The following is a 143,550-nucleotide window of genomic DNA, read 5'->3' as shown; positions in this document are numbered from 1 at the left end:
ATTGGTAGAAGTAGTAAAGACCGCTATACCTTTCTTCACCATATACATTTTGACAAGTTTCCAGGCCCCCATTTTGGTTTATTCCGCCCTCTGGTCTCATTCTTGGACATGTACACTTTTGGTGCAGCAGCCAATTTGAAATTTTTAATCTTTTATGGGGAGCATTAGGAGTGCTTGTGTGGGGTTTTTTTCCACAGTTAGAGACATTTTAAAGGTTAGAAGAAAAGAGAATTTTTTTCAGAAGAAACCAGGCCTTTTACACATTTGAAATAAAGTTTTTTAAACAGAGGAATAATGTGATGACAGAAATGTTAAGAGGTCTTTAGAGAGAAAAATAACCTTTTATGCATTCAAGTAGTTTTGAAATAAAATCTGAAAAATAATTGTCTTTTGAAATAAAGCCATTTAACTATTAGTAACAGAACATTGATTTTTTGAGACAAGAACGTGGGGTGGGGTCAAACAAGACATACAATGAGAGAGACTGTAGAACTGACAAACAGCAAAAGCCTTTCAGCCTGTCACAGAAAGAGAAAATTAACTCAGAGGCTGTAGAGAATGTTTTAAAACTCCAGGAAAGGAAGAAAGCCTGTGTCACTGGCCAAAGAGCAAAGAAAAGAGACAAGCAGCTCGCCACTGCAGCTGCCACTAGTCAAATCCCAGTAATTCCAGAACAGTCAGCCTTGGACAAGCCATCAGAAGCTATGCTTTAAAAACATAATAGAATTGTATTTTCCTGAACCAATCATAATGTCCCAAGAGGTGTGGCTTTCCACCACTGTCTGTTTAAAAAATGCATCTCTTTAAATAAATGAATAAAAAGACAAAGACTGTATATAACATAATGTAAGTTTTTGTAGAAATACACCAGCCTTTTAAAATGTGCTAAGTTGCTTTTTAAAGATTTGCCTAAAGGAAAACTGCTTTAAAATCATATTACTTGTACACTGTAAAGAAAGCTTTAGATGTAAAGACTTTATACAAAACATACGCAGGCTAACTTAAAAGAAAAACCAACTTGTGTAAAACATAACACTTTTTAGCGGAGATAAGATTGCTATTTCTCCCACATAGAATTTTTTTTTTAAAGTTAAGAAAGAAAAAAGTAAATGCTGTTAAACCAAGTAAAGCTTTAACAAATAAACTTTTAAAACACCAATCAAAAGGAGCATGCATCTAGATTTTGTTATTTACAAACTGTATGTAAATTTAGCAAACATCCTTATTAGTTTTTTAGTTTTGTACCAGGAATTAAACTACCTCTTTTTACATAAAACCTTTAGCCTTTGTCTTTAAAATGGTAGAAAGAGCCTCATGAAAATTGTCTAACTTCTATCAATTTCCCTTATTCCACTTACTTAAAGGCTATCCAAAAATACGCTACTTTACATTTGTTGGAAGTTAGCACCTATTGACTTTAGCTGCAAGGAGGCCTTTTAATTTAAACTTTGTAACACTGATTTACAGGATATTCTTTGTCATGTGTAAAGATTTTTGGAGGGAATGTAATATTCCCATCATTAACAATACAAGTTTAAAAAGAGAGGCTATACTTCTGTAACTGCATGGAAGAGGGAGATACAATGCCCTCTCTCACGCTTGTTATCTGAAGCTGTTAACTTTTGCAACAAAATATTTGTATTAGAAATAAAGCTATATTAGCATGCTGTTCTATTGGAGCTAAACATGAGACTAAGAAACAGCATTTTGCAACCGAGACCGCTTTGTCATAACCCAGTTAGAAATATTTCAGTAATTTCTCCTTTAAACAAAGAGCATAGTAAGAAAAAACCCTGTAAAAATATTTTTTAGGAGTGTAAATTGTGAAGAAATAAGTTCCTGGGGATTGTAATATCTCCATTTATAAATGTGTTATCATTTTAAAAGACAGAAATCATCGCTTTCTAAAGACTTTAGTGACAGAGAAAAATACAGTCATATCAATATACAAAGCGCATTTACAATAAAAATTTATATAACTTGGGATTTTTAATTAATTAAGGATTTAATATAAAATATTCATTTACAGAGCAGTTTTGAAACTTATTTTATTGTGAAAGAGAGGCTATACTTTTGTAACTGCATGAAAGAGAGAGAGAAAGATTGGCCTTTCTTACCCTTGTTATCCGAAGAAACACATCTCCCTCCTCCTTTTTGCTAAAATGACTGTTGTCAGTGAAAGAATATTTTAATTTAAAGACTTTCTAAATGTTAAAGCACAGAGGAAAATATTACTATAGACAATGCATATTCTCATATGTTTCAATAAAAAATTAAAGTTTAAAAAGAAGTAGCCATGTAGCATGGTGCTTCAACTGTGTTTCCCCACACCCCTCCTCCCTTTTTAAAAATGGTTCACTTTTGCAACAAAAGACATTGTTAGAAATAAAGCTATGGTTTTAAACACAACACTAAGAAGCAGCTTTTTGAAACAGAGACATTCTTTTGTTTGCTGAGTTGCTGGGTTTACTTAAATAATTATAATCCGTGGATGAGACGATGCGTGGATGAGATGATGGTGTAGAGAAGAGGGGTTTAGATTTATTAGGAACTGGGGAAACTTTTGGGATGGGGGAGCCTATACAAGAGGGATGGGCTCCACCTAAACCAAAGTGGATCCAGACTGCTGGCACTTAACATTAAAAAGGTTGCAGAGCAGTTTTTAAACTAAGGGTATGTCTACACTACGAAATTAGGTCGAATTTATAGAAGCCGGTTTTATAGAAATTGTTTTTATACAGTCGATTGTGTGTGTCCCCACATAAAATGCTCTAAGTGCATTAAGTCGGCGGACCGTGTCAACAGTACCGAGGCTAGCGTCGACTTCCGGAGCATTGCACTGTGGGTAGCTATCCCACAGTTCCCGCAGTCTCTGCCGCCCATTGGAATTCTGGGTTTTGAGATCCCAATGCCTGATGATGCAAAAACAGTGTCGCGGGGGGTTCTGGGTACATGTCATCAGGCCCCTCCCCCTTCATCAGAGCAACGGCAGACAATCGATTCGCGCCTTTTTACCTGGGTTACCTGTGCAGACGACGTACCACGGCAAGCATGGAGCCCGCTCAGCTCAGCTCAGCTCACCGTCACCATATGTCATCTGGGTGCCGGCAGACATGGTACTGCATTGCTACACAGGAGCAGCTAATTGCCTTTTGGCAGTGGACGGTGCAGTATGACTGGTAGCCGTCATCGACTATCTGGGTGCTGGCAGACTTGAGGCTGCATTGCTATACAGCAGCAGCTCCTTGCCTTTTGGCAGTAGATGGTCTATTACGACTGGTATCCATCATCGTCGTATTCCTCAGTGAGTTCGATCAGAGGCACCTGGGCAGACATGTTTTGTCTCCTGGAGACTCAGTCCTGCTGGCAGTCCTATTGAACCGTCTTGACGATGATGGCTAGCAGTCGTAATACAGCATTTTCTGCCAAGCACCCAGAAGATGCCGATGGCTCTCAGTCATGCTGAACCGTCTGCTGCCAGCCTAAGATGAAAAAGATAGATGGACCAGATTTGTTCTGTATTTATTTGCTTCCCCCTCCCTCCGTGAAATCAACGGCCTGCTAAACCCAGGGTTTTGAGTTCAATCTTTGGGGGGGGGGCCATTCTGTGTGACAGTTGTTTGTGTTTCTCCCTGATGCACAGCCACCTTTGTTGATTTTAATTCCCTGTAAGCCATGTCGTCACTCGCCGCTCCCTCCCTCCGTCAGACAATAGTTTCGCGCCTTTTTTCAGCCCAGACGCCATAGCACTGGGATCATGGAGCTTGCTCAGATCACCGCGGCAATTATGAGCACTATGAACACCACACGCATTGTCCTGGAGTATATGCAGAGCCAGAACATGCCAAAGCAAAACCAGGCGAGGAGGCGATTGCAGCGCGGCAACGAGAATGATGAAGAAATTGACATGGACATAGACCTCTCACTAAGTATGGGCCCCAGCAATGTGCAAATCATGGTGTTACTGGGGCAGGTTCATGCCATGGAACGTCGATTCTGGGCCCGGGAAACAAGCACAGACTGGTGGGACTGCATTGTGTTGCAGGTGTGGGACAATTCCCAGTGGCTGCGAAACTTTCGCATGCGTAAGGGCACTTTCATGGAACTTTGTGACTTGCTTTCCCCTGCCCTGAAGCGCCAGAATACCAGGATGAGAGCAGCCCTCACAGTTGAGAAGTGAGTGGCGATAGCCCTGTGGAAGCTTGCAACGCCAGACAGCTACCGGTCAGTCGGGAATCAATTTGGAGTGGGCAAATCTACTGTGGGGGCTGCTGTGATCCAAGTAGCCAACGCAATCAAAGACCTGGTGATATCAAGGGTAGTGACTCTGGGAAACGTGCAGGTCATAGTGGATGGCTTTGCTGCAATGGGATTCCCAAACTGTGGTGGGGCGATAGACGGAATCCATATCCCTATCTTGTCACCGGAGCACCAAGCCACTGAGTACATAAACCGCAAGGGGTACTTTTCAATGCTGCTGCAAGCCCTGGTGGATCACAAGGGACGTTTCACTAACATCAACGTGGGATGGCCGGGAAAGGTACATGATGCTTGCGTCTTCAGGAACTCTGGTCTGTTTCAAAAGCTGGAGGAAGGGACTTTCTTCCCGGACCAGAAAATAACCGTTGGGGATGTTGAAATGCCTATCGTTATCCTTGGGGACCCAGCCTACCCCTTAATGCCATGGCTCATGAAGCCGTACACAGGCAGCCTGGACAGTAGTCAGGAGCTGTTCAACTATAGGCTGAGCAAGTGCAGAATGGTGGTAGAATGTGCATTTGGACATTTAAAAGCGCGCTGGCGCAGTTTACTGACTCGGATAGACCTCAGCGAAACCAATATTCAAATTGTTATTGCTGCTTGCTGTGCGCTCCACAATATCTGTGAGAGTAAGGGGGAGACATTTATGGAGGGGTGGGAGGTTGAGGCAAATCGCCTGGCCGCTGATTACACATAGCCAGACACCAGGGCGGTTAGAAGAGTACAGCAGGGTGCGGTGCGCATCAGAGAAGTTTTGAAAACCAGTTTTGTGACTGGCCAGGCTACGGTGTGAAACTTCTGTTTGTTTCTCTTGGATGAACCCTCCCCCCCACCCCCCGGTTCACTCTACTTCCCTGTAAGCTAACCACCCTCCCCTCCCCCCTTCGAGCACCGCTTGCAGAGGCAATAAAGTCATTGTTACTTCACATTCATGCATTCTTTATTAATTCATCACACAACTAGGGGGATAACTGCCAAGGTAGCCCGGGAGGGGTGGGGGAGGAGGGAAGGACAAGGACACACTGCAGTTTAAAACTTTAAAACTTTAAAACTTTAACTGTTATTGAAGTCCAGCCTTCTGATGCTTGGGCAACCATCTGGGGTGGAGTGGCTGGGTGGCCGGAGGCCCCCCCACCGCGTTCTTGGGCGTCTGGATGAGGAGGCTATGGAACTTGGGGAGGAGGGCTGTTGGTTACACAGGGGCTGTAGCGGCGGTCTCTGCTCCTGCTGCCTTTCCTGCAGCTCAACCATACGCTGGAGCATATCAGTTTGATGCTCCAGCAGCCGGAGCAGCAACTCTTGCCTTCTGTCAGCAAGCTGACGCCACCTATCCTTTTCAGCCCGCCACTTGCTCTCTTCAGCCCGCGATTCAGCCCACCACCTCTCCTCTCGTTCATATTGTGCTTTTCTGCACTCTGACATTGACTGCCTCCACGCATTCTGCTGTGCTCTGTCAGTGTGGAAGGACATCTGGAGTTCCGAGAACATATCATCCCAAGTCCGCCGTTTTCTCCAATCTTCACTAGCCTCTGCGAAGGAGAAACATTTGCAGCTGGTGGAGGAGAAGAGAGAGGTGGTTAAAAAAGACACATTTTAGAAAACAATGGGTACACTCTTTCACGTTAAATTTTGCTGTTCACATTACACAGCACATGTGCTTTCGTTACAAGGTCGCTTTTTTCCTCTTATATTGAGGGCCTGCCAGTTTGGTGTGAGAGATCACTCAGGCAGTGCCAGGCAACGGAATTCGGCTTGCAGGCAGCCATGGTAAGCCACAGTCTTTTGGCTTTTTTAACCTTCATAACATGTGGGAATGGTTTCAAACAGCAGCGCCCTCATTTCCCATACCAAGCACCCGTTGGGTTGGCCATTTAAAATGGGTTTGCAATGTAAAAGGAGGGGCTGCGGTTTCCGGGTTAACATGCAGTACAAACCCAACTACCCCCCCCCCAATTCTCTGGGATGATCACTTCACCCCTCCCCCCCACCACGTGGCTTACAGTGGGGAACATTTCTGTTCAGCCGAGCAGGAACGGGCACCTCTGAATGTCCCCTTAATAAAATCACCCCATTTCAACCAGGTGACCGTGAATTATATCACTCTCCTGAGGATAACAAAGAGAGATAAGGAATGGATGTTGTCTACATGCCAGCAAACACCGGGACCATACGCTGCCATGCTTTGTTACGCAATGATTCCAGACTACGTGCTACTGGCCTGACGTGGTAAAGTGTCCTACCATGGCAGATGGGATAAGGCAGCCCTCCCCAGAAACCTTTTGCAAAGGCTTTGGGAGTACATGAAGGAGAGCTTTCTGGAGATGTCCCTGGAGGATTTCCGCTCCATCCCCATACACGTTAACAGACTTTTCCAGTAGCTGTACTGGCCGCGATTGCCTGGGCAAATTAATCATTAATCATTAAACACGCTTGCTTTTAAACCATGTGTAATATTTACAAAGGAACACTCACCAGAGGTCCCTTGTGCGCCCTCAGGGTCTGGGAGCACGCCTTGGGTGAGTTCGGGGGTTACTGGTTCCAGGGTGATAAACATATCCTGGCTGTTGGGGAAACCGGTTTCTCCGCTTCCTTGCTGTGAGCTATCTTCATTGTCTTCATCATCATCTTCCTTGTACCCCGAACCCGCTTCCGTGTTGCGTGATTCTCCATTGATGGAGTCAAAGCACAGGGTTGGGGTAGTGGTGGCTGCACCCCCTAGCATGGCATGCAGCTCCACGTAGAAGCAGCATGTCTGCGGCTCTGCCCCGGACCTTCCGTTTGCCTCTCTGGCTTTGTGGTAGGCTTGCCTTAGCTCCTTAATTTTCATGCGGCACTGCTGTGCGTCCCTGTTATGGCCTCTGTCCTTCATGGCCTTTGAGACTTTTTCTAATATTTTGCCATTTTGTTTACTGCAACGGAGTTCAGCTAGCACTGATTCGTCTCCCCATATGGCGAGCAGATCCCGTACCTCCCGTTCGGTCCATGCTGGAGCTCTTTTGCGATCCTGGGACTCCATCATGGTTACTTGTGCTGATGAGCTCTGCGTGGTCACCTGTGCTCTCCACGCTGGGCAAACAGGAAATGAAATTCAAAAGTTCGTGGGGCTTTTCCTGTCTACCTGGTCAGTGCATCTGAGTTGAGAGTGCTGTCCAGAGCGGTCACAATGAAGCACTCTGGGATAGCTCCCGGAGGCCAATAATGTCGAATTCCGTCCACACTACCCCAAATCCGACCCGGAAAGGCCAATTTCAGCGCTAATCTCCTCGTCGGAGGTAGAGTAAAGAAACCGGTTTAAAGGGCCCTTTAAGTCGAAAAAAGGACTTTGTCGTGTGGACGTGTCCAGGCTTAATTCGATTTAACGCTGCTAAATTCGACCTAAACTCGTAGTGTAGACCAGGGCTAATAGATCTCTCCCTTCGAATACTCTCCTGCTGCCCTCTGGCCTGGAGGGTGAAGGAAGGCAGGGGGCTGCTGCTGTTCCTGCTGCTGAGCACTGGCCTTCACTGCTGCTGCTGCTGCTGCTGCTATTGCTGCTCCAGCTGCTCCCTTGGCTGGGACAGACACCACCACCTGCCCCCTTCTCTGCTACCCAGTTGCTGGCTGGCTGCTGAACCCACGCCCTCTCAGTTGCTGCTGCTGTTGCTCCAGCTACAGCCCGGGGGAGGGCTGCTGGCCTGCTCCCCAGAGGAAGAGGGAAGTGAAGGACCCCAGCTCCGGCCCTTGTTGCTGAGGACACCACCACAATCACCATCTGAGCGAGGTCCCTCCTGCCTGGACACCAGACCACCACCACCTGGAGCTGCTGAGGTTGCTGCTAGGAAGGTGTTGGACCCTCAAGGAGGAGGAATAGAAGAGGACCACCCGCTGCTGGGGGAACGCATGAAGGCTTTGAAAACCACTGTGGAGGGGGCATTTGTGGACTGTGCTCTTGTGGTGGGGATCTGGACTGTGTTTGTGGGGACACTGGGGGTGTGGTGTGGAGCCTGCCCCTGGTCTATCCGTGTCCCTCTTTGCCCCCACCATCATTGTTGCCCTCTCCACCACCACCACTGGCTGTTTTCCATCTGCCTCGACCTCCTGCCTCTGGGACTGAGCTACTCACCTGGCTTGCCACGCCCACTTCCATTGTTTGGGCCTGTAGCAGTAGCCAGCCAAACATTGACTTTCCGTACAAGTGCTCGTGGGCGCATATCCCCCACCCTTGGACTGATCCCCTCTCCTTTGCAACGTTTGTCTGCCCCGCCCGTTTCCCTCTGCAGCCCTGATTGTCCTGCCCCAGCCCTGAAGCTAGCCCCTTGGTCCCTCCGCCTAGGGTTACCATTTTTTAAAATAACAAAAAGAGGACACTCCAAGGGGCCCCGCCCCTGCCCCAACTCCGCCCCCTTCCCCGCCCCGGCTCCACTCCAACTCCGCCCCTTTCCCAAAGTCCCCACCCAAACTCCGCCCCTCCCCTGAATGCTCTGGCCCCCTGGTCCTCCCCCTCCCCTGCTTCCCGCAAATCAAATGTTCGCGGGAAGCTTGAAACAGGGAGGCAGGCAGCAGGTAAACTGGGGCGGGGGGGCGCGAGGAGGCGCGGCCCGGTCCGGCCCCCTGGCCGAGCGGCTCGGCTCGGGCCCTGGGGCACCAGCCCCAGTTCCAGCCAAGCGCGCCAGCCCCGGCGGTTCCAGCTTGGCTCAGGCCCCAGGGCACCGGCCCCGGCCGAGTGGCTCCGGTGGCTCTGGCCCGGCTCAGCTCGGGTCCCGGGGCACCGGCCCTGGTTCCGGCTGAGCAGCTCCGGCCCGCCCCAGCCCCGGCGGCTCCAGCTCGGCTCGGGCCCGGGGCACGGGCACCGGCCCCAGCTGAGCGGCTCCGGCCCCGGGGCACCGGCCGAGCGGCTCCGGCCCCGGTGACTCCAGCTTGGATCGGGCCCCGGGGCACCGGCCCGTCCGGCCCCGGCGTTGGCGTCGGCCCCGGCCGAGTGGTGCCAGCCGGCGGCCGAGCACCGCCGGCCCCAGCGGCTCCAGCTCTGGCCCCAGCGCGGATCCAAGTCCCACGACCACTCCCTATTTTCCCGGACATGTCCGGCTTTTTGGAATTTCCCCCTGGACAGGGATTTGACGACCAAAAAGCCGGACATGTCTGGGAAAATCCGGACGTATGGTAACCTTACCTCCACCCCATTCCCAGCTCGATTCTTTCCCCCCCTACCCCGTGGTCCCCCCAACCCTGATTAGCCCCTCCCCTCGTGCGCCCATGCCCCCTCCCATGCGCTTGTGCCCCTCCCCTGTTTGAGTTTACCCTTGTTCACTGCACTCCCTTATGCTGTTATCACCCCCAATCCCCTAGTGCCGCTAGAGGAGCCAGAATTCCACTCTGAGTCGGTGACTGACACCCTCTCCTCCCTAAGTCCTTGATAGCTCCCCACGCCCATTTAGCCCTCCCCTTCTGGCACCCTCCTCCCCTACCTGCAGCCTAGCAGGAGGAGTGGTTGCCTCCTCTCCCTCCCCTCCCCAGGGAGGCTCCCCTTGCTGTTTGTCCCCCTCTCCGCACTCATTATGGCGGGGGACACGGTGGGAGAGAACCCTCACGATGATCCCACCGCCCCTCCTCCACCTGCCCGTGTCCATTCCCCAAGCCTCTACCTCAACTGCCGCTGCTGACCCACCTGCTATCGCCCCCCTCCCCCCTCCGCTGGGGCACCGGCAGTGGCGAGTACCGGAAAAACCTCTGCTGCTGCCACGTCCCTCGCCCCTTCCGATTCAGGGGGAGCCCCCCCAGCCAGTGGGAAAGGTCAGGGAAGAAAGAAGGGTAAGGGCCCCTCTAAAAAAACCGGGCCCCCCCATGGCAGGGGCTATCCCCGCTGCTGCAGTCCCGCTACGGGCTGCGGCATCCCTCCCCGCTGCTCCCTCCACCAGCTCTGCGGGTGCCCCTCCCCCAGCCCCCAGGGCATACGCCCAGGTGGCGGCAGCCCCCCCGCCTGCCACTACTCCTCCGACCACCGCATCCACTACCATCTATAGCGGCCGGGACCCCTTCCCCACTTTGACCAGGAAGCACGGTGTCTGTTGCCTCCTGGTGCCCGCCTCGCCCCACGTGGAGACCTATGTTCAGGCGCTGGCGAGGGTGGTGGGGCCCAGGGCCATTGTGGCAGCCTCCAAAATGTACGAAAGGGTAGCCTTCTTCCTAGCATCGGAGGCCGCCGCCCAGGAGGCTGTAGAGACAGGCCTGGCAGTGGGGGGCGTGTTCATCCCCCTGGAGCCGTTGGAAGACCTGGGGGTCTGGTTAATCCTGTCCCTCCCTTCCTGCCCAATGCTGCCCTGCTGCCTGCCCTTTCTACCCTAGGGCGAGCTATCTCTGTCATCAGCCCTCTTCCATTGGGCTGCAAAGACCCCGCCCTCCGTCACGTCCTCTCGTTCCGCCGGCAAGTGCAGCTTCAACTGCCACCGGCAGCGCGTGTCGGAGAGGTGCTCGAGGGGTCCTTCCTGGTCCCCTACCAGGGAGCCCACTACCGAGTGCATTACTCCATGGGGGAGGCCCGGTGCTACCTCTGCCGGGTGATGGGGCACGTCCGGAGGGACTGCCCCTTGGCCCGGCATGGAGGAGCGTCCAGGACCCCGGAGCCCCGGCAAGGCGCAGGCCCTGTCATCGCCGACACCCCTGGCTGCCCAGCGCCCGGAGCTGCCCCTCCTCCTTCCCAGTCCACCACTGCTCCCTCTCGGGCCCAAGAGGTACTCCCCCCAGCGTGCCCAGATGAACGGGAGAGCCCCGCCTCCGCTGTCTGCGATCTGGTGGGGCCTGTGGAGGAGGGTGCAGTGGAGATACCGCCGGGCGTGGGAGAGGCCCCGCCCCAGGGAGAATCCTCCCTCCTTCATGCTGCCCCACCATTGCCTCCCCGAGTCCCTGAGCCATTGCCCTTGCTCCCTGACCCGACCCCTGTTAGCCAGGCCCCAGATGATGCCAGCCCCGTCCTTATCCCCTCCACCTCCTGTGATGCCATTGCCGCCCCTGGGGCCGACTCCTTCCATATCCCAAAGGATGCCCCCCAGGGAGCGGCCTTTGTATTTCCCTGTCCCGACCCACCAGGGGCTGCTATTTTCCCTCTGCCGCCCCCTGTTGAACCAGGGAGCGGGGAAGGCCGCGTGGCGCCGGCCCATCGGACGCCACGTCGGGGTCGGGGGTCTGCCCCCTGCCTGCCCGTCTTGGTGGGCCACGGAGCTGTGACAGGGGCCCGACTGGGAGAAAGTCGTAGATTGGTAACCCCGCCCCCCCATACGCTGAGAGAGGAGCTGCGGTAGTTCCTTTAGGACGTCCGTGGCTCCCGTAACAAGGTACAGCTTGCACTCCAGTGATGGGGAGATTTCCATCAGATCCTCCGGGCCGTGAGGGCCCTCATGGGGGAGGGTAAATGGACCGGGAAGCAGGCCGCCGCGGCCTACCAGCGGGTCCGCCTCTTCTGTGACTCCTTACTCACCTACGGGGTAGGTCACGGTTTGCTGCGCGGCCTGACAGAGGCCGTGGGCGTCTCTGCCGGCAAGGATCCCCCCCAGCCATCCTCATGGCACCGATCTTCTTTGCAACATTGAACACCCGGGTTTGTAGGATGGGTCTCCGCAGGAACCAGGTGCTCTCCTTCCTTCGGGAGGGGAGTACTCTGTGGTTTTCCTGCAGGTGACCCATACGGATCCGGCCGCTGAAGCTAGCTGGCGGCTGGAGTGGGGGGACAGGGTCTACTTTAGCCACCTCACGGTTTGTACGGCTGGAGTGGCAACCCTGTTCTCCCCGACCTACGGCCTGAGGTGCTGGGGGGTCGCTGAGGCTGTGCCGGGCTGCCTGCTGTACCTCCGGGTCCGCATGGAGGGGCTTGTGGTCAATCTCCTCAACGTTTACGCCCTGACATCGGGCCCGGAGAGGTTGCATTTTTATCAGCAGGCGTCCACCTTCCTCGGCTCTTTGGATCCTCGCAAGTGCCTGGTCCTGGGCGGGGACTTTAACACCACCCTCGAGGAACGAGACCACTTGGGGATCGAGCAGTGCCCGGCCACCGCAGACGTCCTCCGGGAGATCGTCGAACATCACTCCCTGGTGGACGTCTGGCACGACCACCACCCGGACGTCTCGACGTTCACCTTCGTGCGGGTGGAGGCCCATTGGTCGCGCCACTCCCGGCTGGACTGCATCTACTTGTCACGTTTCCACCTTTCACGGGCCCACTCCTCCAGCATTCGGCCGGCGCCTTTTTCAAATCACCACCTTACCACCGTGACGGCCTCTCTCTGCACAGAGAGGCCAGGGCCGGCTTATTGGCACTTTAATAACAGTTTGCTGGAGAATGCGGGCTTCGTAGCATCCTTCCGGGAGTTCTGGCTGGCCTGGCGAGGGCAGAGGTGTGCCTTTCCCTTGGCGCGGCGGTGGTGGGACCTGGGGAAGGTACGCGCACGGCTCTTCTGCCGCGACTACACCCGGGGCGCCAGCCGACAGAGGGATGCAGCAATAGAGCAGTTGGAACAGGAGGTCTTAGAGCTGGAGAGGCGTCTGGCCACCAGCCCCGAGGATCCATCCCTCTGCGGAGCGTGCTGGGAGAAACGGGAGGAGCTCCGGGCCCTCGAGGACCATCAAGCCTGGGGCGCCTTTGTTCGATCTCGCATCCGCCTCCTTCGGGAGATGGATCACAGCTCCCGCTTCTTCTACGCCCTGGAGAAAAAGAGGGGGGCCAAGAAGCACGTCACCTGCCTCCTGGCGGAGGACGGCACCCCCCTCACGGATCCGGCGGAGATGTGTGGGAGGGCCAGGGCCTTCTAGGCAAATCTTTTCTCCCTGGATCCGACCGATCCTAACGCTTGCAGAGTGCTCTGGGACGGACTCCCGATGGTCAGCGTGGGCGACCGTGACCGGCTAGAGCTGCCTCTCACTCTGGCCGAGTTCTCGGAAGCCCTCCGTCGCATGCCCACCAATAAATCTCCGGGCATGGACGGGCTGACCATGGAGTTCTACCGCGTGTTCTGGGACGTCCTCGGCCCAGACCTAGTCACCGTCTGGGCCGAGTCTTTGCAGAGCGGGGTCCTCCCTCTTTCGTGCAGGCGAGCCGTGCTCGCCTTATTGCCGAAGAAGGGGGACCTCCAAGACTTACGGAATTGGCGTCCCGTCTCGCTCCTCAGCACAGACTACAAAATTGTGGTGAAGGCCATCTCGATGCGGCTAGGGTCTGTGCTGGTGGACATGGTCCACCCAGACCAGACCTACACCGTCCCAGGCCGCACAATATTTGATAACCTGTATCTGGTCCGGGACCTCCTGGAACTAGGGTGTAGGGATGGTCTGTCGTTCGCCCTCCTGTCCCTGGATCAGGAGAAGGCGTTCGACAGGGTGGACCACGGGTATCTCCTGAGCACTCTGCGAGCGTTTGGCTTCGGACCAGAGTTTGTGGGTTTTCTCCAGGTGCTGTACGCTTCCGCAGAGTCTTTGGTCAGGCTTAACTGGACCCTGACCGAGCCGGTCAGCTTCGGGCGAGGAGTACGGCAGGGATGTCCCCTCTCGGGTCAGCTGTACGCTCTGGCGATCGAGCCCTTTCTCTGTCTCCTCCATCGGAGGCTGACGGGTTGGTGCTTTGAGAGCCGGAGCTGCGGCTGGTCCTGTCGGCATATGCCGACGATGTGCTCCTCGTGGTCCAGGACCCGGGCGACTTGGCGCGGATGGAGGCTTGCCAGGCCATCTACTCAGCAGCCTCCTCCGCCCGGGTCAACTGGGTCAAGAGCTCTGGCCTGGTGGTCGGGGACGGGTGGCAGGCGAGCTCCCTCCCACCCGTGCTTCAGGCCATCCGGTGGAGTGCAGGTCCATTGCTCTATCTCGGCGTTTACCTTTCTGCCACGCATCCATCTCTGCCGGAGAACTGGCAAGGTTTAGAGGGCAGGGTGTCGGAGCGGCTCCGGAAATGGACAGGACTACTCCGGTGCCTCTCCCTCCGAGGGAGGGCACTGGTGCTCAATCAACTAGTCCTGTCCATGCTCTGGTACCGTCTCAACACCCTGGTCCTGGCCCCGGGCTTCCTGGCCAACCTCCAGACGGTGATTCTGGAGTTCTTTTGGCCAAGAATGCACTGAGTCTCTGCAGGGGTCCTCCACCTGCCCCTGGAGGAGGGAGGGCAGGGCCTGAAGTGCCTACACACTCAGGTCCATGTCTTCCGCCTCCAGGCCCTGCAGAGGCTCCTGTATGGTGCAGGTAGTCCGGTGTGGAAAGTACTGGCGCACGCCTTCCTGCGCCACTTCCAAGGGCTCCGATATGACCAGCATCTCCTTTATGTTCATCCGAGAGGTCTTCCGCAAGACCTCTCCGGGCTACCGGTCTTCTACCAAGACCTCCTCCGGACCTGGAAGCTGTTTTCAATGACCAGGTCCGTGGCGGCCACCGTGGGGGCTGATCTCGCGGAGCCCCTGCTACACCACCCCCAGCTTCGTGTGCAGGTGGCGGAGTCCCCCGCGGTGCAGAAGTCACCAGGGTCGGAGACCTCCTGGACTACGACCGGGGAGACTGGCTGGATCCCCTGACGCTCGCTCAGCGCATGGGGCTCTCCAGACCTCGCACTCCCCAGCGCATACTTCAGGAGGTGAAGGCCGCTTTACCGCCCGCTGCTCGGGCCTACCTCGACCAGGTCCTGCGAGAGGGCACGTCCTGCCCACCCTCCACCCCAGGCCCTGTAGACCTTTTCATCGGGCCCCTGCTCCGTGGACCCAACCGGCCCCCCCGCCCTTTCACTGTGAGCCGGCTGCACGATCTGCAGCAGGTTCTGTTCCAGACTGCACCAAAGAAACATCTGTACACGCTCGTGCTCCACACCCTTCACTTCCTCACCCTCGCATCCCACCCCGACACAAAATGGCGGGACCTCCTGCCACCTCTCGAGGGCCAGCCTATACTCCACCCTGGTTCCAAGGCCCGCCGGGGATATCAGTTGGCGGCTCCTTCATGGGGCCGTGAGCACGGGCGTGTACTTGGCGCGGTTTACCCCTATCCCAAACACCTGCCCCTTTTGCGGCATGAAGGAAACGCTGGTGCACATTTATCTAGAGTGCACCAGGTTGCAGCCCCTATTCCGGCTCCTCTTAGTTATATTATTACGTTTTTGGTTGCACTGTTCCCCTCACCTGTTCATCTATGCACTCCCCATCCATGGCCCCACAAAGTCGCAGGATCTCCTTATCAACCTCCTCTTAGCCCTGGCCAAACTAGCTATCTACAAAACCAGGGAGAGGAGGTTGGCCGACGGGATTTCCTGTGACTGTGGGGCCTATTTCCGCTCCTCCGTACGTTCACGCATCCGGGCAGAGTTCCTCTGGGCGGTGTCCGCTGCCTCCCTTGACGCCTTCGAGGAGCAGTGGGCACTGTCTGGGGTTCTCTGCTCGGTGTCCCCATCAGGTTCCCTTCGTTTAGCCCTCTGACCTCACTCCCGTTCCTCTTTTTTTTCATTATTTGTCCCCTGTATTTATTTGGTATCACAGACCTGTGGATCCTCCCCTTAGGCTGGGGGGAGGTCCTTTTGCAGTGGGCGGGCTTTGCCCACCCACTTCCTGGATACCAACAGGATCACTCTTCTGTAGCCATCTGGCCTGATCCTGTCACACTAGAGAGAGAAAGCATCTGGCAGTAGAAAAAGAAAAGACAGATGGGAAAAGGAGCAAGGGGTCCCTGGGCTCATATAAAGGAGAAGCATGATACAGAGGTGAGGTCAATGGGACTAGAGAGGAAGGCTGGTCTGATGGTTAGAGCCCTGACCTAGCACTGAGACATGAGTTCAAGTCATTGCTCTGCCATGGACTTCCTAGATGACCTTAGTCTTTCTGTGCCTCAGTTTCCGCTCTGTACAATGGGGATAACAGCACTGCCCCGCTTCACCGGGATGTCCTGAGGATACACTAGAGTTGGAAGAGCTTGCAGGCTACAGTAATGGGAACACATATGTACCTATAATAGACCACTCACAGGGGTAAAATTACACAACAGCTTAAGGTGTTAGCAGAATCAGGCCCTTAAATTCACTGAAGTCAAGAGGACTACCTGTGTGTGTAAGGTTAAGCATGTGCTTGTGTGTTTGCAGTGGAGTCTTGGACTGAAAGCTCCTTGGGGGTAGGCTCTGCGGGTGAAATCCTGGTGCCACTGAACCCAAAGGCAAAAGTCCCATTGATTTCACTGGGGCCAGGATTTCCCCCAAGTCATCTTCTGTGTATGGTGCTGTACTGAGTGTAGGATCAGTGCTTAAAAAGAATAATGGCCAGAAAGCTAAACTGACCAGTTGAGTTCACTGCCCAGATTGAATGAAACATCAACAAACTGACAGCCCAAATGGGGAAAAGGAAAAGCGCTGTGACACGTGCTTTCAGCTGGACTAGTCAAAGGGGTTGCTTAGTAAAAGGCAAGGTCATTTGGGGGCAAAAGAGTGAGTTTAATATCAATATCCCTTTAAATCAAAATCCAATCTTTCCCTTATTTCTTTTCTAAGATGTCTCACTGGAGATCTTCAAACGCTCCTTGCAAAGCCCTTTGGAAACGGAAAGAAGATTGCTGTGACTGCTGCTGCTACTGATTGGCTACAAGCTGCACCCACAATGTGTGCTAAACCAGCCTCCTGTCTGCCCCATCCTCTTTGCCCCTTCTCCCTGCAGCCTATTTGTTTTTTAGTCTCCTGCTGTCTTGTCTCTTCGATCCCCATCCTACAAAGAGAACCACATCTGTGAGCTCTCATCCCTGCATGGAGTCTCATTGACTTCTCTGGTGCAGAGGTTTGTTCATGCAGTCCTCTTGGCAGGATCAGGGCCTTAGCCCTGGTCTACACTACGAGTTTAGGTCGACTTTAGCAGGGTTAAATCGAATTAAGCCTGGACACGTCCACACGACGAAGCCCTTTCTTTCGACTTAAAGGGCCCTTTAAACCGGTTTCTTTACTCCACCTCCGACGAGGGGATTAGCGCTAAAATCGGCCTTTGCGGGTCGGATTTGGGGTAGTGTGGATGCTACCCACAGTGCAATGCTCCAGAAGTCGACGCTAGCCTCGGTACTGTGGACGCGGTCCGCCGGCTTCATGCACTTAGAGCATTTTATGTGGGGACACACACAATCGACTGTATAAAACCGATATCTATAAAACCGGCTTCTATAAATTCGACCTAATTTCGTAGTGTAGACATACCTTTAGACTGTAACCTCTCTGGGGCACACACTGTCATTTACTAGGTCTTTGTACAGTACCTAGCATGCATGGGGCCCAGACTTGCTTGAGCCCTTTAGATGCCATCACAACATAAACAGAATAAATAAAACAAGACCAAGACCAATAAATGAATTATCTACAATGAGTTGGTTTCTCTTTGTTATTCATCCTTTTGATGTATAAAGAGAGCCTGAAAAGGAATTTCTATTGTTTACTGTATAAATTAATGTCTTTTCTAGTCTTTTTTCCTGGAAGACTCTATAGATGTCTTAGGACTATGACATCACAACTACATGGGCAGTGAAACCTGAGTAGCTGAGACAGAAAGTGATTGTAATTCACACTGTTGAAAACTGTTTAACATCTATTCACTCAAATGCTCAGTAGCAGTTGGGAGAAAAGCTCTCTTTGTTAAAGATTCAACAATGACCCTCCCCCCCTTTCAAAAAAATGTCTTCTAGCTAAATTAGGAGACACCTGACTTGATATTCCTGCTATTTCTAAGGTATAAAAATGAGAGAGGGGGACTTAAAAAAAACTTCTATCCATCAAAAAGGAGCAAACACAGCAAGGCATTTTTTTTCTCCTTGCAGGTCACCTCTACACTAATCCTGTTTGGCCTGGAGGAGGCATGATTTACAATAATGCTTAATATATATTTGGTGTGGCTCCCTTCTACAAAGGATAAAGCAAAAGTGTTTGGCAGACAGCCAGGATGAGGCACTGTTTCCTGCATTCTTCATTTTTTTTTTTAAATGCTCTTCTAAGCCCACAAGTCACCTGTAGCCAGGGCTCCCATTCTGTGCCACAGGAACAGCTCAATCTGTTACCATCGGGCTGATTTCAATGTTACAAATGGAAGATCCAGCATCATCCCTCATACCTTGCACACCGAGGTTGAGCAGGGGGAGGTGAGTTATGAAAGCATTTAATAGCTTTGACATTCCTCAGGTTTCTAAACAATTCAGGGTGACAATTCAGAGGCCACACAGCAAGCTGGAGGTGTGAAAGAGCCCATGCATGCGGAGCAGTACCACGCTTGCTGGGTTTTAATAAAGCTTCCACGACAGCTAATAGATTCAGTACCCTTAGGCAAGCCACGGCTGGGACTGAATTTCCTTGCATGCAGGAGCACCTGCCAGTCTGGACCGAGTGCTCTTTGCTTCATGTCCCACTCTTCCCCCAGGCACTGGGATAGGTCAGCCAGCCTGTGTAGAGGAGAGATTGCAGTGTGTAAGCCCTCTGGGGCAGGGACCATCTCTTTATCCTGCATTTGTACAGAGCCTAGCACCATGAGGGCCTGGGCCGTGACTGGGGTTGCCAGGTGCTACTGCAATACAAACAAGTTACAACTTTAAGTGGCCAGGACAGTGGTTCAGAGCATCAACTTACGATGAATTGTCAGGCTGTGCTAGGTAGGGGTCGGTACTGTCAGTGTATTTTTCACAGTGGAGGCAATACATTCTAGTGGCCTGGGGAGAACTATCATCCCATTTACAGCTGGGGAAACTGAGGGATGAGAATGGGCTGTATAGGGCTGACTCTGGCGGGGGTGAGGGGATTGAGTAAAATCCCTGATGTGGGGAGGACAAGTAGGGCTGGGGGAGAGGGCAGCAGGAGCTAGGCAGGGGTGACTGAGCAGAAATGCTGGGGCTCCAGAAGAGGGTGTTGCTGAAGTGCTGCTCTAGCTGGCCAAGTGAAGCCCCACATTCAGTTAACGGGCACTTCTCTCGGGATCCATAATGGGAACATGGGGCATCTGTTACTTGGGGGCTACATGCTGCCATGCATATGAAAGCAGAGCAGTACACCCAGCCAGGTCCCTTGCCCCCACTCCAGCTAGCTCCCCCAGCCAGATTCCTGCCCCCCACTGGGGCCCATGCTCCCCTCCAGCCAGCTGCCCTCCCTTTCACCCAGGGTACATGCCTCCACTCTGGCCAGGCCCCAGCCAGGCCCCCAACCCCAGCACCACCAGACCACCCTCCACTGGCCCCTGGCCCCCACACCAGCCAGCTAGGGTTACCAACTTTCTATCTGCAGAAAACCGAACACCCTTGCCCTACCCCTGCCCCGCCCCTTCCCCGAGGCCCCGCCCCCACCCACTCCATTTGCCCCTCCATCCCTCGCATGCTCTCCCCCACCCTTGCTCACTTGCTCATTTTCAACAGGCTGGGGCAGGGGGTTGGAGTGAGGTAGGGGATGAAGGCTCCACCTGGGGGGCTGGGCTCTGGGATGGGGCCGGGGATGAGGGGTTTGGCCTGCAGGAGGTTGGGGGGTGGGGTGGGGTCAAGGGGTTTGGAGTGTGGGAGGGGGTACGGACTCTGGGCTGGGGATGTGGGCTCTGGAATGGGGCCAGAAATGAGGGGCTCAGGGTGCAGGAGGGGGCTACTGGCTAGGGTAGAGGGTGCAGGAGTGGGTGAGGGCTCTTGCTGGGGGTGCGGGCTCTGGGGTGGGGCCAGGGATTAAGGGTTTGGGGTGCAGGTGGCGGCTCTGGGCTAGGCCTGAGGGGTTCAGAGTGTGGGAAGGGGCATAGGCGCCGACTTCTGCTGCGCCAGGGGGTGCTCGACCCCCCTCTGCCCCTGGCCCTGCCCTGAATCCACCCCTGCCCTGCTCCTTCCCGCCTCTGCCCATCCCCCATTCCAACCCCTTCCCCAAAGTCCCAGCCCCAACTCCGCCCCATCCTTGCCCCTATTCCAACCCCTTCCCCAAATCCCCACCCCGGCCCCACCTCCTCCCCTGAGCGTGCCACGTTCCCGCTCCTCCCCCCTCCCTGGTGCTTACCTCAGGTGGCTCCCGGAAGAGGCTGGCATGTCCCGCCGGCTCCTAGGCCAAGGGGTGGCCAGGTGGCTCCGCGTGCTGCCCTCACCCGCAGGCGCTGCCTCTGCAGCTCCCATTAGCCATGGTTCCTGGCCAATGGGAGGTGTGGAGCCAGCGCTCGGGGTGGGGGCAGCGCACGGAGCCCCCTTGGCCATGCCTGTGCCTAAGAGCCAGAGGGACATGCCAGCTGCTTCTGGAAGGCACGCGGAGCCAGGGCAGGCAGGGAGCCTACATTAGCCCCGCTGGGGACAGCCAACTGGAATTTTAATGGCCTGGTCAGCAGGGTCATAAGAACATAAGAACGGCCATACTGGGTCAGACCAAAGGTCCATCCAGCCCAGTATCCTGTCTGCCGACAGTGGCCAATGCCAGGTGCCCCAGAGGGAGTGAACAGGTAATGATCAAGTGATCTCTCTCTTGCCATCCATCACCATCCTCTGGCAAACAGGGGCTAGGGACACCATTCCTTACCCATCCTGGCTAATAGCCATTAATGGACTTAACCTCCATGAATTTATCTAGTTCTCTTTTAAACTGGTCCTTTTTCAACTGGGCATTGTGGTTGAAAACCAGATGCCTGGCAACTCTACAACCAGCCCCAGCCCCTCACCTCCGTTTGCCCTTAAAATACTGGATAACACGCAGAGCTCGACCTACAGGAGCAACACAGTGTGTGACCCTCTAGATCAGTAATAACAGTGCAGTGGCATAGCAGTGACTTACCCACCACCACAGTGCATGGCAGTGGTAGGGTCAGGATTAGAACTCAACATCTGCTGTCTCCCATCCCTCTGCTGAGTTCTCCAGACCTGGCAGAAGGACCCCCCTGCACACAGGCATCTGAAGCAATGAGGGTGTTCGTCCTCATCAGATGCAGTGTGGACCATGACAATGCTCAGCTGGAGCTGTAGGTGCTGCAGCACAGGCCATGCTTCAATAAAGAAGATGGAGGCATCCACGCCCACAAGCTTCACTGGAGAACATTGTAGGCTGCGTGTCTGGCCACCCCTGAAAAATGGAATCACAGAAACGGTGCTTTGCCCTCCTCTTCCTTCCTGCTTTATGTGACGTGTTCCCCTGGATGGGGCATCAGGTGCAGTGATTGGGCCTGGGACTTCAGTGCGTGAAGCTCTATTGCCTGGGTAAAGAACACGGACTAGCTCTGTAGCGGGGCAGTAACCCCACTCCTGCCCTGAAGGGCTTAAAACAGCCCTGTGAGAGGGCTGTGGCGGGGAACCAGTAAGCCTAGGCTGTGAGCTAAAGGCTGGGCTGATTAGGGAAGCAGCCGCAGCTGGGCCATGCCCCGATCAGGCCACAGCTGGCCCTATAAAAGGCCAGTGAGCCAGGAGCTGGCAGAGTCTCTCTCTGGTCATAGAGAGAGAAGGACCTGGTTGCTGAGCAGGGTACCTAGAGTGGAGCAGGGCTGGGGAAAGGCTAGAGGAGCTGGGGAACTCCAGCTTGGAGAACCCCCAGGCTGCAGGCCTTGATAAAGGCCAGAACAGGTACTGGGGCTTCAGAGGGGTAGTCTGGGGTAGGCAAAGGCAGCAGGTCCAGACTCCCCTTTGCCAGTGATGAATGGCGTGTACACTGCAGTCCGCCCCAGTGAGCGGGGGCTAGATGGTGACTGGCAGTAGCCATATACTGAGGTGAGGTTCCCCTGGGAGGGGAGACCCAGAGACTGTGGGGGTACTGGGGAAAGGGGCACTGGGGTCCAGGAGGGACACAGGGGCCAGCAACAGGTGAGACACCGGCTGACAGACAGCGCTCTGGAGGCTGGTGAGCTAATTCCCTGGATGTCCAGTGGGAGGTGCCGAGCCGGTGAGTCGCAGCAACGCTCCAAGCGCCAAGGCTGAAGTGGACTCATGAACTCCTATATGTGGTGTGACACTCCCAAGAGCGTGAGTACCAACCTCACAGCAGGCTGTTAGAAACCGGGGCACCATCCCCAAATTGGTTGTGAGTTCTAAACTTCGATTGCACCAAGTGCAAACTCCTCAGGCACCTTCACAGCCTGAACACGGAGTCACAGACAGTCCCTATGGGTGCTCTGGTCTGTCTTGCCACCCAGGTGAGTGTAGCTCTGTGATAGATGGCCCCTTACACCAAGAATCACAGAGTTACTTCTAATCCCAAAGGACCAATCACTTACCTCAGGCCAATTACTCTTTAGGTTTCATCCAAAGACAACGCTTGTAGCCGACCCTATAATAAACTACATGAAGATTTATCAAGCAGGAAAAGGACATTGGAGAGTTATTTACAAGGCTAAAGCAAGTGAACATAGACACACAAATGGGTTACAAACTCAAGTTTCAAAAGGTAATATAGGCTTCTATCATCAGCAAGCTGTAATTGTCCTTTAGGGCTAACCCAGGCTAAGTTGCTGGGGAGCTCTTGCTTATGCCTAGAAACACCTTGCCCTCCAAGCAGCATAGAGGTGCTAGGTCCTTTGGCTTAGGGTTTTTATCCCCCTCCTGCCATGTGCTCTGAGCTTTTAAAAGTGATGGGACCATGGTTCCCTGACCTGCCCCTGTGACCAGGGGAGCTGGAACAGTTTGTATAGTGGGGGTGCTGAGAGCCATTGAAACAAACTGTAAACCCTGGATATGATGGAAACCACTTCATGCCAGGGGATGCTGCAGCACCCCCAGCACCCCTAGTTCCAGCACCTATGCCTGGGGCTAGCCACTATAGGGAGACAGATCCACTGTGGAAGTGTGGGTAACACAGTTTTTAACTCTCTCCAGGGAGTCAGGGAAGGATCAGGATCCCTATTTTACAGATAAGGAAGCTGACACATATAGCTCATTGCATTCCAGCGCCAGAGTTGAGCTCAGCACAGGGCCCAAGAAGGCCGGGCCTCCTTTGTGCCTTGCCTGTCCTGAGCCAGCTGTGGGCTTCTTTATCCCGCAGAGCTGATCAGAGCAGCCCAACTTGCCTCCTGGCTGCCTAGGGTCCATATGACTGTTCCAACAGCTTGGAATAACTAGAGTGCAGTTGCACTCTAGCCTCACCCCCATTTCTCCTCTATGCCATCAGGGAAAGCTCCTTACATAGGGGAAATTCCCTAGGGCCCAGATCCATCAGCTTAGTGACCCCTTATGCTAGCAAACCCACAGTACGGGGTGAACTAGAGAGACCCACTGAAATGAAATACCCTGTCTAAGGGTATGTCTACACTACGGGATTACTTCGAATTTACAGAATTTGATTTTTGGCAACCAATTGTATAAAGTCGAGTGCATATGGCCACACTAAGCACATTAATTTGGCGGTGTGCGTCCATGTACCGAGGCTAGCGTCGACTTCTGGAGCGTTGCACTGTGGGTAGCTATCCCATAGCTATCCCATAGTTCCCGCAGTCTCCTCCGCCCATTGGAATTCTGGGTTGAGATCCCAATGCCTGATGGGGCAAAAAACATTGTCGCGGGTGGTTCTGGGTACAGCCTCACCCCTCCCTCCATGAAAGCAACGGCAGACAACCGTTTCGCGCCTTTTTTCCTGAGTGAACTGTGCAGACGCCATATCACGGCAAGCATGGAGCCCGCTCAGCTCAAGACAGCAGTCATGAACATTGTAAACACCTCGTGCATTATCGTGCAGTTTATGCTGAACCAGGACCTGAAAAAACAGGCGAGGAGGAGGCGGCTACGGCAGCGCGGCAACGAGAGTGATGAGGACATGGACACAGAATTCTCTCAAACTGCGGGCCCCAGCGCTTTGGAGATCATGCTGTTAATGGGGCAAGTTATAGCCGTGGAATGCCGATTCTGGGCCCGGGAAACAAGCACAGACTGGTGGGATCGCATAGTGTTGCAGGTCTGGGATGATTCCCAGTGGCTGCGAAACTTTTGCATGCGTAAGGGCACTTTCATGGAACTTTGTGACTTGCTTTCCCCTTCCCTGAAGCGCCAGAATACCAAGATGAGAGCAGCCCTCACAGTTGAGAAGCGAGTGGCGATAGCCCAGTGGAAGCTTGCAACGCCAGACAGCTACCGGTCAGTCGGGAAACAATTTGGAGTGGGCAAATCTACTGTGGGGGCTGCTGTGATCCAAGTAGCCAAAGCAAGCACTGAGCTGCTGCTACCAAAGGTAGTGACTCTGGGAAATGTGCAGGTCATAGTAGATGGCTTTGCTGCAATGGGATTCCCTAACTGTGGTGGGGCGATAGTTGGAACCCATATCCCTATCTTAGCACCGGAGCACCAGGGGAGCCAGTACATAAACCACAAGGGGTACTTTTCAATGGTGCTGCAAGCACTGGTGGATCACAAGGGGCGGCATCAACGTGGGATGGCCGGGAAGGGTTCATGACACTCGCATCTTCAGGAACACTAATCTGTTTTAACGGCTGCAGCAAGGGATTTACTTCCCAGACCAGAAAATAACTGTTGGGGATGTTGAAATGTCTATAGTTATCCTTGGGGACCCAGCCTACCCCTTAATGCCATGGCTCATGAAGCCATACACAGGCAGCCTGGACAGTAGTCAGGAGCTGTTCAACTACAGGCTGAGCAAGTGCAGAATGGTGGTAGAATGTGCATTTGGACGTTTAAAAGCGCGCTGGCACAGTTTACTGACTCGGATAGACCTCAGCGAAACCAATATTCCAATTGTTATTGCTGCTTGCTGTGTGCTCCACAATCTCTGTGAGAGTAAGGGGGAGACCTTTATGGCGGGGTGGGAGGCTGAGGCAAATCGCCTGGCCACTGATTACGCGCAGCCAGACACCAGGGCGATTAGAAGAGCACACCAGGAAGCGCTGCGCATCAGAGAAGCTTTGAAAACCAGTTTCATGACTGGCCAGGCTACGGTGTGAAAATTCTGTTTGTTTCTCCTTGATGAAAACCCGCCCCCTTGATTGACTCATTCCCTGTAAGCAACCCACCCTCCCCCTTCAATCACAGCTTGCTTTCAAAGGAAATAAAGTCACTATCGTTTAAAAATCATGTATTCTTTATTAATTGATTATAAAAAGAGGGAGAGAACTGACAAGGTAGCCCGGGTGGGGTGTGGGAGGAGGGAAGGAAAAGGCCACTTCAAAAGTTCAAAATAATGACAGCCTTTTGCTTGGGCTGTCCACTGGGGTGGAGTGGCAGGGTGCACGGAGCCTCCCCCCCGGCGTTCTTATACGTCTGGGTGAGGAGGCTATGGAACTTGGGGAGGGCAGTTATACAGGGGCTGCAGCGGCACTCTGTGATCCTGTTGCCATTCCTGAAGCTCCACCAGACGCTGGAGCATGTCCGTTTGATCCCGCAGTAGCCTCAGCGTTGCATCCTGCCTCCTCTGATCTTCCTGCCGCCACCTCTGATCTTCTTGCCGCCACCTCTCATCTCGAGCGTCCCTCCTGTCCTCACGTTCACTGGCATCTTTCCTGTACTTTGATACCGTGTCCTTCCACTCATTCAGATGAGCTCTTTCATCGCAGGTCGATTGCATGATTTCCGAGAACATTTAGTCTCGCGTGCATTTTTTTCGCCGCCTTATCTGAGATAGCCGTTGGGACGGAGGAGGGTGGCTTGAAAAATTTGAAGCTGCGGGAGGGAGGGAAAAAAGGGAGAGAAGTATTTAAAAAGATACATTTTAGAGAACAATGCTTATACTCTTTCACGGTGAACAACACTATTCACATTACATAGCACATGTGATTTCGGTACAAGGTCGCATTTTGCATCTTATATTGAGTGCCTGCGGCTTTGGTGTTAGAGATCACAGACGCAGGGCCGGGCAACAGAATTCGGCTTGCATGCAGCCATGGTAAGCCATTGACTTTCGGCTTCTGCAACCTTCATTAAAGCAGCGCCCTCCTTTCCCATACCAAGCAAAGCCCGTTGAGTGCTGTGGTTTTCCTGTTAACGTGCAGCAGCAGAAACCAAACTAACCCCCCCCCACCACCCATCCAATTCTCTGGGATGATCGCTTTACCCCTCCCCCCACCGCGTGGCTGGTATCAGGGAAGATCCCTGCAGAAACCAAATGGCCATCTCTGTCCCCTTAATTAAATTCCCGTATTTCAACCAGGTTACCATGAACGATATCACTCTCCTGAGGATAACACAGCGAGATAAAGAACGGATGTTGCTTGAATGCCAGCAAACACCGGGACCATACACTGCCAGGCTTTGTCATGCAATGATACCTGATTACTTGCTACTAGCATGGCGTGGTCAAGTGTCCTACCATGGAGGACGGAATAAGGCTGCACTGCCCAGAAACCTTCTGCAAAGTCTTTTGGAGTACCTCCAGGAGAGGTTCATAGAGATGTCCGTGGAGGATTTCCGCTCCACCCCCAGACACGTTAACAGACTTTTCCAGTAGCTGTACTGGCTGCAAATGCATCCCAAGTCCTCAGGGCAAATTAATCATTAAAAAACGCTTGCTTTTAAACCATGTTTTATATTTACAAAGGTACATTTATCTGAGGTCCCTTCCATGGGTTCATGGTCTGGGATACCGCCTTGGGAGGGTTGGGAGGGTACTTCAGTCAGGCTGAGAAAAAGATCCTGGCTGTTGGGGAGAATGGAGTGCTGTGTGCTCTCCGCAAGCTTGTCCTCCTCCTCCTCTTCCCCATCCGCAGAATCCTCAGGCATGGCTGAGAGTACCCCCTCCTCGGAATCCACAGTCAGGGGTGGGGTAGTAGTGGCGGCCCCCCCTAGAATTGCATGCAGCTCAGCATAGAAGCGGCATGTCTGCGGCTCTCCCCCGGACCTTCCGTTTGCTTCTTTGGTTTTCTGGTACGCTTGTCTGAGCTCCTTAACTTTCACGCGACACTGATATGAGTCCCTATTGTGGCCTCTCTCCATCATGCCCTTGGAGATTTTTTCAAATGTTTTGGCATTTCGTCTTTTGGAACGTAGTTCTGCTAGCACGGAATCCTCTCCCCGTATAGCGATCAGATCCAGTACCTCCCGTACGGTCCATGCTGGTGCTCTTTTTTGATTATCGGCCTGCATGGCTACCTGTGCTGATGAGCTCTGCGTGGTCACCTGTGCTCTCCACGCTGGGCAAACAGGAAATGAAATTCAAAAGTTCGCGGGGCTTTTCCTGTCTACCTGGCCAGTGCAGCCGAGTTCAGATTGCTGTCCAGAGCGGTCACAGTGGTGCACTGTGGGATAGCTCCCGGAGGCCAATACCGTCTAATTTCGTCCACATTAACCCTAATTAGAACTGGCAATGTTGATTTCAGCCCTACTGCCCTCGTCGGAGAGGAGTACAGAAATCGATTTTAAGAGCCCTTTATGTTGAAGTAAATGTGGATGTTGTGTGGATGGATGCAGGGTTAATTCGATTTAACGCTGCTAAATTTGACCTAAAGTCATAGTGTAGACCAGGCCTAAGATCGCACGGTGAGCGTGGCAGAAGTTGGAATAGAATCCATGAGTCTGTAGACACTACTCTTGCTACATGTAAAATTCCTAGGAGCTCAGGTTTGCCAGCCACCTTCTGGAGTTTGCTCTACTAGTGCTAGCCTGTGAGTAGGCTTGGCAAAATTCAATTTCAATTTTTTTTTCAATAATTTCAACTGATATCACTTCTCAGCCTTTTGGCTAAAATCAAGTGTAAACATGTTGATGGATAATATCAATGTTTATTTATAAGCATTTATTTTTAATTTTTTGTCTATTTACATTTTCTCAGTTGCACAAAATTATGGATTTTAAACATATTTTTCAATTTTTGATCCATCAAAATGTTTACAGTTGCAGGAAATTCTGGGCAGGGCAGCTGAGACAATAATTATTTAATGGCAAGAGACGATGAAATTCAGAATGTTAAAGCTCTATGACTGTTAAAGCACCAATTGTCAACATCACATGTCAAAATAGACAAAGTATCCTTAACTCAAGCTCTGATAAGTTCTGAGGCAGCATTTTTCTTCTTTTACCTATCTGCCAGTTTTGATTATTACTGATGGGGATGTTTTTGCATGGGTCTGTGTGTGTACATGGTGAAATTGATGTTTACCAATAAAAATCGAATCCTTCCAAGGGTACGTGTAAACAATGTTTTCACTGTGCCATGCAACATCATAGTGTCTTGCACGGCTGTCGTCCTGGTGTGATGCTGATGTGATGATGACACATAGTGCTATCCTATCAGTCTGCTGTGGCGGGGGCAAACATGACCATGCACAGATTTGTGAGCCCCCCCTCATCCCATGTATAGTGGTGCTGGAACTAGGGATGCTGTTGCACCCCCTAACTTGAAGTAGTAATAACAAACACCAAATACACGGTTTCCATGATCAACACCCCCCACTATAAGAATTGTTTCAGCACCCCTGCCCTGCCCATGTGTGCTGCTGTGAAGTTTCCTCCCGGTTCGCTGTCTCAGAGGGGACCCCCGGGCGTGAGGCTGAGCAGGGTTAGGGCTACCGCTAGGGGGAGCCAGAGCCCGTGCTTCGCCTTCCCGCCAGGGGCCTGCCTTGCTCAGCAGTCTCTCAACCAACCCTGCTGGGAAGGCGGGACCGTATGGGAACCAAAGGCTACCGAATGGCAGCGCCAATAGCCAGTCAAATTGTAGATAACTCCGAAGTCTAGGCGGGAGGAACGTCCTATTGGCTGAGATGCCCCTCCAGGAGGCGGGAGGAAGGGCGGTGTCCCGCCCCTGGCGGGCTACTGGGCCAATGGCGGAGAGCGGTGCGGTTAGGCTGCGCTGGCTGAGGCGAGCGGAGCTTTGTGAGGCAGGTAGCGCTGGTTCCTGCCCGGCTCTGCTTCTTGCGGACCCCCGCCCCTGAGAGCAGCCCCGCCCCCCGGGCCCGGCCGGGAGCGTCCGGCCCCCGGAGCTGTGGAGGTCGCCCCGCGCTGCGGGCCAGGGCCCCGACCTCCCCCGGGCTAGGTCTCGCCAACCCCCACCCCGGCCCCTAGGCTAGGTCTCGCCAGTCTCCCTGACGCCGCCGCCGGCCGCCCAGCTCTCAAGGCAGGAGTGCTGGGGTGAGCTGTGGGCCCGGAGTCAGGCTGATGCAACGTCCCTGCCCCCCGCTTGCCTTGCGCTGCCCCCCGCTGCAAGGCGGGGGGGTTGGCTGACCTGCTAGGGTCTTGTACTGCACCCGGCCCCGGCCCCCTACGGGCTTTGGGCCTTCCCAGACCTTGCCCCCAGCGCCTCACCATGGCCGGTGCCATAGCGTCTCGGATGAGCTTCAGCTCCCTGAAGAGAAAACAGCCGAAAACCTTCACTGTGCGGATTATTACCATGGACGCCGAGATGGAGTTCAACTGTGAGGTAACCGCATCCGCAGTGTCCGTCAACGGGGCGTCCTGCGCCTGCTGCGAGCTGCTGGCCTGGGGCTCCCAAACATCCCAGGGACAGGGGATGTGCCCCGTGCCTTTCAGTCCAACGCACCCGCTAGCGCGCGAGAGAGCCCGTGGCTGGCCCAGAAACCCCCGCTCCTGGGGTGGAGAGCGGCCCCAGGTGGGCAGTGCGCAGCTCACCAAGGCTACAGTGGTTTGGGACAGGCCTTGAAGATGAATACCGTGACAATATGACTGCAGGGGGAATTGAGGGAGGCAAAATGTAGCTACCCAAGCTGGAATGTGATCAGGATGCCAGGGCTAGCACACCCTTGTGAAAAGCTTTATGTGAACTTGAATGAACAAAAATGGGCTTGATCCCATCTAAAACATAGTACTTCCGGCACCCCAAATGGCCCATTGCATCCTGCTGGAGGCTCTGGCTTATTGGTAAATCAGAGAAAAGTGCTTCACACTGAATCCACTTTCTGGTGCCCCCCTTCCCCCCGATTTTCCTGTCTACCAGTGGTGGGCACTTACTAGCTAAATATTGTACAGATCCTCCAGAGTTTCTCTTGCGAGATGAATGTGTTTGTAGCCAAAGATGGAACATGTGGGGTTTCAGTTTGAATGTCCTTGGATCTACTCACGGCCACCTGCATCTGTTTTGGTTAGGAAGCCCTATTCGTAAATGGTGCTGTTTTTCATATGCCTGCATTGAACAGGCACTGGAAGACTACAGGGAGGCCCTCTAGGAATCCATTGTTAATCTAGCATCAAAGTGTAATGTCTTACCCAAAAGATGTGTTGGGAGAGAAACTGTATGAATATAAAGAACTTGTGTGTCAGTGCAGGAGATTCCTTGGCGCTGTGCTGTGATACAGCAGATGGGATGCAGTCGTGTCTTGTTGTGGGAGGTTCCAGGGTGCTGCGCTATAATATAGAAGAGGGGAAGTCATGTCTTCGCACAGAAGGTTCCTCAATGCAATTATCTTGTGACTCCCAACCTCTACCGGAATATGGTACAACACATCCTTGAGCAAAGGAATTGGGGGTGGGGTCAAAAATAATTGCTCTGATTATATTACAAAATAACAAAGTTGGCTCTGGGTCACCCCCTATTATGTTGGTAAATTAGGTACTTCCCACTCCCTTCTAGCCCCTAAAAAAGAATGGCTTGCGGGTACTCTGTGTACAATAGGTAAGCAGAAAGCTGTGAACAAATAACTCTTAAGTTACGGTGAGGTTTTTGGATGACTTGAAATCTTTTGGGGACACTAAAGGATAAACTTTGGCCTTGTATCCCCTTTATCACCCCCAGCAACATCACTACTTTAGCCTGCTCTAGGAGTGCTGTCTTTGATATGAAAATGCAAATGACTAACTGGCAGACAGCAAATTCCAGAGATCAAATTTTGCAAAGAGCATAGCAGACCTAGTGATTTGCCATTGTAAGTTGGCATTATAGCTATGTGGTGCTAGCAGTCTGCATAATGCAGTTCAAAATAGAAGCAGGATGAAGTACCAAGGGGGTGGGGGGAGGGCAGTAATAGAGACCAACCATAGGCTGTGAGATGTCTTGAGTGCCTTCACAACATGATGGGGCCCTGATCCTGAGTTGGGCCTGTGGGCACTAATGTAGTATAAATAACTTGTTCCTAGGCAAAATATGTCACTAAACTGGAGTCCTAAGAATGTACAGTATCCAGGCACTTGCTATCTGGAGAATGATGCAAAGTACATGAGGGAGGATTTGGAGGGGTCCATCAAATAAATCCAGAGGCATTGCTCTGATGAGAAGTCTCCACCCCTCAACTACTGGAAGGGGTGGGTGCTGAGAATCCTGTCAGGTTGTTGTCTCCAGACTTGATTTGGGCCTCCAATTAGTCCACAGCTAGAAGGTGTCTAATTACACTTGAAGCTTCCTCCCAATACTCAAGTGAGGTTGCTGATGTGATGGCCACTCTGCTGCTTGCTCTTTCTAGGTACTCCTAGCACACTATCTCTCTAGTTTGAGTGCTTTTCTTATTCTCAGAGGCAATTATAATTAAGGCTATGATTTAGTCACAGAATCCGTGACTTCCAGTGACTTCTATGACTTCAGCCTGCGGTGGTCAGGAGCTGCAGGGTTCCCTGCTGCCAGAGGGGCAGGGAGCAGCGGGGGACCCCCACTGCCTCTGGTGGCCCCCAGAGCTCCAAGCTGCTGCAGGCAGCGGGGCAGGCAGCGGGGTACCCCGCAGCTCCCGGCTGCCACAGGGTACCCCTGAGCTCCTGGTCACTGCCAGCTTCAGGTGGTGTGGGGACCCACAGACCCCCATTTTGTCACAGATATTTTTCATAAAAGTCACGGACAGGTCATGGCTTCTGTGAATTTTTCTTTTTTGCCCGTGACCTGTCTGTGACTTTTACGAAAAATATCGGTGGCAAAATCTTAGCTTCCCCCAAGGTGGTATATTATAATTAAGGCTATCGGCGACCCTCCTCAGTCTGAGCGATTGAGAGAGGAAAGACACTACTTAAAACGCTTGGCTTTTTTTTTTTTAATGCCCTCTCCTGTTTAACTCAAATACTTGACAAACAGTTAGAAAGAAAAAAATCTCTGTTAAAAATTCAACTCTTCTGCCCCTTCAGTTAAGGTCTGAGAAAGCTTTGTGTTCTCTGGTCCTCCAAGAAGACCTTCAGAAAAGGGAAGAGAAGACTTGATATTACTGATTTCTAAGAAATAGTAACTCCCCCAGTTAAAAAAGGCCACTTTTCAGGCCTTTATGCCCACCCTGAACAGAGCGGGCATAAACCCATTTTTGTTTCCTGTTTGTGAGTCACCTTTAAGAATAAGGAAAGTTAATATTCAATACCCACACCCTGGCCTAATTTAACTAAAAAACAATTGAATCGATTCTCTCCATATGTTCTTAAATACATCATGTTTCAGCTAAGATCAAGCATGGAAAACTTGAGCCCAAAACGAGAGTTTTTCAGTAAGTGGGGGCAAAAAGAGTTGTTTGTAACTCATTTATTTTGCACTTGCTACTGAGCAACCAGTGAATTGGCTTTTGCAGAGCTTGAGTTATACTGGCTGGTGTAGTTTAAATCTAACAAATCTAACAGCTCCTAGAATGACTGACCAAATTCTGTCTGTGACAATGATAAACAAAGCCTTCAAATCTTATATGGTTTATTGGGCCTCTCTAGTAGTTGAAAATTGTTCAAGAAGATGTGTAGGCTAAAGGAATTTTATTGTGGCTTTCTCTTTCTTTTCCATCTGTTTCTTCAATATTTCAATTTTCTAGCTCATAATAGTTTATAAACACTGTTTTTTCTTTGTGGTTGATATTTAACCCTCATGAGCCTAACTCATTATATTGCTGTGTTTTCTAATGATCCGATGGACTTCTAAATTGGACAATGGATAATAGGAAGCTGATGTTACCCTCCATTTAAAAAAATCACAACCTTTTTACAAGTATTTTAGAAAGAGTCATGGGTCTGCTGTAACTCCATTGACTCCAATGCAATTATGCTGGGGTGAGTTTGGCCTTGTGTGTTTTTATCATTTGTAAAATGTCATTAATGGCCCTGGATAATGAAATCCTCAATCCCCAGAAGAGTTAGAGATAATAGACCAGGGGTCGGCAACCTTTCAGAAGTGGTGTGCCGAGTCTTCATTTATTCACTCTAATTTAAGGTTTCGTGTGCCAGTAATACATTTTAAACTTTTTATAAGGTCTCTTTCTATAAGTCTATAATAAATAACTAAACTATTGTTGTATGTAAAGTAAATAAGGTTTTTAATATGTTTAAGAAGCTTCATTTAAAATTAAATTAAAATGCAGAGCCCCCCAGACCGGTGGCCAGGACCCGGGCAGTGTGAGTGCCACTGAAAATCAGCTCGCGTGCCGCCTTTGGCACGTGTGCCATAGGTTGCCTACCCCTGTAATAGACCATAGCAATGCAAACTTCCCTCAACTGTGTATCTCAGGACATGTCTACACTACAATATTAGGTTGATTTTATAGACGTCGATCTTTAGTAACCGATTTTATACAGTTGATCGTGCGTGTCCCCACTAAGCGCATTAGGTTGGCGGAATGCATTCTCAATACCGTGGCTAGCATCAACTCATGGAGTGGTGAACTGTGGGTAGCTATCCCACAGTCCTTGCTGCCCATTGGAATTCTGGGTTAAGCTCCCAATGCCTGATGGGGCAAAAACATTGTCGCGGGTGATTTTGGGTACACGTCGTCAGTCTCCTTCCTTCCTCCCTCCCTCCCTCCCTCCTTGAAAGCAATGGCAAATAATCATTTAGTGCCTTTTTTCCTGGGTTATCCGTGCAGATGCCATAGCACGGCAAGCATGGAGCCCGCTCAGCTGCACACTGCTTTTGTGAGGATTGTAAATACCTCGCGCATTATCCTGCAGTATGTGCAGAGCCTAGCTTGGAGCTGCCAGCACAAGGAAGATTGTGAGGAGGACATGGACACAGACGTTCCTGAAAGCACGGGATGTGGCAATTGGGATAGCATGGCGACATTGGGGCATGTTGATACAGTGGAACGCCGATTCTGGGCCTGGCAAACAAGCACAAACTGGTGGGACCGCATAGTGTTACAGGTATGGGATGATTCCCAGTGGTTGCGAAACTTTCACATGCGTAAGGCCACTTTCATGGAACTTTGTGAGTTGCTTTCCCCCGCTCTGAAGCTCAAGAATACCAAGATGAGATCTGCCCCGACAGTTGAGAAGCAAGTGGCGATAGCCCTGTGGAAGCTTGCAATGCCTGACTGCTACCTGTCAGTTGGTAATCAATTCGGAGTGGGCAAGTCTACGGTGGGGGCTGCTGTGATCCAAGTAGCCAGGGCAATCAGTACCCTTTTGCTAAGGAAAGCTGCAAGAAGGAACTTTCTTCCCAGACCAGAAAATTACCGTTGGGGATGTTGAAATGCCAATAGTTATCCTTGGGGACCCAGCCTACCCCTTGCTCCCATGGCTTATGAAGCCATACACAGGCAGCCTGGACAGCAGTAAGGAGCAGTTCAACTGTAGGCTGAGCAAGTGCAGAATGGTGGTAGAATGTGCCTTTGGATGTTTAAAGGGGCGCTGACGCAGCTTGCTGAGTAGGTCAGACCTCCGCGAAAGCAATATTCCCATTGTTATTGCTGCTTCCTTTGTGCACCAGAATATCTGTGAGAGTAAGGGGGAGACGTTTATGGCAGGATGGAAGGTTGAGGCAGATCACCTGGTGGTCAATTTTGAACAGCCAGACACCAGGGCAATTAGAAGAGCACACTGCGCATCAGAGAGGCTTTGAAAAACAGTTTAATGACTGACCAGCTACAGTGTGACAGTTGTGTGCATTTGTCCTTGATGCAAAGCTGCACTGTTTGGTGAATGTACTTCCCTGTAAGCCAGTCCCCCTCCCCCTTTTGACCACAGCTGGCACAGAAAATAAAGTCCTTATTGTTCTGAATCCATCCATTCATTCTTTATTTATTAAAAAATACTTGAGATCACTGACAACGCTGATTAGTAAAAGGAAGCCCGAGTGTACAAAGGGTTTGATAATGGATGGGGTGGGGGAGGAGGGGGAAGGGTTAGGATTAGCGTTAGGGTTTTGAATGACAGCCTTCTGTTGCTTGAGCCATCCCCTGGAGTTGAGTGGTAGGGTGCCCGGAGCTTCTTCCCTCCCTCCCCCTTCCCCCCCCCCCCCACGTTATTGGGCATCTGGGTGAGGAGGATATGGAACTTGGCAAGGAGGGTAGGTGGTTATACAATGGATGCAGCGATAGTCTGTACTCTAGTTGCCTTTCCTGCAGCTCCACCAGACACCTCATCATGTCCGTTTGCTCCCCCATTAGCCTCAGCATCTCCTCCTGCGTGTTCCGATCACGCTCACTGTATGCTTTCCTGGCCTCTGCCACCAAATGCCTCCATGCGTTCAGCTGTGCCCAATCAGTGTGGGAGGATTGCATGAGCTCTGAAAACATGTCATTGCGCGTGTGTTTTTTTCCGCCTTCTAATCTGCGATAACCTCAGGGACGGAGTTGATGCGGGGAGCATAGAAGCATTTGCAGCTGCAGGGGAGGAAAAAAGGGAGAGTAGACTTTACAGAAGATACATTTCTGAGAACAAAAGGGAGACTCTTTCACAGTGAATCAAGCAATTCACAGCAGACAGCACATGTGTTTTTGTCTTTTATGTTGAGTGCCTGCCGGTATGGTGACACATCAGACACGGCTAGGCGACAGAATTCGGTTTGCAGGCAGCCATGGTAAGCCAGAGGGTACATGGGGTTGGCTTCTTCCGCGTTCATGACATGTGAGAATAGTTTCAAACTGCAGCACCCTCCTTTCCCATAGCAACCAATGCCGGTTGTGTTTGCCGTTTAAAAGGAGGGGCTGCGGTTGCCCTTTAAAAGGAGTGGCAGCGGTTTTGGGGTGGATGTGCAGCACACCCCTCCCCCTTCCCTCCGCGTGGCTGTTCTCCGGGATGATCCCTTTTAGCCAAGCGCAAACAGCCTAGCATGCCCAGTGTCTAATGTGTCAGGGATCAGCAAACAGAGGGGATTACTGTTCCCTTACAAAACTTCCCCTATTTCAACCAGGTGACCATGAATGATATCACTCTCCTGAGACTGACACAGAAAGATAAAGACCGAATGTTGCATGCATGCGACCAAAACCCAGGACCATTCGCTGCCATGTTTTGTGCTGCAGTGATTTCAGACCACTTGCTACTGGCTTGGCGTGGTAAAGTGTCCTACTTTGGAGGATGAAATAAGGCAGCCCTCCCCAGAAACCTTCTGCAAAGGCTTTCAGAGAACCTCCAGGAGAGCTTCAGGGAGATGTCCCTGGAGGATTCCCGCTCCATCCCCAGACACGTTAACAGATTTTTCCAGTAGCTGTACTGGCCGCGAATGCATCCCAATTGCTCAGGGCAAATCAAACATTAAACACAATTGCTTTTAATCTCTGTAGTGTTGTTACAAATGTGCACTCACCAGAGGTGCCTTCTCCGCCTTCAGGGTCCGGGAGCAATATTGGCTCCAGGGTGAGGAAAAGGTCCTGGCTGCTGGGCAGAACGGATTCTCCACTTGCCTGCTGTGCATTCTCCTCCTTTTCCTCATCCACAAAATCCTCATCTGTGTTGCTTGAGGCTGCCATCTTGCAGGTGTCCACGGAGAGTGTTGGGGTACTGGTAGGGTCCCCCCCCTAGAATGGCATGCAGCTAATCATAGAAGCAGCATGTTTGGGGCTCTGACCCGGAGCAACTGTTTACCTTCTTTGTCTTTTGGTAGGCTTGCCTGAGCTCCTTAATTTTCACGTGGCAGTGCTGAGTGCACGTGGTGTAGCCTCTGTCCACCATGCTCTGTGCAATTTTGGCATATATATATATATATAATATAATATCAGCACTTCTGCTGGATTAGAGTTCTGCCTGCACAGATTCTTCTCCCCATACTGCAATCAGATCCAGTGTCTCCTGTTTGCTCTATGCTGGAGCTCGTTTGCGATTCTGGGACTGCATGGTCACCTGTGCTGCTGAGCTCGCCACGCTGACCAAACAGGAAATGAAATTCAGAAGTTCACGGTGCTTTTCCTGTGTACCTGGCAAGTGCATCGGAGTTGAAAGTGCTGTCCAGAGCGGTCACATTGGAGCACTCTGGGATAGCTCCCAGAGGCCAATACAATTGAATTGCACTGCGCTGTGTCCTCACTACCCCAAATTAGACCCAGGAAGGTCAATTTTAGCGCTACTCCCCTCGTCGGGGAGGAGTACAGAGGTCGATTTTAAGGGCCCTTTAGGTCGGTGGAACGGGGTTGGTTGTATAAAATTGACATAACATGGCTAAATTTGACCTAACCTCGGAGTGTAGACCAGGCCTCAAAATTGCTCAGGAGGACACCTCTTTCCTCTCCAGGGACAGAGGGGGAGTTGTCTTCTTGTACCAGACAATTGTTTTCTCCCTGTAAGAATGTCAGTTAATAACAGATGTAGTGGCTTTCTATGGTGTGAAAACTTGTCATTTCCTATAGGCTGTAGAGTATTTGTCAGACGATAACAGTGTGGGTTGGATTTGAACTGGCAAGTCTTACATCTTCAAATGACTCCTTAGGGACGCTTCTGCTAAAGAAGCCCTATTTTTATCATTGCAGATGAACTTCCACAGCCTCTCCTGGAAGCACACAGAGAAACTGACAAGAATTGTCAATGTATTCTCTGTCAGTGCTGTTATAAAAGCAGGACTTGTGGGAACTCAGCTGCGATCCTTTGCTGCTGTTGTTGGGGAGCCCTATCTTTGTTGGGAAGGAAGAAGTGAAGGGAGGTGACTTGTGGCCTGGTGACAGCACATCAGAGCTTGCGTTCCACCATCGTCCTTTGCCCTCCAGGCTAGAAGTAATGTTGGAGGGATTATATTTAGTTGCAGGGGATTTGATAACCAACCACCAGCCAAAAGGCAGTCTGCTGCAATTTGAGCCTTTGATGATGTGGATCCTGGAATGAACCCTGAAAAGAGCGTTGGGACATGGGGTGAAAGAATGATATGCAGCTACTAACTGCCATGTGTTTGTCCTGGAACACCCTCTTTCCCCCCTTCCCCCCCCCCCCCCGCCACATGCAGAGCTGTAATGAAGAGTCTGTCTTCAGGTTGGAAGGATGGTCATACCCCAAAGGGGCAAGACTTTGTGGTGAGGGGATGAAGCTGCCAGTGCAGCGGCTTCCTAGAGATTTGTTCTCATGGGAGAAATGTAGGGTGCAGATTTATTCTTGCTCTTTCCATTCACTTGTCATCTGTGCACAAAGCAACTTTTCCTTTGTACTGGCTGGTGTGGGAGGAGCTAATCGACAGTTAGTCCCATGCAGGGGGAGAGCTGCTACAGTATTCCTGCTATGGCTGGCAGTACAGGGACTTTTCTCCCTGATGAGTCATGGCAGGTCTATTGGGTGGAGAACCAGGGAATTACTACCTCCCGGCCTTCTGCCCCTCCTGCATTTGCTTGCCCCTCCCCATGTCTTTCTGACACTGCTGTTCACTCCCAAGGCTTCTGGCCAACCATTGGGACCCTGTTGCTATTGAGGCTGTGAAATATTGAAAAGGATTAGTTCGTTAGTAATTGCCTAGATTGTGAGCTCTCTTGGGCAGGGAATGCATTTTAGTTCTGTTTTTACTTCCTCCCCGCTTCAAACCCCTTGGTATCCCCACAACCTCCCACCCAGTCTCCTGATATCCACCTGCCCGCCACCATCTGCTCCCCTGCCTCCCTCCCTGTCCACCCTTCACTGCATGCTGCTTCTCTCTCTCTCCATCCTCATCCATCGTTCTGCTGCCCCTGCCTCCACTATGTGTGTAAGTGAATTGGCTGTGTGTGTTGGCAGCTGTATGGTGATGTGGAGGTGAAGAGTTTGAGGGGATCTGGTAGTTATGATGCTGGCTGGTAGAGCATGTGTTTGAGGTTGTGCTGTATGTTATGTAGCTCTAATTGGTGGCTTACATGCTTTGTATTGTTGCTGGGAAATGAACTTCAACAAACTTAACTCTTATTTTAAAAGGTCTTTTTGTGGGAATAATATAATTATTTGCACTTCTCTAGTGCCTTTAATCCAAAAATCTCAAAGCCTTTAACAAATGTAAATGAATTAAGTACCTCCGACCCCTGTGGGTGTGACATTCCCCAAGGTACAATCTGGACTGTTGACCATTGGTGTCCTTTTAAGTCTCTAGCCTGGGCTGCCGTTTACACTGCTTTGTTGTCAGAACAGCCACTCCTGACTTGCTTGCAAATAAGGGGGAGTGGTCCTAGGCTGGAAGGAGACCCAGCCTATGAAATTTACTACAGTGTATGGTGAGACAAAACTTTTGCTGTTAAGTTCATTTAGCTTGTTAAATATTAGCTTGCGCATTACTCGCATTACTCTCAGCATGCAAATTCACTCCCAGCGAAATACATGAGCATGCTGAGGAGTCACTCATGAGGGTGACACCTGCAAATTCTTACTCCCAGCCTTGTCCCCCAGAAATGTATGTCTTGTGCTGCTCGGTACCTTTCTGAACAGTATACGCTCATAGAAAGTCCATCACTTCATCAAAGGAAAATTATATATGCAAATGGAGTTTCCTACATACTCTAATCCAAATATACTGGATAAAATAAAACAATAAGATAAATTTATTAAGAAAGACAGATTTTAAGAGCAACAAAGAGTCCTGTGGCACCTTTAAGACTAACAGATGTATTGGAGCATAAGTGGGTATTCTGACGAAGTGGGTATTCACCCACAAATGCTTATGCTCCAATACATGTTAGTCTGAAAGGTGCCACAGGACTCTCTGTTGCTTTTTACAGATCCAGACTAACACGGCTACCCCTCTGAGATTTAAGAGATTACAAGTGATGATGCATAAAAGTCAGGATTGGTTACAAAAGAAATAAGAGTAATGCGCAAGCTAATATTTAACAAGCTAAATGAACTTAACAGCAAAAGTTTTGTCTCACCATACACTGTAGTAAATTTCATAGGCTGGGTCTCCTTCCAGCCTAGGACCACTCCCCCTTATTTCAGTTCTTTGAGAGTGGTTAATATCATGAGCAGAGAGATGGGAGGAGGAGCGGTGAAGTCAAGTGTTTTCCTCTCCCTTTATAACTTAATTTCTTGTGCTAGAAACATCCTTGCTCAGTCACAGTGACACGCAGGTCAAGCAGGACATGAGGTTTGAATAGTCCCTGAAGTGGAAATTTCTTGTTTATACCTTCCTGTTGCTGAAGAATGGCTGCTTAAGCCGTGATAGCTCTTTAACACCTGGCTGGAGTGCTAGTGTGTCTTTGTTTCTGAACACTTGTTTGAGCCTGCTTTTCTTAAACTTAGAGCATGTTACAGCAATGATATGTAGTAGAATCTTATAACCCACATACAATGTTGATACATGTTTCAGAGTGGTAGCCATGTTAGTCTGTATCAGCAAAAACAACGAGGAGTCCTTGTGGCACCTTAGAGAGTAAGAAATTTATTTGGGCATAAGCTTTCGTGGGCTAAAACCCACTTCATCTGAATAAATTTGTTAGTCTCTAAGGTGCCACAAGGACTCCTCATTGTTAATGTTGATGCATGTATTTTACCAGGGCAATAATGTTCAGCAGATGGAGTTTTCAAATGATACCTCACAGGGCATACTTTTATAATTTTTTTTACAAGGCTCTCTCACGGGCTCCTCCTCTCATTTTGTACTAAACCTTATAGAGCACTAGTTTTGGTTTGTTTAAATATATTCTGTTTTAAATCTGCCCCTCAGCAATTCCAAGATGTATATTTTGGGAGAGTAAACCTCCTTTGCATCTGTCTACAGTGCAACTAACATCTCTAAATTAAACCCAAATCTATAATAATTCCTAGAAATGGAAGCTTAATGTCTTTTACACTATACAACTTCATAAACACAGTTAGGATTTTATTTTAAAGCTTTTAATTTGTTTAGGGAAATATTAAAGGTACAAACCCACCCTCTCTCCCTGTTTTCTGCTTTCATTATGGCCATTGAAGTGTGAAGTTTAATTAATCAGCAGCATATTAAGGATGGGGACCTAGGGCTGGTTTACACTAGAAAATCAGATCAACCCAGCTATGTCGATCGGGGTGTGAAAAATCTGCACCCTGAGCATTGTAGTTAAGCCAGCCTAAGCCCCCCTGTAGACAGGAGTAGATTGATGGAAGCCTTCTTCTGTTGACTTACCTCAGGGATCGGTAACCTTTGGCACGCAGCCCGTCAGGGAAAGCCGCTGGCGGGCAGGGGCGGTTTGTTTACCTGCAGCGTCTGCAGGTTCGGCCGATCGCAGCTCCCATTGGCCGCGGTTCGCCGTTCCAGGCCAACGGGGGCTGCGGGAAGTGGCGCGGGCTGGGCCACCTCTTCCTGCAGCCCCCATTGGCCTGGAACAGCGAACTGCGGCCAGTGGGAGCTGCGATCGGCTGAACCTGCAGACGCTGCAGGTAAACAAACCGCCCCTGCCCGCCAGCGGCTTTCCCTGACGGGCTGCGTGCCAAAGGTTGCCGATTCCTGACCTAGCTATTGCCTCTCGGGGAGGTGGATTTACTACAGTGATGGGAGAACCCCTCCTGTTGCTGTAGTAAGTGTCTACACTGAAGCGCTACTGCAGTGCAGCTGCAGTGGTTTAAGTGAACATACCCTACTTGCATAGCTCTTAATATCACTGCATTATGGAAAAGCTGGGTTTGCCCCACCTCCCTGAGAACTAGACCACAGATGTTTTATAATACTGCCAGATGGCTTTGTACAGGTAACCTGCTTGGAGATCAACATAGACCTTCTTTCAGCAAGATTGTCTTATTTAAAGGTTCCAGTACAGTTAGCACTGTGTCATGATTAAGGTTAAGATTTTGTCACAGTTATTTTTAGTAAAAGTTACGGACAGGTTGCGGGCAACTATGATCTGTCTGTGACTTTTATTAAAAATAATGGGGGAGGGGCTGATGGGGAGAGGGCTGAAGTCTGAGCCCCACGGAGGCCGGGAAAGAGTTCAAGCTCTGCTGTGGGAGAAGGGAGTCCAGCACCTGCACTGCAGCAGCTGACAGCGCCGGTGCCTGTGCTGCAACCCCAGTGGCTCAGAGCTCTGGGATCCCCCTGCTGCTCACAGCAGCTGAGGGCTCCGGCTCCCCCCACCGCCTGTGGTGGCTCAGAGCTCCAGGGTCCCCAATGGCTGATACCTCCAGCCCCACCACCCCTGGGGCTGAAGTGGAAAATGTCACAGAGGTCTCTGGAACTCACAGAATCCGTCACATCCGTGACATAATCTTATCCTTAGTCATGATGTAAGCTGTTAAAGTAATCTAGCAATAGTAATGCAGTTCTGTCAGTAGGTGAAACTCCCGGATGAGGTACTGTAATATCCCTGATTTCTGCTGCTGTATCTGAACTCCTGTCCTTGCGTGCCATTGTGAGATGATCAAATTCATTTAGGAAGGAAATTGCATCTTTCCATGCTTTTTTGGGGTGTTCTTTCTCCCCATGAATTAAGGGAGAGACCCCCTCTGATTTTGTGGCTGGCTAGGGACCCCATATTTTTTTTTTTGCTCTTCACTTGTGTGTCTCCTTCCCTACCCCACTTTCTCCTTTTCTCTGCAGAGTTGTCTGCTATTTGTGTCACTACTTCCACATCTGATAGGGTGACTGTCCTTCCAGTAGGGTGGGTTCTCCATTCAACCCCTTCTGTAAGGCCTGGGATCTTAGACCCAAAACTCCTCTTCGAATTCTTACTCTGCGGAGATTTAGCTGCTGCCCCAGCTGGTTCCCTGACCTTAATACTTTGACAGCAGGAGCTTTGTGAGTCTTATATTAAAAGTGAACTGAAAAGGTTTGCAACCAATATAGAGAAATAATTTAAGCTCCCAAACCAACAAGATGCAAGTTTAGACTAAATGTATTTGTCAGTCTCTAAACTTGCATCCTGGTCTGGGGCTTAAACTAATTCTTTATTGGTTGGAAAGCTGTTCAGTTGACTTTTCAGTAGACAGGGCCCAACGCTGGCACTGTATGGTGTGGTATTTATAGTAAGATTCCTTAACAGGATGTTGAGGGCTACTTAGCTGAGCCATGACACCTATGTTTCAACCCAGTAGTAAACCAGGGTTCTCTTTCTGGCAATTTGTGGGGCCAAATTGACTTCATGGGTGTTGCACAGGAAGGGATGAGGGTGTAAATCAGGGCAGAATTTGATTCTTAGTGCTAAAAAGTGATGCAGATGAGTAAATGCACAATACTCAAAGTTGTGTACATCCCTCCCCACCTGTAGATAAATACCAAATGACAGCAATTTGACAGTGATGTATCAATACAGATAGTAACAATGCGATCTCTTAATGCAGCTGAGCTTCAACAAATAGCTGGCAAGTTAACAGCTCAGGGAAAAACATATGGTTGTCAGCAGCAGTAAATGTTCTCTTTAAAAGGTAGGAGAGGGAAAAAAACCAAACCCTTCACTGAAATTCACTTTGCAGTCAGGGAAGTAACTGAAATGCCAACTGCCAAATCAATGTGTGATTGCCCAGTGCTCTTATGATGCTCTGAGAATGTTTGGGAGGTGGGTGCCAATTGGAAGCTGCTGAATTTTTTTTTTTTTTTTTTATATACAGGAAATGCAGGGTGGAGGCTTCTATTTTAATTTGAACTTTCTGGTGATGCAATGAGGAGGTGTGCACACCAAAAAAAGAACACAATGCCAATTGAATTCTAACAGGTTGTGTGATTTGGGAATTAGTTTATCAGAGACATCTGCCTTGCCTGTGGTATAATTCAGCTTTGCTTCCCCCTTCTTATAATACTTAAAAGTCATTCACATGAGACGTATTCTGTGGTCTATGTACCTTCCTTTGTACTGTCCCCTATGAACGGACAGCCCTCTCTGATCCTGTATGCCCCATAACCATCTTCTTCTCCCAATTTTTTTTTCAAATCCTACCTTTTCTCCCACAGTCCTCTAATTCCCTATAAACCATGACAGTTTCTGTGGATCTGACAGACTGTCTTTATTTTTAAGATAGATGAATTTCGACCTCAAAAAAGAATGTCTATCTGGTTGTGTGTGTATTTTTAATACTATATAATGCTCTTGTTTTGCTTGCAGTGGCATCCTACAGGCAGCAGCCTAGGAGATTCAGGGGAGGTCTACACTATAGCCGGGATCGATGCTCTGAGATCGATCCACCAGCGGTCGATTTAGCGGGTCTGGTGAAGACCCGCCAAATCGACAGCAGATCGCTCTCCAGTCGACCCCTGTACTCTGCCCCCGACGAGAAGAGTAAGGTAAGTTGACGGGAGAGTTTCTCCTGTAGAGTACCGCGGGGGTCTATCTAAGGTACGTCGACTCCAGCTACGTTATTCATGTAGCTGAAGTTGGGTAGCGTAGGTTGACTTACCGCGGTAATGTACAAGTAGCCTCAGTCTGAGCAATTTGGACAAGGAACTAACTTTACCGATGGCTTATCTCGCTTCCAGAAAGCACTGCATCACAACTAACAAACAGCATTTATCCAAAAGCTGTTTATCCTATTACTATTTTATTATTTTTATTATTGTAGTGGCTAGAAGTTCCAGGCATGGGCCAGGCCCCCATTGTGCTAGGCGCTGTACAGACACTGAGCAAAAAGACTGTCCCTGCCCCAAAGAGCTTACAATCAAAGTATAAGACAAGACATATGAGATGTTTTAGTAATCTAAGTTCTGTTTCACAGGGTATGACAATGTCTCATTGTTTCTTTGTGCTCCCCAGTCTGTCTGTCTGTATCTGTATTAATATTACAATATGTGTAAATGCCCAGTACGCTTTTATGCTCAATATGAATAATATAGAGGAGCAAAAACATAAATCTGCAACAGTGCCTTTACTGCGTAGTATCACAAATACTGGGGAATGGATTGCTGAGATCCTATGAAGTTAAGAGCGTTCCACTCTTAGGTGCTTTACATAAATCAAAATATTCTGGGCTTTCGCTGAAAACGCAATCATTCCGCCCCCAAAAATCAACAACTGATACCTCCCCCACAAATACAGTTGGTAACAGAAGAGCCCCACCTCCCCAAAAGCTACATTCCTTCCAAACATTTCTGCCCTCTCCTAAAGCCCAAGAACATTGATGGGTTTTGCAGAGTGCCTATCAGGTGTGTAATTCCCTGCCCAAATTTGCTCAATTGACATTGCCTTCAGGAGGAAAGACCTGCCGGCAGCCCCCTTCTTAGTTATATGGTGAGGCGCTTTCAGCTTGAGTGTGTCTGCTGGTCTCAACTATGGCAGTATAGTGCGTGGAGATTTCTTGGAAAGGCAGGCGCCAATCTGTTATGGCCTTTGTAAGCAAAAATTGTGATACCAATTCTTCTGTCATACACCTTTGTCAGTCAGGAGTAACTCCTGAACTCAATACAGTAGTAGAGGGTTTCTTGACCATTTCAGGTTGGCGATCCCTTATTCAAACTCAGAAATTTTCACGATACCCTTACAATTGCTACAAATGTAAGAATAAAATTGTAACCATGTTATCCTTGGTAAGCTTATATAATGTGTCTATGTAGCAGTTGCCAGAGAATACTTGACCTGGAAATCAACTATAACTACATTTTGACCTCACCAACTTTGAAGGTTTTGGCCCTCGTGAAGTTATTCCAGAAATTTTATTTTCTTTGCTTTAGAACTGTAATAACATCTTCAGTGCCTTGCAACCCCCTCTAATTGCCTTTTGCGACCTACCCCCAGGGATTGTGACCCATTGATTATGAAACATGGCAATAGTATATCAGTGTTAGTGAGGGATTGGGTGCTTTCTCCTTAAACTCCACCCAGAAACCAGTTGGCAGCCAATGCAGATCACAGAGTACCGGTATTATGTTCAGGTAGTTGCATTCTGCACCTGTTTCTGTCTCCAAATGGATTTCAGGTGCCTCTCCTTGTAGAGCACATTATTGTTCTCTAATGTCAAGGCGACAAAGGCACAGACTGCAGAACTGAGATGTGGATCTGACAGGTGCATAACTCCTGGACACATCCAGGGTGGGAGAGAGCCATCCCAGTTACTGTTGCTATCTGATTATCTCACTCCCAAATTACAAACTCAAGTGTTAAATGGTGGTAAACACCCTCAGGCTAGGAGGTCTGTTATAATTTTCAACATCTCTTCTGGCTCCTTTCCCCTAAGGTACCCACTGTTACCTGGATAGAGCTTCCACCATCACCCCCTCCTCTCTAGATCCAGGGAAGATGCTGAGATATACGCTCAACTGCACCATCTGGGTTGATGTGCCTTAGTGCATTTTCAACCTCCTTGGTGGTTAACTGAAATAGAGTTTAATTAAAATCTCATTATCAAGTTGTCCTACAACATTAGTAAATAAAAATAACTTTAACAGCTGCCTCTTGTGACTTAGTAAGTGGCAGTTTCAAGGATTTGACATCTGTTCATTAAAAAAGAATTTGAAAAATATTGAATGTTTTTATTCCCTGTCTGCTCTCAGAAAATTTTAAATCCAACTATATTGTGGTCTTTTTTTCCTACTGCTGCTATAGTTTAAAATTCCCAATGAGGCCTTGTCTACACTACGAGAGTACTTCGATTTTAGTTAATTCGACTATGTGGAATCGATATTACTAAGTCGAACGTGTGTGTCCACACTAAGGACAGTAATTCGACTTTGTGAGACTTTGTGAGTCCACACTAACGGGGCAAGCGTCGACATTGGAAGCGGTGCACTGTGGGCAGCTATCCCACAGTTCCCGCAGTCCCCGCTGCCCATTGGAATTCTGGGTCGAGCCCCAAATGCCTTCTGGGTAAAAAAATGTGTTGAGGGTGCTTTTGGGCGCCTGTCGTCATCCGTCCGTCACTCACGCCCTCCCTCCCTCCCTCCCTGAAAGCGCCGGCGGGAAATCAGTTCGCGCGCTTTTCTGATTACTGACAGCGCGGACGCCACAGCAGTGCGAGCATGGATCCCGCTGCGACCATCGCTGCAGTTGTGGCAGTTCTCAACGCCTCGCAGCTTCTCCTCCACCTGTACCAGAGGCAGCTGCAGATCAATCATGAGAGGAGGCTACGGCACCACCGTGACGGCATGAAGTCGGACACTAGCTCCGACCTCTCTGAGAACATGAGACCCAGCGCCCAGGACATCTCGCTGTCACTGGGTCTTGTTGATACTGTTGAACGGCGATTCTGGGCCCGTGAAACAAGCACAGAATGGTGGGACCACATAGTGCTGCAGGTCTGGGATGAATCCCAGTGGCTGCGCAACTTTCGCATGCGGAAGGGGACTTTCCTCGAACTGTGTGAGTTGCTGTCCCCTGCCCTGAAGCGAAAGGACACCCGGATGCGGGCAGCCCTGACTGTCCAGAAGCGAGTGGCCATAGCCCTCTGGAAGCTCGCAACGCCAGACAGCTACCGGTCCGTCGCTAACCACTTTGGTGTGGGCAAGTCTACCGTGGGGGTTGCTGTTATGCAAGTAGCCAGGGCAATCGTCAAGCTACTGCTATCTAAGGTAGTGACCCTGGGAAATGTGGAGCTCATCAGAGATGGGATTCCCAAACTGCGGTGGGGCTGTAGATGGGACTCACATCCCTATCCTGGCACCGGACCAACAGGCCAGCCAGTACATCAACAGAAAGGGGTACTTTTCCATGGTGCTGCAAGCACTGGTGGACCATCGGGGACGTTTTACCAATATCTACGTTGGATGGCCTGGCAAGGTTCATGACGCTAGGGTGTTCAGGAACTCTGGTCTGTGTAGACGGCTGCAGGAAGGTCTTTACTTCCCGGACCACAAAGTAACTGTTGGGGATGTGGAGATGCCTACAGTCATCCTCGGGGACCCTGCATACCCGCTAATGCCCTGGCTCATGAAGCCCTACACTGGCGCACTGGACTCAGGGAAAGAACTATTCAACTACCGGCTCAGCAAGTGCAGAATGGTGGTGGAGTGTGCTTTTGGCCGTCTCAAGGGGAGATGGAGAAGCCTACTCACTCGCTGTGATCTCAGCGAGACCAATATCCCCATTGTGATAGCTGCTTGCTGTGTGCTCCACAATTTGTGTGAGAGCAAGGGGGAGACCTTTATGGCGGGGTGGGAGCTTGAGTCAAATAGCCTGGCTTCTGATTACGTCCAGCCAGACAGCCGGGCGATTAGAAGATCCCAGCGGGACGCGCTGTGCATCAGGGAGGCTTTGAAAGCCAGGTTCCTGACTGAGCAGGGTCTCCAGTGACTGTTCACTTTGTGGACATAGATACTGAACCTGCCCCCGTTTCTTTACCCAGTTACTGTTGACTATCCTTCCAAGTTACATACCCCCTTCCCCACCTTCCCAACAAATAAAATCTGTTCCGTTTTGTTACTGAACAAGGTTCTCTTTCTTACTGTTTTCGCGGGAATGTTTTAAACCGGGGATGCAGACTGTGGTGGGGGGCTGGTTTATTGTTTTGATGCAAATGATGCTTCTAAACTCCGGGAATGACAGGCTCCGCAGTGCTGGATTGGTTGTTTCAACGCAGCCTGCCAGCAGTCCTGGGCGGGACTGCATGTATGTGTCGGCCAAGTGACTTTCTGGCAGGGGGCGGAGGGTAACAGATCCCCTGCTGCGTGGCTCTGTGATCCAGGATAAGGACCGCGGCAGAAGATCTGTAACTGCCCTCCCCCGCCACAAAGTCACAGATCAACCCCCTCGCACCCCAGAACATGAAAACCGCCTCCCAGACTGACCAGGGTAACTGGTGACTGTACTGTGTATGTGTCCTGATGCTGGACCTGCCCCCGCCTCTGTAGCCTGCTACAGGTGACTGTCCTGTCCAAGTAACAAACCCCTTCCCCCCCTTCAGACAGAATCCCCTCTAAAAGACACTCTCGGAAACAGTACTTAACAGAAACAGATGTTTTATTATGAACCGCACATGAAAAGGGGGGGAGGAAACTTGGACGTGGGCTATTGTGAGATGGGTAGGAAAGGGCTTTTCAAACTTTGGAACGAGAGCCTTCCATTGCTGCAGCAGTGTGCAGGGGCCGACTGAAAGTTTTAACGGCCCTTGCCGCCCCTCCTTCTTTGGACTTTTGGTGAGGGGGGTGTGGGACTTGGTGGCGGGGGAGGGCGGTTAGAGATAGACAGCAGCAGGGCTCTGTCCTCCTGCCTCCGGTCTTGCAGAACATCCACTAGGCGCCGGAGCGTCTCCGTTTGCTCCCTCATTAGTCCAAGCAGGGTTCGAGTAGCCTGCTGGTCCTCCTGGCGCCACCTCTCCTCCCGTTCCATGACTGCTCTGTGCATTTGTGACAAGTTCTCCCTCCACTGTGTCGTCTGGGCTGCCTGCTCTCGTGAGCACTCCATAAGTTCATAAAACATGTCTTCACGCGTCTTTCTCTTCCTTCTCCTAATCTGCGCTAGCCTCTGGGAGTGTGATGCCAGGCTGGGTTGGGAGACAGTCGCAGATGTGTCTGTGGGAATGGGAAAAAGGGAGTAAATTCCTGAGACAGATAAATGAAGTTGCTAACAAAGAACATAGTCTTTCTCTGTGAACAACACCATGCACTGGACCTTTCACATGCGCACTCAGGACAAGGTCGAATTTTCGGCCCTCGCCTTCAGTGCCTGGGGTCTTGCAGTTGCGATCAGAGAAGCGTGGCAGGACACCTCTACTTTTGTTGCAGGAAAACATGGTAAGCCGTAGACTTGTGGCAGCTTAAAAATGTAATAGTAGCACTGGGCTCCTTTCGCACTGAATGCAAGGCCACTCTCTGCTGGCAGCAATCAGGGAAGCATGAGCTCTGCCCCTGTCCCACCACCTCGCGGCTGTCCCCGGGAAAGATCACTGTATGCTGCCCCTCTGCCGCCTCCACCGCGTGGCTGTAAAGCAGTCCCAATACTAACATTCCCCTCCCTAATTTAAAGCAGGGCGTCATGTGCGATATAACTCTAATGAGGATCTCGGAGAGCGAGAGGGGAAGAATGCTTCGGGAGACCATGCAGAGGCCAGGGCCGTATGCCGCCATGCTGTGCCGTGCCATGATCCCGGACTACTTACTGGACTCATGGCGTGGGAACGTGTGTTACCACGGTGGACCAGTTATGTTAAAATTACATGTTTAGATGTTTAAAGCACTCACTGCTTGATCCTTCCCCTGATTCGGTGTCCGGGGTAACGGTTGTGGACGGTTGGTAGGGGATCTCGGTAAGGGTGATGAAGAGCTCCTGGCTGTCGGGGAAATCAGCGGTGCAAGCGCTGTCGACTGCCTCGTCCTCCTCATCTCCTTCCTCATCTTCCCCGTCCGCTAACATTTCCGACGAGGAACCGGCTGTGGACAGTATCCCATCCTCTGAGTCCACGGTCACTGGTGGGGTAGTGGTGGCGGCCGCACCTAGGATGGAATGCAGTGCCTCGTAGAAACGTGATGTGTGGGGCTGGGATCCAGAGCGTCGGTTTGCCTCTTTGGTTTTTTGGTAGCCTTGTCTCAGCTCCTTGATTTTCACGCGGCACTGCGTTGCATCCCGGCTGTATCCTCTCTCTGCCATGGCTTTAGAGATCTTCTCGTAGATCTTTGCATTCCTTCTTTTGGAGCGCAGCTCTGAAAGCACGGACTCATCGCCCCACACAGCGATGAGATCCAAGACTTCCCGATCAGTCCATGCTGGGGCCCTCTTTCTATTAGATTGCACGGCCATCTCTGCTGGAGAGCTCTGCATCGTTGCCAGTGCTGCTCAGCTCGCCACGATGTCCAAACAGAAAATGAGATTCAAACTGCCCAGACAGGAAAAGGAATTCAAATTTTCCCGGGGCTTTTCCTGTGTGGCTGGTCAGAGCATCCGAGCTCGAAGTGCTGTCCAGAGCGTCAACAGAGTGGTGCACTGTGGGATAGCTCCCGGAGCTATTACCGTCGATTTCCATCCACACCTAGCCTAATTCGATATTGCCATTTCGAATTTAGCGCTACTCCTCTAGTTTTCGAGGAGTACAGAAGTCGAATTTAAGACAGCTCTAAGTCGAATTAAATAGCTTCGTGGTGTGGACGGGTGCGGGGTTAATTCGATGTAACGGCGCTAAATTCGATATAAACTCCTAGTGTAGACCAGGCCTGAGAGGGGAGTACACCCCATAGCAAGCTGCCTTGGGTATGCCTCATTTGGATTTATAAGATGCCTTGGGAGTCATTTGGACATCTCCCTATGGGCCAGGGGGTGGATGTATCTGTCTCTCTTATTACCACCTGTTGTTTGATGCACCCTCCATTTTACTACCTATTATTTGATGCACCTTGCTGTTTTAAAAAGCACAGCTAGCAATGTTCAGCCAGTCTAATTTTTCTCCACTTCAACCTACTTACTCCACCCATTCCCATTACTTTCAGTTTTGCTAGTGAAACCTGCTTACTCTCCCCTCCCCTTGTCACTTCTATTTTATTCTGCTCCCTACACCTGGATCATCCTCCTTATTCCAGCATGATAGGTGCCCATCTTCTTTTCATTCAAATCTTTCCTCAAAGCTCACTTGATCCACGAGACCCATAAACACAAGTGTGTCATGTTAAGAGTTAGTGCTATTCTCTGGGACTCTGTTTCACTCCTCTGTCTCTGATCTTTGTCTTTTTAGACTGTACGCTCACCGGGCCAGGACTGTGTCCTTTAGGAATGATACGGGGCTCAGTAGAATCTCGGTGCGTAAATAAATAATAAAGTGACCTGCTTGACTGAGGATCCATTTTCTGCATTAGTCACTAAGTAAAGTAGTACAAACAAATGTTTGTTCTACAGACTCGAATAATCTTTTCAAAGTCACACTTTCAACTGACTGTTTGACCCCTACAATTTGATTCTAACAAGTGACTGAATAAATAGTTCCTTCTTATATAACAGGTCTTATCCCTGTTTCATATTTGGGGCCATACCTGCTTACTTTAGTCACAAAAGTAATATTTGACTCCTGTTCACTCTACTGAGCCAACACAGCTACAAGGGAGCGAGCTGGATTCTGTTGTGGCTCATGTGTCATCAGTTACATTCCAGTTGTGCTCTTGGTTAAACCTGTGCAATCCCAGTGGTGTTGCACAAGTGTGACTGAGAGCTGAATTTGGCCTGCAGAACTGTTTTCCTAATGAAGCTCCAGAAGGTAAGAACTCAGCTTGACTCTCGGATGGCAGAGTTTGCAGGGCTAGTAGTTAGAAAACCCATTTTTCCTTGTGAATTGAGTGAATTTGATCTGGAGTCATTGAAACAAAAAACATGGAACAGCACAGTGCCTGCCTTATTATCATTTTGCAGAGTAGATCCATACATGAACTTTCTCTCACAGCAACTGGATCCTCTCCTTGTGTGTGTTTTCACTAAAATGTGGCCTCCCTACCGTTTACCCTGCAGTATTTATGGAAGCTCAACCAACCTCTCTGCTCATATTTGCAGCTGCTATGTAGGCTGTAATTGCCTAAGAAGCAGTTGTGACACTTATAGTAAGGATGCAATACAATTTATGTTGGTAATATCAGAGTGATGCTTTGGCTGCCTGCCAATTGCATATGACTCCTGGTGCAGGTTAATAGGTAACGTACCCCCTGTTAATAGATCCCAAATCTGATCATGTGAATAACCGATGCTGGAAGTGCCATGCTGGAAGTGCCGTATTCCAGCAACCAACTGCTGAGTTTTTAAGTGCTTAGTGCTGTTTACTTAACACAGTCTGTGCTGATAAATTACAAGCACTCTGCACTTAGTAAAGAAAATAAATTCCAGCCCCACAAAATAATAGCTTTGCAGCACTTAGCCCTGTTTATAGAGTAGTTCATCCACTATTCCCCCAAGACTCGCAAATATAGCTAACAAATCATGTGAAGATAAAGTCAGTGGGATAATATGAGACCACAATGCAAGATCGTTCTTTTTGAAGGCTCTGGCTCAACAGTGACATTGAAGGAGCATGGTGGCCCCAAACCCCATTGTGCCTGGACAGGAGCAGAGCCATTGCTGTTAGTTTAAGGTCACTCATCTAACGTAGTTTTCATTTGGGGATTTAGCTTTTATTACAGCAACCATTCTAGTTCATGGCCGAGATGGAGAATGTTCATTATAAACCTTGCTTTCAGGCACTCAGAACTTTCTAAAAGATGATCCTTTATGCTAAAATGTCCCATGATTAATATAAGTAGGGGGAATGGTGTTGTAAAGCACAGGTCAGAGAGTCAAGAAGTCTTGAGTTTTATTCCTGACTGTGTCACAAGCTGTCTGTGTAACCAGGACAAGTCATTTCGCCTCTCTGTGCCTTTTTATGTTCTTTGCTTGTAAAATGGGGGTTACTGATACTTGCCTATCTAATAGGGTGCTGGGCGTTTAGATTAGGAATGTCTGTAAAACACTTGGAGTTCATGCTGTCTAAATGCAAAGTGTTATAAGTAGGGCACGGTGTTTGTCATGGAGGTTGCAGGAAGTCACAGATTCCATGACTTCCTGCAACCTCCGTGACTTCTGCAGCGGCCAGTGTGGCTGACCCCAGGGCCAGCTGCTTGGGTGGTCCTGGGAACAGCCACACGGGCTGCTGCTGAAGCGGCTCTGCAGTCAGCCTCTCCGGGGGCCCCGCAGCCAGCCACACCAGCTGCTGCTGGAGTGGCCCCAGCCCCCAGGCCAGCTGCACTGGTCGCTGCTCTGGCGGTCCTGCACAGTTGGTCCCTGGGACCACCCCCCAGGGCTGTTGGTGCCCCCGCCCCTAAGATTCAGTCAGGGATATTTATGGTCAGGTCGCGGGCTGTGATTTTTTTTGTTTCTTGCCGTGACCTGTCCATGACTTTTTAGTAAAAATACCCATGATTAAATCGTAGCCTTAATTATAAATACAAAGGTGAGGAATTCAGTCATGTATGTTGAAATAAACTGGATTCCTATTCAACTTTTATTTTCAATTAAAGTGTGTGTGTGGGGGGGAGTATGCTAATATGATGTGGTTGGAATTTTAACACCACAGTAAAACGTATGGTTCCCACAGCAACCATAACTCTGTCATTACATGTGTGCGTTAAGGCCTAAAACTTAATAGCATAAACAGTCATTCAAAATACTTTATACACAAAGGGCGAAATTACATTTGTGGAGAGAAAACACAGATCTCGGTTAAATGCTGACCGCTGATATTTTAAACTAACCATAGACCTCTTTCTGGAGAGGAGAGAATCTTTGAATTTCCTTACTTGTGTTAAGTTAACTCAGTGTTTGTAGTTGAGAATTTTAACATAGGTTTTTGCACAAAGTTATGTAACTGCAGATCATTTGTAGTCTGTAGGCTGGTTTAAACTCCAGCTGGGGTGCCTCAGTGTAGATTGCAGTCTAAAGCACAGCTGGAGTTTCAAAACATTGATTCCATAGAGTACAAATTGCGTCTGTGGTTGAAAGCCTCCCAATGGCAATGCGCAGTAACCTGAATTTGAGAACGCTTTCTTTTCCATCTATGGTGGATAAATGTCTGCACGTAAACATTAATTGGTCCTTTAAAACAATAGCCATAAAGATGGCCTTTAAAAAAAATTGCTTATGCTGTTTTACGCAAAGCAATTTAGTCCTAGTTAGGAAATAACCTCTTGCTAAAAATGTTGGCAACCCAAATCTGTGTTCTGAATTTTAGAAGCGCAAAATAGCATCTTAAATCTTTTTCTCTCTCTCTGAATTTTGCTTAAAACCCCAGATTAAACTCCCCTTGAAAAAACTGGCCAGAAAAAACTCCCTCCTAGGCTGAGCCCTCATACATCAAGTTGTATCCCATTGCAGTGGGTGCGTTTGAACCCCTGGAATTAGGGCATTCTAATGGCAACACTGGAAAATCAACCTTGGGTGTTTTCATCCTCACTTTAGATTGTGTCTTATGTGAATCACAGAGATGCTCTCTGACATTTGATTTGTTTTTATTTGAGCATTTGCATTCTTCTGTTCTTCAGAATTTTCTGGTAACATTTGTGCATGTGTTGGGTGCAGGAAGGAGTTCTGATCTGTTCCTTTTAACTCAAAACGGCTGTGGAGTAATGAAAGGGACTACATATTCCTTGACTGCATTACCCACAAGGTGGCAATGTGTGACAGCAGCTGGTACGGTGAAGCACAGTCTCTGCTGTTCTTTAGCATTAATATTGAAGCTGTCCAGGTGGTACTAAGATTGAGCAGCAGTGACAGGGAGGTGTGCTGAGATTCTTCTGCCCTAGGGCTTTGGAAAAATGGCCATATGTCCCTGTCCAGCAGTGTTTCCATCCATGCAAGTGGAAAAGCGAAGTGGCTTTGGAATATAGGATCTCCTGTTTTATATCCCTCTTCATCTTCCTTCCCCCCCCCCCCCACTTTCATTTTTTTAAATCAAACTTTAACAAGGCCAAGGCAACTGTGGAACTGTTGGAAGGTCATGGCTTGTGGCCTGGACCAGTTTTCTCAGCTCCAGCAGTTACTTTTTATTACCAAATGTCTCCAATGTAAAGTGTGGTTGTACTCTGTAAAAATAGCCCTTTGTTACACCATAGCTGCTCCTTGTGTGTCTAGAACAGAGCTGCAGACTTCAGTGATAAAAATGAGGCTTTTGTTACTTTTTATTCCTGTCAGTCCTGCAGAACTAATGGCTCTGGGAGAATAAGATGGTCTACTCTTGTTTGTGCATCATCATTAGAAATTGTTTAAGTTCCAGTTGCAGGACCAGATTCTGCTCTGTGTCATCTGTGAAACCCGATAGAAGACATTGAAGTGAGTCTAGGGATAGCTGGGAACAGGATTTGAAGACACTGAGGTTGCACATGTGCAGTTAAGGGCAGAATTTTGCATGCTGAATATTGACTGCTGATGGTGATGCGGGCATCAAAAAGAACTCAGATTTTTCAGATCCCAGGTGAGGTTTGGTGCATTGGCAGTAAGAGAAACTGACTTCTTTCTTCTAAACTGAACCAATTTGATATGGTTTCACCGAGACATGCTCAATATGGGACTGCCATAAAGTCATGTTTGTGGTCTATTTCCAGAGTAAAACCACCCTTCCATGCAGTGCAGGGTAAAATTGCCGATCTGCTGTCTGCATTCTATGGGGGGATTTAATGTACAGTGTGATTGCAATAGGATAACATTGGCATTCCTAGTGCTGTATCTGCATTACCAGGCATGACAGTGGGAGTAGTGGGGGAGGGCAAGCACACATGCAGGAGAAAGTGAATTTGATGTGGCTGAATGGAAAAGTGTGGGGTGGGGCTATAATTCAATTTTTAAAATGCCATTTGCTGTTTGCTCTCTTGCTGCAGGTGAAGTGGAAAGGGAAAGATTTGTTTGACTTGGTGTGCAGGACACTAGGACTCCGAGAAACCTGGTTCTTTGGACTTCAGTACACGATCAAGGATACCGTGGCTTGGCTCAAAATGGACAAGAAGGTTGGAATAGGACTTTCCTTTTAGGGGATGTGTGTGGTGGGGTGGGAGGGTAGATCTTTCCCTGTCTGTCCATGCATGAAACTCGGAGATGCATCAGTGGGAATTCTGGGGGTGCACCAGGAGCAGAACTAGGCTTTGGCTGATCTATAGATACATTAGTCAGGAGATCCAAATACAATATGATTGTCCTCCAGCACAGTTAGTGTTAGGTCGGACCTTTAGTCTATCCCTGAACCATCACAAAGTCTTAGACTATACATACAAGGTCCCTTCTACGCTATAAAACTGGTGCGTTAGCTGTTTCAAGGGACAGCCATGTTATAACCATACCCCTAAGATGATTGTAGTGTAAATAGGATCTAATATCCTATTTGGAGAGTCCCCATGTGTACATGAAGGGCAGACCCTTTAGAGACGGTAGCTTTCCAAAATATACCGTGCAAATAGTGGAAAAGTGAGGCTGAAGTATGACATTTTTTTACTAACAGTGTGCCAGTGTTTGAGGTATGGAAGTGCCTAGGAAGGAGAGACAATAGCGAACGTATATGGGAGATGAAGTTAAGGAAAGGAATACTTCCCAACAGTGTGATCCTCTCGGCTGTTGAATAGTCTCCTAATGGAACCATCATTTCCTTTGCTTGTATGATTTAAAACTAAACTGGGCAAACCACTAGAAAATGTACAATAGGGAATAATCCTGTATGCCCTCCTCTCCCACCCCCCCGGGTATTCTTCCTTCTGGTGTCTGAGAGGAACCTTTCTTGAGCAGTATTGAAACAAGGGTCCAGTTGAGCCTGTGTTTCAAAACACAAGATATTTAGTTCAGTGAACAGAAGTTAGGATTGTAGGATCTCTCTGCCTAAGAAAAAATATGGAAGCAAATTCTGGGCTCACCAGTTGTCTTTGTAGCAGGAAACTGCATTTTTTGAAGAAAGATTTATGTGTGTTGGTAGAACCCCTGTATGTGCTCAGCAGGGAAGAAGAAAAATGAATCCTCTGCCTGATGAAAAATTGCACCCCATGGCATGCAGGATGATTTGTTTCTGCTTTGAGTTTGTTTTATAAATATGTAGAAATTGCAAACTTCTTACAAGCCTGTGGGGCAGTGGTTCCTGAACTTCCCAGATTTCATCATATTGACCAGGTGACTGGAAAACCTGGAGAGGGGGTACTGCAGTTTGAGGGGAAGTAGAAGTTTGGCACCTGTGTCTAGGCTGTAAGAGACAATGGTGTTGGGGAGGTTGGAGTCACTGATTGATTGTCAAATCCTGCAGGTTCTGGATCATGACGTTCCAACAGAGGAGCCGGTCACTTTTCACTTCCTTGCCAAATTTTACCCTGAGAATGCGGAGGAGGAGTTGGTTCAGGAGATCACACAGCACTTGTTCTTTCTGCAGGTATGCGCTTCAGCAATTGGTTGTCCTTCCCAAGGGCTGGGGAATGTGGTGGGTGGTAGGGCTGTAGATGTGTTTCTTAATGTTGACTGTCTCTGGCCATCCCAGCATGGCTTCTCTTCTTTAAGTTCAAACCCACTCTGAAATGAGCAATTTCAACAAGCACACGGTGTTGTAAACATAGAGAAAAGATGGTTTGTGTAAACCTAGCAGCATTCGACATACTCAGTCTGTAAATCTGGGAGCAATGAGGTGACTAGCCATATTAATAGGTTATACTCTCCCGCTAGGGGGTATCTGTGTGAGAGAGGGGCAGTTTCAGGAGCTAAGCAAAGTGCAGGAGGCGTCACACCCTTGCAGCCAGTGTGAATGTCTTGTATCAAGATATGCTAGCTGTCTATAATGCATGGCTAGCATTTTTATTGTATAAAACACAGGTACATCCTCCTGAAGGAGAGCAGGACAAGTCCAGCCCTTGCCTTATTCAGGGTACACTATAAAACTCTCCTCTTCACCAAAGTAGGCCCCAAATAACTGGAGCAGAAGAAAATCCCAGAAGCCCAATGGAGTCAGAAGCTGATGGCTAAGATGGAGTGGGATGGAGAACTAAATGTTCCAATTGACACACTGTAGTTTGCAAACTGTGATAACCACACCTAGCTCTTATGCAGCACTTTTCATCAGTAGATCTCAAAGTGCTTGACAAAGGATGTCAGAGTCACTATCACTGTCTTTTTACAGATAGGGAAACTGAGGCACAGAGAGCCGAAGTGGGTTGCCCAAGGCCACCCAGCAGGCCAGAGCTGGGAATAGAACCCAGATTTCTTGAGAGCCACTCCACTGGGCTGTCCACTAGGATACATTTATAGTAATAGGCTCTTTAGCTTTAAGGATTTCTAGAGAGAAGGGAAATGCCATGCAACTTTGTTTTGGGGAAATCTGCGCTGATGCTGTTGCAGTGGCAGCTCTCTACTTCAGGTTAATGAGGCACTTTCATCAGAACTCCCATTTTTCAGGCAAGGACGATTTCTGAAATAACTACCTTTTGGGCTGCAACATTCCAGGTTTATTCTCAGCCCATAAGGGGACTTGTGTGTATGTGTGAGAGACTTATTGGACTGGGAAAATTACAGTGATGTCTAGTGGTTACAGTAGGATTCCTGGGTTCTATTCCCAGCTGTTTTTCCTTGGACAAGTCATTTAGGCTTAAACTTTCAAGTGTCTGCTGATTTTTCTTTTTTGGGTGCCTCAGGTTGAAGAAGGAGGTTGGATTTTCCAGTGTCCCAAGTTAAAGCACCCAAAATTAGTAGATGCTTGGCTATTTAGCCCCAAAACTGAAGCCATCCAGATCAGTGAACACTTGCAAATGTAGGATTCAAACCTCACTGTGCTGTTTTCTGTCCCTCTGTAAAATGGGTATAAAAGCTACCTCAATGGGTTGTTGTGAAGCTTAATGTTCATGAAGTACTCTGTGCCCTTATATAGTACCTTTACTCTAGGGAGTAAAGTATTAGTGTTAATTTTCAGGCCCTTTTTGTTGCTCAGATACTTCACATAGGTATTTTAAAATGATTTTAAAATGGCAAACTTGCCACGGATTTAATCCTGGATGAGGAAAAGTGCCTTTGATGTAATTTAAGAGTTAAAGCAGTTGAAAACTGCATCTCACAAGTGCAGCATGTGACTTTTTACTGGTGTTTTTAAAAACATAGTGGGGTGGTGGTGCTCCAACACTATCTGTGACATAGGAACATGTAGAAGTCTGCAGACTCGCCTGATTATGGTAATGGAGAAATATAACCTTTGTGATTGGTAAGGAAAGGACTTAGATGCAAATCACACTATAAGTGCAAAGTGATGTTACTGTAGCTGATTGTGTGTCAGTGCGACAATCCATTTAAAGCTCACATTGAAATAAAATGAACTGTTTTTCCTTTGGAAAATTAGTGTTTAATATAAAAATAATCAAACATGCATGAAAGTCAGGAAATGCAAAGTAGTGGTCCTCAGTAGCTGTAATTTGGCCCTCGTGGAAGTGTGTACAGTACTGTGCATGCCACTAAAATTACTATCACAAGGCGACCCGCAACTCTGATAATGGTCAGTGGAATTTGAGGGTGGTTGGCACCTCCTGGATGAAGATCAGAGTTTCCAATAATCCAGTAATCAATAATTAATCAGTATCCAGTAGCCATTTATTAATCAATAGCCAATCGTTAATACAGATTGAATTTATGAAGGAATTTTAAAAAATGTGGATAAGTCAGTGATTTAATGTATTAGAAGATGAGACATTAAAACAATGTATGATGGAAATAGGTATCAGTCATGGTTACCAGAATCCGCAGAAGCAACACTACAGCGATGACAAACTAATCGCAGTCTTGTCTTGGTCCTGATAATTGCTTATCCCTTGCCAATATTCATAGTGAGGTTGGTTACAATCCCATTAGTTCCTCTTTCCATATCAAGGATGAAAATACATATTTGTCTGGTACATTTCATACATTTTCAAGCACATGATCAGACAACTGTTTGGTTACTCATTACTTTGGTATTTTATTTATTCCTGTCTGTTGTGTTTTAAGACATTACTTGTTCGTTAACAAAAGCAGGACACTGTGTTAAAAGGTCACTATATCTTAAGTTTAGCAAGCTTGTATTTTCCCTTCTTAGCATGACCATAGAGGATCATAGGAGTCTAGTACATGAGCAAGCTATAGGCCTTGTGAAAGTCTGGTTCGTAGGTCAGCACTGACTGAGCACTAAAGCAATCACAGTTAGTCCCGTATGTAGTAATAAAAAATCCTTCATGTGCTCAAAGGGAAGGAGCTGCAGATGCTGTACAAGTCATCGTTTTGAATTGTGTGTGTGTTTATTAGACATAAAATTTTATCTTTAGCAAAGGGATGGGTTTATTTTTTGCTCAGTAGTTTTGCATGTGGAACTAAAGTTCTTCTCATGAATCCAGAGGTGGATTAAGGTTTCCCAGGGCTCTGGGCCACAGCAGGTGGGGGGCCTCTCCCCAACCCTTCCACTTGCGGCCCCGCCCACAGCCCCACCCCTTTCTGCCCCTTCCCTGGGACCACCCCCCCCGTTCCATCCAGGGGTCCCCCGCCAGTCCCACAGCCCATTGCTCCTTTCTGGTCACCCCCATCCCCTGGTGACCCCAAGACGGGAGAAGCTCGGTCCCCACGCCACCGCTTCCCCTGCCACGCCTGCGGTTCTTCAGGGGACCAGGGTTGGGGTGCTGGAGTTTCTCCTGCCCTGCCCGCCCGGCGCTTCTGCTGGAGAGCGAGATCGGGGGGCTTCCCCTGGTACCCGCAGCTTCTGCCGGGATGGGGTTGGGGCACTGGGGGCTTCCTCTGCCAGGGACGGGGTCAGGTGTTGCTGGGGGGGCTTCCCCCTCCCAAGGGCTTCTGCCGGGGATGAGGTCGGGGGGTCGCTGGGGACTGGGTCGGAAGGTCCCAATCCCACGGCTTCTGTGGGGACGGGCTGCTGGGGGGGCTTCCCACATCCCATGGCTTCTCCCGGGGACAGGGTAGGGGTGTGTTCTGGGGGGGCTTCCCCCATCCCACGGCTTATGCTGGGGACCTGGTCGGGGGTCAAAGGGGCTTCATCTGCTGGGTGGCAGAAGCCGGGGCCCCTGGGCCCTGTGGGTCCAGTGGCTAATCCGCCACTGCATGAATCCATCTGAAAACAGTGGCTTGTGGAAACCTGAGCCCGTTCCCTGAAGAGTGCCAGAGTTTGCATCAGCCAGAATTGTGCCCTGTATGAGGAAAATCTTTAACTGGCTGGTTGGCAGCCCTAGTTAAAACAAACTGCAGCCATCTGCTGTGATGGTTGCGCCTTGCATAGCTCCACTAAAGCAATGTTCTATCTCCTTTGCTGCTTTGCTCAGGTAAAGAAACAGATTTTAGATGAGAAGATCTACTGTCCTCCTGAGGCATCTGTGCTGCTGGCCTCCTATGCCGTCCAAGCCAAGGTAGGCACAGAGGAATGATGGGAAATCTCCCATGAGCCCACTGATGTCCGAGTGATTTCGTTTTATTTCCTCAAGCCTTTTGAGGTGATACACCTTCATCTGCTGAGGAACTGGGGTGGTGCTAGATTTGTGCAGACTTGAGTGAATGGCAGGAATGCCAGCTTCATTGCCTTCTCTGTGCTAGTGACCCTTTGGTCCTTAGGATAGACCCTGCATCCCCTATTAGGACTGTGCAACGAGGGCAGAGCTTATAAACTGCAGTATCCACACCAGCTGGTGTTGCTACAGGAGCTGATAAGTCATCATACCCCACCCCTGCTCTCTGCAGAAGCCATTCTACCCCCTGTTCTTTCTTTCTACCTTTCAACTCTTCTTTCTGCCAAAGACCCCCAGCTGGACTGCCACCATGGCATTAAATAAACCCTCCATTGCTGGCACCAAGCCTTGCTCCAGTCCATCTTATGTTGTTAGTAGTGCAGATTTGTTGGGGTGAGGGAAATATAGTGAGGTGTTTTTCTTTCCCCTCTTCCTTTCTCTTAGGCATCAGATCATGGGTTCTCTTGTTACAGCTGGCCTAGCCAGATCACAGGTTCAGCAGTCATTGGGTTTCCTCCCTTTGAGCCAAATTCTTGTCTTGCATAATAAACCTGAATTGTGCTGGTGACCCATATGAAAGTGACTAGCCGGGAGGAGAAGGGATCACAGAGTCAGAACTCAGAGCAGCCACCAAGTCATTATTGAAACCTGCAGGCTGTAGTCATAGTTACAGCTTTCTACGTGCCTACTAATCAGAGCTTTTGGCCAAAGGAGTGGTGTACTTCATGGATCCACTGGCTACACCGCTGGCCTGCCCCCTCCCATGTATGAGAGAGTGGCTGTGGAGCAGTGCTTAGTGATACACTGGGCATAGAGACATCCTGCTTCTCTCGAGCCATCCATGATGTTCCTCTTCTTTATGATCTGCAGTTGCAGAAGGGGGAATTTGTCTCACTGTCTTTGTAGAGCCAACACTTACCCCCTTGTCTTTCACTACCTGCCTGGCACTTTGCCTGTCGTGTCATCCTATCCCTTTGTTCAGACTACGTACCTCATTAGTGTTGTTACCTCTGCATAGTTGGGTGGCATTTGACATAAGTATATATTGATAAAAGTTTGGACTTATTAAAAAAAAAAAAAAAAAAGTGTAGGGCTTTTGGGTTTTATTTGTTTTATAACTAAAACATCTTGTCTTTGTTTTTAACAAAGTGTTATAATTTTATTTAGAGCAGTTATCAGCCAGGGAAATGGATCTTTTAAAATATTTATTTGCTAAGAAGCATTGTACTGAATATTCATTCAGCACCCTTGTATTCAAGAGCATGAGCGAACATTTGTTTTGATTTCTCTCATTTCCTGTTTCATACAGAATATACATACGGGCTGTGTCTATACTACAGCTTATGATGACATAATTTATGTAATTCAGGGGGGTGAATAAACTGCCCCCCTGAGTGACATAAGTTACACGGACATAAGCGCTCGTGTGGACAGTGCTATGTTGGCAGGAGAGCTTCTTCCACCGACATAGCTACCGCCGCTTGCAGAGATGGTTTTATTATGCCGACAGGAGAGCTCTCTCCCGTTCGAATAGAGTGTTTTCACCAGATGCGCTGCAGCAGTGCAGCATGTATGTATGGGTAGACAAGCCCACAGTGACTCTTTCAATCACAAAAATAGTAGAACTGTTGAGTAAACTCTGTGCTGTTAGTTTCCCAGCCACTGCAGCTACAGTTCACATGCTCAATGCCAGGCTGAAGTTAGGTAAGACATATGTGGTCTTTTCACTGTACCCTCTCTCCTGCCCCAGCCACTTCTGCAGTTCCTCTATTGGCCACATGCTTATTAACACACTATTGAATTGTGCTTGATGTTTAGTTGTTTGTAAGGTGCAGCATGGTTTTAAGCAGGGTTTCCTACTTCTGGGTTGTGATATTCTATGGAATCACAAGAGGACAGCAAAAAATCCCCCTTGATTTTCAGCCTCTTAATCCCAGGGCTTCCATGACTGCTTCCTTTAGTGACCTCACCACTGTCATCTACTGGCTGAGCAGAAGCTGGGACTCCTGGCTTACTTCCTTCAGTTGGGCTGGTGCTGGTCAGAGCTAGGAAGAGAGAAAATTTTAACTGCTGGTCTCTCACCTGATAAACTGTGGGACAGTGGCCTCTAGAGGTAGGGATGAAGCCACTAAAAGAGGCATTTCCCTAATGATCAGCTGTTTGTTGTAAGCAGGTGCTTAACAGCAATGCAAACTGATGCGTTTACATTTGATTTCGCTGATTGACAAGTGTATGTTTGTGTTGCTGTTTTACCTTTATCTATAATAACAATGTAGCCATCAGGGACATAAAATATATGTCTTTATTTGTAATACTACTCTGTTCATTCTGGGAATTACTGTGAATTTTTCCCTCCAGTGTTGCTTTCAAATCACCTCCACCATTTTCAAATGTTGGTATAGTCTTCAGTTTTAAATAGCAAGTGTTAGGACAGAATCTATTGAAAAATACATTCCTGCTGAAAACAATAAAATCACACCAGAGAGATTTTCCTATTTTTTTCCAATGTGAGTCATTCTGACTCTAAGCCTGTTCAGCCTCTCTGATGTTGTAGGATTCCTACAAGAGTTATTTTTTTCCTATTTGTTTTTATTTTTTTCCTAAATAAATAATGCATTGCATTTATATTCAAAATATTAATGTACGCAGATTTATACAGTACAATATAAACCAGATGTCTGAGTGATATAAAGACAATCTCGGAGTGTAAACACAAATATTAATCATATAGTTCAATTAACAAGAACTAAATTGCCATGACAGTTTTTGAGTTATAATTGAATTGAAAGGTTTTTTTAATATGTTTGCCAAATCACTTGAACCAATATATCCTGCAATATTTCGGCCATTTGTTGATTTTAATTTTTGAATAATTAATGTTCTCATCCAGAGTTGCTTCCTGAACACACATTCCTTTGGGATGTGGTGACATCCTTGACCGTACTAAAATCACATAATCCACACATAGTCTTGGGTCCCCATGATAGATCACAACCTAAAATAATCATATCAATACTATTTATCATTTTTTTCCAACCAGAAATAATTTATTTTCTGCCTGTCCAAGTTTATAGAAGGAGTTTTCCCTCCCAACTCCTGCATTTTTATTATTCTTTCCCAGTTTGACATGTGTTCAGTAGATCCATATATGCCGCCTGTTTTTGAGACGCACTGAGCACCTGCAGCTACGATCGAAGCCAGTGGGGAGTTGCCAGGTGCTCAGCACCTCTCAGGATGAGGCCAATGGTATCTCTGTTGTATTAATTATGTCTGTGTTGGCTCTAAATCAGTAATTCCATCTTTAATCTCCAGTTGTATGAGATGTTGACCGTTTTGCTGCTAGGGGTTATATGTACAGATTGTTGATTCTGAGCTCTGGTGTTTGTTAGTGTATGTCGTCGCAGCTCAGGCATTAAATGGAGGCTGATTTGGAATGTCTCTTGACTTCCTATTGTTGCTGTGTTTTATTATTTGTCTGTCTTGTAACAGTTGTTACTGTTTGCTACTGTTTGTTCTTTCCAAGCAAGAAAGAGAGATGAAGGGCATTTTCACCATGAAATGACTGACTTAGGGAAATGGTGTCCTGTCTTTTATTGGATGATGCCGTAGTGTGACTCTTGCATTGAGAGATGAATTAAAATCGAAGTATTTCCTGTACATATCACTTGTAAATCATCTCCTTTCAGTCAACGGACTCATTTCAGGCACTGTGACTTGGCCATTACATGCCCTGCGTACTGTGCAGGAGGAACGTTGAGTTTCTCACACACTGCAGAGATACTCAGCGTTTGAATCTTTTACCGATGCACTTTATATCTGAAGTGGTGGTTTTGCCAATTTCATTTTATATGAAGCTTGAAATAATTTATAATCTAAACTAGTGTGAATAATTATTGGGCACACTTTTCAAATAAGAATAGTATTTTCTGACCTAATTTGAGTAAGAGAACTTCTGGCAGTGGGACAAACTCCTGTCTGAGCAGTGTCCCCAACTGTCCATTGAAATCTCTCTTTAAAAAAATGTTCCTAATGTTAAATTGATTAAATAGGACACTGAGAGGTGACTGAAAGGGGGTGCCAGCTGCATCAAATGATTTGCTGGTCTTGGTCCATGCCACAAAAACCACTGATGCAACTGGACTCCTTATGGACAGCCTCAGCTGAGAGGTCAAGGTCTGAATAGCTATGAAGAGCAAACTCCCCTCTTGCTGCTAGAAGGGGACCCTGGAGGACAGGGCTGAGGCCCATTGGTGGGAGTTGTTGAGGCATGTTTGCTGTACTACTGTCCAGCTGCTCTGGAGATAAAAGAAGGTAGTTGGTCTCCAGGCCTGCACCATACAGCAGCACTAACATCACAAAGAAAACATATGGGGCTGACACACTGGCCAACGTGTACTGTGTACTCTACTCTCACTCAGTGGTTATTTTAAGGGTGTGTGATATTGAGTTAAAGTTCAAGCGTGTAGATGGTTTCTATTTCATCTTCAGACATAGTCACTGTGCGTTGTCGCCATCTTAAACATGCAGTGTTTGTGTTTCTTTTCAGTATGGTGATTACGATCCCACTGTTCATCAGCGTGGCTTCTTAGCACAAGAGGAGTTGCTTCCAAAACGGGTAAGGAGTTCAACCAGGCAGAATCCTAAATTCGTGGCTGAGTCTCTAGGACTCACTGGCATCTTCTGTAGAATAGCCCTGTAGGACTACCTACAAAAGCCACAACGGTAAATTATTTTCTCTTGCTCAAAGTTCCCTTATTGAGGCAAGTGATACAATGTGCCATGCCCCTTGGCCACAAATGGTCACCTGGGAAAGCTGTACCAGCACAGCAGCCTAGTGTAGACACAACTTATACCGGCAGAAGGTATAGAAACACCACCCCCTCACCAAATGACATTAGCTATGCCAGCAGAAGCAGTCTTCTGTCAGCATAGAATCATAGAATACCAGGGTTGGAAGGAACCTCAGGAGGTCATCTAGTCCAACCCCCTGCTCAAAGCAGGACCAATCCCCAGACAGATTTTTGCCCCAGATCCCTAAATTGGCCCCCTCAAGGATTGAACACTCAACCCTGGGTTTAGCAGGCCAATGCTCAAACCACTGAGCTATCCCTCCCCCTGCATCTACACTGGGAGATTTGCTGGCATAGCTCTTGGTTTGCCTACGTTGCAGCGGGGAGCGAGCCTCCCAGCCTGTGTGGCCAGACTCTTGCTAGCGGGGCTTGAGTTGGAGCACTAAAAGGAGCAGTGTGGAGATTGTGGCTCGGGCTCTCAAGCCCACATGACCGTCGAGGCTTGAGAGCCTGAGCTCCAGCCCAAGCCACAGCATCCATGTTGCTGTTTTTAGCAGGCTAGTATGAGCCCCGCTAGCACAAGTCTATCTTCCCCAGGCAGGGAGGCTCCCTCCCAGCTGCAGTGTAGATGTACTCTCTGTGGTTGGCAGAGGGACATAGCTATACCCACAGAACTTTGTAGTGTAAACCTGGCCATACTGAATGAGGACATCTTAATCTGTATCTAGAATATTTTAATAAATATGGAAGTGAATGTTTTCTGCCCACTGTCTTTTGCCAGAATAGCAGCTGCATTCCGCAGGTGTCCTGGTGGCTTCGGGGTGGTTGGAGTGTGGTGTGCTCAGGAAGGCTAACTGAGAGCTGATTAATGAGAGCATAGGGTTGATCTTAGCTAGTCACGAGGGAGTTGGAAAGGCGTATGAACTGGAGATTAGACGTTAGGGTTGGGATGGTGTATGTGAGGGGACAAGAAGGGCATTTTGAGCTTGAGGCTCCCTGTTTCTGGCTCATTCATCAGGTGACAAGTCAAAGCCACAGGTAGGACAATGTGTGCTGAGGATTTCTCTGCCTGTCTCTCTCAGGTAATTAACCTGTACCAGATGACTCCAGAAATGTGGGAGGAAAGAATAACAGCCTGGTATGCAGAACATCGAGGCAGGGCAAGGTGAGTGTCTGTTAAGTTGGGCTATTGACTGGTGTAAATTCTCTAGCCTCTCTGTGAGCAGTCAGAGAGTGAATAAGGTCTCCAAGATCCCTAGCAGGCTATGGAGGAGTTCTGCTAAAAGAGCGCCTCTGGTAGGTCAAGCTCAGGGCTCTGCCAAATTCACAGCCATGAAAAACGCATCACGGACCGTGAAATCTGATCTCTCCCCCTCCCCGCTCCTGTGAAATCTCGTCTTTTGTGTGCTTTTACCCTATACTATACTATTCACTGTACAAGTGCTGGAGGAACCGACTAGGGGCCGTGCTCCTCTTGACCTGCTGCTTACAAACAGGGAAGAATTGGTAGAGGAAGTAGAAATGGGTGGCAGCCTAGGCAGCAGTGATCATGAGATGGTTGAGTTCAGGATCCAAACAAAAGGAAGAAAGGAGAGACCCTGGACTTCAGAAAAGCAGACTTAGACTCCCTTAGGGAACTGATGGGCAGGATCCCCTGGGAACCTAATATGAGGGGGCAAGGAGTACAGGAGAGCTGGTTGTATTTTAAAGAAGCCTTATTGAGGGCGCAGGAACAAACCATCCCGATGTGCAGAAAGAATAGCTTAAACTCAAAAAGGAAGCTTACAAGAAGTGGAAATTTGGACAGATGACTAGGGAGGAGTATAAAAATATTGCTAGAGCATGCAGGGGTGTAATCAGGAAGGCCGAGGCACAATTGGAGTTGCAGCTAGCAAGGGATGTGAAGGGTAACAAGAAGGGTTTCTATACATGTATGTTAGCAACAAGAAGAAGGTCAGGGAAAATGTGGAACCCTTACTGAATGAGGGAGGCAACATAGTGACAGAGGATGTGGAAAAAGCTGAAGTACTCAGTGCTTTTTTTTGCCTTGGTCTTCACAGACAAGGTCAGTTCCCAGACTGCTGCACTGGGCAGCACAGCATGGGGTGGAGGTGACCAGCCCTCTGTGGTGAAAGAACAGGTTAAGGACTATTTAGAAAAGCTGGACATGCACAAGTCCATGGGTCCAGATCTAATGCATCTGAGGGTGCTGAGGGAGTTGGCTGATGTGATTGCAGAGCCAGTGGCCATTATCTTTGAAAATTCATGGCGATTGGGAGAGGTCCCGGATGATTGGAAAAAGGAAAATATAGTGCCCATATTTAAAAAAGGGAAGAAAGAGAACCCAGGGAACTACAGACCTGTCAGCCTCACTTCAGTCCCTGGAAAAATCATGGAGCAGGTCCTCAAGGAATCCGTTTTGAAGCACTTGGATGAGAGGAAGGTGATCAGGAATAGTCAACATGGATTCACCAAGGGCAAGTCATGCCTGACGAACCCGATTGCCTTCTATGATGAGATAACTGGCTCTGTTGATATGGGGAAAGCAGTGGACATGATATATCTTAACTTTAGCAAAGTTTTTGATACGGTCTCCCACAGTATTCTTGCCAGCAAGTTAAAGAAGTATGGATTAGATGAATGGACTATAAGGTGGTTAGAAAGCTGGCTAGATTGTCGGGTTCAACGAGTAGTGATCAACAGCTTGACGCCTAGTGGGCAGCCGGTATCAAGAGGAGTGCCCCAGGGGTTGGTCCTGGGGCTGGTTTTCTTCAACATCTTTATTAATGATCTGGATTATGGGATGAATTGCACCCTTAGCAAGTTTGCAGATGACACTAAAATGGGAGAGGTAGATACGCTGGAGGGTAGGGATAGGGTCCAGAGTGACCTAGACAAATTGGAGGATTGGCCCAAAAGAAATCTGATGAGGTTCAACAAGGACAAGTGCAGAGTCCTACACTTAGGAAGGAAGAATCCCATTCACCGCTACAGGCTGGGGACTGACTGGCTAAGCAGCAGTTCTGCAGAAAAGGACCTGGGGATTACAGTGGACAAGAAGCTGGATGAGAGTCAACAGTGTGCCCTTGTTGCCAAGAAGGCCAACGGCATATTGGGCTGTATTAGTAGGAGCATTGCCAGCAGATCGAGGGAAGTGATTATTCCCCTCTATTCGGCACTGGTGAGGCCACACCTGGAGTACTGCGTCCAGCTTTGGTCCTCCCACTACAGAAGGGATGTGAGTCCAGCGGAGGGCAACGGAAATGATTAGGGGGCTGGGGCACATGATTTATGAGGAGAGGCTGAGGGAACTGGAGTTATTTAGTCTGCAGAAGAGAAGAGTGAGGGGGGATTTGATAGCAGCCTTCAACTACCTGAAGGGGGGTTCCAAAGAGGATGGAGCTAGGCTGTTCTCAGTGGTGGCAGATGACAGAACAAGAAGCAATGGTCTCAAGTTGCAGTGGGGGAGGTCTAGGTTGGATATTAGGAAACACTATTTCACTAGGAGGGTGGTGAAGCACTGGAATGGGTTACCTAGGGAGGTGGTGGAATCTCCGTCCTTAGAGGTTTTTAAGGCCCAGCTTGACAAATCCCTGGCTGGGATGATTTAGTTGGTGTTGGTCCTGCTTTGAGCAGGGGGTTGGACTAGATACCTCCTGAGGTTGCCTTCAGAGCTGGGTGGCCAGAAAGTGGTGGCTGTTGGCCAGGCGCCCAGCTCTGAAAGCAGCGCCCTGCCAGCAGCAGCACAGAAGTAAGGTTGGCATGGTATGGTATTGCCACCCTTCCTTCTGTGCTGCTGCCTTCTGAGCTGGGCGGCTAGAGAGTGGTGGCTGCTGACTGAGGGCTCAGTTCTGCAGGCAGCAGCACAGAGGTCAGGGTGGCAATAGCATACCATACCATACCATCCTTCTGTGCTGCTGCTGGCAGGGCGCTGCTTTCAGAGCTAGGCTCCCGGTCAGCAGCCGCCGCTCTCCAGCTGCCCAGCTCTGAAGGCAGCACCACTGCCGGCAGAAGTAAGGGTAGAAGTACCGCAACCCCCCGTATAATAACTTTGAGGCACCCCCACAACTCCTTTTTGCATCAGGACCCCTACAATTCCAACACCATGAAATTTCAGATTTAAATAGCTGAAAACATGAAATTTATTATTTTTAAAATCCTATGATTGTGAATTTGACCAAAATGGACCTTGAATTTGGCAGGGCCCTATTCATGCTGGATACTGAAAAGGAAGAGACTATAGAAGAGTGACCTGAGTTACAAATACTGTATTGTGGGGAGGGGGAAAACATATGAACAGTGGTGTTCTGGGATCAGCTCTTTGGACTAGAAGTCAATTTAGCAAGGCAACCTCCCTCTTTCTAGGCTGCCAGCACAGTGGAGATAATGCTTACAACAAAGAACGTGTCTACACAGTTTTTTGTGCAATACAGCTATCTCAGCTAGGAGATTTTTTTCTACCAAAATCGTTAAATCAGTACACCCTTAGGGCTGGTCTACATTGGGAGGGGGATCGATGTAAGATACGCAGCTTCAGCTACGGGAATACCGTAGCTGAAGTCGACGTATCTTATTTCGACTTATCTCGGGTCCTCACGGCGCGGGATCGACGGCCGCGGCTCCCCCATCGACTCCGCTACCGCCACTCGCCCTGGTGGAGTTCCGGAATCGACAGGAGCGCGTTCGGGGATCGATATGTTGTGTCTAGACGAGACGCGATATATCGATCCCTGATAGATCGATTACTACCCACCGATTCGACGGGTAGTCTGGACGTACCCTTAGGGTATGTCTACACTACGAGGGTAGTTCGATTTCTCTTAAATCGAATTTGTGGAATCGATATTGCAAAGTCGAACGTGCGTGTCCACACTAAGGACAGTAATTCGACTTTGTGAGACTTTGTGAGTCCACACTAACGGGGCAAGCGTCAACATTGGAAGCGGTGCACTGTGGGCAGCTATCCCACAGTTCCCGCAGTCCCCGCTGCCCATTGGAATTCTGGGTCGAGCCCCAAATGCCTTCTGGGTAAAAAAATGTGTCGAGGGTGCTTTTGGGTACCTGTCGTCATCCATCCGTCACTCCCGCCCTCCCTCCCTCCCTGAAAGCGCCGGCGGGAAATCAGTTCGCGCACTTTTCTGATCAGTGACAGCGCGGACGCCACAGCAGTGCGAGCATGGATCCCGCTGCAACCATCGCTGCAGTTGTGGCCGTTCTCAACGCCTCGCAGCTTCTCATCCACCTTTACCAGAGGCAGATGCAGAGAAATCAGGAGAGGAGGCTACGGCACCACCGTGAGGGCCTGAGGTCGGAGAGTAGCACAGAGCTGTCAGAAACCACGAGACCCTGCGCCCAGGACATCACGGTGGCAATGGGTCTTGTGGATATTGTGGAACGGCGATTCTGGGCCCTGGAAACAAGCACGGACTGGTGGGACCGCATAGTGCTTCAGGTCTGGGATGAATCCCAGTGGCTGCGAAACTTTCGCATGCGGAAGGGGACTTTCCTCGAACTTTGTGAGTTGCTGTCACCTGCCCTGAAGCGCAAGGACACCCGGATGCGAGCAGCCCTGACTGTCCAGAAGCGAGTGGCCATAGCCCTCTGGAAGCTTGCAACGCCGGACAGCTACCGGTCAGTCGCGAACCACTTTGGTGTGGGCAAGTCTACCGTGGGGGTTGTTGTCATGCAAGTAGCCAAGGCAATCGTCAAGGTACTGCTCTCAAAGGTAGTGACCCTGGGAAACGTGGAGGTCATCATAGATGGCTTCGCCGCGATGGGATTCCCAAACTGCGGTGGGGCTATAGATGGGACTCACATCCCTATCCTGGGACCGGACCACCAGGCCAGCCAGTACATTAACAGAAAGGGCTACTTTTCAATGGTGCTGCAAGCACTGGTGGACCACAGGGGACGTTTTACAAACATCAACGTCGGGTGGCCGGGCAAGGTTCATGACGCTCGCGTGTTCAGGAACTCTGGTCTGTTTAGACGGCTGCAGGAAGGTATTTACTTCCCGGACCACAAAATAAGTCTTGGGGATGTGGAGATGCCTACAGTGATCCTCGGGGACCCTGCATACCCGCTAATGCCCTGGCTCATGAAGCCCTATACTGGCGCCCTGGACTCAGAAAAAGAACTGTTCAACTACCATTTGAGCAAGTGTAGAATGGTGGTGGAGTGTGCTTTTGGCCGTCTCAAGGGGAGATGGAGAAGCTTACTGACTCGCTGTGATCTCAGAGAAACCAATATCCCCATTGTGATAGCAGCTTGCTGTGTGCTACACAATCTGTGTGAGAGCAAGGGGGAGACCTTTATGGCGGGGTGGGAGGTTGAGGCAAATAGCCTGGCTGCTGATTACGCCCAGCCAGACAGCCGGGCGATTAGAAGATCCCAGCGGGACGCGCTGTGCATCCGGGAGGCTTTGAAAGCTAGGTTCCAGACTGAGCAGGGTAACCAGTGACTGTTAAGTTTGTGGACACAGAAGCTGAACCTGCCCCCGTTTCTTTACCCAGTGACTGTTGACTATCCTTCCAAGTTACATACCCCCTTCACCACCGTCCCAAAAAATAAAATCTGTTCCGTTTTGTTAATGAACACCGTTGTCTTTATTACTGTTTTCGCGGGAATGTTTTAAACCGGGGACGCAGACTGTGGCGGGGGGCGGGTTTAGTGTTCTGATGCAAATGATGCTTCTAAACTCCGGGAATGACAGGCTCCGCAGTGGTGGACTGGTTGTTTCAACGGAGCCTGCCAGCACTCCTGGGCGGGACTGCGTGTATGTGTCGGCCAAGTGACTTTCTGGCAGGGGGAGGAGGGTTACAGATCCCCTGCTGCGTGGCTCTGTGATCCAGGATAAGGACCGCGGCATAAGATCTCTAACTGCCCTCCCCCGCCACAAAGTCACAGATCAACCCTCCACCCCCCCCCCCCCAGAACATGAAAACCACCTCCCAGACTGACCAGGGTAACTGGTGACTGCACTGTGTATGTGTCCTGATGCTGGACCTGCCCCCGCCTCTGTACCCTGCTAAAGGTGACTGTCCTGTCCAATTACCAACCCCCTCCCCCCCCCTTCAGACAGAGTCTCCTCTAAAAGAAAATCATGGAAACAGTAATTAACAGAAACGAATATTTTATTATGAACCACACATGAAACGGGGGGGGGGTGTGAAACTTGGACGGGGGCTTGTGTGAGGTGGGTAGGAAAGGACTTTTCAAACTTTGGGGAACGAGAGCCTTCTAGTGCTAGAGCAGTCTGCAGGGGTTGACTGAAAGTTTTAACGGCCCTTGCCGCCCCTCCTTCTTTCGACTTTGGGTGAGGGGGGTGTGGGACTTTGTGGCGGGGGAGGGCGGTTAGAGATAGACTGCAGCGGGGCTCTGTCCTCCTGCCTCCGGTCTTGCAGAACATCCACAAGGCGCCGGAGCGTGTCCGTTTGCTCCCTCATTAGTCCAAGCAGCGTTTGAGTCGCCTGCTGGTCTTCCTGACGCCACCTCTCCTCCCGTTCCATGATTGCTCGGTGCATTTGGGACATGTTCTCCCTCCACTGTGTCTGCTGGGCTGCCTGGGCTCTGGAGCAGTCCATTAGTTCTGAGAACATGTCCTCACGCGTCTTCTTCTTCCTCCGCCTAATCTGCGCTAGCCTCTGGGAGTGTGATGCCAGGCTGGGTTGGGAGACAGTCGCAGATGTGTCTGTGGGAATGGGAAAAAGGGAGTGAATTCCTGAGACAGATAAATGAAGTTGTGAACAAAGAACATAGTCTTTCTCTGTGAACAAGACCATGCACTGCACCTCTCACATGCGCACTCAGGACAAGGTCGAATTTTCGGCCCTCGCCTTCAGTGCCTGGGGTCTTGCAGTTGCGATCTGAGAAGCGGGGCAGGACACCTGAACTTTTGTAGCAGGCAAACATGGTAAGCCGTAGACTTGTGGCTGCTTAAAACTTTAATAGTAGCACTGGGCTCCTTTCGCATTGAAAGCAATGCCAGTCTCTGCTGGCAGCAATCAGGGAAGCATGAGCTCTGCCCCTGTCCCACCACCTCGCGGCTGTCCCAGGGAAAGATCCCTGTATGCTGCCCCTCTGCCGCCTCCACCGCGTGGCTATAAAGCAGTCCCAATACTAACATTCCCCTCCCTAATTCAAAGCAGGGCGACATAAGCGACATCACGCTGATGAGGATCTCGGAGAGCCACAGGGAACGGATGCTTCGGGAGAGCATGCAGAAACCAGGGCCGTATGCCGCCATGCTCTGCCGTGCTATGATCCCAGAGTACTTGATAGAGTCATGGCGTGGAAACGTGTCGTACCATGGTGGACCTAATAAGATCGCCTTGCCAAGGAACCTGATGCACAGGCTTGAGCATTACCTGCAGGAGAGCTATGCTGAGATTTCCCATGAGGATTTCGTGTCAATTCCCGGACATATAGACCGTATTTTGGTCTAGCTGTACTGGCAGGGACTACAGAGTGGAGCGTCTTGGGCAGCCTAATCATGAAAATCCGGACATTATTTGATGTTTTTTAAATAGTTGGGACTAAGTAGTTAAGCGCCTAAGGCAAAGAAATCATGAACAACCAATTGTTGATATTATAAATATTCCTGTTGTGTTAAAAATAAAAGTTTATATGTTTAAATGATTTAATGAAAAACCCATTGTTAATATTATAAATATTCCAGTTATGTTAAAAATAAATGTTTAAAGCACTTACTGCTTGATCCTTCCCCTGATTCGGTGTCCGGGGTAACGGATGGGGACGGTTGGTAGGGGATCTCGGTAAGGGTGATGAAGAGCTCCTGGCTGTCGGGGAAATCAGCGGTGCAAGCGCTGTCGACTGCCTCGTCCTCCTCATCTCCTTCCTCATCTTCCCCGTCCGCTAACATTTCCGACGAGGAACCGGCCGCGGACAATATCCCATCCTCAGAGTCCACGGACAGTGGTGGGGTAGTGGTGGCGGCCGCACCTAGGATGGAATGCAGTGCCTCGTAGAAACGGGATGTGTGGGGCTGGGATCCGGAGCGTCCGTTTGCCTCTTTGGTCTTCTGGTACCCTTGTCTCAGCTCCTTGATTTTCACGCGGCACTGCGTTGCATCCCGGCTGTATCCTCTCTCTGCCATGGCTTTAGAGATCTTCTCGTAGATCTTTGCATTCCTTCTTTTGGAGCGCAGCTCGGAAAGCACGGACTCATCGCCCCACACAGTGATGAGATCCAAGACTTCATCAGTCCATGCTGGGGCCCTCTTTCTATTCTGGGATTGCACGGCCATCTCTGCTGGAGAGCTCTGCATCGTTGCCAGTGCTGCTGAGCTCGCCACGCTGTCCAAACAGGAAACGAGATTCAAACTGCCCAGACAGGAAAAGGAATTCAAATTTTCCCGGGGCTTTTCCTGTGTGGCTGGTCAGAGCATCCGAGCTCGGACTGCTGTCCAGAGCGTCAACAGAGTGGTGCACTGTGGGATAGCTCCCGGAGCTATTAGCGTCGATTTCCATCCACACCTAGCCTAATTCGATATGGCCATTTCGAATTTAGCGCTACTCCTCTCGTTGGGGAGGAGTACAGAAGTCGAATTTAAGAGAGCTCTATGTCGAACTAAATAGCTTCGTGGTGTGGACGGGTGCAGGGTTAATTTGATGTAACGGCGCTAAATTCGACATAAACGCCTAGTGTAGACCAGGAGTTAGTGTGGATGCAGTTATATCTGTATAAGGCACCTACATAGCAGGTGCCTACCGGAATAAACTATACCAGCATACGCACCATTATATCAATAGAACTGCAGCAACGCAAGAGTGTTTGTACCATTGTAGTTATGAGTATGGCTGGTGTGGTACAATTTTGTATGTAGACAAGTTCTAAAGGAGCAGTTGGAGAGAGCTTTTACCACTCCTAGTGCCCCCTGCTGGTCAGTCATAATAGTACGTTGATGGGATTCCAGTGGGAGGCTTTGGAATGCCACTGCAGGAGGGCCGTGCGTGTGGTAGGGCGTGGCAGCACTCCTGCCGCTGAGTCACTGAAATGACCGTTGAGATGGGAGTGATGCTCAGTGGGCAGGAGAGAGAAATAGGAGTCTGGATTCGTGAGATTTCACTCACTTAATGATTCCTTGTACCACAAGCTAGTATGGGTAGTTATACCCTTACTGGACAAGACACTCCTCCTTCGGGATGAGCAAAAAGCAAGAGATGTCAAACACACAAACTGAGTCTGTTCAAGGGATTGGGGTAGAGACCAGGCCTGAAACATTGCATCCTCTGTGCTGTCATTAATAGACATTAGGATGCAGGTAAGCTGCAAACTGGGATTTGCTGGGGATCTTTCAGTCCTGCTGGTAAACAGAGACTTGACCCTTGCAATAGAGACAGTCCTGGCTCCAGTGCGTTACATGCCAGCAAGGCTTAGAAGGCGCCTGTTTTCCCCCTCTCTCTTCCTGTCTGTAACTTTGGCCTGTATTTACCTGACAGAGATGAAGCTGAAATGGAATATTTGAAGATCGCTCAGGACTTGGAGATGTATGGAGTAAACTACTTTGCAATTAGGGTGAGTTCAGAGTTTGGGTCATGTTTTCAAGGCATCTTGAGTCCATTGTGTGTCTGGGGCAGGGGAAGAGGCATTTGAGAGGGATAGTCCTAGTGTTAAAGGTCCCCTTGTCTTGAGACTACTGTGTGGAACTCAATGCTGGCTGCACTCCTGCAGTATTTTATCTGTGGGCGGGGGGGAGGGGGAGGCAGTGGATAAGCTGCTGCCAGAAGCCTCCCAAGAGGATGAGTGAATGAGTCACTACTGCAGTGCACTATGCCTGGGAAGCAGGATCCCCTCTGGGATAGTTGGTGCTGCATCCCTGGTCAGGGCTGGATGAAACTAGTTGGATGTAACGGTTTGTGTCAGATCCTCCTTAAATCTTCCTGCTTCAAATGGAAATGGTGTGTTCTGCTCTGTTCTTCCCTCCTGTAGAATAAGAAGGGCACCGAGCTGTTGCTTGGGGTTGATGCACTGGGGCTTCACATCTACGATCCAGAAAACAGGCTGACCCCCAAAATCTCTTTTCCATGGAATGAGATCCGGAATATCTCTTACAGTGATAAGGAGGTAGGGCATCTTTATCCTATGTACAAATACCAATAGGAATGCAATAACAAATCAGAGGGACTTCTCTTATCTCCTGTTTCACTTGCTCTCACAGTCACAGCCAAAGCTGTCTCAGTCTTTCCAATAGAACCCTTAATTCCCAGGCTTTGGTATGTTTTTTGAAAGCAGGCGTTCAAGAGCTCAGCCCAGGAGCTATTTTTTTTTATTTGTTATTTTTAGAGCCCTCCGTTTAACCATTTTAAAAAGAAAATTACCCCTAGTATGCACAGCCCAGCCAGCTGAAAGTTCAGAAGATGAGAATCTTGTCTTACTATGAATATGCCCTGGCATCGTGAAGTATAATTAAATGCATTCATGGTAAGAAGAGCTTTTGGCTCACTGCTTCATTATAGTACTCTGAGCTTCCAAACTTTCAGACTGCCAGGCTCAATGCAACAGATTGAATCTTTTCTTAGGCGTCAAGTAGTGTAGGCCCAACACCTATGGTCGATTTTGATTAAACTGTTGATGTGAATAGGAATGGCTTCCTGAATAGTTGTAATCCAAACACCAACACCACTAAGACTAGAATAAGGGCTTGGCTACACTTGCAAGTTACAGCGCAATAAAGGAGCCACGGGCTCCCTAGCTCATTCCCCGTCCACACTGGGGAATGTGGCTACAGCGCTGCTGGTTCTCCACCTTGGCGAATGGAATAATGTTTGCTGCGCCCTCCCTGGAGCACCGCGGCGCCAGTGTGGACGACCTGTCCTGTTAATGTGCTCTGATCGGCCTCCAGAAGTGTCCCACAATGCCTGTTCTAGCCACTCTGGTCATCACTTTGAACTCTACTGCCCTGCCCTCAGATGATCAACCATCAGACCCGCCCTTTAAATTCTCTGGGAATTTTGAAAATCCCCTTCCTGTTTGCTCAGCTAGGCATGGAGTGTTCTCAGCGAATCTTTCCAGGTGACCACGCCTCCACGCACCAGGCGATCCCCAGTATGGAGCAATGACGAGGTGCTGGACCTCATCAGTGTTTGGGGGGAGGAAGCTGTCCAGTCCCAGCTGCGCCACAGCCGTAGGAATTACGATACCTTTGGGCAGATATCCAGGGACATGATGGAAAGGGGCCGTGACCAGGACGCTCTGCAGTGCAGGGTTAAAGTAAAGGAACTGCGGAATGCCTACCGCAAAGCCCGTGAGGCAAATAACTGCTCCGGTGCTGCCCCCACAACCTGCCGTTTCTACAAAGAGCTGGATGTGATACTTGGGGGCGACCCCACCTCCACTCCGAGTACCACCGTGGACACTTCAGAGCCCAGTTCAACAAGGCAGGAGGAGGAGCAAAGCGGGAGCGAGTGTGCTGAGGCGGAGGAAGGCACCCCAGAATCCCTAGATGCATGCAGCCAGGAGCTGTTCTCAAGCCAGGAGGAAGGTAGCCAGTCGCGGCAGCCAGTGCTTGGGGAAGGACAAACACCAGAGGAGGTTCCCGGTAAGCGGCTTTTATTTTGGGAAGGAAGTTATTCGGTGGGGGCTCTCGGGGCGAGGAGGATTACGGCTGCATGCATGCCTAGATAGGGCGTTGATGTACTCTCACATTGTGGTAATCGGCCTCAGTGATCTCTTCAAAGGTCTCATCCAGAACTTGGGCAATGCGGTTGCACAGGTTTCTCGGGAGAGCCACTGTGGTCCTTGTCCCAGTAAGGCTAACTTGTTCGTGCCACTGTGCCGTGAGGGGCGGGGAGACCATTGCTGCACACAGGCAAGCTGCATATGGGCCAGGGCAGAAGCCGCATTGCAGTAGAAGACCCTCCCTTGCTTCCCAGGTCACCCTCAGCAGCGAGATATCTTCCAGGACGAACTCCTGTGGAAAATGTGAGGACAGTGTTCAGTATAGGGGCCCCCTGCCGCTGTTGGCTCTCCCCATGGCACAGAAACCCAGAGGACAGTACAGCCGTGAAACAATCAGTCACGCTTGACCCTGTGCTTTCTCACCATTTTGGGGCTCCCATGGGTTTATGTGCGCTTGCTTTGGGACAGGCAAATTATGCTGTTGTATAGACTGTGCTTGCCCTTAAGTACAGAGGAATCATTGCTTTGTCTGGTGTGAACAGGGCTGCCTCTGTTAAGTGTTGCATTTTGCCTTTACAGATGCAACCTTGAGATCTCAGCCGTCCATGTTATCACCGGCTGAAAGACTCCAAAGAATCAGAAAGAGGCCACGTAGAAGCAAAGAAGACATGTTGCATGAAGTAATGCAGCATTCAAGTAATGAAAATCAAAAAGTGCAGGAGTGGCAGGAGAGTAAAAGGAGGATCCGCCAGCAGAACGAGGAATGCTGGCATAAAAGCGTGGTGCTCCGGCAGCAAAGCATGGATCGGCTGATAAGCATAATGGAGCACCAAGCAGACTCTATCCAGGCGCTCGTAGCCATGCAGGAGGAGCATTACCGCGCCCACCCACCCCTGCAGCCCTTGTCCCAAAACTTTCCCTTGTGCCCCCATTTCGCCTCCAACCCACTTTCCCCAACATCCGGGTTCTTACCACCACCAGCTGCCTCCAACACCTGTAGCTTCACCACCCAGCCCTGAAAACTACGACCCTTACCCACTGCACTCAACCCCCATCACCATGCAGTATAACCATCCTGAAGTGCAGCACTCATTGCACAGCACTCCAGACAGGACATACGCAAATCTGTGATCGTACCATTCCCCACTCCACCCCCTTGCCCTTTCTGTTTCCCAAGCAGTTGTGTTTCTTTTCAATAAATGGATTTTTTGGCTTTGAAAACATTCATTATTATTGCATAAAGTAAAAGATACCTTAGCCCAGGAAGGAAACAGGCACTGCAAGTCAGCGTAGCAAACACAGATTCCTACTAACATTGGAACCACTGCACTTCACTCCCGTGCAGGGCACCAGACATTACTGGTGGCTTTCAGCCTCAAATTGCTCCCTCAAGGCATCCCTAATCCTTGCAGCCCCACGCTGGGCCCCTCTAATAGCCCTGCTCTCTGGCTGTTCAGATTCAGCCTCCAGGTGTTCAACCTCCGAGTTCCATGCCTGAGTGAATCATTCACCCTCCCCTTCACAAATGTTATGGAGGGTACAGCACATGGATATAACCGCGGGGATGCTGTCATCGGCCAGGTCCAGCTTCCCATATAGAGAGCACCAGCGACCCTTTAAATGGATAGAAGCACACTCCAAAGTCATTCTGCACCGGCTCAGCCCTGTTGTTGAACTGCTCCTTGCTGCTGTCCAGGCTCCCTGTGTAGGGTTTCATGAGCCACAGCATTAAAGGGTAAGCAGGGTCTCCAAGGATCACAATGGGCATTTCGACTTCCCCTACGGTGATCTTCTGGTCTGGGGAAAAAAGTCCCGGCTTGCAGCTTCCTGAACAGGCCAGTGTTCCAAAAGATGCGTGCGTCATGCACCTTTCCAGGCCAGCCTGCGTTAATGTTAATGAAATGCCTGCGGTGATCCACAAGCACTTGGAGAACCATAGAGAAATACCCCTTCCGTTTAATGTACTCGGAGGCTAGGTGGGCTGGTGCCAGAATTGGAATATGCGTGCCATCTATCGCCCCTCCGCAGTTAGGGAAACCCATTTGTGCAAAGCCATCCACAATGTCCTGCACGTTACCCAGAGTCACGGTTCTTCTGAGCAGGATGCGATTAATGGCCCTGCAAACTTGCATCAACACGATTCCAACCGTTGACTTTCCCACTCCAAACTGGTTAGCGACTGATCGGTAGCTGTCTGGAGTTGCCAGCTTCCAGATTGCAATAGCTACCCGCTTCTCCACCATCAGGGCAGCTCTCAATCTCATGTCCTTGCGCCACAGGGTGGGGGCGAACTCCTCACATTGTCCCATTAAAGTGGCTTTTCTCATCGAAAGTTCTGCAGCCACTGCTTGTCATCCCAGACTTGCATGACGATGTGATCCCACCACTCAGTGCTTGTTTCCCAGGCCCAAAAGCGGCGTTGCACGGTGCTGAGCATGTCCGTGAATGCCACAAGCAAACTCGTGTCGTATGCGTTACTCGAGTCGCAATCATCGGCTGAGTCCACACTGTCCCTTTGGATCCTAAGGAATAACTCGACTGCCAAACGTGACGTGCTGGCGAGACTCGACAGCATACTTCTCAGCAGTTTGGGCTGCATTCCCGCAGACCGAAAGGGAAGACAGAGTGCGCAGTACAAAAAACGTTGAAAGATGGCGCCAAATGTGGACGGAAGCACAGGGAATGCTGGGATGCGAACCGATGCATCACGGGGCGTTGGGACAGGACCCAGAATGCCCCACCCCCTTCCCACAAGCCACAGCGCCAGAATGGGAAGAGGTGCTCTGTGGGATAGCTGCCCATAATGCATCGCTCCCAATGCTGCTGCAAGTGCCGCAAATGTGGTCACATTGCAGCGCTTTCCCTACTGCGCTCTCCGAAGGTGGGTTTAACTCACAGCACTCTACATCTGCAAGTGTAGCCATGCCCTAAGGAGGTAAAATTGACTATAGAAAGTGAAAATGACCAATTCCCTGTCCAGTCTGAGGGAATTGCACAAAGGAAACTAGCTACCTTCATGATAAGTAAACAAATTAGCTGTTTAATTTCTATTTTATTTTTAATTTAAAGATATTTGATGAGGGCAAAAAGCTAAAGATTTCTCACTTCAGTTGAGTTCATTCATGTTTTTCTTAAGTGATAAGTGCCTAATTTAATCCTTTTTTTTTTTTTTTAAAGAATTAAAACTAAAGCTCTCCATAATGTAGAGCAACAGCCCAAGCACAACAGTTTTTCTTCTCCTAAGACTCTTTTCTGCCCATATCCAGGTCAGTGCAGTGAAAGCTCCCTGATCATGCATTACTCTAGGACTCTGAGGCTGAAGCAGCTGCAAGTAGGCCTTGACATAATAGACTGTAATAGATCTTTCTCCTGGGGGAAGACACTGTCATCTTCTATCATGTCAATAATCCTTGTAATAAAATGACCACAAATTGACCTGACATGATAGTAAGCAGGCTTAATAGCAGTGAATGACAGCTATATTGACACAGTGAAGGTGTTTAATCTATTTTAACAATGATCAACTGTGTATGTGGAACTGGTATTACTCTGGAACCTGGGGTAGAGGGCGGGCCCGGGTTCCGCCCAAACCTCCCAACTCCTGATCCAACACAGGAGGTTCCACCAGAGGGGAAGGTCTCTGGGCTGTTCCCCGACTCACATGGTGGATCAGCAGAAACTGCGGGGATTGTTCTTACTCTTTTTTCCCCATACTGGCCAGTGATGAGGTTATCTGAGTGAACAGCAGATTTGAGCCATGAAAGTGGCCAAACTGAGGGCTACTGTGAATCTCTGAGGCAAGCAAAATCCACCAATAAGCACAGGACCCCCCAAGGTAGAGGAGGAACTTTATCATTAATATATCTATAAATAAAAAAACATGGACTCTGTTGGAGTTAAAATCCAAAGAAATTCATGCACATCAGCCTATGTGGAAGACTTAAAGATCAGGCACTGTTTGCTGAGGTCAGTTGTGCTGAACTCCTCAGGCAGTACAATGTATTGATCTGGTTTAATCTTTATGCAGAAAGGTTGTCTGTTCAGCCAGCTTTTTTGGGGGTGGGGGTGGGGAGGACCTCTAAAACTGCAGTGACCTTGTGAAGTATCCTTTTGTTAACTGAGAGTCCCCATCCATTCAGTTCATTATATGGCCCCCAGCACCATGATGCTTGAACCCCCATCCCTGGCAGTACAACTAGTACCGTATCACCTGAGGCTGGAGAGAGCTGATTGTAGTTGGGAAGTACTTTGAATGCAGTAAGCGCCAAGGAGGGGATGAAATTGTTTAGGATGGCACAAGATTGTGTAAATACATTTAGGAGTAACAGGATAAAATTTTAGACCGCAGAATAGTCTTTCCAGGGAAGTGGGACCATAAGGCCTGTAACATAAGGTTAAGTTGGCCAAAGTCTTGGAGAATAGACTGTATGGAGCAATCGCATACTGGCCCTCAGGGTTGGGGGAGATAGACTAGAAGCATGGATGGAATATAACTGGGCTTGGTAGGATTAGATTTTTATCGGTAAATGTCAGTTTCACAGTATACACACAAACCAACGAGAAACTGTTTCCGCCGATGATAATCAAAATTTACAGATAGGCAAAGTAAGAAAAATGCTGCTTGAGAACGTCTTAGAGTTTGATTTAAGCATATTTGTTTTGTATATTTTGCCATGTACTGTTGACACTTTGTGTTTTAACGATCAAGAAGCTAAAGATTTATAAATCTCAACATCTACTGAGATTAAATTATAATTGTCTGACCCCCCCCCCCCCCCATTGTCTGAACCTCCCGGTTTCCTGCAACTGTGAAAATTTAAACTGATAAATGTTGAAAAATGCTTAAAAATAAACATCAATATTATCCATCAAAATGATAAAAAAATAAAAATCCAGTTCTGCTAAGCCTAAATAGAACTGTTTGTTTGATTAACTACTTTCTTTAATTAAGCACCAACCCACTGGGCGCAGTTCAAGCTAGTTCCTCTACTCCAGGGGTGGGCAAATTTTTTGGGCCGAGGGCCACATCTGGGTGGGGAAATTGGAGGTTGGGGTGTAGGAGGGAGTGCAGGGTGTGGGAGGGGGTACGGTGTGCAGGAAGGGGCTCAGGGTAAGGGATTGGGACAGAGGAGGGGTGTGGGGTGCATGAGGGGGCTCAGGGAAGGGGGTTGGGGTGCAGGGTGCAGCACCCCTCCTCCCCCAGGGGCCACAGCACTTCCTGGAGCGGCACAGCGTGGGGCCAGGGCAGGCATGCAGGGAGCCTGCCCTGGCCCCGGTGCGTGCCGCTGCCACCCCGGAGCCACTTTAGGTAAACAGAGCCAGGCCGGAGCCCAAACCCGGCTGGCAGGGCAGGGAGTTGGGGTGCAAGAGGGGTGCGGGGCATACGAGGGGGCTCAGGGCAGGGAGTTGGGGGGTGGGGTGCAGGCGGGGTTTGGGCTCCGGCCTGGCTCTGTTTACCTAAAGTGGCTCCGGGGTGGCAGCGGCACGCACCGGGGCCAGGGCAGGCTCCCTGCATGCCTGCCCTGGCCCCACGCTGTGCCGCTCCAGGAAGTGCTGTGGCCCCTGGGGGAGGAGGGGACGGAGGGCTCCGCATGTGCTGCCCTTGCAGCCCCTCCAGGTACCTCCCCCGAAGCTCCCATTAGCTACATTTCCCCGTTCCCGGCCAATGGGAGCTGTGGGGGGTGGTGCCTGGAGGGCTGAGCAGACAGGAATCACACTCTCCTCTTGCAGCTTAAGGACATTGCTTCTGGAGGCACTTGAGCTTTCCTGATGGGGAACAGCAGTTCTTGATTGCTTTTGATCCTAGCTGGCCTGCTTGGCAGGAAGCCATGAGGACTGCTCTCAGGCTTGTTTATCCAGCACTCCATTGACCTGCTCTTAGCCAGCATGCTGTGAAGTTCTTTCTGCTACCCTGCTCTGTTCTAGGCTCTGAGTTTGATAACTTTTTTTTTTCCTTTTTCTCTCTTTTCAGTTTACAATTAAGCCACTGGACAAAAAGATCGATGTCTTTAAATTCAATTCATCAAAGCTGCGTGTGAATAAGCTGGTAAGTTCACAGGCACAGTGATTTTATTGTCTGCAACAGTGGCTCTTGAGGAAGTCTCTATAGGCAATGTGAGGCCATGTTCTTTCAGGGTTTTCCTTATTTACACATCTTGGCTACTGTCAGAGGTAACACACTTGACTTGAGGGACTGCAGGTCTGATCCAGTGTTTCGGATCCAATCAAGAATTTATAGCCTCTGAGAGAGGGTGAGGGAAGAGTCAAGCTCCTTCATCCGAAGAAGTGGGTTGTAGCCCACGAAAGCTTATGCTCTAATAAATTTGTTAGTCTCTAAGGTGCCACAAGTACTCCTGTTATTTAAGCTCCTTCATGGAATTCCTCCCCATCTCTTCCATTGATCCCCTTTTTTGAGCCTTTTGGTTACATCTGCCCTGTACTGTAAATAAAACATTCTTCTCATCTCCTTCATTCCCTGAATGTCCTTTTGCTTCTCCTGGGCTTCCCCTTGCTGCTCTGCTGATGTATTTCAGGATGATCACAGTGTCTAATAGAAAACACTAACTGGTCTGTGCTCACTCAGTACTGAGCCTCTATCGGGACACATCCCTTGAGTCATGACAAGTGGTTGTCTGAAGAGGAGAGACTAACTCGGATCCATTGCATTCATGTTACTTATGGCCATTTATGCAAGGTGGAAAAAAAAGTCACTCACTGTAGACATTCGTGTCTGATTTGACTCTAAAGTTTACAGCCAGAAAACCACATAATAAATCTAGAGCTAGATTCTCAAAATTGGTCGGTAGCCAACAGTGCTTGTTGAGGCATCCAGACTAGTAACCAGACTTTCAACAGCACTCTGCATCAGGAGAACAATAAGAGCTGCTGGCTCTTGAAAATCTGACCCAGAATCTGTAATACCCATTACTCAGCTGCTCTCTCTAGAGGAGTATATTTTGGGTTCTTTTGGGGGTAGACAGAGGGATTTCTGTCCTGACTCTGCCAACATAGTCTGCCCTTCACCTAGTCTCAGGAAAGGTACTGTTACCTTACCAAGGCAGGGCCTAATCCTTGGGCCTTATACTTATTGTACTCTCCTCAGTCTCACAATGGTATAGCTCCACTGACTTCACTGTACTGAGGCCCTTAGAGATGCGTCTGAGGGAGGTTATAGAGTTTTCACCTATCCCTTAGCTTTTTCCTACCATTCTTCCCACCACTGTCAGTTTCAGATCATCCTCCTCCTCTGCCCCTAAGGGCTAGAATCAACTACATTGCTCCACAAGCTGTGCAGCAGGCATGGCTGAAGGGCTCCAGCAAGGCTGTGATCCTGCTCCAGGCTGGTTGGTGTAAGGGGGTTGAATGCTGTGCATCGGGTAGCCTTTCTCTCTTTTCATTCCCCCCTGCTCCTTCCAGAGACTGAAGATATATTTCTTATGGCACTGTAAACCTCATCCCATAGTGCTCCTTGAACCTGGAGGGGCATTGTGATCCAGCGCATAAGAAAATGCAGTGGGATGTAGAAGACCCGGGTTCCATTCCTGAGGGTAACTCACTCCACCTTTCTGTGCCTTGGTTTCCCCATCTGTAAAATGGGGATAATGATACTTCGTAAAGTGCTTTCAGATCTATGGATGAAGGTGCTATATGAGCACTAAGTATTAATAACTCTGGTCTATGTGGTGGCAGTACAGATCATGTCATCCAAGTATGTATGTGTTCATTTCTTTCCTTTCTTCCCCCTTATCTTTGGTTGGGACAGATTCTTCAGCTGTGTATTGGAAACCACGATCTATTCATGAGGAGGAGGAAGGCAGACTCATTGGAGGTCCAGCAGATGAAAGCACAGGCCAGGGAGGAGAAGGCCAGAAAGCAGGTGAGAGACACCTTGTAATACAACCCAGCTGTGAGCCAAAATCAGAAATATAAATATACCAGGAGGGAACAGAATAGCACAAACCACCAGCACTAGGTGTGCAAGGCAGGCCCTGCTGAACTGCTCCTCTAGTAGCCTGCCCTGTTATTACCTGTAGTTCTTACGCTTCGGTATGTGGGCTGATGGCAGAATGGCTGACAAGTCACCAGACTACAGGCTCGGAGGTATAAGTGGGTGGGGAAAAGGATAACCTGTGCGCACAGTACATATGTTTGCTTCCATCCCTACCTAGTCCTGTTGCAGGAAAGTTGTACTGTCTTGAGGAAGTTGATTGTAATTAAGGCAGGAGTTGTGCTTTGCCATTGCTCTGTGCTCTCATTTCCTAATTAGATGGTGATGGAATGCATGCTGACATTTCGGGGCATGCAGCCTGCATGCTGATTTGGTCCTGGCCTCTATCCGCCACAGGTCAGGCGGCAGGAACGACAGACGCATCACAGGCAGCAGCTTGTAGCCAATGAGCATATATCAGCAAATTGGATTGTATGAATCATTGTTTTCTGTTCATAGACCTTTCCTACTCACTGAAACCCGCACAGCTAATCGGAGTGCTGCTGCTTAGAATATAAATGTTCGTTTCTGGATAAGCCACTAGATAGCAGCAGTATCAGCCAGCTGTACCAAGAGACGTTAAATGCAGATGTACTGCTCTTGGATTCGGACATGTCTACTGGGATTTATTGCACAGGATTGGGGGTTAGAACTGAGGACCTTGCCCAACCTCCTGCTATGCTCTGGAGTGCCATGCAGGAAACCTGTGTCCAGTTCTCCTTTCTTCAGCTTCCTATGTTCAGAGAGGCTCAGAGCATGGCAAGGGCAGCACCCTTGTCTTTGGTTGGGAGGAGAGAATGCTTGCATCTAACCTCGGTGTCTCTGGCCAGTATAGGAATGGTGTTGGCAGACTGAACGGAGCCCCAGGCAATCCTCCTGGAGGTTGAGGATGATGAGTGACCTGGAATCTTCAGGAGTTAGCGGGGAAGAGGGCGGTGTTTGGAATTTGATGGGCTCTTTGAGGGATATGGAGGACCTGTCTGAATGAAGCCAGGATGAACTCAAAAGCCTGGGTGACTGCCTGGTAGGGGTCCAGGGGCTTGGGAAGAGTTACCAGGGAGGTGACCACCTGGCTCTGGAAGTGGGGGGTGGGTACACATTTATCACTGAATTTGAGATGAAATGGTTAGAGCTTTTGCAAGTAGGCCCAGAGGAGGAGGAATAATACCTGGCTCATATCTAGTGCTTTTAATCCAGAGATCTCAAAGTGCTTTGCAGAGGAGGTCAGGCTCATGATCTTGATTTACAGAGGGAAAGTGACTTGCCCAAGGCCACCCAGCAGGCCAGTGGCAGAGCTATTAATTAAACTCAGGTCACCTCAGGCACAGTCCAGTGCCCTCGCCACTAGGCTGTATAAGAAATGTGGAGATTTTGCCGCCCTCCCTTGGATTAACCCCCTTATTGTATCTCGCTGCCTACACTCTAGAGTTACTGTGTGAACTGGCTCTGAGCAGCCTTCTCACATCACGAGACCTGAATGGGATAACAAGTGGTGATTGATGAAGGGTACCTTTAGTAGAGAGAAGCACCACCGTTAAAGCAATGGGTGTCCTGCTTTCAGAACATAGCCAGTGCCTGAGGATCACAGGGAGATGGCTTGCCTCCTTGTTCGGCTCATTAAACTCAGCATGGCCTGAGTAATGCAGTGATCTATACATGTAGCCTTGGTATTTATAATGGGCCCATCACTGTGAGATCTGGGTGCTGAGAGGTGGTGAATTAACTGGTTTTGCAGTTCTCTTCCATCGCTTGGTTAGCAAAGGTCGCAAGTTGTACAGTGTGCAGCTGCTGCCTAAAATACTGAATGTGGGGTGCTTTCAGAGGCAGTATATGTGCTGCACGTTCTCCTGGGAGCAGGTGGAAGGGATTCCGCTAGATTAGGTTGTATCAGAGGGGGCCTGACTGGCTGTTTCTCACATGGAGCAGTCCTCTGACTTCTTGCACACTGTGAGAGGAGGCAGCTTGACTTGTATAGGAATCTTATTGTTGGTAATCATACGCTTTCTGGCCTACCCATTAAATGAATGGAATGGGGAAGAATTTCCAGTGCATTAGGCTTAATTTGCTGTTGTATCTGATGGAAAATAACAAAGGTCCATGTTGTTTGAACTTGTGGCTTACAGTGCTTGTCATCCTGGGATCACAAAGTGCTTCACACACATTAATAGGCCTGTCCCCTTTTGATAGTGAAATATCCCTAGTTGACAAATGGGTAAATTGAAGCAGAAGGAGGAGATCTTACTTATCTGAGTGCTCTCCAACCACCAGACAACATTCCAATCCTGTCCATGAAATGCACCATACCTAGGGAATTGTAACAGGGTTGGGGGAGACCCCATCCAGTGCGGGGCGAGTGCGTCCTGTGTCTCTTAGGGCGTAGGGGTGGGACGTAGGTAACCTATGTCTATGCTTCCTTAGCCTGAGTCAATATACTTGCCCTTCTTAGCAGGGCAATGAGGCCTAAAGGCAAAAGTCAATGTACTTGCCTCTAATAGCTGGGCAGTGCGGCCCAATGGCCAGTGTCAATAATTTGCCTCAGTCAGAGGGGCAGTAAGGCCTAGTGGCTAAAATCCATAGGTTCGCCCCTCTTAGTAGGGCAGTAAGGTCTAATGGCCAAAGTCAGTAAATTCATCCCTGGTAGCAGGGTAGTGAGGCCCAGCGATCTGTCAGGAAGGGGGCTGCCACACACAAAAAGGGGTCTGGGCCCTCCCTCTCCACTGGACCCCAGTTCAGGGTCCTGGGAGTGCCCGGAACGTGTGCCACTGAGTCAGTGGGATGGTTCTGACTGAAACACGCTGACTCAAAATTCAGGTTCACTAACTGGGCCACTATCTAGTTGCCCTGGGCTGCTTCCTACTATAGTTCCCGCTGCTGCAGTCTGGGTATCTCAGCTGTCTCCGGGTTCCCTGGTCTGCACTGTCCCCGGCGACTCCAGACTCTGCAGGGCCTCCGTGGGTAGCTTGGCGTCTGCCTGGGTTGCGGCGTCTCCGGCTCCCATGACCTCAGGCTTCATCTGATCCTTGGCTGGAGCCGATGGCATCCTTCCTCCCTGGCGGTCAGCAGCAACTGACCTGAGCTTCTCCCTTTTATACTAGTGCATTTGGAGCATGCCCAGTAGAGTTGAGAGGGCTTGTTTAACACAATGTGTGTTAACCCTTCCCTGTCCAGTGTGGGGCGAGTGTGCCCCGTTGCAGGAATACACTGAATGTTGGTTATTCTAATATTTGTTATTTCCTTTCCTTCCTCTCCCCTCATCTCCCTAGATGGAACGACAGCGGCTGGCTCGAGAGAAGCAGATGAGGGAAGAGGCAGAGCGAACAAGGGATGAGTTGGAGAGGAGGCTGTTGCAGTTAAAGGAGGAGGCGACAATGGCCAATGAGGCTCTGGTATGTCTTTGTGATGGTTGTTCTCCAGTCACTGCAGACGTTCGTGACTTCCTTTGCTGAAGTCAGCAGACATACAATGTGCATTCTGGGACTGTTCGTAAGCCCCGGTTCGTGAACACTGATTAAAAAGACAGATGGGTCAGTTGAATGGTGTGATGCAAGGGCCCTGCTATGGCACAGTCTCAGTGGAGGATTAACTGGAGGCAGAGAGCCTGAGAGTATCCGAGTCTTGGTTGGGAGCTTATTGCAGTGGCCAAGGCACTGCAAGGATTGTGGAAATGGGGAATTTGAGCACATGTGGATCATAATATAAAGGTGGGGCAGGGGACTTAGGGTCCCTACCATAGGGATCTTGGACATGTCAGGGTGGGGCCCTTGTGCATGCTGACACTGCTGTCTGTGTTGGTTCCCAGATGAGATCTGAAGAGACAGCAGACTTGCTGGCTGAAAAAGCCCAGATCACAGAAGAGGAAGCCAAGCTGCTGGCTCAGAAAGCAGCTGAGGCGGAGCAGGAGATGCAGCGGATCAAAGCCACGGCAATCCGGACAGAGGAAGAGAAGCGGTTGATGGAACAGAAGGTCCTGGAGGCAGAGATGTTGGCATTGAAGATGGCAGAAGAATCGGAGAGAAGGTCAGAGGGAGCAACCCTACACCTGCTTCCATGCTCCACTTTCCAGATCTGCCAATGAGTTTAGCTGAGACAGTATCCTGGGGTCACACCTTTATACAGGGCTTCCAAACTGTGTGCAGTGAGCCCTTGGTATCCCAGACACGTGTGAGGGCTAGTTGGCCACAAAACCCAGCTGGTTTCTTTCTTTAGGCAGCTATGTTTGTCAAAATTAGGCTGCTGCTGAATGGTAAACTGATGCTAATAAACATATCGGGCCTCCCTAATTTTCGTGTATTTGAGCCTGATGCTGGAGAATTCTTATAGGAGAGATACAATGAGGAGAGAGTGACCAGGAGAGGGAATTTCAGCTACTGGCTTTGGTGGGTGGCTGGAATTTATTCTTCCTTTCAAACTGTCCATAGGACTCTTCTTCCCTGGCTCATCTTGGAGCACTAACTAGGAGCTGTAGGATCAGCCACAGAAACACCTGCCGTATTCTCTAAAGTATTTGGCTCCATTAATTAATAACACTTGAGTTTTGCTTCTAGATATTAAACTCAATTCATCATTCTCCCCCTTGCTCCGGCTCTTGTCACATGTTGCATTAATTAGTTGGTGAATTAAAAATAACACTAACTTCCTCCCTGTTATCAATTTTGAGTGCATTGGGCTTCAGCCCTCTCGCTTGTTCAATAACTTTATCCCCAGTCATCCCTTCTCTATCTTGAGCTCCCTGTAAATTCTGATTCAGCAAAGAAGGCTTCCCTCTCTCTCTCCTCATCTCTCCTTTTGCTTTCTACCCAGGGTGTGTCCTCAGGAGCTGCCATACATCAGGGATAAATGGTAGTACACCTCTACCCCGATATAACGCGACCCGATATAATACGCATATAGCGCGGTAACCCCGGGGCTCCGGCAGCAGTGCTCGGGCGGTGCTTTAAAGGGCCCAGGGCTCTGGCTGCTGCAGGGAGCCCTGGGCCCTATAAATCTCTGCTGGAGCCCTGCCGTCGCTACCCCGATGTAACAGGTTTCACCTATAACGCGGTAGGGATTTTTTGCTCCCGAGGACAGCGTTATATCGGGGTAGAAGTGTATTAGAACCCTTGGGCCCTGAGATTGGCATGTTAAAGTCCATATAGGACTTGTTGGGCATTTTCTTCTGTTCCTTTTAGACAAACAATATTAATCATCAACCCTCAGTAGATGATTAATATTCAGAAGACCAAAGCTTCTACTCCCCAAGCCAAAGCTTCCTACCTCTGCTCTGATTTTGATCACTCACTGTGTTCCCAAGTTGTCCTCCTCACTCTAGCAGCGTGACCTGATTCTCCAGGTGTCAGTCTTTTTGCAAATGCTAACACAACATCCTTATTTTAGAGCACGCCCTTTTGTGACTTGGATTTCCTGCCGCTTCTTTGTTTGGGTTCTCCACTGCCCTGCAGGCCTGAGACCTGATCAGCCCCTCTCCCATCCCATATTAAACCAGCCTTGGGTGAAACTCAACGTTCACCACTAAAATTGGGGGGGGGGAACCCCTTAAATTTAGAGTGCCCTAAATTGAGTGGGTAGCAGCCCCACATGCAGTATCAGATCCTATCTAGAATGAGAAGACCTGGTAGGTCATCTAGGCCAGTGGTTCTCAAACTAGGGCCACCGCTTGTTCAGGGTAAGCACCCTGGCGGGCCGGGCCGGTTTGTTTACCTGCCGCTTCCGCCGGTTTGGCCGATCGCTGCTCCCAGTGGCCGCGGTTCACCGCTCCAGGCCAATGGGGGCAGCGGGAGGCGGCAGCCAGTACGTCCCTCGGCCCGCGCCGCTTCCTGCAGCTCCCATTGGCTTGGAGCGGCGAACCGCGGCCAGTGGGAGCTGCGATCGGCCAAACCTGCGGACGCGGCAGGTAAACAAAGTGGCCCGGCCCACCAGGGGCTTTCCCTGAACAAGCGGCGGCCCTAGTTTGAGAACCACTGATCTAGCCGGTCTTCTCCATCCTTGGCGGTCAGTGCAGGTTTGTTTTCTTCAGTATTTGTCTAGTCTAGTTGGAAGGTCTCAAGTGATTGGGTTTCCATCATTTCCCTTTTGGAAATTATTCTGCAGCTTAATAGATCTCATTGCCCGATAAATCCCAACCCCCCTACACCCACACTTTGGTGCTGCTCCATTTCTCCTTCTCTGACTTTCATCCCACACCATTCCTTCCCTGACCATCTCTGATCTGATGTTTGTTACTGTACATAGGGCAAAGGAAGCTGATCAGCTAAAGCAGGACCTTCAGGAGGCTCGAGAGTCTGAGCGGAGAGCAAAGCAGAAGCTCTTGGAGATCACCAGCAAGTCGTCATACACGGTAAGAGTGTTTTGTATTACAGCTCCATTTTTTCCCAGGAAGAGGGCAGCATCCACTTGAGGGCTTTGAAAGAAGTTGGGCTGTTTTCCATAGTGCCACCTCCTAATCAGGGGGGTTATGAGACTACTTTGTTGTGGAACTCAGTTAGGGGAATTGCAAACGATTTCCTGTGCTCCTCAGCCAAGTCCAGATCTGGTGATCTGCAGTTTAGCAGAGAACAGACTGCTTCGCTGTGTCTCCCATCTACCCTTTTGCCTAATACAAGAACAATGAGGTACAAATGAAATTGAAAAGACAACAGATTTAAACCGAATAAAAATTGTGTTTTGTTAACCTGTGGAGACAAATATAAAGTATTGAGGCCAAGGGCTTAGTAGCATTCAAAATAGAATTAAACACTTGTGTGAATAAGGGCATCCTCTGTTTCCTTAGATCAGATAAAAATTGATCAGAACCTATAAACGCATTAACCCAACCTCCCTTCCTGTGTTCAGGAAGAAACTTCCCCCGTGAGAGATTACTCTATAACTGCTAGTAAGAGGATTGCACACCTTCCTTTGACGGATCTGGTACTGGTTGCCATTCAAAACCAAATACTGGGCTAAATGACAGTTGTTCTGATCCAGTTGGGCAATTCCTTTCCTCCTGGCTTTGCTTCTTTTGTTGTGAATTTTATTGGGACCTGTGAATGCCATCAAGTGGTCTCCACCCTGCAGCATACACCTGGTGGCCTTGCTATCCATCCTGTTGTTTGTTAGTCCCAAGAGGTGGGAGACTGTGGCGTGAAGGGGTGTGAATAATTTCCACAGATACATCCCATCTGGAGCAATTACCAAACCTTTCACCATTTCAATTTTTCTTTGAAATGCCATCACCTCAAGTAAGTGTTTAAACAAGCCGCATGAAGGTGGTTAGAAGTAAATGACTTCTCGTCCACATTCTCCAAAGATATCTGCAAATGATCAGAAACTTTTAAGAGATTGCAGTGATTAAATGTCCAAGACTTCCAGACATTGGGCTCCTCCACTGAGTGCTAGCCACTTCTGTGCTTCACAAACCTACTCTTTGAACACACCTAGCTTTACTACCCTATGGACCAACAGGCTGCTGCGGTCCAATAATTCTAATGATGACTTTGTCGTACCCAGATGGTGGAGGATTGTGGTTTGGAAGCCGAATGATCATATCAGCCAAGTACCAACAGCTGTGAGGAGCTTGCAGCTCCAAGCTCCCTCAGGCTGGTGGGTCTGTCCTTTGTTAAACCCACAAAGCAGAGACTAGCGAGTTCTCTCCTCTCCTGCACACACCCCTCTGACTCATTCTGTGCTAATCAGCAGCCAGTGTAGATCTATTTTGCCTATGGAACGGAAGTATAATTAAGGGGAAGATTGTTGGACAGAATCAAGCTTGACTCCACCCCTCCAGCTGCATCTGTTCTAGAGGCATTGAATAGAGAATTGTTTTTCCTGCTGTATATTATGTTGCCTTCCTCCCACATCCCCTCTCCTTAGAGGCAGGGGACCTTCTCCCACCAGAGCTCCCAGTATGAGAAAGAAATGGAATGCCTCTCTCTCATCCCCTGTGGATTTGCTGGTGCTCCTGCTTCTGCCCTTTGGGTTAACTCTGCAGGTACCAAGACATCACACCAGCTCAAAGCTTGCTATTTTCCAGGGTGCCAAATGTCAGTAGTATGCGAGTATGGCTATTGTACTTTCATAAGTACAGTAATACTTTGCTATGTACATATTTTTAAAGCTCTCTCTCCTGTCCTTCCATTGCTATGCCTGTCTGTTTTGCTTTTCCCATGCGTCTCTCTCTTGCTGCTCTGCTCTGCTGCATGTGTGTTCCAGGGCAGTCAAGTGAAATGTACTGAAATCCTGTTCTTGCACATTGCTTCAAAGAGCTGGCTTCTGGTAAGTCCTCCTTCCCTGCTAGTACGCAGAGGGACCCAGCTGGGCAAGAGCCATCAAAGAAAGAGAATAAGAACATAGTGGCTTAAGGGGGAACAGGAGACGTGTCCCTCAGGTGAAGGCAGCTGTCTAATACATAGTACAGTACCCAGACTTCCTCCCTCTGTTAATCAGTCTGTCCCACTGAACGTGTTCTTTCTTGTCTCATTCCTGTACTTCAGTTACACAGTCCCTCAACTCCAGAGCCGGCAGGATCTGATCCCTCTGTGCTGCCTAAGGAAGGAGAGGAGGATGAGAGTAGGAGGTGGCTAAGCAACAGAAAGGGCAGGAGGAGACTTACTATTTTTGTAACTCAATCTTCCACCAAACAAACTGGTAGCAGATATGCTTTATAAAAGTTGCTAAGTTGTTCTCAGAAGCCCATGGCCAGCCTGCCTTTGAGGGTTTTTTATGTTACCAAGCAGGGAGAATTAGGCTTGTTTAGGGCCAGTGTGTGAAATTGAGTCTCAGATCAGCAGGGGTAGGAGGCATCTTTGCACCACTCTTCAGTGACTCAGTTTGGGCTGATTGGCTCCAAAGGGAGTGTTATCAGGTTCCCATCGGTGGGAAGGAGAGAAGGTCTTTACGTAGGTGAGGGGGGGAACACCCTTGAGGCTCTGAGAAGAGCATTATGGAGCCTTTACAATCAATGACATCACACTTTTCAGATGCGACTCTTGATCTCGGCTCTCAGCAGCTACCTCCACTCCCTCTCCTTGCGTAATGATCTATCCCAGCCCTTTGTTTTTTTCCATTCATGGTACCTCTTGTATCTCATTATTTCAGTGTGCCCTCAGCCTATTTCACTGCGCTTAGATACTGAACACTCCAGGCAGTTCTAAATATTGTCTGCCTTTCTTTGATCCTTTTAGCATAACCAATTCTCCTCTGCTTGCCCCAAATTTTCCAGCTGGCAAGGACAAAAGAAGATGGCAACTTACAGGCCATGACTATGACATGGCTTTGTTTTCATTCCTTCTGCCAATCAGTGTCTTCCATGCCTTCAGGCACTTAAACCTTACCTCTTGGTGATGGCCGCTACAAGCAGACTGTTAGCCTATATTTATTGAGTGCAAGAGACTGGTAGTGCAGCATTAAGGTTGTGCTGTTAAAATCACTTCACTCGAAGAACATTTGCATTTCCTCCCTTGATTTCCCTATGGGTGCTCCACTTCAGGTGTCAGTGAGGCCCAGCACCGTCAATCGGAGATTTTTGGCAGCAGTGTCTGTCAGGGCCATGCATGCATAGAAGTCGTCTCGTGGCGCTGTTGGCACCTTGACTAGTGTACGACCTGACCCCCTCAGTTGCTTCTTAACCATTCTCAGCCTGAGACAGAGCTCTGGGGAAGTGTTCCAGTGTCATCTTCTACAAGAAATAGTTTAGATAAGTTAGTTGTATACTTCATAAGAGGTTGGTTAGTTTAAAATTTTTTTTTTTCTTACTTCATCGTTGTTCCCCTGGGAACACTCAACTGCCTCAACGATGCCTGGTTCCTCAGGCTTTAAGAGATGTGGCCCCTGCCGCGAAGCGATGCCGGTCTCCAATGGACACTCCTTGTGTTTCCGATGCCTCGGTGAGTGGCACATCCCTCAAAAGTTCGCTCACTGTAGTAGTCTCAAAGCGAGAACCAGGCGTGAACATGATTTCAACCTCAAACTGCTTCTTAAGGAGAAATCGCTCCAACCGAACTGGGACAACAGACCTCCCCGTCCGCTTTGGAATCGACTAAGGACAAGGCTCAATCCTTGACAGTTTCAAAGAAAAGAGTCTCGACCTCTCCACAGAGAGAACCACAAAAAAAGAGACTGTCTTCTGCCAGGTCGCTGTCCTTGGTGCTGACCACCACACGGGTGAGCACCTTTGAGGCACAGGGCACCTCCAGCACTGTCTGTACCGAGACCTCTGCTGAGCCTAAAGCGAGAGACACGGAGTCAAGGCATAAACATAGACATGCCTCCTCCACGGCACCGACCACAATGGTGCAAGAAACTGCACGGAGACCCTCACTGACGGTCATGCGGCCACCACTGGCACCGTCTACTTTGTCAGCACTGATGGACAGGGTCAAGATGGTGCCGTCCGCATTGGCTAAATCAAGCCGCAAGACACTGGCTCACTGTACGGCTCCATCTAAGACTACATCATCGGTACCACCAGTACTGCAAGCAATGGCACCACAACAATTTCTCAAACAGATATTTCAGTCTCTTCGGTACTGATGGCTCTCCAGAATGCATTGACACAGACCAGCCTACATCCCTTATTGCACCATCAATGCTTAGCGATGAAGAGAATGATGAAGAGGAGGAGGATGCCTTTTAATCGCAGCATTCCTCCCTTACAGAACGCAGACTACCAGGGGGACCCTTTACAGTCTAAAACCCAGCGTAGGCAGGCAGTCCATCCATGGTATGGACAACCCTGGATGTGTCCCCCTATGCCAGTCCCCATGCAGTGGCCACCCTGGGCCCCATAGGCGGCATACAGGGCTCATTATATCAGACCCTTATCTCCACCTAGAGGCGAATTCAGATCACCTCCACCATCCCCCAGTCCACAAACCTCAGTAGCCCAGGAGGATACAGGAGAGGAGGGGGAGGAGGACACTGAATAAGAGCCCACATCACCAGCTCACAATTCCTCTTCATCGCCAGATGAAGCCATTATGCCACCACCTACTACCATAGCATATGATTTCAAACAGTTTCAAGAACTGTTCAAAAGAATTTCGTTGAGCCAGGACAGCCCCCTGGAGGAGGTCCAGGACACACAATACAAACTTTTACAGATTTTACAAACCTCGTCCACCTCTAAGATAGCCTTGGCCATAAATGACGCCAGCCTGGAACCAGCAGAGAAGGTATGGCAAACACCAGCTACCATCCCACCAACATGCAAGAGGGCAGACAGGAAATATTATGTGCCCACCAAAGGAATGGATTTCCTCTTCCACCCACCCACCCACCACCCAACTCTCTAGTAGTTGAGGCAGCTAACTAATGTGGCAAGCATCCACATTACAGGTCCACTCTGCAGGACAAGGACCTCATTAGGCTCGACCTCTTCAAGAGGAAAGTCTATTCCTCAGCAACTTTGCAGTTCAGAGTAGCCAATTACAGTGCTCTCCTACAAAGTACAACCACAATAATTATAGCAAATTATATGAATTTACCAACAATCTGCCAGAAGAGAAGTGGGGCCATATTGATGGAAGGACAACTGGTAACCAGAATGGCCTTGCAAGCATCCCTGGATGTCGCTGACACAGTGGCACAAGCGACAGCTACAGTGGTTGTCATGTGTAGGGTGTCATGGCTACAATCTTCAGGAATTCCGAAAGAGTTGCAAGTGAAAGTAGAAGAACTCCCTTTCGATAGGGGAAAAACTGTTTCCCACCAAAACCAATGAGGTCTTGAGCGACTCTCCGCACACTGGGTACTTACACACCTCTCACCAAACGGAAGCGCTACCAACCATACCCACGACATAGAGACACATCGTTCCAGAGACCCTATGAGACGCAAAGACAAAGATGGAGACCATCTCAACACCAACCATCTCATCACAGCCGACAGCGAACAAACAGTTTTGAAAGATTGGTCCAGGGTCTGAACCACCTCCCCCACCAGACAGCACCACTGACAAATACATCTTGCTTATTTGGCCATCGACTGTGACCATTCATGGGCAACAATCACCATGGACTGTTGGGTCTTAGAGGTCATAAGATTGGCTATGCTATCCCCTTTACCTCTTGCCCACCCACCTTACCCCCGTCCCCATCCCTCTTCAGGTACCCTTCTCACGAGCAGCTGATGTAACAGGAAGTAAACCATCTTCTACAACTTGGTGCTGTGGAACTAGTACCCCTGCAATACAGGGGGAAAGGTTTCTACTCCCACTACTTCTTAACCCAGAATTAAAACTGGGGATGGAGAGATCTCAGGAAGCTCAACAAGTTCGTCCAATCCCAGAGATTCAAGATGGTCACATTAGGTACGATAATACCTGCGCTAGAATGTAGGCACTGGTTTTCAGCCCTCACCCTACAAGACGCATATTTCCACATTACCATACACCCAGCTCATAGACGATTCCTGCAATTCACAGTAGAAAGCAACTACTACCAATACAGTGTTCTACCCTTCGGTCTGTCCACTGCACCAAAAGTCTTCTCCAAAACTCTCAGGGTAGTCGCAGCACACCTTCACAAACAAGGAACAATGATTTTCCTGTACCTAGACAATTGCCTTCTGAAAGGCTCTACTCAGATGGTAGTGACAGAGATCACCCAGAGAGCCCTCACACTCTTCCATAACCTAAGACTATAAATAAACATACAAAAGTCAACCCTTGTGTCCGTGCAGCATCGGGGTGCACCTTGACTCCATACAGACCAGAGCGGCACTACCGATGAACAGATCCATGACAATGATCAACCTCATCTTGGTAGTCAACACCAGTCCACAAATCATGGCACGGAACCTGCCTGCAATCGTTAGGTCATATGGCAGTTACAACCTTCATAGTAAGCCACACAAGACTACACATGCACTGCCTTCAAGGGTGGCTGAGTTCGGTGTACACACCCAACAAACATAGCCTAAACATAAACCTAACACCACCACCAAAGATACTGGAATCCCTACAGAGGTGGACAAGACCAGAGAATGTGTGCACGGGGATCCCCTTTCATCAGGATCTGCCATAGATAATAATCACAACAGACGCCTCATCTGTTAGGCTTGAGCACCCTCCTGTACCACCATACAATTTAAGGCAGATGGTCACATGTGGAGACCCAACTCCATATCAATCTACTGGAACTGCAAACAGTACACAATGCCTGTCTCTACAGCCTACCACTCATAAAGAACGGAACAGTACCAGTGATGACCAACAACATTGCATGCATGTTTTATATCAATCGACAAGGAGGGGCAAGTTCCCACTCACAATGCAATGAGGCCATGAAATTATGGAACTAGTGCATCCACCGCCACATAAACATCTTGGCCTCCTACCTCCCCGGATGTCAGAACATGACAGTGGACACTCTACGCAGACCGTTCTCTCAGGACCACGAATGGGAAATGAACCACACAGTCCTATAATCCATATTGCAACAATGAGCCTTCCCTCCCATCGATTTATTTGCAACGTCACTACACCACAAGTGTCCACTCTTCTGCTTGAGAGCAGGATTGGGACATTAGTCATTAGGGGGTGCCTTCCTCATCACATGAGACGCATCACTTCTATATGCATTCCCACTGATTCCACTGCTCTCGAGGGTGATACACAAGATATGTGCCAACAAGGCCAAGGTCATACTGATAGCCCCAATCTGGCCTAGACAGACCTGGTATCCTGACCTGATGCACATGGCAGTATATATCCCACGAAGTTTCCCATCAAGGATGGACCTTCTTTCTCAGGACAACTGTCAGGTTCTCCACCCGAACCTGGAGAAACTTCACCTGAAAGCGTGGCTCCTTCATGGTTCCATCACCACAAACTAGTCTGTTTGGAACAGGTTAAACACGTGATATTGAACAGCAGGAGATCAACCACACGTAATGCTTACCTTAAAAAACAGAAAAGATTCTCCATATGGTGCCAGAACAAACAGTTCACTACAAGCACTACACCACTTCTGCTAGTGTTTGACTACCTACTAGAATTAAAGAATTTGGGCCTGTCCATAAGTTCCATTAAAGTACATCTCATGGCGATTACAGTTTTCCATCATAAGATCAACAGAATATCGATATTCGTGCATCTAATAAATAAATTAATTAATTAATGGAGATATCCCATCTCCTAGAACTGGAAGGTCATCGAGTCCAGCCCCCTGCCTTCACTAGCAGGACCAAGTACTGATTTTGCCCCAGATCCCTAAGTGGCCCCCTCAAGGATTGAACTCACAACCCTGGGTTTAGCAGGCCAATGCTCAAACCACTGAGCTATCCGTCCCCCATAATCACCAAACATTTCCTCACTGGCATACAGAACCTCTATCTGGAAGTGCGCCAACCTGCATGGGACCTAAACCTGGTTCTCAAACGCCTCACCAGATCCCCATTCGAACCTCTGGCTATTTGCTGCTTGCTCCATCTATCGATGAAGGTGGCGTTATTGGTTGCAATCAGCTCCGCCAGACAAGTAAATGAGATAGGAGCACTAATGGCCAATCCCTGATACACTGTATTTTTTTTTAAGGACAAGGTCACATTGAGACCTCATCCAAAATTCCCCCCTAAAATATCATCATCCTTCCATCTAAACCAACCTATTCACCTTCCCACATTTTATCCCAAACTGCTTGCAAGCGCACAAGAGACTATTTTGCACTCGCTAGACGTTAGACGCGTAATAGGTTTTACCTGGACAGAACAAAGCCTTTCTGAAAATCCTTAAGGCTTTTCGTCTCCACAACGGAGTGATCCAAGGACTCCGCTATATCTACACAGAGTCACTCTAAATGGATCTCCAGGTGCATCCAACTCTGTTATCAAATGAATAAAACAGAATTGCCAAGCGGGCTCAGATCTCACTCTACCCAACATCAGTAGCTTTCCTGAACAATGTACCAATTCCAGACATCTACAGAGCTGCTACTTGGGCCTCTGAGCATATGTTGATCAACCCCTATGCAATTACCCAATACTCATGATCAGACTCTATACTAGGCCTAACTGTGTTTTCCTCCACTATGCACACAACTCCAAAGTCCCACCTCCACCCTCCGTCATAGCTCTACAATCACCTGAAGTGGAGCACCCACACAGACAGCACTCGAAGACGAGAAGGTTACTCACCTTGTGGAGTAACTGAGGTTCTTCAAGATGTGTCCCCCTGTGGGTGCTTCACTACCCACCCTCCTCCCCTCTACTTCGGAGTTCACAGTAAGGACTCTACAGTAGAGAAGGACTTGAGGGGGTCTGGTTGTACGCGCACTAGTCAAGGCACCAACGGCGCTGCAAGATGACTACTGTGCACATGTGTCCCTGATGGACACTGCTACCAAAAATCTCCGATTGACAGCACCGGGATGCACCGACACCTGAAGTGGAGCACCCACAGGGATACACATCTTGAAGAACCTCAGTTACCACACAAGGTGAGTAACCTTCTGTTAAGCCACCTCAGTTTAGTAATCACAATTTGCCCTGGGAATTTCTCACCTTCTCTTGTTACAAGTGTAGCCTAGGATTACTGAAAATGAGAGAAATGAGATGGGAAAATATTTCCCCCAGATTTGAAGTTGATGTACCTGATAGCACTTTGTGTATAATTGGTTTCACTGTTCTTTGCTCTCTATGCGGTCTCCGGTGCATATGATCAGTTCTTCACCTGCTTAAGTGGCTCTTCCATACAGCAACAGAGAAGAGAGGGAGGAATGTAGTTGTATAACCACAGAAAGTTGGCATGGGAACTCAGCAGATGTAATATCTGAAACTACTGTTAAAATCTGTAAAACTTGAAATCTAGTAATTTTTTAACAAATTATTTAAAGGGCAGAAAAGGAACCATTATGATCATCTAGTCTGACTTCCTGCATTGGCCAGAAAACTTCCTACAGGTAAAGCTGTCCAAAGTGCCTAAGTCCCACTGAAAGTCCATGAGATTCAGGGTCTGTCTACACTGCAGTCAGGAGGTGTGACCGCAGCAAGTGTAGACAGACCCAAGCTAGCTTTGATCTAGCTAGCTGGAATAACAATCGCCCTGAAGCTGCGGCAGCGTGGGCTGAACAACGCTGCCCGGGACACTGGGTCTGTACCCGAGCAGCTTGTCTGCGTTGCCATGGCTTCACTGCTGTTGTTCAGCTAGCTAGATCTCCGTTAGCTCGGGTATGTCTATGCATGCCGCAGTCACACCCATACCCTTAGGCTCTTCAGTCACCTAGGCACTTTTGTCTGTTTTCCTCTCTCTGAGATTCTGGAATTTAGAGTCACAGGTGTCCCTTTGAAGAGTCTCACAGCAATATTAACTTGGCTGCATTGCACACAAACAGCAGCAGGATAAGCTGTGTGTTGGAAAAGAAACAGGAGTAGGAAATGGTATTTACGTTATATGCACAAAGTGGGTAAATTAACGTAACCCTTGCACCAGGCCAAGCATCTAGCTTCAGCTGCCTTGTTCTCACTGCTTTTGCTTGTTCAAAATGTTCCCATTTCAGCTTCAGTTCTGCAGGACAAATGAAATGATGTCCTGCTGGATTTGTTCATTGCAAGCGAGGGACAAGCCCCTACTGCCTGTGAAGTTTATGCCAATGGCAAGGGAGGGAGGCTTATTGTGCAGAGTAAATCCATTGCTATCCCAATCAGAGCTGCTGCTGCCAACCTTGGACTAGCTACAACGGTCCTTGGATTATCTTAATCTAGGGAGCAAGGGAGGGAGACCAAGCACAGCATTCTAGTCTGTGAAATCCGCAGATAGTTCCTGCCCTCTGTCCCAGAGTCAATACACACAAAGCATGGCCTTATTCTTGACAGTTATTGTCAAACCTCCCACCAGCCTGTAGTCCTTTATAACACCTTTTGCTATGATCCCCCAAGCCAAACAAAGTTGGGGCAGGTCAGCCTTTGGCTAGAACACCTTAAAGGAATAGTGTGTGCAGGAATTAGTGTTGGTGATTTTAGTACATGGCGCTCTTTCCTTTGAGTCAATAATGAGCCGGTTCCTCAGCATAATACTAGAGGGCACTGTGTGAGATAAGGTGCCATCTTTCAGATGAAGCTTAAAATGGATGTTCTGACCAATCGTGACAATTGAATATACCATGGAACTTTGCAAAGGTCAGGATGTGTTGGTCAGAGTCTGAGGTCCTGACCAGTTTCTGAGTTTGGGTAATTCCATTCTGCCACCCTTTTCTCTGCTCTTCCAATTGAATATAGGATTCTTCTATCATAGAGGGTTTTGTACTAACACTCTTCGCTTCCTGTCCTTAACTGGTATGCAGTTTTATTGTTAAATAGCTGCCGAGTTTCACCCCAGAGGCAGCTGCATTCCAGCAGTGTCTTTAGTGATCCTTGTGTATATATATTAAATAAAAATAATACCTAGCTTTTAAATAGTGCTCTTCTTCAATAGATCTCAAAGGTCAGTAGTATTATCCCCATTTTACAGATGGGGAAACTGAGGCACAGAGGCAAAGTGACTTGCACAGAGGCAAAGTGACTTGCCCAGGGTCACTCAGCAGGCCAATGGCAGCGCAGGGAATAGAACACAGGTTTTTTGAGTCCCAGCTCAGTTCTCTATGCACTGGGCCATACTGCCTCTCCTAAAGTGCTTAAAGTGTTAGAAATCCTTCAGCATGAAAGGCACTATGTTTAATGTAAGTAGTTATCTTTTATTTCCACTGTGGCATATGCTAGGTTCTTCCGATGGTTTTGATAATGAAGGTATGAGTCACATTGTCCCAGCAATACTCTCTGACTCCTGTACACAGTAAATGAGATACTTTCTTGATCAATGTCGTTGGAGGCAGCAAAACATCCTTCAAAAGGGATGCAGTGAATTAGCACATAGCCAGCATTGTCCATGCAGTCAGCGAGCCAGCTCTTCACTAAAGCACCACTAAGTAGCTTCTTGCATTACAGGGGTCAGCCATTGCCGTATCTCCTTAGCTTCCTGCTACAGAACGCTTACAGATAGCAGTGGCTGTGTGTCCAAAGATGATTAATCTGTGCTCTCTCTTTAGCAGCCCATGAACTCAGGTATGACAGCGCTGCCTGCCGACCTGCCAAGCTTCAACCTCATCAGTGAGAGCCTCTCCTTTGACTTCAAGGATACAGACATGAAGAGACTTTCCATGGAAATAGAGAAAGAGAAGTATGTAGCTTGCTTCCAAAGTCTGTGTGCACAAGTCAGATTAGTTCCTTGTGTAGCACAACTGCAATGAATGGAGTTATTCCTGGTGAATTTGGCCAGTTGTTCTGAAATGGTAGATCTCAGATTGGTGGCAGTGTGAGGCAAAATGGGAAGGCCTCTACATTTCAATCTGCTGGAGCAGACCAACAGAGTCCCTGCCAGGCATGTGGTGTAGTTGTTAAGAAACTTAGTCTTCTGTCCCCCAGGATGGGTTCTCTATGTTGCCCTGGTGGAATCCTGATCTCATTGAGACCAAGAGCTTAGCAGGATTCAAAACAGGTTTGAACAATGAGACCTGTTTAGTTACCATGTTAAAAAACAGATGGGATATACACTCATCTGCTGTGGACATGAGCTAGCCACTAACTTCTTGGGATTTGAATTAAACTTCCCCTATAGTCCAGTTAGTCCGTAACTATCCATTCTGGGTTTTTTTTGCACCTTCTTCTCAATCATCTGGTGTTGACCACTGTTGGGGTGAGAGATTCAACTAAATGGACCACACTCTGATACGGTATGGCAGTTCCTATGTTTTTACCATATGTGAGAAACTGAGATGCAGAGAGGTTAAATGACTTGCCTGAGGTCACAAAGAAGAGGATTAGAGCTGGGATAAGATCTCAGGAGTTTCCAATTCCCAGTCCAGTGCTTAAATCACTAGATCATATCATCCCTCTCTAACCACACAGCTCAAATGATAAGAACAAAAATATTCTATCTGTGTTGATCCACTGCAGGAATGTCTGTACTCTTCAAGTGCTTGGGTGCAGTTCATAACAGGGCCTCACACTTAGCAAGGCAACCTGGGATGTGCTGGTATTTTGCAACCTCTGCATGCTTTGCCATGTGTTATTGCTTTGGTCTCGGTACTGAGTCACAGTCGTGGCTGCCTATAGTGTGCTAGGCAATGTATAATGGGAGACAATTAAGGCCAAGAGTGACTAACCATTTTAGGTGCATCAGTACTTGAGACCTTAAAGAGACCTATTTTTGAGACAGTGTTGAGCCCCCACCCTCTAAAAATCAGGACCCTTTAAGACATCTTGAGGCACCCAGAATCACTAGTCACTCTTGGGAAATCTGGCCCTAGATGAATTGAGAATTTCATGCATTTTGGTAGAGTGGGTTTATAAATACACCGTGGAGTAGAACAACATTGTTAAAACCAGTAGCTCTCATTGGAATTGCAGAGAACTAACCAGCCAGCAGATCGAGGGACGTGATCCTTCCCCTCTATTCGACATTGGTGAGGCCTCATCTGGAGTACTGTGTCCAGTTTTGGGCCCCACACTACAAGAAGGATGTGGAAAAATTGGAAAGAGTCCAGCGGAGGGCAACAAAAATGATTAGGGGTCTGGAGCACATGACTTATGAGGAGAGGCTGAGGGAACTGGGATTGTTTAGTCTGCAGAAGAGAAGAATGAGGGGGGATTTGATAGCTGCTTTCAATGACCTGAAAGGGGTTTCCAAGGAGGATGGATCTAGACTGTTCTCAGTGGTACCTGATGACAGAACAAGGAGCAATGGTCTCAAGTTGCAGTGGGGGAGGTTTAGGTTGGATATTAGGAAAAACTTTTTCACTAGGAGGGTGGTGAAGCACTGGAATGAGTTACCTAGGGAGGTGGTGGAATCTCCTTCCTTAGAGGTTTTTAAGGTCAGGCTTGACAAAGCCCTGGCTGGGATGATTTAGTTGGGAATTGGTCCTGCTTTGAGCAGGGGGTTGGACTAGATGACCTCCTGAGGTCCCTTCCAACCCTGATATTCTATGATTCTATGATCATTCTGCAGTTGCTAGCAGAGATGGGGAGGCGTAGAAACATCATCTGGGCATGCTAGACTGGCTGTTTTTTTCATACCTACATGACATAGTTTTGCTCTTGAATTGGCTATCTGGCATCTATTTTTAATAATGAACAAACTGCGCAGTGTAATTCACTGTACAGCATAAACTAGTGTAATCAATTTCATGCTCTGGGCATGATGAAATTAAAAGCCCCTATCAGTTGTCATGGAACCGCGTAACCACAAGGCTGTGTATTGTGTGTGCCAGAGTGGAGTACATGGAGAAGAGCAAGCACCTGCAGGAGCAACTGAATGAGTTGAAGACTGAGATTGAGGCGCTGAAACTGAAGGAGAGGGAGACAGCGCTGGATATACTGCACAACGAGAATGCCGACCGAGGCAACAGCAAGCACAACACCATTAAAAAGGTACCCAGGTTCCTACCTTGCTCCTGATGAAAAAGGGCTTAGACTCTGCTCAAGGAGTCATAATAATATTTTGATTTAGGTGCTTGTCCATGAATGCTTAATCCAGACCAAGATTTACGGAGACTATGTGCAATAACTCTAGGTAGCGCAGACTGGTGTGTGTGTGTGTGTGTGTGTGTGTGTGTGTGTGTTAGGGCTTGTCTTCACTATGGGGGTAAGTCAACCTAAGTTACGCTACTCCAGTTACGTGAATAACGTAGCTGGAGTCGACATAGCTTAGGTCGACTTACCCCAATGTCTTCACTGCGCTGCATTGACGGGAGATGCTCTCCGGTTAACTTACCTTACTCTTCACAGAGAGCAGTAGTACCGGGGTAAACTGGAGAGTACTCTGCCGTCGATTTAGCAGGTCTTCACTAGATCAGCTAAATCGATCCCTGCTGCATTGATTGCAGCAGCGTGGATCTTCCCTTAGTGAAGACCAGCCCTTAGTTTGGGAACTAGAGAGTCAGGAAAAACCATAAGGGTCTCTCTTTGTCCATCACAGCCGACTCCTGTCTATTCCATGATGTGAGAGACATTGCACTATACATTCCTGAGTTATGGGTCCTAGGTGGAGAAGGACCCTTCTAGCCTGGATCTAGGCAGCCAGCAGTCTCAACCCCCTCCCATCTCATTTACCATAGAAAGAGAAAAGGGGACAGGTGGATGCGTCAGGTTGACTGGTCCTAAATCTTGTAAAGATTTAAATACCGATAGTAAGATTCTTGAATTGCACCTATTGCATGAGGGAATTGTTCATTACCCCTTGTTTCAAGTCACTGTCTGGGTCCGGGAGCTACCTGTACTTGGCCAAAGGATTTAAAATGACTGTGCCTTTTACTGGCATCAGCACTAAGCAAATGAAAAGGTCCCAACAGGACTTTTCCTTTTTTTAAAAACTGATCCAGTTTCAACCGGGGAAATTTTAACAAGGGGCTGATTTTTTATTATTATAATGGAAAATCCAAGCATAAGGAGTGGCTTTCAGCCAGGCTTTCTTACAGTTTCCTTTCTTTTGAAAGGTTTAGAACTCCTAAGATATGTGCCAGGGGCTACAGTTTAAAGGGGACAATGCCAATGGTAAAAGTCACACTTTAAAAATTAGATCTTCCCTGTGTTACTAATCCCATCTAAGAGTGTTATAACAAAAAGAACAGGAGTACTTGTGGCACCTTAGAAACTAACAATTTTATTAGAGCATAAGCTTTCATGGGCTACAGCCCACTTCTTCGGATGCAAATTTGTTAGTCTCTAAGGTGCCACAAGTACTCCTGTTCTTTTTGCGGATACAGACTAACACGGCTGCTACTCTGAAACCTGTTAAAACAAAGCATTTCAAAGTTCTGATTTGCTCTGCCTTTCACCATGGAGAGTTTGATTTTACTGTCCCAACTGAACTTGGAACAAAGAGTAAAATAATCGAGTCAGTTTCACTTCCTAGTTCTCCTGTTCTAGCCCTATGCTGCCTGGATTCCCAGTTGAGAGAGCAAGAGAGATACTGATACAAGGTCTGTGAGCATTTAAGTGTTTTTAGAGTCTGGAAGCCTCTTTGTTCATATTAGGCTTTGATAAAGCTCTCAGTTTACATGCTGGAGAGTCCCCTTTTAAGCTGAAAATGCTACATTTGACCTCTACACAAATCTCAAAAGCTGTTGGCAGAGAGGAGAGAGAGTCCCATTTGTCTCATTCAGGAAGGTGGCTAGGCATTCGTGAATCATGGGTGAATCGTCATTGCAATCAGGACTGTCTACTCAGTCTCTGTTCACTAGCTGAAGCTTGAATCTTGTCCTCTCCGCTTACCTTCTGAAGTATTTTCTAAGGAGGCAGCAACAGAGAAGCTCTGGCACCACTAGGCTATGTTGCCTAGTGGATAGCACACTGGACTAGGCCTCAGAAAACAGGTTCTGTTCCCAGGGCAGCCGCTGCCTGCTGCCCTTGGGCAAGTCACTTCACCTGTGCTCAGTTTCCCCATCTGTAAAATGGAGCTAATGCTGCTGACCCGCTTGATAAAGAGCTTTTGAGATCTACCAATGAACAGCACTATCTAAGAGCTAGGGATTATTGTTATTTATTATCTCAGCCAGTGGAGCAAAGATTTTTAAAAATTGTGTCTGTTAGCAGGAGGAGTTAAAGTAAAAACTCAGACAACTTGTTTCGTGCCATCCGGGTATGAGGAGGGCTTTAATCTTTACCACTATGATGGAAGGGGAGATTTGAGACACCTGAAATAGAAAATTATATCAATAGTTTTTCCCTACTTAACTAATAACTCCCTCACCTCTCCTGGACACTGCTAAACACTCCAGTCCGACGGGCAAACTGTACAGATTGCACAAATGACTTGGCGCTGCTCAAATCACAGAGGAATTTGTTTTGTTTTTTTGTTTTTGTTCATTTTACTTTGCTGGTTTAGCCTCAAGCCCAGGGCAGAAGACCTATCTGCATTTGAGACTTCAAAGTAGGTTATTCCAAGGTACTTTGTGTGTGGTGATGGGATCGCCGTCTGTCATACTAACCTGTGCATGAGCTTGCCTGGGAACCATGCTGCTCTAGCCAACGGTCAGTGCTGCAGCCCCCAAAGTGCACCATGAGCCTGAGCCACCCCAGCAGCGTGCTTTGCAAGTGTGAGACCCAGTGCCGTGTCCCACCCCCCCTGACATGGGTCAGAAGAGCATGTAATAGACAGCAGGATTGTTCTGGCTCCTCTTGTCTGTGGGGTTCACAGCTTTTGTCTATTCACTTCTGTCCAAAGTCCTCTGTCTCGGTGGTGTCCTCCTTGATGAAAGCTGAACTGGGCCAGTAAGTGGGGAGTGGACTAAATGTGGAATGCCTCACATGCCTGATCCCACTTCACTGCATGTGGGTGGAAATCTACCAGAGAAATGGATGCCCTTTGCAGACTCTGCAGGGTGTTGCAAAGTAAAGTGGAAGTTGCTTCCTCCTCCATTTGCTGCAGATGAAAATTCATGAGTTTAAAAAAAAAAAAACAAAAAAAACCCTCAACTTAAATTCACTCTTGATGCTGCCACTTGTGCTTCAAAACTGCCCTGCGGAAGCCATGGCTCTGTCTCAGAGCAGAGCAGCCGGTGAATGTAGAGTCAGCATCTCTCGGCTGAGAGTTGCTTATTCAAGAGAAATGTCAAGGGAAACAACTGAAGCCAGCCGGTATCTGGAAGCATCAACCAGGCAGGCGTGCAGCTAAAGCTAGTCCTATGAGACTAACACAGTTAGAATTGTTCGCCACAATTGGTACCCAGAGACTGGTATTCTCAGTTTTAAGGACCGCGTTCTCGCTCCTTGTCTGCAGTCCTGTAGAATCCTGGAAATGGAAAAGACCTTTTAAGTCCCATCTTGCCCAGCCCCTTGGGAGCACAGTTGTCCCCTATAATCCGTTCTCCAGGGCACTATCCAGTCCAGTTTTAAATGACTCTGGTAATGGTGCTTCCACCGCTTCCTCTGGGAAACTGTTTTATTGATGGAATGTTAGCTGAGCAGCAGTACTGCCTCAATCTCTTTCATAGCGATGCCTACATTTCACAGTGTTAGTACCATGGGGGTTAGCATGGCAAGACTAGGACTCTGGACAGGGCACCAGTTAATCTTTCTTTATTGCCCTAATCTCTAGGGGCCAAATTCTGCTCTATAACAGGTGCACAACTCCACTGAAGTCAACGGGAGCAGAATGTGACCATTGCAGCCTAAACTAATGCTACCATCTCTCAAATTTTGTCTTTCTCATCTTTCATCCTTCTGCTGCAATGCTCTTGCCCTACTCCCTCTCTCCGAGTGTACTAATGCCTCCTGCTCAGTTAACACCATGTCTGTTGTCTACAATATGTGCTTTTCTCTAAAGACTTAGCCTCTTGGAGAAGCCTCAGTCTGTGGCGGCATGTGTGCAGTTTACTGACTTGTGTGCCTTTATGAAGACCCTTTTAATACCTCAAACAGCTTCAAAGGTGGTATCTCTCTTTACCGTAGCCAAAGAGAAAGCAGATGTGTCCTGATCTTCAGACACCGGAGGGCTGCAGTAGGCCCTGATCGTAGCATTGAAAGAAGAAACTCTGAGACTGCCTGCCACACTAGCAGCCCCTCTCAAATGCAAGCAGAAAGCTTCTTGGCAAACTCATTTTGAAATGCAGTGTTCTGTAGTGTAGAGGGGATCAGGTTGGCCTAACACATGAAAGGCCCCTGATTCAAAACCAGAAAGAGAAGCTTCAGTCTTGGGAGGCAGTGCTGCCTGTGGATAGAGCACTGGGCTTGGAATCAGGAGACCTGGCTTTTTTTGGCTCTGCTGCTGACCTTAGGCAAGTGACGCCACTGCTCTGTGCCTCAGTTTCCCCATCTGTAAAATGGGGATAATGGTTCTTTTCAGAGTGCTTAGAGTTGTATGGATGTGTGGGAGCTAAGTATTATTTGGAATTTGATTTTATCATTGTATTTTAGTTTGTTTCCTATTTAATGATACACTATTACTAAAACTGGGGGAAAAGAAAGATGCCCAGAATTTCACCTTTCTGGATGTTCAGTTTGCCTTATTTTATTTTTCAAATTGATCCGTGTTGTTGCAGGATCTATTTCTGAATCAAAGATGTTTGCTCTGTGCGAAAAGTAGCAGCAGTCAGTGTAGAAAAAAATATTAGTGCTTCTTTTATTAAATAATCTGCAACTCCAGTCTTAGGTGTGTGAGTGGCATCTATAGGCTGACTGTGTGGAGAGCATTCTTTTCAGTTAGAGCTCACCATAGGGATGACGTGATACAGGTTAAAGTGCTAGCCATAGACTGTTCCCTCCTGGATCCTGGATCTGCATTGTTAATGGGGTGGTCTGGGTGCTTATTTGAGCTGTCCAGACCTCTTGCATCTGTGAATCGTTCAGTCAAGATTTTGTGTAAGCAATCCGCTCCTGGCTGAACTGCAGGTGCTCCAAGAAAAGCCATTCTCATTGTATTTTGGCATTTCCTGCCCTCAGGACCAAAGAGGCCCAAAAAAATGAAATGAAAGTGTGTAGAGTGGCATTGAATGACTTCATTCAGCTTTTGTCACCCCTCTGAAAGGTTTGGGTCAAGTGGTCAGGTGGGGCTGGATGAACATTTATGTTGGAGCCTGCTGTCCCATGTCTTAATCTGCAGTTATTTTTAAGAAACCTAGTATCTTTTAATCCAGTTGTGGCACAACACTGGGATAAAATGAAGCACTGATAGTTCTTGAAAGAAATAATCCATCAACTGTAAGAAATTCTGGGTCTGGAAGGAGCCTCTCCTGTAATTAAACCTGATTCACAGCAAATGTTGTTTTTATGACCCCTGGGTTTTTGTTGCCTGCCTTTGAAGATGCCTGCTAAATTTTTCATGTTTAATTATGTGGTTAACATGCTAATCCCTTTTTATGAGCTCTGTGGGCACAGCACAGGCACCTCATCTGGAAACTGATTTCCTTCCCATGTATCTTGTTCTCTCTGATGCCAATTGGCTCTACTAACTCCAGCTGGCTCAGCTTCAGGAGGGTTTGCTTCTTAGACTTCTGCGGAATAAAAAACTCAAGGCATTTTCTCTTCTCCACACTCTTTGACTTAAGGGGCCCCTCAGGACAGGTAACAAAGCTCTGCTTAATGTCAACAGGATTTAACAGAATTTGTTGAGGTGTTGGTTTTTTTCCCCACTTGCTTTTCTCTTGCCTGGATTTCTCCACCTATCACAATGACCCCCTGTGAAGTACCCAGTCTGAGAGCTAGGCATTGTCTGTTCCTAGAGCAGTAGTCTTGTTTTTAGTCAGTGATTTGGTAGTTCTGCAAATGGGATTAGTCTCTTAGTGTCAGAATCTCTTTTCATGCAGCTGCCATGTCTTCCAGTGCCCAGGGTTTCCATTCAGTGATTGCACCTTGACTTACACCTTGCTTCATTCTCCGATGGGATCCTCAGGTGGAGCTTGGAGATCCCATGGCACTCTGAGGGGAAGTGATGTAATTCCTTTCGGCCAGGTTGACATTCCTTTGCTCAGTAAAAGCTGATCCTGATGTCCATGGTTGTGTGTAAGCTATTGCTGACTGTGTAATGGTTGTTTTGTACCAGCACAGTCAACAGCTGATTCATTCCTTTCTAGAGCTCTGAAAGTGCAAGTAAATACATAAAATTTGTCTTCTATTTGTGAAGAGCCCTCTCTGTGTTGTCAACTGGAGTTTTGGTAGCCCACTTCAATCGTCAATTATTTACCATCAATAGGCTGGCCTTGCTTACTTTGTGTCGGGGATGGTAGCCCTGCTGCATAGCTCCAAGTATAACATGTTCTGCTAGTTTGGATATCTGGAAGCTGACTGGATATCGAGGAATGGAAGGGGCAAGTCAGGTTCAGAGTCAGGAGTCAAACTTATAGATTAACTTACTTTTGTGTATTCCTCTTGACAGTCCCCTGCCAGAGCCCTCACATTGACACTGGTAATGTGCATGTTAACAATGCAGTCATAGAAACATAGAATCTCAGGGTTGGAAGGGACCTCAGGAGGTCATCTAGTCCAACCCCCTGCTCAAAGCAGGACCAATCCCCAGACAGATTTTTACCCCAGTTCCCTAAATGGCCCCCTCAAGGATTGAACTCACAACCCTGGGTTTAGCAGGCCAATGCTCAAACCACTGAGCTATCCCTCCCCCTTGCCACCTACAAACACACCTTCTGGCAGCAAAAAGAGGAGCGTGTGACTGCAGGGTAACATCCCTGTAAGAGCAATCCCTACTTCACACTACCATCTCCCTAAAGACTAAAACAGAAGGAAAGGTGCAAGCCGGGCAAGTCAAAGGAGTACAGCTGAAAATCAGGCCTGTGGAGCATATCTAGGGGTCCCATAAGGCCATATCCGCACTAACCTTTTATTTCCCATCATGGCTACCTGATGCAGCTTCATTGGTTTGAGTATTTGCGTAGACAAGGCACCAGCTTTAACAGCCATGTGCTCTAGACCTCCTCTGAGCCAGAGAGTGAAACTGACTAGAACAGAGGTGGGCAAACTACGGCCCGCGGGCCACATCTGGCCCACGGGACCGTCCTGCCCGGTCCCTGAGCTCCTGGCCCGGGAGACTGGCCCCCGGCCCCTTCCCTGCTGTCCCTCCTCCCCTGCAGTCTCAGCTCGCTCATTCCACCGCCAGCGCAATGCTCTTGGCGGCGGGGCTGTGAGCTCCTGGAGCAGCGCAGTTGCAGAGCCCGGCCTGACCCAGTGCTCTGTGCTGCGTGGTGGTGGCGGTGTGGCCTGGCTGCAGCCGGGCGGCGCGGCTGTAGCGCCGCCAGCCACTGGCGCTCCAGGCAGCGGGCACGGAGGCATAGAGCGGGGGGGGGGGGTTGGATAGAGGGCAGGGGAGTTCGGGGTGGTGGTCAGGGGGCAGGGGTGTGGATAGGGGTCGGGGCAGGGGTCCTGGGGGGCAGTCAGGAAGGAAGGGGGGTTGGATGGGGCGGCAGGGGGCAGTCGGGACAAGGATAAGGGGTGGTTGGATGGGGCAGGGGTCCCGGGGGGGCCGTCAGGAAAAAGAGATGGGGTTGGATGGGGCGTCAGGGATCCAGGGGCAGTCAGGGGACAGGGAGTGTATGGATGGGGCAGGGGTCTAGGGGGCATCAGGGAAGGGGGGTTAGATGGGGCAGGAGTCCTGGGGGGGGGGGGATGACCCCCTCCCTTAACCGGCCCTCCATACAGTTTCCGAAACCCGATGTGGCCCTTGGGCCAAAAAGTTTGCCCGCCCCTGGACTAGAAACATAAAGGAAACTGACTAGCTTTTTTTTCTTGTTCACACTGAATGAAATGCAACAAGTAAAATCAGGGCTGTCATCTTGCCAGTGTTTGGAAGGTATCACCTGCAAATTGACTTTCATCTGCTCCCATTCAACACATTCCTCACCCGAGTTGGGAGGACAAGGAAGACCTGTGCTCTGTCCCCCGTCCTGAGAGGAGTAAAGGTGGTGTGGGAGCAATAGAAATAGAGAGATCACCAAGGGGAGTAGAAAATGGGGGTGGGGGAGAGGAAAAACGATGGGAGTCTTTAAAATAGAGAGGGAAAGTTAAAGCATCCAGCTAGAAGTGGAGACTAAGAAGGGCAGATGTGGGAATGGAATGGGAAGCAAGGGGAAGAGAGAGAGAGTGATTGCTGTGTACAGTGTTTTGAATTTATGATTTAATAGAGAATGTAGCTCTACCAACAATCTGAAGATGTGCCATGCCATGCCTGGAATGGAGTGCTGGGGGTAAGACCTGCCTCTCTTGGGGGGTATAGGTCACTCGTCCCTTGAGGCTGGCAGGGATGCAGCATAAACCATGAAATGAGAATTCTCTGTTGCAGTCATTGAGGTGGTGCTTGTAGCACAGGTAAGGAAATTGCTATTTAAAACCGGGCTGTTAATATGAGCATCCCATAAAGCAGAAGCCTCCTCTGTCCCCTCTTTTGTACCCCTGAGCAAAAAGGGTATGTTTATCACGTGTTTCCAGGCTTTTATTTTTTCCCCATAGCTTCTTGGTGGGTTTGCGGCATCCTTGTGCTGTAAACAGACTCCATGCCTGGAGGCTCAAGCTCCTGCCCTAAAAGAGTAGCATTTTATTCCCAGTACCTCCTCCCCTCCTCCTTCCAACCCTTAATCTCCAGTACATTGGGGAGGGTGTGTAAATGGATTTGGTGGTCTCATTTCAATGCCACATGATTTTGCTGTGCCAGCAGAAGTTCTGCACATGGAGTTATTGGGTTAGCTGCTGTAAAATGGGTTTGGATGTGAGGGACTTATTGTTTGCTTCAAAATCCAAATAAAAAATCTGGAACTCCTGGATAAAGGCAGACGCTCTGCAAAGCCCCAGCAAAGAGAGACAGGGAATCAATGTCCATGTTCTCTTTTCCTTCTCTTGATGCATTTTAGCTCTAGCTGCCTAATTGCCCTTCCTCTCTCCCTCTACATTTTCTTTGATGGCTCTAGTAGTATGTTGTGGAGTCCATCCCCCCCTCCCCTTCCTGCAAGAAGGAGATTATCATAATACTGCCTTGTAAATCAATTTTCTCTCTGCACTGACGAAAATGTAATTTGCTCTTAATCACTCGGCTTTGGCTGCACAATCTTATGTTACACATAGATATTTATTTATTCTTGCATCACCATGGGGAAATGGAATCGGTGTATGGAATGCTTTAGGAGGGCAGCAGAGAGAGCTTGCAGCTGATCCAGGGCCAGGCTTTCCAGATAGGAGGTGCTGGAGTTGTTGCTAACAGCTAAACTAGTACCAGACAGGCAGTGGGGGGAAGTGATGGGGCGCCTCTCAGTTTTAGTTGCCGGACTTAGGAGTGCTATAGGGAATGGTGTAAAAACAGCGGCAGCTGTCAGCTGTTCCTGGCTATGGGCAGCAGTGTAGGAATACTGGCCATAGGGAGTACTGCAGTCTCCTACTTTTATATAACCATGATGCAGGGCAGGTAAGAGTGAAACTGGTGGTTCCCAGAATAGGGAGTGGGATTTCCCAGATACCTGGTGCCTGTCTCTTTTGCAGCAGAAATAAAATGAAAACAAGCTTGGTTCAAGGAATCCTACTGCACCTCCCACTTACATAAGTCCTCTGGCCACGCAGCAGTGCTCAGTATGATGCGTCAGGCTTGTTTCCTCTCTGCAGAAGCTGGGGACAGAGCCTTCATTGGCTCTGACCTTCTTTTTACTTGAGTGGATGTGTCAGGCTTTGTCATGCCACTTGCAGTCTGGATGCAATTGCTACGTGCGACTCCAGAGTGAGTGTGCAGCTCTCTGGGCAGCGTGCAGCACGGTGGCTGTCAAAAGCAATAGGCAGGCTGATTGGCGAAACACTGCCTGGGATCAGAGCTTCCCTGAGCTTATTCACCTGAGCATTTCTTATTGATGCCGGAGGTGGGGGAGGGGAGCCAACCAAACGCAGCCCTTCTGGAATTTCTCCACAGCGGAAGAACAGTAATAAATATATTTACAAGCTCTTTAAAAAGTTTTCTGTCCAGGAGCAGGATGCCATCGCTGACAGAAAGTAACAGTCTGCTCAGTCAAGAGCAAACTTAAATTCCTTCTGTGTTATTCACACGACAGATTTTAATCAGATGTGAGAGGGCAGCTGGATGAGAGATGTGGGTTAGCCCCAGGGTCTGGTGGAAGCTACTCCCAATTTGTGAGAGCCTGCTGATGGCTGTCAAGAGTTGTCCCCACACCTAGAGTAATAGGGGTGGAGCAACCTTGCACTGCTGTCTGGATTCCTGGAGTGGAATTGCAGCCGGGGCCTTCAGCAGGCTAACAGGATGGTGAACCCTCACTGCCTGGAATAACCTACCTACCATTAGTATGGGGCCCTCTAGGTTACACCAGCTAGGAGGATAAGTGTGAGGCTTCCCAACTCCTGCATGTGGGCGTAAGATGGGGTCAGGAAAGAATTTTTCTCCATGGAATTATGAGCAGGTTTATGGCTTTCTCAGAACACCCAGCATTAACCATTGACCCAAACAGTGACCCGGTTGGTCTGTTCTAGTACAGCCAATTCAATGTATATATGGGATCTCTGGCCAAATTCGACTCTGTTCTACTGGTGCAAGTTCCACAGAAATCGAATGTAACCGGGCAAAACTTGGCCCTCATTGCTCAGTGCTGTACTTTGATGTATGGCCTGTGTCTCCTGGCCATTGTGGCCATTATGCTAGAACCTGCAGTAGCTGACCCAACCCAGGAGGTTACAGGACACCTGCATTCTGTTTCCAGGTCTCCCATTGGCTCACTTTGTGACCTTGAGCAAGTCACCTCATTGCTCTGTGCCTCAGTTTCCTTATATATTAAATGGGGAGAGCAATGCAGGTCTGCTCAGGAAAAGTGATGTGAGATTTACAGATCAAAAGCATTAATCAAGCACTGAGTGGTGTTAATGCCTAGAAGGATAGAACAGAGCTAGATTTCTTTTTTCTCCTTGCATCTATGTAGGATCCGCTCATTGCTGTGCTTTCCTATGCCCTGTCCAGATTTGCAGCAGCATTTACCCAGACTTGTGCTGCCTTCAGCTCTGAGGCTGCTGCAAAAAGAGTGATTGTGTTAGTTTAAGGTGTTACTAGAAACACAGAGGGGGAAGGGAACTGATGGAAAAGCCCACATACATCAGAAGGTATCAACAACAGTGGAGAGTTGAATCCGAATAGGTCAGAATCTCCCTCTTAAACTTGAGGGAAACATTATATATTTCCCTTCACCTTAAATCAATGTTCTTAACTGGCCCTTTTCACTGAAGTATCTGAGCACTAAGTTCGTGGTGGTCTCTCTGAGTAGCACTTTTCAGTCAGTCATCTTCCTATAGGCCAGGGTTTCTTTGTGTGTCTTGATCCAATTAAGGGCTTCCAATATTTCTTCTTTAATTGAGCAGTACCTTGATGGCAGCCCCAACCAAAGGATTTGCATGTGACTGGGATTGGAAGCTCATGGGAACCTTTACCCCCAGGCCATTCCTGTTCTCCCAGCTATGAGCCTAATGGGAAGGGATGATGAATTGCTTCAAGCTGAGTTAACCCTTTGCTAGACCAAGATGCTCAGAGGCGGTGGCGTGTCTTCTCTTGCTCCTGCTCAGCTGAGGGGGAAAACCAGCAAACCCTAGTGAATGATTGTCTGATCAGGGCATGGTAGGAGGAGAGAGAGGCTCCTCTCTTTGGAGCGGAGAGCTACTTCTGCAAAAATAAATACATCAAATGGACTCTGCAGATACACAAGCCATCTAGTTTTGACTAACCCTTCTGCAACTCTCTAGTGGAGAGTGTTTTCCTGAAATAATTTCCCTGCTTTTTCTTACTGCTCAGCTGACCCCTCTCTTCTTCACCCCTGCTCACAGCCAGTAGAGTTTGGACTAGAATGATTCAGAGGGAGTATTATGGCAGCAGAGGCTTTGCTCCAAGGGAAGGAAGAACCCAGTGAACTAAACTGGCATTAGGGGGATTATATTTGCTTTTGCAAGCTGATCCCACTTGTTGGCATATTGCAGTGTCTAGCCATAAACGAGCATACATCTGTGAAGGTTGTCCACTGCTGTAAACAGCATTTCTTCATGGGAAGTCCAGGACTGAGATTGACCTAGAGCAGGTATTCTGCTGCCCTCCTGCTTCTCCCAGTGCCCAGCATTACCCTTAACCCTCTTTTATTGTAATGATTGGCTAACAGCACTACTTGATCGCAAGAGACCAGGTTTAGTTCTTGCTGGATCTCGGTGAGAGTGTTTCTCCTGTAGAGCTGCGTGCCTTTTCCTCTTCCTGCCTCATGCAAATTAATTGCAACATTTAATCCTGCAAGTGTCTTGAGGAGGGCCAGGGCTTTGCAAGGGAAGTGGCTTGCCAGTAGAATGAGTCTTTCTTCTCCCTAGTGTGTGGATGGGACCAGCTGGTCCCTGGGAGAAGCAGGAGGCAATTCTTAACCAAGGAACTGACTGATGCTTGGAAGATGAGGAGTTGGCTGTTTGAGTACACTCTGGCCCTGGGTATGATTGGAAACGTTCCAGTAGAGGACGTTAAGCCCCTGCAGTCATTTTCCTTGCAATACAGGTTTTCTGAATGGAATTGGAGCCGTCGGGAATTATTGAGTAAGGGACAAGGGGGTGCGGTTAAACTGTATTGTATGGTGATCCGGACCTAAGATCCCTGTCTCAGCAAAATGCCCATCCCTCAACTACAGGCACATCAGTAAATCCATCTGAGTCTAAACCACCTCCATTGAGCACTGGATTCTGTGGACTCCCTGCGTCAGCTGCTTTGGTCTCTCCCCAGCTCAGTTACTGATTCAACTGCTGTTTAGAAGGCGGCAGTTGTCCTAGGGCACTTGTTTCTGTAACTGTATTTAAGTATAGTGACTTCCTTGTGGGGCCCTGGTGTTTCCTTTATCTTCCTGCTTAGGGTCTTGTTTCCAAAGAAGACTGAGTGGTGGTTCTTGCCGGGGTATTATTTTATAAATACCCTCTATGGCAGCATAAATAATCTGCTGCTGCTTCCCAGACAGAGATGAGACACATTCCCTGCCCTGCAATGGAGAAAGTGCTCTCAGAGGTGCTGCGTGTCCTCCGCTCCTCCTGCCTTCAGTGGGAGTCAAAGATGCTCAGCTCTTTGCAGGATCTGGCCCTAAATAAGAGCAGGCTGCTCTCAGGTGAGGGATTTGTTGAGGAGGTTTGAAGAAGGGGCCTGCCAGCTGAGGCAGCTGTGGCTCGCAGCTATAGTAAGCAGTGACAAGTGGGCTCACTGTCAGAGGGGCTTGAGACCTGAAGCTTCAGTAGGAGATAGAAGAGCTCTGCCCCTCTTAAAATCAGGCTGTGGATCTGTGCATTGCAGAGGTGGTGGAGAGGGAGTACTTGACAGTCTCCACCTGAACCCCCATTCCCCTAGTTTTGGGGTAGCAGGACTGAACTGCACTAAACTTCTTGCTTGAGATCAGCAAATAATACATAGTATTTGACTCTTCTCAGCATAGCTAGTTGGACCCTGGCTTTGGGAGCACCGTTCTCAAGAGGAGAATGCACTAAACTATCCCCAAACAACGCAAAGAACCCCAGCATGGGTGGCAGCAGGATCGAACACTGGCCCCATGAGTCAGTTTGCCTGGCCTGCTGCCTTCTGAACTCCCTGTAGACCTCCAACCGGTCACGCATTCAGCTGACTGCCTGCTGTTCCTGCCTCTCATGTTTTAGTGAATGTGGAGTGTTCCCACCAGACTTTCAGCAGAGAGCCTCCAAGTTCCCCTGTAAACGGGAGGGGGAGGAAAATGGTTCAAACTGGTGAATTTTAATTGTTCATCCCCACCCTAACGTGCCATGGCTTGCAGCGAGGCAGCTCCTTGGACAGGGCTTTCAGCACTCGGTGATCCAGGCTTGTAAACTATCTGCCGCCTAGTGAGCATACAGGGAGCCAGTCCTGCTCCTGTTCACTCAATGCAAAACTCCTAGTGACTTCACTAGAAGCAGGATCTGACCCACCGCAGGGCCCCATTTTCTCCATGATATAACAAACCTAGATGCTGCAGCAATGTTAATTACATTAATTAATTACGTTAATTTATTCTGTTGCCATGCAGCACCCTTCTCTTCAGATGAGAGTTGTCAAAAAACACAGAGTGCAACTATCGGTATCTACTAAGTCTGCTAAAGCCTGCTGCACGTCCTAGCCTGCTGCTCCCCTCCTGTATCCCCTGCCCAGGTATCGCTGCTGGAGACCCCCTTTGGGAAAGAAGGGAGGCTGGGATGGCAATGGACACTTAAGGAATTGGAGAGAGGAGCCATTGAGGCTGGCTTCCCTTTTACACCAAAGTGGGAGGGTGTCTCTAACTGGGGCCTCAGTAGTATCAGGCAGGGTAGGCTAAGGGAGCGGGTCTAAAATCCATGCAGCTGTTCTGAAAGGCTGTTTGTAAATAGCAGCTTGGCACCGCCCCATTCCTGACTCCAGCTCTGGCTCCTCCTGCTCTCTGACTGCGAGCCCTGAGCAGGCATCTTTACTGGCTCCCCAAAGAGCTCCTCCCCCTGAGCCCCAGCCATTTCCACTGCCAGGCTCCCAGGAGCAGTGCAGGGACACGCCCACCCCACACACATCTCTTGCAGGGATGTCTAGCAATGGCTGGGGTGAGCTGCAGTTCCCCAGCCAGCAGGCCAGTGGCCGAAGAAATGGGGACAAAAAAATCTTTCCTCTTTCTGCGCAGCACAGTGGAAACTGAGGCTGATCATGCAGTTAATATCCCCAGCCAGAGAGGTGCTGCAAGGCATAGACCATGGTGGACTCCTGTGGTTCCAGCACAGTAGAGAAGTCTGCTGAATACTTAAGAACTTGCTAAAATAGCAAAGTCCACAGCCAGTAGCTTAGCTTGGGAATCCTAGAGTGCCTGGGATCCCTGCCTGGGGTTGCATAGCAGTGTGTGGGGCAGGTCATGTGCTGATGTGGGAGAGGGAAGGGCTATGCAGACTTATGGTCTCAACGTGGTAGCTTTGGTCTGAGAGATTCTTTCTCTGCCACTCACAAAGTGGGGTGGCCTGGAGAGATCTTGGGCCCTTGTCGTTGGTGAGGTGAAGAAGGCCCAAGCCGGGAGATTTCATCAGCTGTCTAGGTAGGAGAGAGTAGGTCTCATTGATGGACTCATCTTCTGAGATGTTCCTCCAATGGCACTTCATTTAAATGCTCTTCCTGTACCTCCTCCCTCCTGCTATCTTGGCTAGATGGAATCTTGGCTCCAGGATACTCTCTGGGCTGAGTGATGGGGAATTCGTGCCTGTCTCCTTCCCCTGGCTGCTACAGCAGGTGTCTCATTGTAGTTCCACAACTGATAGTGGCCAAGTGAGTCTAGACCCTACCCAAGTCTCACCAACCAGCTTCCGGGGGAATCCAGTTCCATCACCCGACTTAGAGGAACAGACATGATAAACAGCTAATCTAAGTAATTCTGAACTACAGTGCTGACTGAAAACACCCCCCATCTCAGTGACATGCCTCATGCAAAAGTGCATTAGAAGGTGTGTTACTCAGAAGCCTCTTCTGTAGGAGATGCTCATGTGTCAACAGCTGGCCAGAATGTTTCAGGACCCTTGAGGTGTTTTCTGTGTCTGATCAGACTGCCAGTGCTCTCCTGCTGTAAGACTGTTCTCGGATGCGGAAAAGGGGAAGGCTGTAAATGTTTGATCAGTGTTTGTAATCTGGAACAGCCTTTCTGAACACCAGCAGTACCAACGGACCTCATCGGTACATGCAGGTGCTCAGCACTTCTGTGTATCAGGCCTCTGAACCTATACTCCTGTGGTATGTTGCAGTCCCCCAGAATGTATTGGGATAGCATTGTGCAGGGCTGATGGGAAAGCAGGTCAAGCTCTTTCTTCAGTCTCTCTCTCTCTCAACTCTCTTGCAGCTCACCTTGCAGAGCACCAAGTCCCGTGTGGCCTTCTTCGAGGAGCTCTAGGGGGTGACCCAACCATCCTGCACTGCTGCTTCCAGCGAGCCAGCCACTTGCCAGCCAGAACCTCCTTCAGCAAGGCCATATAGGCACATCCCAATGGCTGGGGAGCCAGGAACGCAGCCCCTCTACATGCTGGCTGAGTGCATTCTGGGACATGATGCTGCTCCTGTGCAATGGACTTGGTCCGTCAGCTGTCCGTGGATTTCAGCGTGATGATCTCTAGTTTAGTGTATCCTAATCCCCCTTGTAGGTTTTTAACTAGCTACCCTCTTCTGCCCTTTATAATGCAGAGCTGTGTATCCCTTGCACTCTTTTTAAGCAGTATTTGTATTTGGCCGTGACTATCATGTGACCTCGTGGGAGATGGTGAGCAGGCGCGTGTGCCTTGGAAGGGATGCCTTTCCCTTCCGGCCCTGCTTTAGGGAATACCACAAATAATGTGCACTTCTGCAGGTGGAGATGTGGCGCCTTCAGCAGTTCGGGAGCCAGGCGGCGAGATGTGCGCTACCCTCTCCATACCCCCAGTACTTCTGCCTGACTTTTGGAGGGGCTGAGTACTGGTAGCCCCCATTGGTGACACACACAGTGATATAATGGAATGCTTTAATCAGTGTTACAGCCTCCCCTACAAGGGCGTGATTAGGTCTGGTCTTCCTGCCTGTCAGAGAATCTAACAGACCTAGAAGGGGTTCAGAGATTCGCCGTGGGAATAGGTTTGGAACGACTTCTGTAGAAGGAGAGATTGAAAAGACTCTAGCTGTTTACCTTAGAGAGCTGCCGCATAGAGGGGACACTACAAAGGTGTGCAAACTAATGAATGGTATGGAGAAGGTAGATCTAAGTATGACGCAAGAGCAAGGGCATAGTCAAGGAAACTGAAAAGTGGCATATCCAACACTGATCAAAGGAAATGCTTTCCCCCACAGTGTGCAATGAGCCTCTGAAACTCCTTGCTACAAGATTCCACTGACGCCAAGAATTTTGTAGGATTAGATCTTTGTCTGGATACAAAAATAGCCATAAATCTAGCAGTGGACATTTACAAAGTGAAGGGGTTCTGGAAGAGATATGAACCTTGTAGATCAGGAGGGAATTTCCTCTGTGCCCTGGTCATCCCATAGCTACCTACTGCAGCCTTCTTTTCACTTTCCTCTGAAGCATCTGGCACTGGCCACTGCTGGAGATGGGCTAGAAGGACCATGGGTCTGATCCACTATGTCAGTTCCTGTTCATGGGAGCTGCATGTGCTCAGCCTCTCTGCACATCACCTCTCTTGCTCCATTTTAACTCCCCTGGTAGAGTGGTAACCAGCACCCCATGAGCTGGGACTCTACTGAGAGCAGTCCCAGCATCTCTTTACTGCTGAGTCCTGTTGAGTGAGAGTGGCAGGAGCAGCCTTGGGGTATGTCTACACTACGGGATTAATCCGAATTTATATAATTCGAATTTAGGAAACCGATTTTATAAATTCAAATGTATTCGGCCACACTAGGCACCATTAATTCGGTGGTGTGCGTCCAAGCTACCGTAGTAGCATCGATTTCCAGAGCGTTGCATTGTGGGTAGCCAATAACATTGCATTGCCAATAACATCGAATTGCGGCCACACTAACCTTAATTCGGATTAACAATACCGATTTTGACGCTACTCCTCTCGTCGAGGAGGAGTACAGAAATCGAATTAAAGGGCTTCGTTGTGTGGACGGGTCAAGCGTTAATTCGAATTAAAGCAGCTAAATCCGAATTAAAGTCGTAGTGTAGACCAGGCCTTGGTCTGGTGGTGGCAGAGCCTATGGTTTCCAGTCCCTGAAGGAGCATGCTGTGAACACTCATGCACCCCGTGCCTGCCCTGAGACAGAGCCAAGCAACAGGGTTGAGTTCCTAAGCAGCCAAGGTGAGGTTGGCTGCTAAATGAAGTAGCTCTCTCCTAGCCAGGGACTCTAGGCAGCTATGTCGAAGAAGTCAGTGGCATCCTCAGCTCTTGAAAGGACGTAGGTCTGCTGCCTTGGGAGGAGAGGAGTAACTCCTGGCATACGCTTTGTCATCATCCTGTCTCCTTTGCCAGTGCTCGCACCCATCCCGCCCTGCTTTGTATTCTCTGTTTTGGGGGGTGAGTGGGGAGAGGTGCTAGAAATCACTTTCAGTTTATCTCCCAGGTGCTGGAAGTAGGGGTGCTGCCGCACCCTCTGGCTTGAAGTAGTTTCCACTATAGCCAGGGTTTACAGTTTGGTTCAATGGCTCCCAGCACCCCCCACCATACAAATTGTTCCAGCACCGCTGTTGGCAGCCCCTCATGGGAGGGAGGGATAGCTCAGTGGTTTGAGCATTGGCCTGCTAAACCCAGGGTTGTGAGTTCAATCCTTGAGGGGGCCATTTAGGGAACTGGGGTAAAAATCTGTCTGGGGATTGGTCCTGCTTTGAGCAGGGGGTTGGACTAGATGACCTCCTGAGGTCCCTTCCAACCCTGAGATTCTATGATCCTAATGCACTTATGAACTATTGGGCCCTGCCTTTGTGTAATGGCCTCTGGTCTACTCCTACACACACACACACACACACACACACACAACCTACTTACAGGCAGCTATTATCCCATAAGCTCATCCCTTTGCTGTTCTATGTTTTGTTCTGCACCAGCATAAAGCTTTCGGGCCCTGGCAGTTATATTCATTACATATACAGAAATACACTATTCAACCCTTAAGCGCTGCTGCTTCCCAGACTGCCAGCCAGTTTGAACAGTGCATCTTCTAAAGGGTTAATCCAGGTGCTCTCCTGGAATGCACAGTGTCAGGATCTTTCCTGTGACTTGGGGCCACTTGGAGTGTAGGGAAGCATGATTCCTCCCAGTGCAAACAGCATTGACTCCCCATGTCCTCTCGTCGATGCTGCAAGGACAGCAAGTGCTAGGCATGTCTCCTGCCGGACAACTGCTTCAGTGTCATGCCAATGGCTGGTCTTTAATCCCACCTAACCATACAGCCTGAACTCTAGAGTGGGAGCTTCTCACACATATACCACCATAAAGGGTTAAGGCCACGATGCTAAATGTTTGTATATCTTTTGTATCAATGTTCTTTGCCACCCTAGGGAGCAGAAAAAACACCCAAAGGTCCCAGCAGGAAGCCTTGCAGGTAGCAATGAGGTATCCCACAGGTTGGAGCAGGCTGCAAAGTTGCAATAACATTGGGCTACGGATTAGCTTTTCTCTTGAGCTGGCTCAGTTCAGGTGACTGGGATTAAGTCCCGCTCAGAGTCTCCATCCTAAATCCTGCTTTTTAGGGGTTTATAGATCAGCTCTTAGCACTCCCTCGGGGCTATAACCTCAGTAGATCCGGGCTTGGCTTAGGAGCAGAAAGATGCTAAATTTAAAGAGGAAAAACTGTTAAGCCATTTTCAAGTTATAAGAGCAGAAAAGTGACCTGACATGAGGGGTTGATTTCCAGGCTTGGCTGTGGGGGCACCATACAGCCTTTGCAGGAAGTGCAGGCATGTATTGCATTGATCTGTAGCACATCTCTCTGGCCAATTCAAGAAGAGCTCTTGCCTGGCTCTGAGGGAGCCCTAGCTGGTTCTCCGCTCTAGAGGGGTCATTGTGAGATGAGATAGTAAAGGGACAAAAGGGAAGAGGGGGAACAAAATCTCTTATTAAAAGATATTTTTCCATCCATCAGCCTCTCTCCCTGCTTGTCTCTCCCTAGTGACTCAGCGTTAGTTATGTTTACTGCCCCTTGGAAAGGTTGGGCTAGGGCCCTTGGGGTGATCCAAGGGCTACACAGAACCAACAGCCATTTCAGCTTGAAATAGTGAATCCTGGCCCCAGTGAGTCAATGGGAATTCAGGGGAGCCAGGATTGCACCCAGAGTTTGCAACCATTTCATTGGTGCTAGTTAGAAATGCACATTTCATGCCAGCATTTTACGTATACACTTAGGTCCAGATCCTCAAAGGTATTTCAGTTCCTAAGTTAGGAGCCTAAATACCTTTGAGGATCTGGGCCTTAGACCATGATCCTGCAGCTACATATACATGTGGTCAGCTTTGAGCTCATGACTAATTCCAGTGAAATCAAGCCTGATTTTAAGCTGGCTCCAAATTGCAGTTTACCTTATCTATGCTTGAGGTTTACAATGGAGCAGCTACATGGCTGGCTGGTTATAAATTTCTGGAATCGGGGCAAATTCTGACTAGAGCCAAGGCCAAAGAGGAGTTATTTCCCCACCCCTCTCCCCTTCTTAATCCAGCACTGTCCTAACACAAGAGCCAGTGGTCTCCCACTGAAATTAACAGGCAGCAGGTTTAAAACAAACACAAGGAAGAACTTCTTCACATAGCACACAATCAGCCCATGGAACTCGTCAGAAAATGTGATGGCCAAAACTAGACCTGGGTTCAATAAAGAATTTGGTAAATTCATGGAGGATTGGTCCATCAATGGCCATTAGCCAAGATGGTTAGGGATTAAACCCCATGCTGCGGGTATCTGTAAGCCTCTGACTGCCAGATGCTGGGACTGGCCAATGGGATGGATCACTCAGTAACTGCCCTGTACCGTTCATTGCCTCTGGTACAGGTCACTGTCAGAGACAGGACACTAGGCTAGATGGACCATTGATCTGACCCAGTACGGCCGTTCATATTTAAACAATACTAGCAATCACGTCCTTGCTGCCCACTCTTAGCAATTCTGAGCAAACACTAATGGTCTGTCTTTAACCCACCCAATTCACTTGCCTTTATTTTACTTTTTTCAACAGCCTGGTTTAATCACAGAGGGCTGAATCTAGCCCTGTGGTGACTTCAGTTGAGTTACGGACAGGGTGGATTTAGCCCAGAGTCAGCCCATGGCTCAGTATAGTATATCGTGGCTTTTAGGAGATCACACCCTTGAACCCTTTTATTTAAAAGGTCCCTGATATACATTGAATCTCCTCCCATTTGGAAGTGTATGTGTCTGAAATTCAGATGGATGAAGCAGTCTTTTCCTTGGGATGGGGTCCGGGACAGAAAGGCCTTTTTTTCTATTCACGTGGATTGTTATATTCTAAAGATACCATCGTTTTCTCATTTGTTTTAATAAAAATTGAAAGCAGTCGGAGGTGCAGTTGGTTTTTTTGGGAGTGGGTTAAAAAGAATAAAGAGCACTTTGTTATTGTAATATTACAGCGAGTCCTAAAGCAGGTTTAACAAGAGACATGATTGCATCATCTCCAGAATATTAAATGCACCATAAAGGAACTTCCAAAACTCAGACACGGCTGCAGCCCCGCTGCTAGATCACAGCACACAGGAACCCTGAGCATTGAGATACTTGCAGCCCCTCTGCTAGATCACAGCACACAGGAACCCTGAGCATTGAGATACCTGCAGCCCCGCTGCTAGATCACAGGTCCTGGGAATCCCCAGCACTGAGACACAACTGCATCCCCGCTGCTAGATCACAGCATGGCACCTGGGAACCCCAGCAGTGAGACACAACTGTATCTAAACACTATGGGCCATATCCTCCCTAGTCCACCATGTCTGCTCAATAGAGTAACGGGGCCACAAGGCAGCCTCTGCCTCTCTTGAATGGGCCATTCTACTATTGGGCTATTGCAGTGCAGGAGGGGCAGGAAGCATTGCAGAGCCACTATCCCCTTTCCCCCATACAGGAAGCATGACTGTGGACATGCTACTTGCTTAATAAATTGGCTCATTCTGGCTCATAAATGAAGTGGCTAGATGAGGTGGACGTTGTTCATTAAATGTCAGAGAGAAGTTCTTGGCAGCTGTGGATCCTGATCTGACTTGACTTGGGAAAGCTCAAGTCTTCCTCTGCTTTGCTCACAGCTGTCCTGTTCCCTGACATGTCCCCAGAAGTTGTGTTCATACTGGCCTGGCAGCCTCTCCCTGAGTTTTTGAGTAGCGCCAAGCACACTGTTGGCACATAAATAATACCAGCTCTGTGTCATGTGCCCTTTCAATCAGCTGTCATTTCTTAGCCACTTGTGCTGTCCTTGAACGCATGGGTTTGGGGTGCAGGGAGCTGCTGCAGAGCTGGGTTAATAGATATTTGACCCAGCTGCCTCTGAGCTGGGCTGGGAGCAGGAAATGTTTAATTTTCATTATCCATCATTCAGGCCTTTACAGAGGGCATGAGGACATGCACACAAAAAGCAAGGAGGCTGCTCTCTCTGACTGTCCCCTTTCTCCGCCATCTGAGCCACAGACAGGTTTGCAGCGGGGTGTTTGCATATGTCATTTAATGAATTCAGCAGCAGAGTTGTTTATCTGCTCTGTGTTTGCACAGCCCCGGCAGCAAAACCCCTGGAGATGAAATTTAGCTCTTGACGAGGGCTTGTCCTAGAATGATGGTTCTGTTTGTCACATTTATGTACACTTTTTTCAGTCAATAATTGACTCAGCAGAAGTGAGTAGGCTGATGTGACTCTTCTTTTGTTGGTTTATGTCAATTTTGGGCCTGCCCCTAGGAGAGGAGTTGACTTTATTTTTTTAAGAGATGCTGAAAGAAAAAGTGGGGTCTGCCTGCACTGCTCCATAAGGCCCAGGCTGCAAAACAAAGGGAAAATAAAGAGACGCTGACCTGATTTCACTGGTATCAAACACAGAATGTTTCTATATAATATAGCTCATGGGTGTGAATGTGTGTGGCAGGCAAAAACCTCATATCTCAAGGAATTTAGCTGGTGCACAGACTAAAAGGCTTTTATAAATGCTCCCTGCAAGTCCCAGGTTAGGATTTTCAGCTGATGAGTGGCGTATTCTGTAATGCATGCAGGCGTTAACTACATGAAATTAAAGGGGAAAGAGATGGGGGAGGGCAGCCCTGAAAGTGATGGGGAGGTAGAAATAGCCTGTCTCTGACATCAAGGCTTGTTTCTTCTCAGCTGCCCCAAGGCCTCCTGTGGGGTAGAGGTGAGGAGATGGGCTTGCAGGAGTAGCCTGATTGAACCCCAATAAAGTTTTGCATCCCATCAAAACAGCCATTCCTACACATGAAGCATGTCCAGCAGCCCAAGGAAAATAAAGTACATGCAAAAGAGAATTTGCTGAAAGGATTGATCGATCTCAGGCCTCTGAAAAATGTTCTGACAGCTCCTGAGCAAACAGTGTTATTTTTAAAACATTGGAAAACAATCCATCTCTAGAAGATCAACATGACAGGTGGCGGTTACCTGGGTGAGCACACACCTGAGTCAAGAGCCACCTTGATCATTTGTGAAACATCAGCACCACGGAGAGCAGCGGAGCAGAGGAGTGGAATCCAACCATGGCTTCTTAGTCCTTCCTTGTCTCATGTTATAAGGAGCTGTCAATACTCAAGATTCAGGGCACAAGCTGATCACAAGAGTCAGGAAGGAATTTCTGGCTGTGCAAAAGTATTGCAATGTGATGTTTCCCGTCTCAAAGCCTTCAGTCCTCCTCCCATCACCCACATCCCATCCCTGCACTGTGTTCCCTTCCCAGCTTGTATATCACTTCAGCATCTCTCTTGGATTCTCAGCTGTTAACAGCCACCAGAAAGAAGCCCTCACTTTAGTCTTTGTTGCAACATGTTTGCATCAATGCCTTGGGATTCCTGCCTCACCGCCACCCCCAACCCCCTGTTCCATTACTAGGCAGAGCTGGGGTCATTCCATCTGCTTCTCATTGTTTTATTTAAATCAGTTTTCCCCCATTCCTCCTCCGTCCCTCCCTTTCTTCAGTGTGGGATCTCATTTGGTGTCTTTAGAGGCCTAATTTCCCTCAGAAACCAGCTGGGTGGGCGTGTGGGGAGAGCAGTGGGGGAGAAGGGACAGAGGGCTCCAAGTCTCCCCTAGTTTCAGCAAGATGAAGTTGTGTGGAGGTGTCAAGCTCCAAGCTCAATATCCCACTTAACCTGGCAGCCAGAAGCCCCATTCTGCACCCAGCAACAGAGACATAGGTCCTGGAAAGCAAACCCCCAGCTGAACATGCAGCGACTGGGGAAAGGACCCTGGCATGGCCCGTACCAACGTGACACAGTAGGAAGCCTGTTAGAGAAATGGTTTGGTTTGCCATTCCAATGCAGCCGGCATTTCTCATCCCCCTCCCTATTTGAGTCTGTTATTGATCTTCCCAGGAGCAAGCTGAGTTTCCCGTTTGGCACCTAGGTAAAAAGGTGCCTTGTATTTTCCAGAGACAAGCTCTGCCTTGGCTAATAAATATTCTGAGCGAGCCCCAGCCTTGCCCCACCCCTCTCTTGGAACAGCAGAGTGATTAATGGCAGTACTAATGATTAGGATGGCCCGTGTTCCTCGCTGCTGACTGCACCTGCATGCTAAACAGATTAGCCTGGGCCAGGACTGCTCAGCCAGCCCCTGCTGTTCCCAGGGCCCAGTCCAAGCCTGTGTGCTGGTGGTACAGTGCTGAATCCACCACGGCCCTCAGTAAATTATTCCAGTGGTTAATTACCCTCACTGTTACAATTGACACCATATTTTCAGTCTGAATTTGTCTAGTTTCAACTTCCAGCCATTGGATCTCGTTATGCATTTGTCTGCTAGGTCGAAGAGCAAAGTATCGAATAGTTGTTCCCCATGCAGGTACTTATAGACTTGGATCAAGTCACCCCTTTGTCTTCTCCTTGGTATGCTAACTAGACTGCACCCGTGTCTATCACTGTAAGATGTGGGTTCTCTTCCCAGCCCCACCACTGACTCATTGTGTGATGCACAGTCAACCTGTGGAACTCATTGCCAGGAGATGTTGTGAAGGCCAAAACTATAAAAGAGTTCAAAAAAGAATTTTATAAGTTCATGGAGGATAAGTCCATCAGTGGCTATTAGCCAGGATGGGCAGGAATGAAACCCCAAGCTCTGGGTGTCCCTAAACCTCCAACTGCCAAATCTGGGACTGGATGATAGGGGATGGATCACTCAATGATTACCTGTTCTGTTCATTCCCTCTGAAGCTTCTGGCACTGGTCACTGTCAGAAGACAGGATACTGGGCTAGATGGATCATTGGTCTGACCCACTATGGCCGTTCTTACGTTCTTGGACAAGGAACTTTACCGTGACCTGCAAGAGGGGAAAACAGCTTTATGCCCTTTAGGAACATCAGCAAAATGTTACCTGTTTTCGATGGACTAAAGACCTGAAATGGGAGCTTTCTCTGTCATTATGGGCTCAATCCAGCTCTCATTAAAATTGATGAAGTTAGAGAAGCCCTTAATTGACGGGGCTGGGGGTAGATGTTGAATCTTCAAGCAACAGATCTTTATTTCAGCTGTTTATTGTGTTGGAGCTAAATAGGTGTCAATGAAACCAGAGAGTGGAACAACAATCCTATCCTCTCTCAATAGCCCACTTTTCCCTTCCTTGGTGTCTCTGACATCATGAGCTGACTGGTTCTGCAATCAGCATACACTCTTGCGGGGGGGAAGGGTAGAAACAAGTTGTGTCTCCCCACTGCAGGTCAGCTATAGTCTCTCCGTGCCTCCCTCTCCCCAGCTGTGATACCCCTTCTGCTGGTGGTGCCAGATTGAATTCACTCATAGACGTAACAAGTTTTGAGATCCTCAGCTCAGCAGCACCAGGGAAGTGAAGAGTTATCATTATTCCTTTTAACATCTGGCTGGTTGCTGGGGAAGGCTGACGGTCTAGGGAATTGCTGAGGAATGTGACTAGAATGAAGTCAAGTGTGTGTGAGAGAATAATTAATGCATGCCCTGGAAACCCATGTGGCTGAAATTCTTTGCTACAGCCCAGGTTTGGGGCCTCTCCACAGGATTTTGGTATTTTTGATCTTCTCTGCTGAATATAAGCTTTAAAAAAAAGATTCTTGCCTTTCTTGTTATGAAAGAAACTTTAAGGATGTGAGGTGATATCATGCTGTCGTCCCTTGAAGACAGTCATGGATCAGGAGCTTAGAGAAAGGTTTGAACTGCTCCATTCATCTTAGTTGGGTGTTTACTCTGAACCCTAATGATGATTGCGCTGGTTTGTGCTTCCCTACTGCTTTCCATATCAGGACCTCAAAGCACTTTACAAACATGCCTAAGGTGGAAGGACTCCCTAGGTGAGGGGAGAAGGCCTGGAAGTGGGGTGAATGGAAGATCTAGGCAGAAAGAGGCAGGCTCCAGAGAGAGGATGGAATTGAAAACTCTCTATGGAAAAGAGAGCTAGAAAAGCGTGGTGGAGTTGGCAGGTTTGTGATGGAATTAGAAGAACAGGGAGCAGACACTTGGATAGAGCACTGCCCTGGGATTGAAGGACCCTGGATTCAAATCTTGGCTCTGCCACATAATTCCTGTATGACCTTGAGCACATCCTTTAATTGCTCTGTGCCTCAGTTCCTGCCATAACAGAGGAGTAAAAATACTCCCTTTCTCCCACCTTGTCTGTCTTGGTTCATTTAGGCTATAAACGCTTTGAGGAGAGTGACTGTCTCTTGCCATGTGTCTGCACAGCACCTAGTGTGACGGGTCCCCAAGCTTGGTTGGAGTCACGTCTACATTGCAACAAAACCCACGGCTGGCCTGGGCCAGCTGGCTCAGCCTTGCAGGGCTCGGGCTGTGGGGCTCTCAAATTGCAGTGTAGATGTTCACACTCAGGCTGGAGACCCCGCGAGCCTTGGGGGGAGGGTCCCTGAGCCCAAAGGGCTACTCTGCAACGTAAAGGGGGCTGCCCCAGGCCACTGCAGCTGTAATGCAGGGCTGTTATCAGGGCTCTGTCCTACCAGCTAAGGGCTGTGTCGGCTTTTCAGAGGCTGGGAGTGAATTTGCTCTTTTAAATTATCCTCCATTCCTTCCCAAAGACTCCCTGGCCTTGGCAGCAGCCTGGGGGGTGGGGGATAGCGGGGCTGCTGGGCACCTCAGGCCCAGAGAGTTTAGGCTCCTAACTTCCAGCACTTCGCATGAGTTAAGAGGCCGAGGCCACTGCTCTTCCGGCCATGCATCTTGGCTTTGTCCAAGCTGCCGAAGACATCCTAGCAGCTGCCCCCCAGCGTGGCTGGGCCTTATCAGCAAACCTGTAGTTGGCATTGATCCTAGAGGTTTAAATCACAGTGGTGCTGGGGCGGGGCCAGTGTTTCCATGATAAAACCCATTCCTAGCAGTGTGTGTCTCATCTTTAGAGAGACTCTGTATAAATGGTAGCAGGGGGCCTGGTTTCATGGTGGTTCTAGGGCTCCTGCTCAAATGGGCTCTGGTTACCAGTAATGAGCTGTAGGGTGGGATTTTCAGAGGCAGCTGGGCATCTGACTCCCGTAGGGGCTTTGCCAGCCCCACAAACTTACCCAGAACTCTGGGAGTCAAGTCAGGCCCTTCCCTTCTCACACATCGTCCCCAGGACTAAGGGTTCCTGTTCACCTCTCATGACACCTGTGTGAAAGCACTGGTCTTCAGACAGTTCACAGCTGTGCAACTCCACTGCTTCTGCAGCCCATGCCAAGAGCACCCCCTTTCAGATCAGCTGGTTTTGTTTTCAGCTTAACCCTTTACATCCTGGACCTGCTTCACGCTGCTTCCAACGCCAACCTGCCTGAAGCTTTCTGGGCTTAGGGTGACCAACCATATTTTCCCAAAGGGAAAACGGGATACCACATGGGGCCAGCCCAAAGGCCCCTCCCCCCGTGAGCCCCAGCCCCCAGCCCTCCCTGTCTCTTGGCCACATTGGGCTTGCCTGAGGCACCCCTCTCTCCTCTGTGCATGGGGCTGGCCTGAGGGCCACCCCCCCCCCGGCATCCGCCTGCTTGGCGTTGGGCCAAGGTCCCCCTCTACCACCTGCCTGCTTGGGACCAGACTGAGCTCCTCCCCCCCACCCCCTCTTGTGGGGTCAGCCACCCACCCGCACAGAGCTGGCCCGGCCCGAGCTGCTCTCCTGAACCCTCCCTCCCGGGCAGGGCTGGCATTGCACGTTCCTCCACGCCCTGCTAGGGTTCGCAACCAATTTATTTGGCAAAACTGGACATTGGTCCTGTTCAGGCCCTGCTGATATAAAGCAAAGTTAGCAAGAGTCAAGCTATGAGCAAAAGTCAGGCCCTGTTACAAACACACCTACTTGCAAGTTCACAGAACCTGGCAAAAACAGGGCTGGTATTGCAAAAATGCAAACACGCCTAAGAAGTGCTGGGCACCGGACACTCATGCAAACACATTCCAGAACACCCCAATACAGGGTTATGGTGTAAACGCACTCCCTGGAGATGATGCAGGGACACAGTGACCCCTCTTAAAGATAAGGTCAGGATGACAGGGTGACGGAGAGAGATGTTTTGATTGAACCAACATGTACAAGGTGAAGGGTGGTAACTAACCACGTCAGAAGGGCAGGTCGTAACTTGTCTGTATCAGTGTATAAGAGGGGTCACCAGGTGTGGGTCTTTGTCCGGCCTGGGGGGGGAACGGAGAGTTCACTGAGACGGGTCCATTTTCACAGGCATACAAATGCTAGTGTAACTGTAGACATTATTCCGAGGAGCTAGGAGCATGCTTTGTCAGCAGTAAACCTGGTGGAGCACCTTCGCTACTGAACCGAGTCTCTGGTCTCTTCGGGCAGTTCGACTGAGGTCTGCTGGGCCAGCTGTCTGTGTAGAGCTGGCACAGCACACAGACAGAACACCCCCCCCCCCTTCTCCCTGCTGTGTATCCCAAAGCTTCCTCCAAAGCCAGGAACCGTTTAGGGCAGCAGTTCCTGAGGATGGCCCAGGGACCAATGGCTGGTCCCATGGTTCTGTCCAGCTGGTGCATTGCACTCATGACAGCTCAACACAGAAACGCCATGGGAGCAATAACTGTGGCTGTCACAGGGCTGTTATGTGCATAGGCGCTGACTCCGTGGGTGCTCCGGGGCTGGAGCACCCACGGAAAAAAATTGGTGGGTGCTCGGCACCCACTGGCAGCTCCCCGCCCCGCCCCTCCTGCTCCAGCTTACCACCGCCTCCTCCGCGAGCGCGCCACCATGTCCTGCTTCTCCCCCCTCCCTCCCAGTGCTTGCGCCGCAAAACAGCTGATTTGCGGGGCAGGGAGGGGGGGAGGAGGGGGAACACAGCGCGCTGGGGGAAGAGGTGGGGCCGGGGTGGGGATTTGGGGAAGGGATCCAATAGGGGCAGGGAGGGGGCAGAGTAGGGGCGGGGAAAGGGGCGGGGGGGGGGCGCTGGAACCCACCGGCGCCGGAGAAAGTTGGTGCCTATGGTTATGTGATTTCACAGGACAGGGGAAGTGGGGTTGGCACAGGGTGACTGATCCCTCAAGAGGGAATGGGTCCAGTTCACTTATGACTCATTTGCTGCCTCCCTGACAGTGCCCTTGGTCAGGCAGTAGCTGAGAAGAAGGAATCAGCCGGGTATTGATGGGAGTTCCCTCCAGGGAGCTGTTGGAACCCTGGGAGAGAAGTGGCTGGGAGAGAGCCGCTGGTGCAGCTAAGCAGGGCTGGCCTTACCATGAGGTGAACTGAGGCAGGTGTCAGACTGTGTGTGGGGGGGCCCACTAGGACCCAGAGTGTAGAAAATTGTGTCTGCTGCGGGTGCATATGTAGTCTCTCTGCTCTAGATGCACAGAGATGGTGGAGTGCTGTGCTGGAGGAAGGAGGCACAAGAGACATAACAGGCAGGCAGGAGAAAAGGTGAGAGGGAATAACAGAAAGCAGCAGGAGCTGCAGGGAGAGAAAGGAGGAGGAGCCTCTTATGTACCTCTCTAGCACCACTGCGTTGCATAAGGGAAAATGAAGATTTCCTGGACAGACGTCAGGAGATGCTTCTACGGCCACAATGTTCTGAAGATTCAGAGCAGGCACAGCAGGGACAGAAGGATTGTGAAGAGGTTTGGCAGCATGTGACTTCCAGAAGGAGAAAGAGGAGCGTCCATGCACCAGCAATGGAGATACAGGTGAGCAATCGTTTCCATGTTCTCTCCACAGGTACTAATGCGGAGAGTGGACTAGATGACCCATCTGAGGGAAGGGAGCAGAAGGAGACTCCACCGATTGGAAGGCAAAAGATGCACTGTCCTAGGGATGGGGGTTCCACGACCACCACTCCCAAGAGGAGCAGGAGGGTGGTGGTGGTCGGGGACTCCCTCCTCAGGGGGACTGAGTCATCTATCTGCCGCCCCGACCGGGAAAACCGAGAGGTCTGCTGCTTGCCAGGAGCTAGGATACACGATGTGACAGAGAGACTGCCGAGACTCATCAAGCCCTCGGATCGCTACCCCTTCCTGCTTCTCCATGTGGGCACCAATGATACTGCCAAGAATGACCTTGAGCGGATCACTGCAGACTACGTGGCTCTGGGAAGAAGGATAAAGGAGTTTGAGGCGCAAGTGGTGTTCTCGTCCATCCTCCCTGTGCAAGGAAAAGGCCTGGGTAGAGACCGTCGAATCGTGGAAGTCAATGAATGGCTACGCAGGTGGTGTCGGAGAGAAGGCTTTGGATTCTTCGACCATGGGATGGTGTTCCAAGAAGGAGGAGTGCTGGGCAGAGACGGGCTCCACCTAACGAAGAGAGGGAAGAGCATCTTCGCCAGCAGGCTGGCTAACCTAGTGAGGAGGGCTTTAAACTAGGTTCACCGGGGGAAGGAGACCAAAGCCCTGAGGTAAGTGGGGAAATGGGATCCTGGGAGGAAGCACAAGCAGGAGAGCGCAAGAGGGGAGGACTCCTGTCTCATGCTGATAAAGAGGGACGATCGATGAGTTATCTTAAGTGCCTATACACAAATGCAAGAAGCCTGGGAAACAAGCAGGGAGAACTGGAAGTCCTGGCACAATCAGGGAACTATGATGCGATTGGAATAACAGAGACTTGGTGGGATAACTCACATGACTGGAGTACTGTCATGGATGGATATAAACTGTTCAGGAAGGACAGGCAGGGCAGAAAAGGTGGGGGAGTTGCGTTGTATGTAAGAGAGGAGTATGACTGCTCAGAGCTCCGATATGAAACTGCAGAAAAACCTGAGAGTCTCTGGATAAAGTTGAGAAGTGTGAGCAACAAGGGTGATGTCGTGGTTGGAGTCTGCTATAGACCACCAGACCAGGGGGATGAGGTGGATGAGGCTTTCTTCTGGCAACTAGCAGAAGTTGCTAGATCGCAGGCCCTGGTTCTCATGGGAGACTTTAATCACCCTGATATCTGCTGGGAGAGCAATACAGCGGTGCACAGACAATCCAGGAAGTTTTTGGAAAGTGTAGGGGACAATTTCCTGGTGCAAGTGCTGGAGGAACCAACTAGGGGCAGAGCTTTTCTTGACCTGCTGCTCACAAACAGGGAAGAATTAGTAGGGGAAGCAAAAGTGGATGGGAACCTGGGAGGCAGTGACCATGAGATGGTCGAGTTCAGGATCCTGACACAAGGAAGAAAGGAGAGCAGCAGAATACGGACCCTGGACTTCAGAAAAGCAGACTTTGACTCCCTCAGGGAACAGATGGGCAGGATCCCCTGGGAGAATAACATGAAGGGCAAAGGGGTCCAGGAGAGCTGGCTGTATTTTAAAGAATCCTTATTGCGGTTGCAGGAACAAACCATCCCGATGTGTAGAAAGAATAGTAAATATGGCAGGCGACCAGCTTGGCTAAACAGTGAAATCCTTGCTGAACTTAAACGCAAAAAAGAAGCTTACAAGAAGTGGAAGATTGGACAAATGACCAGGGAGGAGTATAAAACTATTGCTCAGGCATGCAGGAATGAAATCAGGAAGGCCAAATCACACTTGGAGTTGCAGCTAGCAAGAGATGTTAAGAGTAACAAGAAAGGTTTCTTCAGGTATGTTAGCAACAAGAAGAAAGTCAAGGAAAGTGTGGGCCCCTTACTGAATGTGGGAGGCAACCTAGTGACCGAGGATGTGGAAAAAGCTAATGTACTCAATGATTTTTTTGCCTCTGTCTTCACAAACAAGGTCAGCTCCCAGACTGCTGCACTGGGCAGCACAATATGGGGAGAAGGTGACCAGCCCTATGTGGAGAAAGAAGTGGTTCGGGACTATTTAGAAAAACTGGATGTGCACAAGTCCATGGGGCCGGATGCGCTGCATCCGAGGGTGCTAAAGGAGTTGGCGGATGAGATTGCAGAGCCATTAGCCATTATTTTTGAAAACTCATGGCGATCGGGGGAGGTCCCGGATGACTGGAAAAAGGCTAATGTAGTGCCCATCTTTAAAAAAGGGAAGAAGGAGGATCCGGGGAACTACAGGCCAGTCAGCCTCACCTCAGTCCCTGGAAAAATCATGGAACAGGTCCTCAAGGAATCAATTATGAAACACTTAGAGGAGAGGAAAGTGATCAGGAACAGTCAGCATGGATTCACCAAAGGGAAGTCGTGCCTGACTAACCTAATTGCCTTCTATGATGAGATAACTGGCTCTGTGGATGAGGGGAAAGCAGTGGATGTGTTATTCCTTGACTTTAGCAAAGCTTTTGATACAGTCTCCCACAGTATTCTTGCCGCCAAGTTAAAGAAATATGGGCTGGATGAATGGACTGTAAGGTGGATAGAAAGCTGGCTAGATCGTCGGGCTCAACGGGTAGTGATCAATGGCTCCATGTCTAGTTGGCAGCCGGTTTCAAGCGGAGTGCCCCAAGGGTCGGTCCTGGGGCCGGTTTTGTTTAATATCTTTATTAATGATCTGGAGGATGGTGTGGACTGCACTCTCAGCAAGTTTGCAGATGACACTAAACTAGGAGGCGTGGTAGATACACTAGAGGGTAGGGATCGGATACAGAGGGACCTAGACAAATTAGAGGATTGGGCCAAAAAAAACCTGATGAGGTTCAACAAGGATAAGTGCAGAGTCCTGCACTTAGGACGGAAGAATCCCATGCACTGCTACAGACTAGGGACCGAATGGCTAGGTAGCAGTTCTGCAGAAAAGGACCTAGGGGTCACAGTGGACGAGAAGCTGGATATGAGTCAACAGTGTGCTCTTGTTGCCAAGAAGGCTAACGGCATTTTGGGCTGTATAAGTAGGGGCATTGCCAGCAGATCGAGGAACGTGATCGTTCCCCTTTATTCGACATTGGTGAGGCCTCATCTGGAATACTGTGTCCAATTTTGGGCCCCACACTACAAGAAGGATGTGGAAAAATTGGAAAGAGTCCAGCGGAGGGCAACAAAAATGATTAGGGGTCTGGAGCACATGACTTATGAGGAGAGGCTGAGGGAACTGGGATTGTTTAGTCTCCAGAAGAGAAGAATGAGGGGGGATTTGATAGCAGCCTTCAACTACCTGAAGGGAGGTTCCAAAGAGGATGGAGCTCGGCTGTTCTCAGTGGTGGCAGATGACAGAACAAGGAGCAATGGTCTCAAGTTGCAGTGGGGGAGGTCCAGGTTGGATATTAGGAAACACTATTTCACTAGGAGGGTGGTGAAGCACTGGAATGCGTTACCTAGGGAGGTGGTGGAGTCTCCTTCCTTGGAGGTTTTTAAGGCCCGGCTTGACAAAGCCCTGGCTGGGATGATTTAGTTGGGAATTGGTCCTGCTTTGAGCAGGGGGTTGGACTAGATGACCTCTTGAGGTCCCTTCCAACCCTGATATTCTATGATTCTATGATTCTATGATTCTATGGACTGATTCACACCAGCTTCTCAGGGAGCTTCCTGTTTCCTGCTGCTTCCCTGAACCCACTTGAGGAGAACAGGCAGTCAACTGAAGTAGTAGGAGCCAGTTAGGCCCTTAAGACGCTGATATCTTCCCTCACTCAGGCCCTGCAACCAGCCTGCTTATTTGTCCCCTTCAACTGAGTGTTGAGAGCCACTATAGCTGGCACAGACCAGCAGTCATGAGTGAAAGAAGAAAACACCCCTCTGGGGCAGCATTCAGAACAAGAAAGAAAGCAAAGGAAGCTTTTCTATCTAAGCAGGAAGGAGCTCTCCTGAGATACATAGACACAAATGTTCACGGTGAGCCTTCCGGCCCCAGGGAGGATGTGAATGGTGGGGAGATGCCTGAGTTTCCAGTTAGTCAGAGTGCAGGTGACCTGGCAGCTACTGCAGCATCCATATCTCCATCTCAAATGGATGTAACCCTGAACATTCCTGAAGAAAAGTGTAGATCAGAGGAGAGTGTGGTGGAGGCGCAAGAAACAGCTGCTGCTGAGTTTAGTTCCTTAAGTCTAGATGATCCAGGACTGTGGACCCACTTGAGCAGTAGCCTGAGGGACTTCCTTGTACTGCATGGGCCACAGCAAGTGAAAAACTTCATGTTGCCCAAAGACAATGAAAATAGAAGTTTCCATCCAACACATTACTGGCATGAAATCCCCAATGGTGACAAAGTGGAGAGGCCATGGCTTATGTACTCAAAAACCCAGAATGCTACATACTGTTTTTGTTGCAAACTCTTCCAGTCTAATGTTCCAGCCACATTGGGTTCTACAGGAACAAAGGACTGGAAAAATCTGGCTCGAAATCTGGCATACCATGAGAAGGCAGCAAATCACCAGAGAGCATTCCATAGGTGGAAAGAGCTTGAGATGAGACTAAGGTTAAAGGCCACCATAGATGATCAGCATCAAGAGAAGATTGCATCAGAGTCTCTTTACTGGCAAAATGTTCTGAAAAGGCTCATTGCCATTGTGAGAATGCTTGCTACCCAAAACCTAGCACTGCGTGGCACTTCAGATCATCTGCATGTGCCAAACAATGGAAACTTCCTTAAAATTGTGCAGCTGATGGCTGAAATTGATGCTGTACTCCAGGAGCATCTAAGAAGAGTCACCACCCAAGAAATGGACACACCCCACGACCTTGGAAAAACAATTCAAAATGAGATCATACAGTTACTGGCAACAAAAGTCAAACAGAAGATTGTGGCAGATCTGAAGTCAGCAAGATATTACTCTGTTACTCTGGACTGCACACCTGACATCAGCCATACAAAACAAATGACTTTAATGGTGTGTTTTGTAACAACAACAGAACCTAGTGACAATGTCCCTGCAATGGTGACTGTCAGAGCATTTTCTAGAATTTATTGACATTGACGATACTACAGGAGCTGGTCTGACCAATGTGCTTCTTAAAAAGCTGGAAGATATGGGAATTGCGATAGTGACATGAGAGGTCAGGGCTACGATAACGGTGCCAACATGAGAGGAAAGAACAGAGGAGTGCAGACATGGATCCGAGAGATAAACCCTCGAGCTTTTATTGTCCCAGGCAGTTCTCATTCATTGAACTTGGTGTCAGTGATGCAGCATCAGCTTCTAGTGAGGCTGCTGAATTGTTTAATGTAATTCAAAGCATCTCTGTATTTTTCTCTGCATCAACTCATGGATGGCAAATTTTGAAGCAACCTCTGGGAACATCCTCTCTGACACTGAACCACTGAGTGCCACACGAGGGGAAAGTCGAGTGGAGGCGATAAAACCTATCAAACACCAAATTGGGAAGATAGATGATGCCATAGTTGCCAGTATGGAGGATAATGCTATGACAGGAACTGTTCGTGGGAGAACACTGGCAGAGGGAAATGGAATCACCAGAAACATACATAACTTCAAATTTCTGTGTGGCTTAGTGCTATGGCATGACATACTGTTTGAAATAAATGTTGTAAGTAAGAGACTCCAAGGTGTTGACCTTGATATATCTGGAGCAATGGAACAACTGGACAAAGCAAAGTCATACCTACAGTCTTACCGGTCAGATGAGGGATTTCAAAACATTCTGAAGAGTGCACAGAAGTTGGCCGAGGAACTTCACACTGAAGCTATTTCCCCACCCATTCAAGAATACAAGAGTCACCAAAGAAGAAGACATTTTGATTACGAGGCACGGGATAATCCCATAAGAGACCCCAAACAACAATTCAAAGTTGAATTCTTTAACCAGGTGCTAGATTGTGTGATACACTCAGTTGAAGAATGTTTCATGCAGCTCAAGGAACACGGCAGTATATTTGGGATGTTGTATATGATATTCCAAAACTCCTCACTATATCTGAAGAAGACCTACACCAGCAATGCAGGGCACTAGAGACAGTGGGCATGCATGATATTGATGCGAGTGATTTAGGT

The 143,550-nt window shown here is 49.0% G+C and overlaps 1 protein-coding gene across 2 annotated transcripts; it reads left to right on the top strand.

Annotated features, from left to right (window-relative positions):
- Positions 1-29,362: 29,362 nt before the first annotated feature.
- NF2 (NF2, moesin-ezrin-radixin like (MERLIN) tumor suppressor) lies at positions 29,363-123,603 on the top strand. 2 transcript variants are annotated; one of them, XM_065417846.1, is made up of 17 exons: positions 29,363-29,476; positions 56,246-56,371; positions 57,646-57,768; positions 61,667-61,750; positions 66,393-66,461; positions 67,719-67,801; positions 77,097-77,172; positions 77,587-77,721; positions 85,247-85,321; positions 87,038-87,151; positions 90,526-90,648; positions 91,062-91,279; positions 93,491-93,596; positions 105,253-105,383; positions 107,473-107,632; positions 110,088-110,132; positions 123,532-123,603. In XM_065417846.1, the coding sequence occupies exons 1-16, from the start codon at positions 29,363-29,365 to the stop codon at positions 110,121-110,123; spliced, it is 1,773 nt and encodes a 590-aa protein (XP_065273918.1). In that variant the 3' UTR covers positions 110,124-110,132; positions 123,532-123,603. The 2 variants fall into 2 exon arrangements, with proteins under 2 accessions (XP_065273918.1, XP_065273919.1); XM_065417847.1 differs by lacking the exon at positions 123,532-123,603 and having other exon boundaries at positions 105,256-105,383; positions 107,473-107,640; positions 110,095-110,200.
- The last annotated feature ends 19,947 nt before the right edge of the window (positions 123,604-143,550 follow it).

This window comes from Emys orbicularis, chromosome 16 (assembly GCF_028017835.1).
Source record: "Emys orbicularis isolate rEmyOrb1 chromosome 16, rEmyOrb1.hap1, whole genome shotgun sequence".
NCBI classification, from domain to species: Eukaryota; Metazoa; Chordata; order Testudines; family Emydidae; genus Emys; species Emys orbicularis.
The sequence above is the reverse complement of the archived record's forward strand: the minus strand, read 5'-3'. Positions and strand labels throughout refer to the sequence as shown.

What these genes read in the sequence shown, in the direction of transcription:
- NF2 (XM_065417847.1), top strand. Translation starts at nt 29,363, where the DNA reads ATGGCCGGTGCCATAGCGTCTCGGATGAGCTTCAGCTCCCTGAAGAGA. An exon ending in AGATGGAGTTCAACTGTGAG is followed by an intron (nt 29,477 to 56,245) that starts GTAACCGCATCC and finishes CTCTTGCTGCAG; the next exon opens with GTGAAGTGGAAAGGGAAAGA. An exon ending in AGCACTTGTTCTTTCTGCAG is followed by an intron (nt 57,769 to 61,666) that starts GTATGCGCTTCA and finishes TGCTTTGCTCAG; the next exon opens with GTAAAGAAACAGATTTTAGA.